The sequence below is a fragment of the Achroia grisella genome, unplaced genomic scaffold (genome assembly GCF_030625045.1).
Source record: "Achroia grisella isolate CSIRO2021 unplaced genomic scaffold, CSIRO_AGI_Agris_v1 utg918, whole genome shotgun sequence".
Taxonomy (NCBI): domain Eukaryota; kingdom Metazoa; phylum Arthropoda; class Insecta; order Lepidoptera; family Pyralidae; genus Achroia; species Achroia grisella.
The window spans coordinates 4,079,404-4,223,582 of record NW_026713067.1 but is presented as its reverse complement, the minus strand read 5'-3'; the positions used below and the strand labels follow the sequence as shown (position 1 = coordinate 4,223,582).

The 144,179-nt window shown below is 32.9% G+C and overlaps 8 protein-coding genes, 1 long non-coding RNA gene, 1 other non-coding gene and 2 pseudogenes across 10 annotated transcripts in view; 7 read left to right on the top strand and 5 right to left on the bottom strand.

Moving 5' to 3' along the window:
* Positions 1-20,739: 20,739 nt before the first annotated feature.
* On the bottom strand, positions 20,740-26,357 carry LOC131853950 (uncharacterized; annotated as a pseudogene).
* A 7,671-nt stretch (positions 26,358-34,028) lies between these two features.
* Positions 34,029-34,100, top strand: Trnae-uuc (transfer RNA glutamic acid (anticodon UUC)). The gene has a single exon. It is a non-coding gene; the product is annotated as a tRNA-Glu (tRNA).
* Positions 34,101-55,478: 21,378 nt separating this feature from the next.
* LOC131853949 (carboxypeptidase B-like) lies at positions 55,479-59,674 on the top strand. Its single transcript, XM_059205039.1, has 6 exons — positions 55,479-55,552; positions 56,119-56,328; positions 57,458-57,563; positions 57,668-57,787; positions 57,905-58,087; positions 59,069-59,674. The coding sequence occupies exons 1-6, from the start codon at positions 55,479-55,481 to the stop codon at positions 59,672-59,674; spliced, it is 1,299 nt and encodes a 432-aa protein (XP_059061022.1).
* Positions 59,675-63,320: 3,646 nt separating this feature from the next.
* Positions 63,321-67,393, top strand: LOC131853948 (carboxypeptidase B-like). The gene is made up of 6 exons (XM_059205038.1): positions 63,321-63,391; positions 63,840-64,049; positions 65,340-65,439; positions 65,546-65,665; positions 65,789-65,977; positions 66,797-67,393. Exons 1-6 carry the CDS (start codon positions 63,321-63,323, stop codon positions 67,391-67,393), a joined length of 1,287 nt encoding a protein of 428 aa, XP_059061021.1.
* A 3,530-nt stretch (positions 67,394-70,923) lies between these two features.
* On the top strand, positions 70,924-77,162 carry LOC131853947 (carboxypeptidase B-like). The gene is made up of 6 exons (XM_059205037.1): positions 70,924-70,994; positions 72,630-72,839; positions 73,280-73,391; positions 74,022-74,150; positions 75,866-76,048; positions 76,557-77,162. Exons 1-6 carry the CDS (start codon positions 70,924-70,926, stop codon positions 77,160-77,162), a joined length of 1,311 nt encoding a protein of 436 aa, XP_059061020.1.
* Positions 77,163-79,181: 2,019 nt separating this feature from the next.
* LOC131853979 (uncharacterized) lies at positions 79,182-80,725 on the bottom strand. Its single transcript, XR_009358012.1, has 3 exons — positions 80,124-80,725; positions 79,548-79,674; positions 79,182-79,259 (listed from the first exon to the last, which is right to left on the bottom strand). It is a non-coding gene; the product is annotated as an uncharacterized LOC131853979 (long non-coding RNA).
* Positions 80,726-82,243: 1,518 nt separating this feature from the next.
* Positions 82,244-87,197, top strand: LOC131853946 (carboxypeptidase B-like; annotated as a pseudogene).
* Positions 87,198-93,077: 5,880 nt separating this feature from the next.
* On the top strand, positions 93,078-100,521 carry LOC131853945 (carboxypeptidase B-like). Its single transcript, XM_059205036.1, has 5 exons — positions 93,078-93,151; positions 93,905-94,010; positions 96,744-96,863; positions 98,013-98,195; positions 99,922-100,521. Exons 1-5 carry the CDS (start codon positions 93,078-93,080, stop codon positions 100,519-100,521), a joined length of 1,083 nt encoding a protein of 360 aa, XP_059061019.1.
* A 4,736-nt stretch (positions 100,522-105,257) lies between these two features.
* On the top strand, positions 105,258-117,356 carry LOC131853944 (carboxypeptidase B-like). The gene is made up of 5 exons (XM_059205035.1): positions 105,258-105,325; positions 107,873-108,085; positions 113,871-113,964; positions 115,069-115,392; positions 116,802-117,356. The coding sequence occupies exons 1-5, from the start codon at positions 105,258-105,260 to the stop codon at positions 117,354-117,356; spliced, it is 1,254 nt and encodes a 417-aa protein (XP_059061018.1).
* A 2,789-nt stretch (positions 117,357-120,145) lies between these two features.
* On the bottom strand, positions 120,146-127,414 carry LOC131853956 (carboxypeptidase B-like). The gene is made up of 6 exons (XM_059205054.1): positions 127,322-127,414; positions 124,883-125,092; positions 124,207-124,312; positions 123,429-123,551; positions 121,684-121,872; positions 120,146-120,810 (listed from the first exon to the last, which is right to left on the bottom strand). Exons 1-6 carry the CDS (start codon positions 127,390-127,392, stop codon positions 120,202-120,204), a joined length of 1,308 nt encoding a protein of 435 aa, XP_059061037.1. The 5' UTR covers positions 127,393-127,414; the 3' UTR covers positions 120,146-120,201.
* Positions 127,415-131,579: 4,165 nt separating this feature from the next.
* LOC131853985 (carboxypeptidase B-like) lies at positions 131,580-137,506 on the bottom strand. The gene is made up of 6 exons (XM_059205102.1): positions 137,436-137,506; positions 135,587-135,796; positions 134,632-134,737; positions 133,533-133,655; positions 132,767-132,955; positions 131,580-132,182 (listed from the first exon to the last, which is right to left on the bottom strand). Exons 1-6 carry the CDS (start codon positions 137,504-137,506, stop codon positions 131,580-131,582), a joined length of 1,302 nt encoding a protein of 433 aa, XP_059061085.1.
* A 3,039-nt stretch (positions 137,507-140,545) lies between these two features.
* LOC131853943 (carboxypeptidase B-like) overlaps positions 140,546-144,179 on the bottom strand; it is a 6,387-nt gene continuing 2,753 nt past the window's right edge. The window contains exons 2-5 of the mRNA XM_059205034.1: positions 143,524-143,733; positions 142,675-142,777; positions 141,720-142,031; positions 140,546-141,136 (exon numbers count right to left, since the gene is read on the bottom strand). Of these exons, the coding sequence (XP_059061017.1) occupies positions 140,546-141,136; positions 141,720-142,031; positions 142,675-142,777; positions 143,524-143,733 (1,216 nt within the window). The remainder of the gene's footprint in view (positions 141,137-141,719; positions 142,032-142,674; positions 142,778-143,523; positions 143,734-144,179) is intronic.

Here is a 144,179-nt window from a genome sequence, read left to right as displayed (position 1 = left end):
ATGAGGCGGCGTGGTGGGCCGGGTCAATGGGCTCCCTAAAATATGGTCGAGCGCAGTGATGGCTGGCTCATCCGTCATACTCGTGAACGAGTGCTGCTTGTAGGGACTGGTCTGCTCTTATCACTACGACTGATTTAATCTTATTGCATGATTATATTTGACCCAAAAAAATAGTGCTTGTTGGTAGTTTGTATTCACACGTTTCGACTTGTGAATGTAAACTTACAAGGATTATTTAAAAGAGCAACACACATCTTGCTCGTTCTTTTTGTGATGAGACAGCTTTCCGAACGAGTGGTAGATAAAAAACAAATTGTTATGACTATTCAAAAGTGCTTAAGTTAAGTTTATTTGAATTGAATGATTTGAATGAATGAATTATACAGAACGGAGCTGGCCAAACAGGCTCCTATTTCTCTGGCATTGAGTCTACTCAATGGTGTAGTTAGTCGCTTTCCAGATCTAGACATATTTACTTGTAATTTGCTGGAGTTTCGTAGGATGGCAGTAGATTATTTAGGTAGTCTGTTAAATGGAGATTAGGTATTATTATTATTATTGTTTTTTTTTTCTCTTTTGTTTTCTTGTGTAATTAGTGTTTATAATTGTGTGTATTTGTATATTATCTTTCTAAGTGGGCATATTGGGAGACTGTAAAGCTCACATACAAGTACGATGTAAATAAATAAATATAATACAGTTTTTTAAGATACAGTAATGCGTATGTAACGCAGAAAATTCTCAGAACAATACAAATAATTGGTCTCATGAATACAAATGTTTGTGCCGTGCGAGGAATCGAAACCGCCGACCATCGGAAGTAAAGTGATGTGCTACTCCACTAGATCACCGAGGCCGTCAAAGTTCATATATATATATTGTTTTATATTACGACTAGCTATACAGACGAAACGTCCGCGGGAAACATTAACCTTATATTTCTAAAATGAAAGTAGCCTAAGTTACTTCTTATTACATCAGCTACCTGCAAAAAAAGTCCCATCAAAATTGGTCCAGCCATTTCAGAGATTAGCCGGAACAAACAGACAGACAGACAGACAAAAATTTTAAAAAATATTATTTTGGTGTATGTACCATATTTATATTCATATACATGTAGTAAAAAACGGTTATTTCAATATTACAAACAGACACTCCAATTTTATTTATATGTATAGATGAAAGCAATAAACGTATGCTTAACGCAACGTAAAGTGTAGGTGTGCGAAATAGAAATAGAAATAGAAATAATCTTTATTCAAATAAACTCATTACAAGCACTTTTGAATAGTCATATTTTGATTTAAGAAAGGAATGCAGATTCATCACAAGAAGAATGAGCAAGAAACTTGTGTGTTGCTCTTTTTAATAGATGTTTTTTTTTATATAAATAATTACAGTATAACAAGTAAGAGGCATGCGATAATCAACATAGAAATCGCTACGCAAAAAATCAGATTATTGTCAGTGAAAAATGTATTTAAATTTTTCTACAAAAACATTATTATCGTTAACGAATATATTAATTTTATAGTAAGCTTTTTTGCAAAGGTCTCCGTTTTATTTGACATTTAAATCTTTTTTCTGGCAGATTTATATATAATAAATATAATAAAATAATAATACCTAAAATTTATGGCCGTTCAATTTTCGTAAAGTAAACATTTTTGGTTTCACTATTATATATAAAAAAACATCAAACATAAAGAAACATAAAAAAAAAATTGTTTATTACATACACTGAAAAATGTTTAAATTTTAATTTACATTTTATCGGTTTATATTAATTTTACAGTACCAAATAGGTCTATATATAGTATATAATATATAATAACAAAATAAAAATATAGTATATAATAACATAAAGTAAACATTTACGACATACTACCATATATAAATAAACATCAAACATACTGAAACATAAAATAAACATAAAGTTCTGGTGACACTAGTAGGCTGACCTTGCATTACCCTGCATTTGGAGTGCACACACATCACGGCACAGCTTTCTGAGTGAGAGGAGTATTTTTTTTTAATTATTTTTAAAAATCTGCACAGTCAGTTAGTCATATATGACAGAAGTGAGAATTAATATATTCTCAACTTCGTCATATTCATGAATGTATCACGATTTTTCCAGGGGGAACTGTTATGCTCGACATCTCCAGTACAAAGAAAATGTCTGATGTTTGAATAATTCCTGTTTTACATCGTTATATAAAAACAGTTTAGACAGTTAGTCAAACCAGTCCGCGTCGATAACTCATTTCACTTGTACCTACATAGTTTGGGATAAGTTTGTTAATATAATAACTTGTGAAACCACATTTTCGAAATAAACTATCTGAAATCAAGTGACTTTTGTGTTGTGTTTTAAAAAGGTTTTTTTTTTAAAAACCAAACGGGGTCAGCCGCCTAACAGAACGTCAATCCGTTGATTAAGTTCACAATAGATAAACATTATTGCCTATCTAGTCTATGGCATGACGCAATACATCATTTTTTTTATTGAGTTATTTGGGTATTTGTCAGATGTTTGTTTTTTTCTATAAAATGATAATGGATTTTGAAGCCTTTTTTAATAGATATCGGTTTATTTTTATGTATATATATAATACATGTATACCCGAGTTAAACCGGGGCGAGTAGCTTGTTTAATGATAAATAGCAGAAGTGTAAATATATATTTGTATACAAACGTAAATCTGTAGATTAATGTCATCACAGATAGATATTATTGCCTATCTACTCTATGGCATTACATCATTCCTACATATTCTATTGTGCAACATTACGAATAAAGAATTGTATATATAAAACGATGGTTCTTATTTCCTCAGTATTGGATTGAAGAGTCATAAAATGTGAAGATCGGCGTTTCCTCTTCAGAATAAACATTTGTGTCGTGCATAGGCCTGTTTGGCCATGATGCTTGTTGATAATGAGAGGCTTGACAGTGTCCTGTGAGGATGCCAATGTATTATCATCATAGCAGCTAATATCATCATCATTACGTAGTATAAAATAAAGTCGCTGTCCCCATCTGTACGTTTGTACACCCTGATTGCAACGGCTCTATAAAACTACGAACGATTTCAGAGGACTTTTTTAATAGTCATTTGGACCACGTGATTCAAGAGGAAGGTCCATTTTTATGTATATATATAATACCATTTATTCTTTGAGTTAAAACGGGACATTTATTTATATCAATTAATAGACAGTCAATAAAGGAAACTTGTTTAATGATAAATAGCATATAAAAGAATAATAATATATATATTGTGTACACAAATAAATTTAAGAAAATACAGTCATCACAGATAAATATTATTGCCTATCTTAACGCTATGCAGTCTCATTACATCATTCCTAGAAGAGAGAACATATTTCGATTAAATACGAAAAAGACATTATATAAAGGCCGAATTGGATTGACACATATAAGTCAATTAAATTAACCACGCCGCGCCGTCTAAACCATTATCTATACTTCTCAAAATGATATATGATCTTGTTGATAATGAATTTAAAAATAATTTAAATTAATTTAAAAACTTAATTGCTTGTCTTACAAGACAATATACCGTGATTTTATATTCACCTTAATTATCAACAATAATCTACATCACAACCCTCGTCCCCATCCCGGATTAAACATATTTTCAACGAGTTTCCAAAAACGGGAACAATTTGGTCCCAGATTTCAATTTCGACCCGCGCAATTCATTTGGACCACGGCCTGAATTGTTCTGGTCGCAACATGGTCTATTTGGACAGGATGGGGCATACGATCGACGTGGCACGTTTGATTTTAGATCGTATGGTTTCGATCGAAGATTCGGACCGTGCAGATGTGGACCTGATGGTAGACCAGGCTTTAATCAGAGCTCTTTCGAGAATGGTGATCAGTGTAGAAGAGGTGCAAGGGAAGGTAGACCTTCTTGGTGGTTTAACAGGGATAAAACTGCAACAGAAGGCCAATAGAAACAGTGTTGATACAAAGAATTCTGCTGTAGATATAGCTACGTTGAGTTGAATTGCGATTAACTACAATTTATTTTTATTTAGTAGTTTATAATTATTTTTAAATTTTCATGATTAATATAAATTATTTATATTATGAACCAGGTCTTAACAAGAATAATTTTATGGCAAATAAAGGTATTTACCGACTAGTGACACGAGTAGTCAGCTTGTGACCACGACTAGTGCAGTCTAGTTGAAACGTCGAGAGAGGTAAATACCTTTATTTGCCATAAAATTATTCGTAGTAAGACCCGGTTAATTATCCGGTCTTTATTATCAAGTTATTTAATATATTAACAGTATCATCCGTCCGTTATATTTTATTTTATTAATTTTATGGATGTTTGAATGATGTCAATCAAATTTGAATTTAGAATTATCATAAAATGAAGAATAATATTTTCTGATTTTATTTAGTAATTAATTTATTCAGTGTTTAGAATAGAATAGAAAGAATATATGCTATGTTAGTTGCCTATTAACATTAGTTTTATTAATAAAAATATATATATTAACTTTAGTATTTTTACAGGCTGATTAACGAACTATTAACCTATTTCATATACGAGTACATTACTAATAATGCTAGAGTGTTCTTTATAGACTAAATCTAGTATACGTACCACTGTCAAAGTTTGGACATATACAATGTTTATAATTCAGTAATAATTTTCATGTATTATCATGAAATAACGTTTTTTTATTAAATCTTATCATTATTTATTTAAATTTCGAATTCCGAACACTATTATCAAATATGAATCGTTTTCTAATTTCATTATTATTTTATTAGTTTTTATCATTATTTATTTAAATTTCGAATTCTGAACACTACAATAAAATATGAAAGGATTTTTCATTCCATATTTAATTAGATTATACCATTATTTATTTAAATTTCGTATTTCGAACACCACAATCAAACATGAAACGTTTTCTAATACCATTTTTTATTAAATCTTATCATTATTTATTTAAATTTAGAATTCCGAACACTACAATGAAATATGACACGTTTTCTAATTTCATTATTTTTATTGCATTTTATCATTATTTATATAAATTTCAAATTCTGATTGCTAAAATCAGATATCATACATTTCATAATTGCATTTCGCGCGTTTTTCCATGCCATAATCGAATTATAACGTGAACGTTAACATGCAATGATGGTTAAACTATTATAAAATTGTTTAATGCAATATCGTATGTCTGATCGTGTATTACGATATTTGTTTTAATACGATATACCTTCCTTCTTTTTTCTAGAAATTACTATTATTCTTTAGTAGTCGACGACTTCGGTGTCTAGCGTAGGTAATGTTAAGAAAATGTCCTGTATTTGGATTAAGGTCTTAAGTGTTTGACCCGTTCATGGATTACGATTATCGATTTGTGACGGCCTCAGTGGTTTAGCGGCACACTGCTTTACATCCGATGGTCGTGGGTTCGATCCTCGCGCGGCACAAATATTTGTATTCATGTGTATGATTGTTTATTAAAGATTAAAATCTCATTTCCTTTCCATCAATACATGACGTGGTTTCAAAGATAGTCATTATATGTAATAGTTGTTTATATATGTATGCATTTGTTTAGGTATATATGGTTATTTTATTATATTTATAATATAATATTTATTTATTAAATGTATTGTATTAATGTTTAATTATTATTATTTTTTTCCAAAAATTCTCATCTCCCCTATTGAGGAGAGGAGAGCCCCAGGGAGAGAAACCGGCGTACAATGCGGGCAGAATCTAACAGCACCGCTTTCTGCATCTTTCCCGGGAGTGAGCCGCCCCGGAATCCCAACCGTCTGAGAGGTTGTTCCAGACTGGTTGGGATAAGACCGTTCACCGACATAACGATTGGAATGATTTCGGTGGACATCACCCCCCACATTTCGGTCACCTCGTGAGTCAGGTCGAGATATTTTCTCTTTTTCTCAGTGATGTCCACCAAAAACACCATCGAAAGTGCCGGATCCATCACCACGATATCAGGTTTGTTCGCAAGAACGGTCCTGTCCGTGATGATGGATCGGTCCCAGTAGAGCCTGACGCTGTCGCTTTCGAGGACCGGCTGGGGCTCGTACTTATAGTACGGCAACCTCTCATTCGCGAGGCCGTACTTCAGAGCAAGTTCTTGATGGAGTATTTTGGCTACCTGGTTGTGCCTGTGCAAGTACTTAATTATTATTATTATTATTGTATTATTATTGACGACCTCGGTGGTTTAGTGGTTTAGCACACCGCTTTACGTCCGATGGTCGCGGGTTCGATTCCTCGCACGGCACAAACATTTGTATTCATGAGTATAATTGTTTGTGTGGGTCTGGGTATTTTCTATGTATAACATGTATGTATTTACGAAAAAAAAATATATCTATGTATTTGTATCAGTTGTCTAGTACCCATAACACAAGCTTTAGCTAGCTTAACTTGGGTCTAGATGGCGCTGTGTGAATTGTCCTGAGATTATTATATTATTATATTATATTGTTATTATTTATATATTTAGTAAGTGTGTGTATGTCTTTTTTTTTAAGTATACATTAGAATATTGTTATCTGTTACAAAATCTCAAGCGCTGTCGTTGCCCGCTAGCTACCACCTCTATCACAGTGTTAGGTTGGCTGGAAGAGATCTCTTGCAGAGATAAGCCCGCACTTGCTCGCATTTTTGTATAACTGTCTTTGTTTATTAATGTAATAAGTACAATAAAGTATATATATTGTTTGTATCGGTCTGGGTGTTTTTTATGTTTTTAAGTATTTACAAAAAAATATATATTTATTTGTATTAGTTATCAATACCCATAACACAAGCTTTAGCTAGCTTAACTTGGATCTAGATGGCGCTGTATGAATTGTGTGTGAGTGTATGTCTGATCGTATCTTGCGATTTTTGTATTAATTCGACATACCTTCCTACTCATACATAGCGACGGACAGACAGCGACAACGACTTGTTTTATACTATGTAAAGATATATAAAGACAAATGGTATGATGAGGACAGTCGTTTTCCAAAAAGTGCGTGTAAAGTCACGGGTAATAGTTATCTATAACGTAGAGAAGAATTAAGGTGATGAAGGAGTTTTCTTTCCTCTTCTAAAGTTTCCTCACATACAACCTGCCTCGTCAGAGTTGACGATAAACTCACCTAGATCGATACAGCCTATAATTCGGAACGTACTTCATTACGGTTCCCGAGTAATGTGGGGACATAATAACAGACTTACGCATCGTAACTCTACGTGTGTTCGGTGCAGATAACGAGAATAAACAGGCTATTAACTGGGACACACGGTCGGCGTGTTCAGTGAACAATGTCGCTATTATATTTATTTTTATTTATTTATTTCTTAAAATCAGGCCAATGGCCCATATTATAAATACCTTGCAGACAAATATACATATATATTTATGTTAGTGTATGCTGTTTATATATGTAATATGTTATGTTATTGATTATTATTAATTTGTCATTCAATTCAAATTCAAATTCAAAAATCATTTATTCATGTAGGACATTTTAGCCGCTTATGAACGTCAAATTTTTACATTCTAATTTTATTTTTTTTCCCTACCGTACAGTTCGGTATATAGATCCAATTGAGAAGAACTGGCAAGAAACTCAATTGAATTACTTTTTTTTTTAAAGCCAGTTTATTTACAATGTATATTTATATAGGTGTCTATGTATGTATACATTAAATGAAAATTCATATGAATAATATAATTATAAGCCATGCACATATCATTCAAGTAATCGTTTAGTGAGTAATAGGCTTTGCTCAGTAAATATGATTTAACAGATGTTTTGAATTTATTTAAGGGTAATTCCAACATATCCTTTGGTATTTTATTGTAAATTTTTATACCTATTCCCATAAAAGACCTATTAACTTTTTCTAAACGATACTTGGGGACAGCAAGTTTGTCTTTAAATCTAGTATTAATATTATGAATATTGCTGTTTTTTGGAAATAAGTCAAGATTTTTATGAACATATAGGATATTTGAATTATTATTATTATTATGTTTTTTCTTTTCTATTTTAGTGCCACCTCCCAACTTTTGTCTTTTCTCCTCTACCCAAAGGTTCCCTGGAAGAGATTGCATAAGCGATAGGACCGCCTTTTGTACCCTCTTAATTTTAATTCCTCTATTAATTTTAATAATATAATAAATAGGAAACAAATAAACTTTCGTTTTTAATACTAGCTTTTTATAGATATTTTCACAATAATCAGTCCAGACGCTTAGTCGGGACGGATAAATACGCTTATTTCATGCAACTTAATATTATTGTATAACAATATTATCCTATATTATGTATACGTTAAGGACTAACATATATAGAAAACTAGCTGTGCAAACGTTGTGTTGCCATATAAATTAAAATCACTATTAAAAAATAGGGGTTGATGCTAGAAGGATGAAAATTTAGGGTTGTATGTATTTTTCAATCCTAAATCATAATAAAATGAAAATAAAATAAAGGTGGATATCCATTACCGGTTAGGGGAATGAAAAATAGATAGTAGCCGATCCTCAAACCTCAGTAGGTTTGAGAATCGGCTAGGGTAGAATGTGGATATAAAATTTCATAAACATCGGTCAAGCCGATTCGGAAGAGTACAGACATTGTGACACGAAAATTTTATATATAAGATTATGAACAAACCTAAAAATAGATATTGTGATCACCAGGATCACTACGGCAGCCCGGTATGTCCAGTATAGATTAGTTAAGTTTTAACAGCAGTGTGTCATATTATAACTAGGGTTAGTTAAACGCGTATAACGACAAACGCTATTTGCATAATAAATTGTTACGTTCTACCTGAAATGGCTTGTTAATATTCGCATTTAATATCTAAATTGGATCATAACAACTCTAAAACACCATACAAGCTATGCTATTTTATAATCACTTTTCGTTGTAAACACCACAAGTTGCATTTACAACGTGCTTATGCTTTTCAATAAATTGCTCGTTATTTTTAACGTCAGTGTGTATCAATAGTAGTAATTAATATGTCATAAATTATATCACAATAATTATACGCACCATTTCGTTTTTATTAAATAATAAGCAATTATAGTTTATTCGATAATTTGCGAATTGCTTTTAGCTGCTATGTTTATAAAAATAGTTATAATTGATTAAAATTATATATACTGACTATATAAAAGATGTAAGCTATTTAATTTATATATTTTATATATGATAAGCTCGTCAGTTTTAGCAACAATGTGTACCAGATTAGCTAACTCTTGAAAATCTACAACGACAGCACTCATTAGCATAATAAATCTAGCGATTTATTATGCTATATATATCTAGCGATTTGTTAGCAACACATTCTAAACGTAACTTTCTTTAATAAACGCCTAATTAAACGTTAAACGTATTTTAATTCAACGTTAATTTGTTCCGTTTATTGTTTGACAGTTTGACATTATGATATGATAAAGATTTTCAACGATTTTCAGAGGTAGACTTTGAAAAAAGTCATCTATCGTTCGATAGCGTTGCTATCTATCCAAACAGATGACTTTTATGTAAGTCTTGCCGAACAAACAGCTTGGCGACTAAAATACGTAATACATGGTTTGATACACTACTTCCGATGGTCGCGGGTTCGATTTCTCGTACGGTATAAACATTTGTATTTGAATTTATGAGTATGATTGTTTTATCGGTCTGTGTATTTTATATGTATATTATGTATTTATATACAAAAAAAGTATCTAAGTATTTATATCAGTTATATAATTAATACCCGTAATATAAGCTCTGCTTACCATAGCACTAGATGTTATTTATTTATATGCTCATGTCTTATTTATATCAGTCGGCAAGTTGCATGTTTTGTAAGATGCTGTTCATATGAACAAACATATTCTAAAATTATAATAAACTAGCTTTTCCCGCGACTTCGTCCGTGTGGAATTGAACTTTATTTTTCTAAAATAAAAGTAGCCTAAGTTACTCCTTACTACATCAGCTACCTGCCAAAAAAGGTACCGTCAAAATCTGTGCATCCATTTCAGAGATTAGCCGGAACAAACAGAACGACAGACAGATAAAAATTGAATAAAATGTTATTTTGCTGTATGTACCGTATTTATATTTATATGCATGAAGTAGAAAACGGTTATTTGAATATTACAAACAGACACTCCAATTTTATTTATATGTATAGATTAATATCCGTCATACTAGTGAACAGGTGCTGGTTGTGGGGACTGGTCTGTTCAAGTTACTAATATTATAAACGCGAAAATTTGTGAGTATGGATGTATGTTTTCACGCAAAAACTACTGAACGGATTTTAATTAAACTTTAACGTAATATAGCTTGTAAATCAGAATAACACATAGGCTACAAATCACACACATAACTAATATGTATATATTATAAATTAAAAAATAACATAAAAACCTGTCTAGAAGTTCATTACATTTAGTGTTTAATTGTTAAATGAATATATATATATATATACTAGCTGTCCCGGCAAACGTTGTTTTGACTTAAAATAAAAAAAAAATTTAGGGGTGGACTACCCCTAACATTTAGGGGGATGAAAAAATAGATGTTGGCCGATTCTCGGACCTACTCAATATGCTCACAAAATTTCATGAGAATCGGTCAAGCTGTTTCGGAGGAGTATGGGAACGAAAACTGTGACCCGAGAATTTTATATATATGATATATATATATATATATATATATATATATGTGAATGCACAGTGCGGTTTCAGAGGAGCTTCCTCCCGCGTACACTTAGATTGTGGAATGAACTACCTGCCGAGGTTTTCTCGAGAGACTACAGCATGGGGGTTTTCAAGAAGGGTATATTAAGGTTTCTTAAGGGTCGGCAACGCGCAAGTGACACCCCTGGTGTTTCAGGCGTCCATAGGCTACGGTAACCGTTTACCATCAGATGGGCCGTATGCTTGTTTGCCACCTAAGTGGTATAAAAAAAAAATGCATTGATTGTAAGTAGATATTTTTTTTCTTTCTTTCAAAATATAAAGTACACCATTGAGATAAACAAATAAACAAACACTCGTATTTTCCTCACTTAATCCCCGATTTACAGGAAGCGAAGCGGTTAGTACACGCAGCATCTCAATCTTAAACTGAACATAAGTTATTAAGCCTACATAATCGAATTAAGACTGGTTTCAATTAAGTCCGTACCTTTGAGGATTAAATAAGGGAACTATTAACTGACTGTCACTATAAATGTTAAGGAAATATCCATTTGGATTAAGGTCTTAAGTGTTTGAACCCGTTTATGGGGTTCGATTATCGATTGGTGGTGTAGCGGTTTAGTTCCGATGGTCGCGGGTTCGATATTAATGAATAGAATAGAATAGAAAATCATTTATTCAAATAAACTTAATTTAAGCACTTTTGAATAGTCATAACAATTTGATTTTTATCTACCACTCGTTCGGGAAGCTGTCTCATCACAAGAAGAACGAGCAAGAATCTTGTGTGTTGCTCTTTTAAATAATCCTTGTAAGTTTACATTTACAAGTCGAAACGTGTGAATACAAACTACCAACCAGCACTAATTTTTTGGGTCAAATATAAATATGCTATAAGATTAAATCAGTCGTAATGATAAGAGCAGACCAGTCCCTACAAGCAGCACTCGTTTCACGAGTATGACGGATGAGCCAGCCATCACTGCGCTCGACCATATTTTAGGGAGCCCAATGACCCGGCCCACCACGCCGCCACATGTCTGGACATTTTAGTGAGCATGACTACTCATTCCACACGACCACGTCACAGCTACAAAAATTACTATATGGTAGTTACAGTATTCGCACTTTACATGAGGATGCATGCGGCAATCAATACAAAAGCCGCTACGCTATCATATATCAAGAAAGCAGTATGAAAATTAAAATTAAAATTATATGATTGATGATTTGTAAGTATGCAAGTGGCGCCGATGTCTTTGAGGTTTAAGAGTAATCGTCTATCGTGGTATGGACATGTAATGCGTAGGAATGGAGATCATATCCTTAAGAGGGTGTTACATATAAATGTGGATGATTATAAGGGTAGAGGAAGACCGAAAAAGAAATGGATGGACTGTGTGAAAGATGATATGGCGAGAAAGGGAGTAAATAACGAGATGACTGCGAACAAAAATGAATGGAAGAAACATATTACGACGACCACAAATAAATGCGATAAGGAAGAAGCAGATGATAATGATGATGATGATATATTTTTTTATTTTATTTATTTATTCGTTATTGCACTTTTAAAAATTGTCCAATTTGGCGAGCTTAATGCCATATTGCATTCTCTATCAGCTAACCATTAGGTAAGAACAGAAAGCAGTTGATGGGCAGTGGTAGGAAAGGACTAATCTATAATTTTACCTAACATAGGTAAATTACATAGGTAGGGTGGTGAGATATGACACACTGGAAGTAAGACGGAAGATTGCATTAATGGAATACGTAGTCAAAATCATGAGAGGTGAAAAATGATTAAAAAAATTACTTTATTTTTTTCTTTTTACTTAATACGAGTACTGGCACATAACAATGACAAAAGAGGTTGTATATATATATTAATTAAACAGATACAAATACTAAATATCGTTTTTATAAATACTTAAATAATATATCTAATAACCACCCAAACAACTACAAATTATAATACTTATGAATACACATGTTTGCACCGTGCGAGAAAGTGAACCCGCGACCATCGAAAATAAGACGAACCCAACAGAACATTGAAATAGTTCGAAAAAAAATGAGCAAAGTCTCTTTTTAGTATCGTCGTTTATAAATATAGTATGTAGTGTATTGTATTTTATAGTAAATTGTGTTAAAAGAGGATAGTTTAAATTCAAATAATAAGAAGAGCCTAAAGAAGGAAAGAGATAGTATAATATTTGTAATTACCTCTCGAACGACAGTGTTTATCCTCACTGATACTTCCCGACTGGATAAGCTTTGAATACTGAAACCACTGCTAAATTCACTTCAGGAACGGTTCAATTCACAAGCGGCAGCGGAACTCGCAAATTGCTTTGAATACTATTTGCCGTTAAGAAACGTGAAGTATCATGAAATAGTCATTCTCGGTATAAAAGTTCAGACTTGTGGTGGCGTGATAGGCCAGGTCAATGTATTGAGTGCAATGATGGCTGGCTCATCAGTCATGCTCGTGCATACGGTGTTGCTTATGGGGACTGGTCTGTTTGGGTTACGAACACTAATTAGACTATTTGCTTTTGTAATAGCGTATGCTCTATTCTCCCAAATTTGAATTTAATAATGATTCTGTATTATTTTAAACATGTACAACATTTATTTGAAAAGAATACGAGCGAAGCGAAGAATACGAGGTTCTTGTCAATTCTTCTCATCTCGAAATCGAACCGAATTGACGGTAGATTTGACATATCATAAGAGTCTGTAATAGAAATAAAGTCTGTAATAAAAATACATGAATAATAATAATAGCATTTTTTAATTTCAATTTCAATTTGAATATCGAATCTGAAATTAGTTTATTGATTTATTTAAATGTAAATATTACTAAACTTTGAAGTAACTAACTACATTCGCATTACGAAGGGTAACTTCGAGTAGTAGTTTCTCTACTACTCGAATTTTAATCAAATTTATTTATAGTCACATTACACGTACGACTTCATTACATAGTATAAAACTAGTCGCTGTCGCTGTCTGTTCGTCCATATGTATGATTAAATCTTTTAAACTATGCAACGGATTTTGAAACGGTTTTTTAATAGATAGAGTGATTCAAAAGGAATGTTTATATATAATACATATATGTCCGTGCGAAGCCGGGGCAAATAGCTAGTATAAAATAAAACAATAATTATCAAGATTAAGTTACGTGGAAAAATGCAGATAACATATGTACATAAAAACTTATTTTGAAAATTGGTATACAGATAATATCGACCGAGAATTCTCAGGAAGAAAGATATAGTCTACTTTTTAATGCGAAAAAAACTTTTCATCTCCCCTCCCTTCCCTCTATGAGTTAAAAAGGTTTTTTTTTTCGGACTACTCTAATGCTGTTGGCCGCAACTGGCCTTTACAGCTTCACCAGTCGTTATGGGGCGAGTCCAGATGGCACTCCAAACCCGCTGAAGGACTTATGGAGCGGCTGAAGGCCAACTCCTGCCTGACGGATACGACTTTAGTCTGAGGGCACCACTAGGGATTCGAACCTCGGTTCAGGCAGTCGTAATTTCGATCCCCGTTTGAATTGGACGGGGGATCCATCGGAGGGGCGCCCGGGGGCGCCGGTGTGGAGCGCCCGGGCGCGCCGGTCGTCGTCTTCGCCGGCGAGGACCGGTGTCGTGTGTGTGTGTAAAAGTGTGGTCGGGGTGGAGAGTTGTAAAGCGTTCAAAAGGATGATTGATGAAAGGTTGAATGGAAGTATCGTCATTTTTATAGCTAGAAGCTTGAAACTTATTTTTGAGGCTGTTGATTAAATATATATATATATATATAAATATGAATATGACATTCAAAATAAAAATTTTACCTTTAGGCGGGTTAATTAAATTAAGCGAAGAAAGTTTTTATGGAAATATATCATTTTTAAAGCTAGAACTATGAAATTTTTGGATTTTTTGGTTAGATTATAATTATTAAAGAAATATTTTTCCTTATTTCATCAAGGTTACTACTCCGCGTGGACATAGTGACGGGTACAGCTAGTAGCTAATATTTTATAACTATGACAATATTATACTAATATTTTATAAAATTAAAAAAAAATACGAACTGAGTATCTTGTCAGTATTTTTCACTGACGGTTTTTATCATAAGAGTTTAATAGACCTACATGAATAAGGATATTTTGAATTTTGAATTTTTTTTAATGAACTAACTTGTAGGCTAGCAATCTCCTTGCAATCACAACAGCCCTATAACACAAATACATTTATTAAAAAGTACGTATATTAACAAAACGTCAAATTTATTCGCCTGCTAATTATTGATTTGGAAAGTTATTATGTCATATTATTTGTTATTTTTATATTACTCCTGTTGGAAACACTATATTTATTTTATTTGTAGCAACATTAAATTTATTAGCTGGCAACTCTCTCTCTTTCTCCGTCCGTTCATCAACGTGCATACAGCTCGCTTATAAATATTATAAATTTAAACACTATTCAATTGTAAACTTCAATATATAAGAAAAACATCAACTAGGAGACGTATTATTGAGCCACCATCGACCATCACCCACGCAGGGAAATACATCGCCTCAAACAAACGAACAGCAAATACAAAACAGCACAACTCGTCATTTATTAAATCTTTTATTACTATCACTCCATCTGTTATCAACACGCCAATTAAACCACAGACTATAAATTATTAGCTATATTTTCGTGTTTCGCGCCAATTGTTTCGACTTCATCCAGAAACTTCTTTCGGATGATTGCGGAGTGTTCGATATATCGTCTCGCACTGATTTAATAATTCGCTATCGCTTATGTTTTGGACCAGCGGATCGGTATGGGATTAGTTCCGGGACTGCGTTGCAAATAGTCCCGGCCGAGGTAGCCGCACCTACGCTCTAATGGACGCGTTACGATGCACCACGGCCATGATCGCACGAGTGTTGTAAAAAAAATTTATGTACAGTCGTACGCATTAATATGTGAACACGAATTTATATTTTTTTCTTGAAAAGAGAATGGATATTCTGTTTGACATGTCTGTTTGTAGCTTCTATAGCTTCTAAACGAATGGATATATTATAATGAGGTAAGCTCAACATCGTGTGTACAGTCATACACCTTAATATGTATACACATTTTTTTATTATCTCAAAAAAAGAGGTATTAAAAGGAGGATGTGTCCTTCTGTGGCATACTGGCTTCAAAACGAATGGATAGATTATAATGACGATTGAGGGTGACGCAGCTGAAGTCGAGTCACAACGCGAGTTTCAAAGCGTTTGTGGCCCTGGTCCCCACCGACTTGCTGCCCACCTTCATGAAAGAGGACTACTGGCCGAAAGGTGTGGTATATCGGTCCTACCGTGGCAGATTGCCGTCTTCAGTGGTGTGTTCACACAGACAATATCATTGTATTAGTTTTTAAATATTATATTATATGTATGTTAGTCTATAAGGTATTTATAATATGGGCCTAGTTGCCTGAAATAAATGAATAAATAAATAAAATAATGAAGTATTTATGTAGTTTGAAAACTCAATAGATCAATATATCGTTCTTAGCTAAAATTTATTAGATTTTTTTATATCATTACTTAAAATTTTTGCATTTCATAATTATAATTGGGAATATATTAGTTTTACAGCTTGGTTATAGTTTTGGTCTGAGTATATATATGATATGTACAGTCATACAGATTAATAAACATGTAGTATTTTATTTAAAAATTGTAATGGCAAGTAATTTAGTTATATATACTCTAAAATCTATATGTACAATCAGAGACCTTAATATGTGAAGAAATGTATTTCTTTACTAATATTTTATATTGTAATCATTTTGACAATATTCGTTTAGTCATTTAAAAATAACAAACAGACAGACATATTTGCCATTATAATATTAATATGTATTTTTCAAAATCAAATTCAAAATCATTTATTCATGTAGGACATTTTAGCCGCTTATGAACGTCACATTTTTACATTATTAGTTTTATTTTTTCCCTAACGTCCAGTTTACATAATGATACTCATAAAATGAACACAACAAATTCCTGTAGTGGATCAGTTAAAGATTACTGCATTGCAGATATATCTTAATTCCCCAGATGCATTTTCATTTAGCTCGCTCTACTGAGGACTATAGTTGGTTGCAGGAACTATGTACATTTTTATACCTCGATTAGAATAGAATAGAATAGAATAGAAAATCATTTATTCAAATAAACTTTTGCACTTTAAGCACTATTGAATCGTAACAATTTTTTTTATCTACCGCTCGTTCGGAAAGCTGTCTCATCATAAGAAGAACGAGCAAGAAACTTGTGTGTTGCTCTTTTAAACAATCCTTGTAAGTTCACATTATACAATTCGAAACGTGGAAATACAAACTACCAACCCGCACTAAGTACACAATAAGATTAAATCAGTCGTAGTGTTAAGAGTAGACCAGTCTCTACAAGCAGCACTCGTTCACGAGTATGACGGATGAGCCAGCCATCACTGCGCTCGACCACGTTTTAGGAAGTCCAATGACCCGGCCCACAAATAAAATTGGAGTATCTGTTTGTAATACTGAAATAACCGTTTTTTACTACATGCATATGAATTTAAATACGGTATATACATCAAAATAACATTTTTACAATTTTTGTCTGTCTGTTTGTTCCGGCTAATCTCTGAAATGGCTGCACCGATTTTGACGAGACTTTTTTGACAGGTAGCTGATGTAATAAGGAGTAACTCAGGCTACTTACATATTAGAAAAATAAAGTTAAATTCCAGGCGGACGAAGTCGCGGGAATAGCTAGTCAGTAATATATCGTGATGGTTTCTAGGGGGAAAAATCCCTTTACCCTTAAGGAAAGCATTCCGTCAAACAACCACAACTGTGGATTCTAAAGATATAAATTACAGTACATTAAACTTCAAAGGCGAAAGATTTACGAAATTTTAACTGAATTATATTAACGTATATAGGGCACTCGTTGGATATCGTAAATTATGACATGTCAGGCAAATGAAGCGATTAGGCGCGAGGGATTCCCGTTCCACGCTTCATGCATACGACTGGCCAGTTTTGATCATTGTACATTATTAAATTTTTTTACAGCCTCCATGGTTTAGTAGTTTAGCACACCACTTTACTTCTGGTCGCGGATTCCCCAATTGCTGTCGTCAAAACTCAACTTCACCGCTCGTATTTCTCTCCCTATCTATCTAAATAGATAACATCAATAGACAGCACTTTGTTACCGCGATTGGACTGCGTTCCGGACACATTACATTAAATAAATTTGCTTATTTAATGAAAAAAGTGACATCCCCTAATTGTGAAGCTTGTGGGAAAGAAGATCTACATCATATTTTGATGGAACGTGTTACATAATGCATCTAACAAATTCAAATTCAAATTCAAAAATCATTTATTCGTGTAGGACATTTTAGCCACTTATGAACGTCAAGTTTTTACATTACAATTTTTTTTCCCTACCGTCCAGTTCGATATATAGATCCAATTGAGAAGAACTGGCAAGAAACTCAATTGAATTACTTTTTTTTTAAAAATCCAGTTTATTTACAATGCATAGGTATTTATATAGGTGTCTATGTCTAACATTAAATGAAAATACCGAACATGAAAATTATTGTCATGCACGCTCAGGGAACATACCATCCAAGCTTTAAAGTTAAATAGATTAGACATAGGAGTATTCCATGAAATATTTGCAGAACCAGCTTCCGATGCAGCCAAGTTGTTGTTCTGGATGGTATTTATGTTTTTTAAGTTGATTTTTAGTTTATTTTCCTTATTTAGTTTAGGTACATATATTGATTGAGATTGTCATCGTGACAATGACAATCCTATGTACGTATGTATGTATTTTGTGTACAAAAATCCCAAAAAAAATAAAGAGAAAAAAATCTAAATCTAGTAGGAGCTAGTGCATCTTTACATAGACATTCTACCATAAAACCTACTGCAGTTCTAGATAGGCTAAGATCTTTTAGGAGATTGTAGAGAGATTTTGCTGGTATACCTCTAGCTCGAATTTTGCCCGCATATAAGTTAACCATATAGCCACCATTTTTTTGTTATAAAATTTATAATATAATCAGCGAGTATGTTAAAAATCTTAGAGTTCTTTTCGGTTCCACATTATCCTGGAAGCATCAAGTGATGGAGGATAGCAGGAAGATGTTTGCGGTCTTTCTATGGCACAATCGTTTCAAAAAATTCCTCCCTGTTAGAATTAACATGTTTCATACTAATACAACTAGATGGCGCTATATTTTTCATATGAGTTTCTAAAACGCGCTATTAAGATTTTTTTGTTATACCTTATATGTATTTTTTTTTATTTATATGCTTAGATCAATATACGGTTGTAACCTTATATCTATATTTCATGCAATAAGTACAAAACTCTCTTGATCTCCAGAACCTCGAATTTTAGACACTCCCCATGCATCATCAGATTACCCTCGCCAAGGACGTAGCCAGCTATGCCTATAGCCTAAAATATTATGTAACTAGCAAACTATACTCGCTGACTTACCCCGATTATTTTTTTCATACATAACGGTTGCACCCTGCAGCACCCTGTTTCTGTATATAATTTTTTGTAACTTACGCGTTTATAATATTACTAGCTATTCGCCCCGGATTCACACGGGTGTACATGTATTATATATATAAATCACTCTATATATTAAAACAACCGTTTCAAAATCCGTTGCGTAGTTTTAAAGATTTAAGCATACATTGGGACGGACAGACTACTACAGCGACTTTGTTTTATACTATGTAATGATTAAGATTTATCTATCTATCTAAAGTTGAAATAAAATAAGTTAATTGAATAACTGTAAGTATCAAGATGTGTGTATTGTCGTATACAGCGGGACAGGCTTGCGTTGTGATGCAGTTGGCGTGACACACTGCAAATGTCCTTCAGGAATTAATTATTGTTGCATATCTGTTTTGACACTGTCCCATACACAATAAGGCTATTTATCATATACTTACTGTACTTTACTGTTATTTATATTAAATGTAGCGACAAACAGACAGTAATCATTGCAACATCAATTGCTTATAGCGATAAAACAGATTTTTGTTATTAATTTTTCAATTTCCTATTGATACATTTGGTATACCATCTGGAAACCAATGTGGTTAGTTTCTGGTTATGTATCTACGATAGGCTATCTGACCAGATCTCATGCTCAACCTATCATCCTCCACTAGAGCCTCGCAAAACGTAAACCTCGCCTATACGGGTAAACCATTCCTTCATCTATATATATATAAATAAAATTGGAATGTCTGTTTGTAATATTGAAATAACCAATTTTTATGTAGTAAATATGAACGGTACGGTGTGCCTTAGATCATCGAAAGCGTCAATTGGTTATTTTATTTGGAAATTGGGCAAACTTAAAAGTATGGATAGTTTTCTTTACCCCCATATCTGTACATATAAATAAATTTAGAGTGTCCATAGGGTAAGTATAATAGGGTAAGTATAAGGAGTACACAATGAAGTAAACTTTACACAAACTGGTTAGGCCATACAGGTTTTAATGAATAAAAATAGATTTTATTCAAATAAACTCAATACAAGAACTTTTGAATAGTCATGCACTCATCACTTACGCAATACATACATTAATAGTCATATAATTGTAATAACAATAACAATAATAGAGAAATAAACAATATATATAAATTACAATTGTGAATTTGATTGTGAAAAATAAAATTATGACAGTGGTGTCACTCTTTATGTTTCAATCATTGTTAGACGTACACAAAAAACTAGGAAAATCTGAAACAAAACCGATATATATATATATATATATATATATATATATATATATATATATATATATATAATTGGGTGTCCCTTATATGGGTGAAAAAAATTTTTTTTACAGATATCGAAATGCATAAATTCTTTTTAAACTACCTAAACTTAATCAAATACAAAATTTTATCTTTATATGTCAACATTAACCCGTGCCGACAGAGCCTTGAATATTTTAAAAATCGTTGTCTTTAACGCTTGTCGTTGTGTATGTGTAATAAAATGAAATAAAATGTTTAATAATAATAATCAAAGAGAAAGTTAGAATATAGTATTTATTAATCAAATGAACATCACAAATATTTTCTTTTAAGGGTCTCTTTTTTACAGTCTGGATACAGATTTCTATGCTCTTGTAAAAAACTCTTGTAGGTACGCAGGAAAAACTGTTTTTGATATTCTTTTGCAGTGACTAAGCCATTGAAATCTTGCATAAGTTTTACAGCTCTTTCAGCTGTATCATTCACGGCCCTTAAAGAAAGAACTCTTGTTTTAGCCTGCAAATAGGTTACATCTTCGTCCCATGCAGAAACGGTTTTCTTTAAGAAGTCTGTATCCATATTTAAACGAGCAAATAAATTTGTGGTGTTAACAGACACAAAATCATTTAATGATTTGTCCTGCAACAAAATACAAGATATATTATTATATATTATTAAGATGGATATAAGATATAAAACTATTTAATTTTTAAATTAAATAACTTAATTTTAATTATTACATTTATCAATCAGGTCAGGTCTAGACCAACCAAATATAAAAATATGATAAACGCGATAAAACCGATTTAAATTAAAATGTGTAACATTAAAAAAAACTATACTAAAATAAATGTTATGTATTTCTAGTTACCATACAAATAATCAGACATATCTTCTTTCGATGGACTGTATCTTTTTACAGAATCATATAAACTATCTCTTTGTAAGTTCGCTACAATATTCGTCTTAGTTAGTTTGTTCATCTACTTCATCATCAAAAATAAAACAGCTATGTCTTCTTACAAGTACCAAAATATATAAACTTGCTCAGGGCAGCTTTGGAGATCTCTTTATTAACAGTTTCATATTCTTTAAGACTTTTTAAAAAAAAGCTTGATTTGGGGCCGTGACTGCCAGACTATATCCAAGCCATGGTTTTACGTATATAACTGCAATGAATAAACAAATATCTTGAAGGGCTCTTTTATCCTTGGCGCTAATTTTGAATTGAGTTTGCAACAAACATATTTTCAAAGAGTAAATGACTCTAGCCATCCACCTAGCTTGATGCAGAAGGTCTTATTTTAATATTTTTCTTTGACGATTTATTTATAAGGAACTCATCACAGCTGAGATCTAGGGCTTCTACTACAGCCTGAAGTATATAGACAGAGTCCCTTATGCTTAATTGACATCTATCTAAAGTGGCAACTAACTTAGAGTGATAATAATCTTTCCTTCCTCTTTTTGAAGTAGTAACAGAACTTACCATTTGAGATGTTGATGGCAAGGGTTCCTTAAGGCTTTCGTCAGAGCTGGTATTGGGATTGGGATTTTCTTGCGTTTCGATAAAATCTTGTGTAGTTAAAGATGACGATAAACTTTTGGAACATCTTGTCTTTTTTTCTCTTCTTTTAATTTTCTCTGTCTTGTTCTTTTTTCTTTCTCAGCTAACTTTTTATCTACTCCCGCTAAACATCCTAGACGCCCTGGTTCTCTTTGTTTTTGTAAAAATATTTTATCTTCTTCTATTTTTATCCAGTCCAAAGCATTTGCGTGTGCTATATCGAATAAATTATCTAAATTGGCGTTTTTTTTAATTTTTTTGTAACTCTCTCCAAGCACGGTGAAGATCCTCAAGTTTTTTTACACAGTTAGGCACAGGTCTGGTAGGGATTCTAGCTTTTTCCCAGAATATAATACACTCTCGAACGGCAAGATTTGCGCTTACATTAACAGTAAATTTAACTTCGCGAATGTTAAACAAGAGGACTGCAAGAACTTGACGATTAGACGGTAACTTTGCTCCAGTTATTTGATGGTTCACGTCACCAACTAAGAAAATACTTTTTTATTGCTTCTTAATTCCACTGCCATTTTTTTAAACATAAAAACAATATGTTAATCACAAGAGTTACTGTGAACAAATGGCAAATACGACGGGTGCGCGCCACTAGTTCGGCGTTATTTGTATGAATATGTTTCGATGCAAGTCGGCACGGGTTATCGTTCTCCAAATTATATAAAATTGTATTTTCGAGTGTTTTAGGAATATATGAACAAAACTAAGACCTATGCATTAAAAAATAAAAACTTTGAAAAATAAGGGACACCCTAATATATATATATATAACTAGCTGTCCCGTCAAACGTTGTTTTGCCTTAAAATAAAAAAAAATTTTGGGTTTGACTACCCCTAACACTTAGGGGGATGAAAAATAGATGTTGGCCGATTCTCAGACCTACTCAATACGCTCACAAAATTTCATGAGAATCAGTCAAGCCGTTTCGGAGGAGTATGGGAACGAAAACTGTGACACGAGAATTTTATATATAAGATAACACACGAAATAAAAACAAACTTGTCATTCCAAAAAAAGATCAACAAAATCTATAAAGCAGAGACCAGACATTGAAGATAATAACATCCTCTCTGTTGAAATTGGGATGTTTTTAATTACAATCGCCTCCCGGACCATTCGTGGGTAATAGTGGTGATCAGTATAGAGGACCTTAGGCGCATGTAATTCAATCCAGTGATTTGTTCCAGCGTTCAGTAGATGATCGGCAATCGCTGATTTGTGTGGTTGTCGATTTTTAACCGCTGCGATGTGCTCTTTGACGCTCTCGGCTATTTATCATTTTGTTTGGCCAATATAAGAGCTACCACAACTACAGTCAATTTTGTATACACCTGGAGCTTCGTAAGGTAGCTTATCCTTTGGTGAACGTAAATTGTTCGTTACTTTTGAGGGCGGATAATATACAGTTTTAATGGAGTATTTATTTAGTGCTGTTCCAATTTTGTCCGTTATTGCTCTTAAGTAAGTCATGTACGCTGGCTGTCTGTTCACTTCCGGTTTTTTAGCTTTTGTTACGCGCTTATTTTGCCTTCTACTCATCGAGACGTCGAGAGAGGTAAATACCTTTATTTGCCATAAAATTATTCGTAGTAAGACCCGGTTAATAATTTAAATAATGTAGTATGTATTTAAGTACATAGGTATGAATTAATAATAGTAAAACCAATACAGATATCCACGGGTTAATACTTATGTTATGTTACTCTTATTATTATTGTTATTACATTACTTATTTACTGGTTTCTAATTAATATGTCTAATAGGGATTTCTTAAATTTATGACAAATCAAATAAGTGAAGAGGTGCTCGTGCACCGTACGTCTGATAGGTCGGGGTGAAGAATACACGACGTACCCTCACCGAACGACGGTGCACACTGGTTGGTACCACGTAGTACAGCTAATTAGTTAACTCAGTACAATAAAATGTATTTGCACAAATTTTATATATATATTATAATAACCATAACAATCGAGAGAGTCATCGCCATCCCGGAGAGTCACTCAGATATGTGCTTTCGGGTTGTTCAGCTCTTGCCAACACTGAGTACTTGCATAGACACAACCAGGTAGTGAAAATACTCCATCAAGAGCTAGCTCTGAAGTACAGCCTCGCTAATCTAAGATTGCTATACTATAAGTACGAGCTCCACCCGGTCCTCGAAAGCGACAGTATCAGGCTCTACTGGAACCGATCCATCATCACGGACAGGACCGTTCTTGGGTACAAACCTGATGTCGTGGTGATGGATCGGGCGCTCTCGAGGGTGTTTTTGTAGGACGTCACCATACCGCATGACGAGAACCTGGTGAAAGCCGAAACCGAGAAAAAGAGAAAATATCTCGACCTGGCTCACGAGGTGACCGAAATGTGGGGGGTGATGTCCACCGAAATCATTCCAATCGTTATGTCGGTGAACAGTCTTATCCCAACCAGTTTGGAACAATATCTCAGACGGTTGGGATTCCGAGGCGGCTCACTCCCGGGAAAGATGCAGAAAGCGGTGCGTGACTCCAAAAAAATTATTTCACAATAGTTTAATTCAAATTCAAATTCAAAATATCTTTATTCATGTAGGTCTATTACAGACTCTTATGATATGTCAAATCTACCGTCAGTTCGGAATGATATCGAGATGAGAAGAACTGACAAGAAACTCAGCTCGTAATTTTTTTCAAATAATAGTGGAACATGTTTATGATAAATACAGTTATTAAAATTCAAAAGTTTGATTTGACTATCATTCAACTTACATAAAGAAAAGCTTTTGCCCTCTATGCTCTATTCATAAAAAAATCAATACGTAATACTATTACAGCCGTGGTATATACATTTATAGGCGTTTAGAAAAGTAATCTCGATATTTTCGTTGATATCAAATATCTGAATACTTCGCAGATGACTTTGCCACTCAATAATGGCAGAAAACAGTTTAGAATCTCAACAAATGGTGTCTTGCTGATGTCGAACACTATTTGGAAGCTTAACACTGAAGTGGTAAAGCTGAAATTTGAAGAACAATTTATTTTCGTATCGGTAGAAATTCATGTACTTCATGAGACATTATGGGGCTCCACTATGAGCGTTTATTATTAAAAAATAAAGTGTTTCTTAATTTAATTGTATATTTGTATATCTGCTGTCTTCGTGTAATTCTAACAGTAACAATAGTTATAAATAATAGTACTTACCATGTATTTATTTTTATTAAGTTTCTTATTTCGGTAGATATGATCACGGGTAAACTGAAGAATAGCGGGTATATGATAAATAAATCTTTTATTAGTGGATATATTCGTCTACCTAGATTAATTTATTATTTGTATAAATAATGACCATGTCAAATTTAAAATAGTATGTAACAATATTTTTTTAGTAGATACAATGCGGTCTTAAGAATTTTGTAAGTTTGCTAAAACGTAGTAATCCAAGCCAGAGCGATTAAACTTTAAAACTTTCTGAAGCACCGAGCTTGAAAGTTAATACTTTTCCAATATTTAAAGTGATTTGCATATTTATAGACTATATATTGCCCTCGACATTGTTTACTTATTTTTAAACAAATGCAGTCCATATCTGCTTATGTAATACAATCTATCTGCACATTAATTTTTTTTAATATCAGTCCGTTTTATTTTGAAAATGTATATAATATACAAACAGACACAGAGTTTTTAGTTTAAGATCATAATTTTTATTAAAATGTAGTTTATATAACTATACTTACTTTTGAAAAAAGTGAAAATAAAAAAAATACTGTTGAATTGTATTGTTTCTATTACCGCCACATTCAAAATATATGTAGAATCAGCGCAGAAATTAAAAAAATGGACATTACAAATATACAACTTTACATATTTAATATTAATATAATTTAATGTATATAAAATATATAATAATAATAAATTAAATTATTATACGTGCGTATATGTTCGCTGTCACTGAGTCCATACCCGTAAGCATCTTCGAGTAAACGACGCTCGGCGCCATCTTGCGGCGGAAATTATCAGCTATGCGGCAAATGCGCTCTCGATACCGCTTATCTGCTCCGGAGTCTGGAACCGATGAGCTGGATAAGGTGGGCCCTGGAAGATTGAAGGCACCTATATCCGTTTTTGATTGGATATTTTGTTTATGTAGCGGCATGTCTGCAAACATGACTAACAAAATAAAATTGAAAATTTTGCATTGGCATTGAAGTGTTCGTTGGAAACTGCGGGCGGTAACGGATACTAGGGAATTGCCGCAAGATTTATATTATCGTCCGTGTGGAATTTAACTTTATTTTTCTAAAATAAATGTAGCCTAAATTACTCCCCATTACATCAGCCACCTGCCAAAAAAAGTACCGTCAAAATCGGTTCAGCCATTTCAGAGACTACCCGAAACAAACAGACAGACAGACAAAAATGTTGTAAAAAATGTTATTTTGGTGTATATACTGTATTTATATTCATATGCATTTTGACGACCTCGGTGATCTAGCGGTCTAGCACACCGCTTTACGTCCGATGGTCGCGGGTTCGATTCCTCGCACGGCACAAAAATTTTGTATTCATGAGTATGATTGTTTATATCGGTCTGGGTGTTTTCTATATATACCATGATATCATATATCTGGGTGTTTGTATATTAAGTATTAAGTATGTATTTACGAAATAAAATTATCTATGTATTTGTATCAATTATCTAGTACCCATAACACAAGCTTTAGCTAGCTTAACTTAGGTCTAGATGGTGCTGTGTGACTTGTCCTGAGATTATTACTATTGTTATGCATGTAGTAAAAAAACGGTTATTTCAATATTACAAATAGACACTCCAATTTTATTTATATTTATAGATTTATATTTATATAACTGGCTGACATTATAACTTAGTCTACATCACACTTACTTGACATTTATCACTATATTTTGTTTATGTAGCCACGCAGCATATCCGCAAACATGCTAACAAAACTAAATTGGCATTTATTCTTTGGAAACTGTGGGCGGTAAAGGAAACTAGATGAATAGAGGAATTGCCGTAAGATTTATATTATACTAGCTGACCCGGCAAACGGTGCCATATAAATTAATATCGCTATAAAAAAAATAGGGGTTGGTTATAGAAGGGTGAATTTAGGGATATATGTGTTTTTTTTTAATGCCGCACATTAAAAAATTAAAAAAAAAATTTTTATCGAAAAATTAAAAAAAATTTTTTTGGGGTTGAGCCTTGAGATTGGGGTATAAAAATTAGTTCTAAAACTATTTTCAGATCTACTGAATATAAATATAAAATTTCATCAAAATCGGTCAAGCCGTTTCTTTGTTGATTTGAAGATGATAAACACATCTTTTTTTTTGGATGATGATATTAACTACTTCAGCCTCGATTTGTTAAGGCTAAGGTTTTAATTGTTTAATTTCGTCTGGAGGGAATGCTAAATATGACTATGTTATATTATATATATATTAGTTAATAATTAATACTTAAATATATGAATATTTAATAATAATTTATTATTATATTAATTAATAATAATTTATATCTTTTTAATTCAATTATCATCCATAAAAAATTCAAACTACCGCCAACTGATAACAGATCTTCGTAGCGACCATTATCACCGGCACGGCAGCTAGGTAACTAGCTCATATACCAAGAATACTGATGATCCCAAATGATCTGCCAATACCATTTAAACGACTTCAATTTCCCGTTAAAATATCTTCTATTACAAAGATGCTTGTTTTTATCATAGAAAAACTACGCAGATTTTGGTTCATGTTATTTAATAGGCAGAATAGATAGAGTGACTAGAGGAAAGTTTAGGATATATAACGTCCCACTACTGAGCACGGATCTTTAACCGTGTTATAACCAATATATCGTATGTCCACGCGTGCGAAGCCGCGGGCGGAAAGGTAGTCAACAATACAATGCAAATACACCCAAATTAAATAACCAAGTATTTCCGTTTCCTAACCGAAACAAAGATAAATGGAGAGTAATTTTAAAACCGCACCCCAATATCAAATTCATTCGGACAAAAGCCTCTCAGTTCAATGGCGAAATCTAAATCTTAAAGGGAATCTTATTCGGCTAAGTCGGACACTTATTTAATGGCCGATCATTTGGGCAATCGCTCTTCATTTCCTCGCCAAGATGAGATCATTTAACCGTCCCATCCCACTATACTTATCCCGGGAAAATGATAAACCATCGCTTTGCTTCAGTTTTTCTCGACGTCGTTGAAATAATTAATGTTTCACTAGTTACTGTAAATGTATTTTCTCTTGTAGATGATAATAGAATGGTGCACCCGCCTGCGCTTACAGTTTTTTTTACGGGACACCAGTGGAGGGTGATAAGATGAGCCTGACAATGCACAATGCATTGCTAGAAATGGGGTTATTAGTCCACATTACTAACAATTCTCTTCCTCCTTGTATATACATGGTTTCTTTTTAATGGTGATAATGGAATGGCGGTGTGGAGGATGATAAGATGAGTTAGCCCATGGTGGTAAATTCACCAGGAATTTGTAGCGAATCGGGGCTCACAAACATGCTCCCCACCTTCATGAAGGAAGTGTACTGACCGAAGGGAGTGGTGTATCGGCGCTACCGTGGCAGATTGCAGTCTGTGCCATGACCACGCAGATAACGTATATTTCTATTCTAATTTCCTATGTATGATAGTCTATAAAGTTATTATAATATGAGTCCTTAGTAGCCTGAATGAAATATATAATAATAATAACCCTGAACAATACACAACGTCATCTAATCCCAAGGGAAACAGTTCTTGTGTTATAGGAACTAGACAAATGATAGAATTGATTATATTTTTTTTATAAATAAGTACATCAAAATACGCACAATTATACTCATGAATACAAATGTTTGAACCGTGCGAGAAATCAAACCTGCGCCATCGGAAGTAAAACAGTGTGCTAAATCGCTAGACCATAGAGGCTATTATAATTGACTATTAAAGAAATATATTTATAACAATATTATCTTTGCAGTAGATCGTTTGACCTCTACCTTGCGTGTTGTTCAAAATTTTTAATAAAAAAAAATAAACGAATAAATCCTCTATCCACATATGTATGTAAATAAACTATTTGCTCGTTTAAAGTAATTGAATACCGCAATACCCCAATAGATCCGTATAAAAGCGACTCAAACATATTAAAACGAGAGAGTCAATATAAGAGTTAATAAAGTCTGGCTACTGACCGGAAATATATTAAATTACGATACAATATTTCGTAAAAGCAAATAATAGCCTATAGTTCGTCGACTCAACCATTCAACGATCAACTCATCCGTGTACAATACGGGAAGTGTTCTTTCTTTGACTGTATACGGTTTGTACAAAGAGGAATAGTTATGTGAACATAATATAAAACATGCATGAGTAGAACTCTTATCTCAGAAAAAAACGACAGTTAAACAGTTAATTTACGATTTAATTTATCTAAAAATAATAATCGTTATTTTTCTTCAACTACTAGTCGTAAACAAATTACTCACAATAATGGATTTTATTCAGAACATACATACTGGCAGTGTGATTGACAATGTAGAATGACACTATCAGCGTATCGTATGATATGATATAACGCTATAATCTTACAGAATATTATATGGTAATTTAGTATATAGATTACGATACAATATTTCGTAAATATAATAGCCAATACACTTATTCGTCGACTCAACCATTCAATGGCTAACTCACCGGTGTACAATACTGGAAGTGTTCCTCTTTGACCGTAAGCAGTTTGTCAAAGGGGAATATAAAAATAAGTTACGTAAAATAATATAAAATATGCAGGTAATTTTATGTACTAGGGAGATAATTAAGAGTCAAGCTTTTATTTCAGAAATGAAATGACAATTAAACGATTAATTCATTATTTAATTTATCTAAAAATATCTTTTTTTTTCCTTCAACTGCTAGCCGTAAACAAATTATTTACAATAACGGATTTTATTCATAACAGATAAACTGACGGAGTAATTGTCTGGAAAGATGTATTATCGTAGAAATACACTACCTTACAGAATATTTTATGCTAATTTAATATATCAATCAAGGATTCAATGGCTAACTTATCCGTATACAATACGGGAAGTGTTCCTCTTTGGGCGTATGGGATTTGACAAAGGGGAATAGTTATGTGAAAATAATATAAAACTTGCAGGTAGTTCTATGTACCGGCGAGAGAATATTGTATGGTAATTTAATATATAATAATATGGGGCGGCAGCAGCAAGGATATACAAAGACTATTAATTTCTTCTTTCACTTATATGTACTTTACACGTCGAGTGTTTAAAACAGAACTGGACTGTCCACACAATATGGTGGTTGATGGTAACAACAAATTTTTTCAATTCAGTATTTAGTAAAAGCAAATAATAAACGTAAATAAAAGTGAGTAAATATTCGTCGACTCAACCAATCACTGGACAACTCATCCGCGTACAATACGGAAGTACGAAGTACGAAGAAGTACGACGAAATACGAAAGTATTCCTTTTTGACCGTATATAGTTTGTCAAAGTGGTAAATTATATAAAACATGCAGGTAGTCTTTATCATTGCCGTTCGTTCCTGTTGTTTGGGGTCAGCACAGTACGTTATCGTTTTCCATTCCCCTATGGTCAGATCTGAGCACCTGAGCATACTCTTCTTTTATACTACATATAATAAGTATAAAAGAAGAGTATGCTCAGGTGCTATCAGATAATACTTCTCAATAATAATAAGGCTTCTCAATAATCTACTAATGAAAAAAATGTCTTAATTCTTCTCTTTAAAATCTCACGGCTGACACACTCTAAAAAAAAAATTCTGCACAATATTTAAAATATTTTCTTACATGAACACCAAATAAACACCAGATAATGCCAGATATGAGGAAACTCGTCCTAAAATTATGCGGTTATAGACGTTCAGCAACTGGATAACAATATTTTTCTTTAGATATTTGTGTAGATTATTTTTTGATTGCAACAAAAATAGCTCAAACTTTTATCTTTGTGATTAAAATTTTAAAAGTAATACTTTAAATATAAGCATTTTATCCTTAACCTATATTAGGCACATAAGATTATATTAATAATGATAACATATTGCATCATTATTTAGCATCGTTGCATAGTGAATTGAAAATATCTATATCAATCGTAGTATCATAATTATTATAAATTAAATTGTATTAACTACTTCCTGTGCTAAATCCACGTCATATCTCCAATATACAGTACTTATTAAAGCAATCTTAAATTGTAAAAAAATCGTGAACCTTTGTTTATTAAAAAAAAATAAAATAGAAAACGATAAGTGTTGACTCATGCCTGGTATTTTTTGGAATGAGTCGACGAATAAAGGTGGATTTATAATTGTCTGATGTGTCGTAATGTATCGTGTCGTGACGTGATGGCTAAATATCACATTTATAAGTCATGTTCTGAACCATTCTGACGATTTTTGGTATCTTACAGCCGTAGCTCTAGGAAAGGAGGAAAGGCGACGCATCAGAACACAACACAGGCACTTGTACATTTGTCGTGTCATAACGCCCATTCCGATTCTGTTGAGACACAACAGAAGACATAACTCATTATGCATGTACACACTCACTAGTACGATGATACCATACTAAATGTACTATATCGTTCTGACTCGTCACGTCACGACACATGAGACAAATATAAATATACCTTTACAACTGTTACGGGGCGGCAACAGCAACTACACATAAAAAGACTTAACTTCTTTTACTTATATGTAGATACTTTGCTCTTCGAGCATTTAAACCGTTTCTATTCAAAGACAATAGGTAGGTAGAACCGTTATGGTCAAATCAGAACTTACATCTTGTATTAAAAAATAAACATGATTATATTATCACTTAGTCGGGGTTCCATTGAAAATCAGCGTCGTGGCTTTTGTCATGGCATAATGCTGAGATGGGCCCCTTACACACACATCAGTACAGTGACGCGGTGACGATGCTCCGCAGTGGTGGATAGGATATGCATTTTAGTTTATTATTATTATTTATTATTGGTTTTTTATTATTATTATTTATTTTTTTGAATGATTTCATCTCTAATTTAATGAATTGTTTTTTGTTTACGTTTATCTTATATAATAATTTATATGCAGCTGTCGGCATCGTTTTTATTGTGTTGAGGTGTGTGATGTAATAAATGTTATTCTATTATATCAAACTTCTAGAATATATATTATTATTATTTTATATATTATAATTATAACCAGATATAATTTGACGGCCTCGGTGGTCTAGCGGCTTAGCACACCACCTTACTTCCCATAGTCGTGAGTTCGATTCCTCGCAAGGCACAAACATTTGTATTCATGAGTATGATTGTTTGTATCGGTCTGGGTATTTTCTATGTATAATATATATGTATTTACAAAAAAAAATCGATGTATTTGTATCAGTTATCTAGTACCCATAACACAAGCTTTAGTTAGCTTAACTTGTGTCTAGATGGCGCTATGAGACTTTTCCTGAGGTATTATTATTATATCTTGTACTCAAAAATAAACATGATTATACCAAACTTCTAGACACATTACGTACATTTTTGTTTTATAATTATAATTAAAAATAATTTTTACTATTTATATATCTACTTCAAGTTTATAAGTGTTAGGATTCACATTAATATTGTAGGAAAATCCGATATTTTAAAAAGATATTAGTGTGTTTATTGATGGGTTATTAATGGGTTTATCCCGGTCATAGTTGGGCCTGTGGGGAAGCTACAAGTAGTGAAGGTGAGTGTTAATGCATTCTAAAATTAGTGCTTCTTACATAAGCATAAATCATATTAATTAATTAACAATATACTGTGTATAATTAGTAAAAATCCCGTGTCAACCACCATGATCACGGGTCACTGAAGGCGCTAGATGGAAAATGAAATCTTTTTATGGGCAGACATATGCGTCTACCTTGCGTTTGTAGCTACGGCTTCAAATCCTAAGTCGTCATCATAATCAGTGCTTCTAACATTAGCATAAATCATATTAATTAATTAAAAATATACTGTGGTTTCCCACTCAAACTAGATGGCGTTGTCGTCACCGAAATCTGCTTTAGCGGCGAACGGTTTCTGTTGACGCGACCACAAGATGGAATGATCTTACACCAACTTGTTATTTCTAATAATTTTTTTTGTTCTAAAATTTACAACGCAATACTAGACGTCTTATATTACGTTAGACTGTAATAATGTATTGTGTAATGCGAGGATCGAAGTCGCGACCGTCGAAAATAAGACAATCTGTTAAACCGTTAAACCACCGTGGAATATACATGAAATTTTATGTAATACTAGCTGCATTATATTTCAATATATAAAATATAGCCTGCTATTCTGATGTATAAGCTATATTACTGTTAAAGTTTTATCAAAGTCCGTTCAGTAATTTTGAAAGAGCGACAAACATCTATAGTCACAATCTTTCGTATTTATCCTATTATTAAGATGTCACAATAAATAAATAAATATACATCTTCAGTGATTAATATAAAAATAAACATAGCTTCGGTGATTTCATCCATCCGACGTGACGTATGTATATAGACGGCCGTGAAAACATGTGTGGTAAAATTATATGCTACAACCATTTAAATATTACAGACAATACATTTAATTAATATGAATTTAGTGTGGTACATATATAATTGAGTATACACAGGTGCACAATTACATATAATAATATATTATTATGTTAAAGAATTCACAATCTAGAATGTCATTGATAATTTGGGAAAGTTTTGGTATCTCCCGTATGGTCTAGTGGCTAGGATACCTGGCTTTCACCCAGGAGGCTCGGGTTCGATTCCCGGTACGGGAATTTCTTTTTGTAAATATTTTTTACTTTTTCTTTGTATACATTACATTTGTATCATGATTTATTTATTTATGCTTATGAAACGAGATGGCGATTCAATACTAATAATTGTAATATTTTTATATTTACTGTTAGTCTGTTACAATTAATTTAGGTTTAGCGCACCGCCTTACTTCCGATGATCGCGGGTTCGAATCCTCGCACGACACAAACATTTGTATTCATAAGTATGATTGTTTGTATCGGTTTGGATGTTTTCTATGTATAATATGTACGTATTTAAAAAAAAAACTATGTATTTGTATCAGTTATCTAGCACAAGCTTTAACTAGCTTAACTTGGGACTAGATGGCGCTGTGTGAATTGTTCTAAGATTATTATTATTATTAATAGAAATAATTACTTATCTATATATACATATAAATAAAATTGGAGTGTCTGTTTGTAATATTGAAATACCCATTTTTTACAAATTTTGTCTGTCTGTTTGTTTGTTCTGGTGAATCTCTGAAATGGCAGGACCGATTTTGACTTATCTATATATATAAATAAAATTGGAGTGTCTGTTTGTAATATTAAAATACCCATTTTTTACTAATTTTGTCATGTAGCTAATGTAATAAGGAATAACTTAGGCTACTTTTATTTTAGAAAAATTAAATTAAATTCCACGCGGACGAAGTCGCGGGTACAGCTAGTTTATAATATATTTATATATACTATCTGTGCCCGCGGTTTCCCGTGTTAAAGTTCAATATATAAATTTCAGTAAAAATACAGCCTGTGTTATTCTGATGCCTAAGCTATATTACTGTAAAGTTTCATCAAAATCAAAAGTACTTATTTCATGGAACAAAGACAATATAAAACATACAAACCCATATAAATTCAGACTCTCCTATACAAACAAATTTAGATTTACATTACTGTTTGTCCATATAATATGCCAGTTATGTTAGTTTAACTCTACATCACTCAGTTACCGCGAAGGATGGAAATGGGCTAGCTGACCTGACTTTACGCTCATCTTATCATCCTCCACTGGTGTCCCGCCAGCGTAAACCGTTAGCGTAAGCGGATACAGCATCCCATATTTATCTTAAATTTACTAATATTATAAACGCATAATTTAGTGGGTATGAATGGATGTTTGTTACTGTTTCACGCAAAAACTGCTGAACCGATTTTGATGAAACTTTACAGCAATATAGTTTATACATCAGAATAACACATAGGCTACAATTTAAAAAAATATTACGTAAATTGGGCTAAATATAATGATGAATGTCTACTGATAGTAATATTATAAATGGGAAAGTTTGTGAGTGTGGATAGATGTTTGTTACTCCTTCACGCAAAATCTACTGAACGGATGAAACTTTACAGTAATATAGCTTATACATCAGTATAACACGCTGGCTGTAAACGCGGGTGAAGTCCTTATTGCTAGCAATGTACCATGTCAGATTGACCTCCACGCGGTTCTCCCTGGAAACCATCGTGATAAATTCTTAGTGAATGTGTCACGATGGGCTAACTGACCTGACCTCATGTTCATCTTATCTCCACTCCCCGTTAGCGTAAACCGTTAGCGCAGGCGGGTGCACCATTCCATTATCATAAAAAAAAAATACTGCCATGCAAGTTTGTCATGTACCTCCTTTTCTTAGTGCGGCTGTTGATGGATGAATATTTCCGTGTAAAATAAACCCGATCACCATTGCTAGCACTCACTATACCCTCAAATGATAGTCATATATGTACATCTAAGTTTACGGCCTAAGGCTTCGCTTTACGAGCGCGTAAAAACTTCATTATTTTTTCAGCTAAAACTTGCTTTCGGATAGTTTTGATTTTATGACCGTTGGTTACGTACCCTCTTGATGCGGTAGGTGGGGTGTACTTCACCCTTATTCATATGAAAATGTGTATTGAGCCGTAGTTATAGGGATATATATGTAAAACACGCTACGGCATCGTCTATTCAAGGATATTAGAGTTTTTTAAAAGTGTTAGCTTCAATACATAAAGAACACTCGGTTGACTAATTTGTTACTTACATTTCATTCATTTAAAGCCATAGTGAGTCACGTGATGTTGGTGGCGTCACGATTATGCCGCCACCAATAGGAATAGAGATAAAGAGACCGGGAACAAGGAGGGAGCGGGCTGCTCTCACTCTGTTCGAGGCGACCGAGACGATCAGACGTGAATGTACAGCGACGCAATTTATGTGGAGTGTAATTTGAAGAAAAGGAATAAAATAAAAGTACTGCTGCATAGACATATCATTTCTGAAACTTCCCAATAAAGGGATGATTAGTAATGTGGATTGATAATCTTATTGCAAGCAATATAAGTATGTCAGGTCGATATCCACGCGGTTACCCCCTGGAAACTATCGTGATATATTCTTAGTGAATTTATCACGATGAGCTAACTGACTTGACCTCGTGTTCATCTCATTATCCTCAACTGGTGCACCGCCAGCGTAAACCATTTGCGAAGGCGGGTGCACCATTTCATTATCATCCATAATAAAAAAACCGTTTCAATTAATAACAATAATAAACCAGGAAAATTCACGCAGCGTCACCTAGTTCCAAGCTAATCGGAACTTGTGTGGGTACTTGCATAGTAATTGCGATAACAACCGATATAAATACATAGATAATAGATAAATTTATTTTGTAAATCTGTACATATAAATAAAATTAGAGTGTCTGTTTGTAATTTTGAAATAACCATTTTTTACTACATGCATATGAATATAAATACATTTAATAAAATAACATTTTTTACAATTTTTGTCGATCTGTCTGTCCGTTTGTTCCGGTTAATCACTGAAATGGCTGGACCGATTTAGACGGGACTTTTATTGGCAGGTAGTAGTAATAAAGAGTAACTTAGGCTACTTGTACTTTAGAAAAATTCTTTCATTTTAGAAAAATAAAGTTATATTCCACTCGGACGAAGTCGCGGGAACAGCTAGTACATAATATAATACGTCGAAATTTATAGAGGCTATCAAAAATGATAATAATACTATTGATTTCTAATTGAGCTACAGTCATTCATTAAAAACTCATTAATTTAGTAAAAGCATATTTTATTCACTTCGCAAACAATTTTGCAGTCTTTTATATCACGTCACATCATATACCCTAAACTCAATCAAATTAAATCAAAAATCATTTATTCATGTAGGACATTTTAGCCGCTTATGAACGTCATATATTTTGTATTAATATTTATTCCCTATCATCCAGTTCAATATGTAAACTAACTATGTATGTAATATAACTGTGCAGATTTTTAAAAATAAATAAAAAAAAATTCTCCTCCTCACTCAGAAACCTGTACCGTGATGTGTCTGCACTCCAAATGCAGGGTAATGCAAGGTTTAGTTTTCAGTATACATATTCAATTGAGATGAACTACTTCTCAATTGAATCTGTATATTGAAAGAAAGAAAGAAAGAAAGAAAGAAAATTGTTTATTTGGTACACTGAAAATAGTTTTTAAATTTTAATTTACATTTTATCGGTTTATATTAATTTTACAGTACCAAATAGGTCTCCGCTCAGCACATGTTGTGACGGGGTGCCACGACGCTGGTTTTCTACGGATACCTTCATATATAATAAATATAATAATAATAATACACATACATACATAGACCTAGGCAACTTATGGATTCTACAGCCGGAGGTTGTAAAAAAAATCCAACCTTTTTCTTAACTTAAATTTATTAATATAAAATAATAATTACAATGCTTATAGTTTGATGTTAGAACAGAATATGATTGATTTATATAATTCTATAAAAATGAAATGTAACTAACTATAGGCATGACGCGTTATGGCGTGATGCTCATTGCTGATCAAGCATTTGGTGCCGCGTGCAATGTTTATTGGGGACAGTGCAAATGCAGCAGTCCTTCTATACTAGGCTTGCGTAACAGGCGAATAACACAGAGTAAACATGTTAAATTTACTAATTTATACTAATTTATTACTTATTTGTTTTATTAATTAAATAAAAGTTCTATCATAATTACTGCGTTTAAATATAAACATCAAAACATTTACGACATACTACCATATATAAATAAACATCAAACATAACTACACACTGAAACATAAAATAAACATAAAGTTCTGGTGACACTAATAGGCTGACACCTTGCTTTACCCTGCATTTGGAGTGCACACACATCACGGCACAGTTTTCTGAGTGCGGATTACTTTTTTTAATTTATTTTTGAAAATCTGCAGTTAAAGAATCCTTTATACGAGGAGGAATATATTATATTTCAGCACTTCGTATCAGCAAATATGTCTGAAATTCAGTATTTAGTATATCTCTATAATGGATATCCCCTCAATAACATCTAACTCAGTAACGCTAGAAACAACAATTAATTATAATTACATATCATAACAACTACCATATGCTAATTACATTGCAGTTAATTTAGTTGACTGCTATACTCGTTAATTATGATTTAGCGAACCGTCCAGCGATTAATTTAAATTAAACTTTTGTACCGGTCGGTAGAAACAAGACAATGACTAATTAAACGACGACCTCAGTGATCTAGCGGTTTCGAATACCACCTCACAGACAATCGACGCGGGTTCATTCCTCCCAGTGCACAAATATTTGTAGTCACAGCGCAATCTATGCCTCAAAATAACAGCATATGATGGTGGTCACTATTATCCTAAATTTGAATTTAAAAATGTATCTGTCTTATTGTAAACATGTACAATATTTATTTGAAAAGAATACGAGTTTCATGTCAGATCTTCTCATCTCGGAATGAACGAGCTGACGGTAGATTTGACATATCATAATTAAAATAAAAATTAAGTAAAAAATATTCGGCACTCAATGTCTTTCGTAAAAATTACTTTTATTTATATATTTATATGTTTTTATAACGGCTGTTTGTTGCCAATATAAAGAGAAATAAAAAAAAAATATATCATAAGAATCTGTAATAGACCTACATGATTAAAGATATTTTGATTTTTTTTAAATCTGCACCCTGCTATAGAAATATAATACGTCTCGGACCTCCGGGCTGAATAAAATGAAAATCAAAAACCTTCTATTGATGTAAGACATTTTAGCCGCTTATAAACGTTAGTTTTTTTTTTTTATATTAATATATTTTTGGCTACCGTCCAGTATTTAATAATATATTTATTAATTATATACCTACTGAACTGGATTATTACTTTCGCGTTTACAATAATAAATGGTATAATTACCATTTATTATATATGATTAAACGCGAAAGTTTGTGAGTATAGATGGATGTTTGTAACTCTTTTACGCAAAAACTACTGAACGAATTTTAATGAAACTTTACAGTAATATAGCTTATACATCTAGTAAGTAATACATCTAGCTAGTCATTCATAATTTAAAAGCCGCGCTCTTGTTGATCTCTTATCATTTTCCACAATCTCTCTCTCACAATCAACCTCTTTAGTTCTTGATACACGATTCCAACTTTTTCCTTAATCTTAAATATATAGCTGTGTCTTAGTCTTCCCCAAAGGTATATACTGCGTAGAAACTACAGGGATAGTTGACCTTCTAACCTTGATCCCGAAAAGCACTTAAATTGGCCGTCTATTAGATTAACGCCATTTGGAGTCGAGAACTAACCTGAAACCAATCGCAACCCAATTTAAATTAACGCTTATCGACAAAAGTATCAGATAGATCAGATATTGGATACTAATGAATTATTGCTACTAGTTTCGGGTCGCCAATTCGAATTTGTTCCCCAGAGGTATAGAGTATGGTGCAAGTTACAAGATTCAGAATTCTTCTATCTTCTATATCCATCGGCAACGCGTATGTGATACCCCTGGTGTTTCAGGCGTCCATAGGCTACGGTACCATCAGATAGGCTAAACAAGCATACGGCTTGTTTGCGGCTTACGTGGTTTAAAAAGAAAACAATTTTTTTACAAGTTAGTAATAATAACACAACAGTAGACGTTGTTAAATATATATAAATGACTTGCGGTCCATTAGTCTCGCTAAAAGTTGAGAACGTGTCTTGAAATATTCGTGGAAGTCCAGAGAATGTTTAAACAATGATAAAATATGAAGAAATTGAATGGAGAATAGTAAAAACAAAAATTTTATTGTATTGTATATATTATTATTTAATGTATTGCTTAACTAAACTTCAAAACTCCTTTAATTCTGAAGTGGAACGAAATTCGCGGGATCACCTAGTATATAATATATCGTCGGCACTGCAGTTCTACATTAGAAGACCCATTGTCAACTAACAACGTTCTAGTTAACGCAAATTTTCGCATAAAATAGCCTATTGCCTATTTATCGGAACACCTTACTAATACGTATAATTAGTAAAAATCACGGGATCTTACCACGTTTTATATTTATTTGCTGAGTTCCCGATATTTCGGTAGTGTTTCAACCACCATGATCACGGGTGAACTGAAGAGCAGCGGGTAGATGGAAAATGAAATCTTTTTATGGGCAGACATATGCGTCTACCTTCACACGTCTTCGTTTGTTGCTACTACTGGAACTCGCTCGATATTCATCTCGGCAAACTGTACTCACAGTATCTTTACGTACATTTAATACACTTTTCGATCGTGTTTTTTGTTTTTGTTTAATTAAACCAATCACTGGACTCCAGGCATTAGAGAGCCTACAACCGTCTTCTCGATTGAAATTTTTATATTTCTGTATTTCAATGGCCTCTCTAACCATTCTTGGGATATAATGCCAAAAGCAAAGCAAATAAATATAAAACGTGGTAAGATCCCGTGATTTTTACTAATTATACGTAGAAATAATGACCGCGTCAAGTTTAAAACAGTATATAACAAACCTTACTAATATATACGCGAAAGTTTGTGAGTATGGATGGATAGATAGATGTATGAATATTTGTTATTCTTTCACACAAAAACTACTGAACAGATTTTGATGAAACTTTACAGTAATATAAATTAAACATAATAACCGCGGGCACAGATAGTCATATGTATAATATATCTGTTGGCGATTGCAAATAGCCATTTAATATATTTAAAAAATAAAATGATAAAATTCAAATTTGGAACGTCACGTCACACATGAAACATCGATGTTGTTATGTTTCACTTTATATATATTATTTATGAATTTCTGTATAAAATAGATAATGTCTTATGTTTAAGTTTAATATTATATATTATTATAATATATTAATTTAAATTTATATACATTTTGCACTCCTTCTCGAGCATTCCGTGGCGTCACTATTAAATTCAGTGTACAATATATTCTAAATATTTTTTATTTCAATAATACAATAACTTAAACATTGCAATATTCCAGTAAACAATATCTCTCGGAATAATTTGTTTTGGTATCAGTATTTTCAATTATTAAAGCATAAAGTCTTTGGTTTGACATCTCGGCTAGATTAATCTATCAAATTTAATGTAATTAATATTGCTGGCAGCTTGTCTACCATTATTTTTATAAACTTTAAATTTTGATATCTATTCTTTATTTGTCACCTTTGACTTGTGAGTGTTGTCTTCACTGTGAGCCCTTTTGGGAAATACACACATTCATTACAATTATTACAGTTTTTATTAATAGTCATTATATAGCCGCATAACTAGTATTAACTAGTATAATTATATACTACTACCGAAACACGACGAAAAGGCGTATATTAACATTTATATGTCACTAGCTACTCGCCCCGGCTACGCACGGGTATACATGTATTATATATAAAGCTACCTCTTGAATCACTCTATCATTTAAAAAAAAACCGCTACAAAATCCGTTGCGTAGTTTTAAGGATTTAAGCATACATAGGAACGGACAGACAGCGACATCGACTTTCCTTTATACTATGTAATGATTAACTTTGACTAGTAGACAATAAATAACATAAAGTTTATACTTTGTTACTAAATAATTAAACCAACCCGAACAAATTCAAGCAAGACACGTGGTAAAAATATAGATTAGAAAGAACAAATAAAAAAGGGAAAAATATTAAAATTTAATTCTAAAAATCGCTTATTACTCGCACCAAACTAGGCAGAAAGGATCACCCTAAAACTTGTAATCTGAGGAGCAACTCTCAACATCTCAAATGTCCGCGCCTATTTACTCCCGAACAGAGATGACATCTCGAATTGAACTCTGAAGTCAAAGTAACTTGGTCCAATTTTGTATAAAATTAAACTAGCCTATATATGTGTGTGCTAACTACAGACTTTGTATAAAGTCCCTTATAATATCATTTTTACAAGCACCGTGCTTTGTAAGATGTGTTTGCGTCCAAGGACGAGATAAGGGAGTGAAATTCGTAGCGTGGTCCTTCAGAATGGCAATTGAAAGATGTGAAACCGAAGTAGAAGACTTTTCATTAAGTCTTTAGCGGTTTAGCACAACGCCGTACTTCCTGATGGTCGCGAGTTCTATTCCTCCTTTCTTGCACAGTACAAACATTTGCATTCATGAGTATGATTATTAATGCTTTCTATGTATCTACAAAAAAAAGTTTCTATGTATGTGTATCAGTTGTCTAGTACCCATAACATGAGGTCTAGCTTGTTAGCTTGGGAATAGATGACGCTGAAATGAGTATGATTGTTTGTATCGGACTGAGTGCTTTTATATATAACTAGCAGGCCCGGTCACGCATTGCTGTGGCTAAGGTTCTTGAATAAAATAATATTGCGACTATAAATTGAGATGTAAGCTATCCTATTTTTCAAGTTGGATCATATTGCATACAATGTGCAAATCAAATTGGCAATCGGTTCAGTAGTTTAGTGGTCCATTGCGTACAAAGTGACACTTAATTTTTATACATAAAAATATGTAGTAGCACCGCTAGGGGCTCGAACTTCGGCTCAGGCCGTCTTAATTTCGATCCCTGTTTGAATTGGACGGAGGATCGATTGTAGGGGATTTTTTTTTTAACTATTCTAATACTGTTGGCCGTAACTGGCTTTTACAGCTTCACCGGACGTTAGGGGCGAGTGCAGATGGCACTCCAAACCCGCGGAAGGACTTATGGAGCGGCTGAAGGCCAACTCCTGCCTGACGGATACGACTTTAGTCTGAATGCACCACTAGGGGTTCGAACCTCGGCTCAGGCCGTCGTAATTTCGATCCCCGTTTGAATTGGACGGGGGATCGATTGGAGGAGGGGAAAGCATAAACATAAACATATTCAAACAAGAAAATGAAACTATATCGCGATGTAATTTTGTCTTAGCGCCATCTAGTAGCGTAAACATGAACTAAAATAATTATTATCATAGTTTATCGTACAATTACGGGTCATTGGGCTTCCTAAAATATGGTCGAGCACTGTGATGGCTGGCTCATCCGTCATACACGTGAACGAGAGTTCCTTGTAGGGACTGGTCTGCTCTAATTACTATGACTGATTCTTATATACTCAATCAGTTGGTTGTATATTTAATATTTTCTTTATTTGAGTATTTAATTGAATTAGTGCTAGTTGGTAGTTTGTATTCACACACTTCAACTTAAAAATGTAACAATAAAATTATTTAAAAGAGCAACACGTAAGTTTCTTGCTCATTCTTCTTGTGATGAGACAACTTTTCGAATGAGTAGATTTAAAAAAAAATGTGATGACTATTCAAAAGTGCTTTAATGTAAGTTTATTTGACTAAATGATTTTCTATTCTATTCTATTCTATAATTACCGTATAGGGGGAAGTTAGCGACTTTATTAATTGTTGAGGTCGTGATGAACGCATAGAAATAGTTAAAATAAGTTTCTCAAACTTTATGGTAATTGCGTAAGGTTTTACAACAAAATACCAGGGTCTGTTATAAATCTGCCTGAAAAAATATTTAAATGTCATATAAAACACTTGCTTTGTAAAAAAGCTTACTATAAATTTGAAGAGTTCGTTAACGATAATATTGTTTTTATAGAAAAAAGTCCATAACGATGACAATATTATCTGTTTGCACTAAAAATGAGTGCGTAGGGGTTTCTATGTTGATTATCGCATGCCTCTTACTTGTTATTGTGTAATTATTTATATAAAAAAAAAAATATTCAAAAGAGCAACACACCAGTTTCTTGCTCATTCTTCTTGTGATGAATCTGCATTCCGAATGAGTGGTAGAATCAAAAACATGACTATTCAAAAGTGCTTGTAATGAGTTTATTTGAATAAAGATTATTTCTATTTCTATTTCTATTTAGTATAAATTATCTGTTGTCAGTATTATTAGTCAATAAACTTGAGTGTCACAGATTATACTCTGCTTGCATAGTAAACCCATTATCATAGCTCCACGCTGCATATTAATCAACGTCGGATGCACTTGGTGTCTATATGTCTGTCACTAGAAGCTCGTAATTTACAACTGACTGTTATTACAGTAGTATGTTTTAATGATGAAAGAATAGTTACCTCTTTTTGTGTCTCTATACATAATATCTCAGGACAATTCACAAAGCGCTATCCAAACCCAAGTTAAGCTAGCTAAAGCTTGTGTTATAGGTACAACTGATACAAATACATAGATATATTTTTCGTAAATACATATTACATAGAAAACATCCAAATAGTTACACACAATCATACTCTTAAATACAAATATTTGTGCCGTGGGAGAAATCGAACCTGCGACCATCGAAAGTAAGACGGTGTGCTAAACTGCTAGACCAATGAGACCATCAAGTATTTCACAAGATTGCCAATGAACAACTCTCTCTCTGTCTAGCCTCCCATTTCATTTGGGATCAGCTCTCCTAGTCCTTCTTCGCCAGGAGGGAAGAGGATTGTTAGTAATGTGGACTGATGATCCCATTGCTAACAATGTACCATGTCAGGTTGACCTCCACGCGGTTCCCCCTGGAAACCATCGTGATAAATTCCCGGTAAACTTATCACGATGGGCTAACTGACCTGACTTCATGTTCATCATGTCATCCTCCACTGGTGTCCCGCCAGCGTATACCGTTAGCGCAGGCGGGTGCATCATTCCATTCTCATCCACTAAAAAAAAAAGTCAGGCAGTCGCCAGGCTCATCCATCCTGAATCCATTTAATTTGGTTTTTTTTGACACTACAATGCTGGCAAACGGCCCATTTGATGGTAAATGGTTACCGTAGCCTATGGTCGCCTGAGACACCAGGGGTTTTAAGTGCGCGTTAACAACCCTTAAGCAACCTTAATATACCCTTCTTGAAATACTGTAGTCTCGTGAGAACACCTCGGCGGGTAGATCTAAGTGAACGCGGGAGGAAGCTCCTCTGAAACCGCACTGTCCGAGACCACTTGGTTCTGGCCTCTTTTAGATCGTCAACGATGACGGACTGCCAAGTCAAGAGGTATTGCTCGACTCCAATGGCCAATAAACTACGTCGTACTTAAAAAAATAAACTTTCTTTAGCATTAATAATATGGGCATATTCATAAATAAGTGTTTGCAAGTACCATTAAATGTATTACACACTTTTGAAAACAATGTGCATAAATTTTAAACGATAATTTGTTACCTGAATAAAAGATTCACAAAGTTGAGTTCAAAACTCAAGTTTTCATGTTAGAGGAGCAATAAAATTCGTAAATTACCCTTGAAGTGAACGAATAAACTTTAATGGATGTCATTTTTTCTTTATTGTCTTTTTCTACGTGTTTAATTTATGTAACTATTATAGAATCATACTGTTGGCGACCGGCCGCCGCAATATCTTTTGATACTTTTATTATTTTTAAATCTATATTTTTATAACAGTTCTTTTTATATGTCATGTTTTTTGATACATTTCAATTATTCTCTTATTGTCTTGTCATAGTTTCGCATCTGTGCAATAATATACTATTATTATATAATCTACGTGTTTTCATCATTTAGACACCTATACAGTCCACCGATCCATTACACATATACTGGCGGTAACAGAAAGGGGCAACAGTCACCTAATAATAATAACTAGGATAATCTATTACTATCTATTTTTCGTGCCCCAAAGAGATAAGGGTAGTCCAGTTGTCTATCCCTAACATTTGTTTTATATTTTGTAATGTTTTTTCCATTAAGTGATTTTTATTACCATGTTATATATTATTTAATTTATTATTTTGAATACCTTAAATTGTAATTGTGACATAATTATCTTAAAAATGTAATTACTATTGACATGCTGTTGTGTAACGAGATTTGTTACATTTGTGCATAAAGAAATACATTTGTGAATAAAGTAATATGAAATATTAAATATGTGGCATTAAAACCTTCAAGAAAAGAGCTTATTCCTTTTTAAAAGGCCGACAACGTACTTGCAATTCCCCTGGTGTTGCGGGTGCTCATGGGCGGCGGTAATCACTTACCATCAGGTGAGCCGCATGCTCTTTTGTTCCCTATGTTATAAAAAAAACCCCAATTTTCATCCTTCTACCATCAACCCCAATTTTTTAATAGCGATTTTAATTTATATAACAAAACGTATCCGGATCAGCTAGTCTATACATATAAATAAAATTTGAGTGTCTGTTTGTAATATTGAAATAACCATTTTTTACTACATGCATATGAATATAAATACTGTACATACACCAAAATAACATTTTTTACATTTTTTGTCTGTCTGTTTGTTCCAGCTAATCTCTGCAATGGCTGGACCGATTTTGACGGGACTTTCCTTCACAGGTAAATAACATAATAAGGAGTGACTTAGGCCACCTTTATTTTAGAAAAATAAAGTTAAATTCCACGCAGACTAAGTCGCGGGTACAGCTAGTAGTATATAAAAAAGCAGACATAGCCGCGAGTAACCACTAGTTACTTGTATATTTCAGGAAACAAACAACACAATAATAGATGCGTTAAAACCTTTAGTGGCATGAATTCTTCAAAGGACAGCAGAGGAGGTTCCCCCGAGCTCTGTAGCTAACAATGTTGCAGTGTTCTTGCGCTGTTCTTTGAACTTCAAGTGTTGTTGTGACAGCACACAAAGAAGGCACTCCTTCCTTCTATTATCTAATTAAAATTCTGTCTCGGACTGGGGCAGTTTCGTTAAAATAAATAGAAAATATTAAGCATTTTTAAAAAGTAAAAACCTTTAAAAATTCTCACTTTTAAATCAGTTCAGTAGTGTTGGTGAAAGCGAGACAGACAGACAGATAGACAGAGTTACTTTCGCATTTATAATATTAGTAAGAATCATGACCATAATATAATACCACAACTGTTATTGATATGTATTAGTATAATTATCTGATAAAAAATAGCAAAATAGAAAGAGAAATGCGAGTCTTATTCATTTATATTTACACATATAACACTATAGAGTCAGGTAAGGAAGGTAAGAAGATAAGAAGTCTCAAGAACACATTAAGAAAGAAAAACAAACCACTCCATTTACAATTAAAATTAAATATCGTCGGATAAATAGAAAAATGGCAGTATTCAAAATGTATTTTTTTTTTACAAGACAAACATATAATGTTTTTTTTTTTTAATTTATTAATAGGAATTGTTCGAATTAATACCAGCTGCTGAGTTTCACCACCGTACCACCCGCCAGAAACTGAAATACCATCCTGATCATTTGGATGAATGGCGGTCTTCCACAGTGCGGTTTTCTAGAAACTTTTTGCCTCGCACAACCACATTATGGAATCACCTTCCAGCAATGGTATTTTCGAACCGATACGATATTGAAACCTTCAAGAAAAGAGCTTATTCCTTTTTAAAAGGCCGACAACGTACTTGCAATTCCCCTGGTGTTGCGGGTGCTCATGGGCGGCGGTAATCACTTACCATCAGGTGAGCCGCATGCTCGTTTGTCCCCAGTGTTATAAAAAAAAAATCCTTTAAAGTTTTAAATTTACACAGTATTATATATCATTTTAAAAGTATTTAGATAATGATTAAGACGGCGTGGTTAATTTAATTGCCTTATATAAAAGGAGGAAATTCTAGATTCCAATTTTGAAAAATGTCATTTTTGTATTTAAACGACAATATTATAGATAATTTCTATCAAAAAAAAAATTAGTTGGTAATAACTCCAAAACTTTCCGGTACTGAGACGAGTGAGAGATTTACATTCACGAAATATGTGAGATCTTTAAACGCTTACCTTTTATCCTGGAGGAAGCCCCATCAAGTTCAGCACGACGCCATTACCGCGCCGGAAACGCGGCCATTTTACCAGTTCTTACTTCCTGTTGCTATCTCGATTGTAGCGTGGTTTTTATACCAGTGGTTAAGAAATGGCGGATAAATAAACATAGTATTAAAAACTTTTTTTAATGATATCAATGTATCAATGTCATTTGTACTGAAGAAGATTCTAGATTCATGGGAAAGAGAGATGAAATTTCAGAGATTCATCATGCTTGATAATAAAGCAGTGCAATTTCATAATAGATATTGAGACAAATTCAAATTCAAAAATCATTTAATCATGTAGGTCCATGTACATTTTAGCCGCTTATGAACGTCAAATTTTTTTATATTATAATTTTTTCGGTGGGGAAGAACTGGCAAGAAACTCAATTGATTTACTTTTTTTTAAAAGCCAGTTTATTTACAATGTATATTTATATAGGTGTCTATGTCTAACATTAAATGAAAATAAGTAATCGTTTAGTGAGTGCTAGGCTCTGCTCAGTAAATATGATTTAACATATGTTTTGAGTAATAACTCATCTACATTATCATTCTGTAATAAACTCCAATTTGAAACAAAAATATTCGAAATGAGTCGAACTTTTTAGCATGGAATGCTAATTCACCATGCTGAAGCCGGCGAATCCATCATGTGGCAGAGAGAGAAACTCCGAGCAGTTCCCGAGACCAGGGCCTGGTCTCGGGAACTGCTCGGAGTTTTCAAATTCAAATTCAAAAATCATTTATTCCTATAGGTACATGTACATTTTAGCCGCATATGAACGTAAATTTTTTTATATTATATTTTTTTCGGTAGGGAGCGGTTAGTATATAGATCCAATTGAGAAGAACTGGCAAGAAACTCAATTGAATTACTTTTGTTTTAAAAGTCAGTTTATTTACAATGTATATTTGATATTTATATAGGTGTCTATGTCTAACATTACATGATAATCGCATGCATGAACAACTATTGCCATGCACGCTCGTCATTCAAGTAATCGTATAGTGAGTAATAGGCTTTGCTCAGTAAATATGATTTAACAGATGTTTTGAATTTATTTAAGCGTAATTCCAGTATATCCTTTGGTATCTTATTGTAAATTTTTATACCTATACCCATTAAAGACCTATTGACTTTTTCTAAACGATACTTGGGAACAGTAAGTTTTGTCTTCATCTGATAATAATAAAATCTGGTAAATACTAGTAAATACAGTACATAAATAAAGAAAATGTATGTAATAATAAATAAAAAATATATTTACATAAATAAGCAGTGCTGTATTATTTGATTTATTTTCCTACCTACATTCAAAATACATTAGAAGTTACTTATATTCATACACAGATGGCACCACGAGTGCTAGTATTACAAAATATACTAGAATAGGAAATTGAGGGTTCTCGTAATACAGATTGTATTACGAGAACCCTTAATCCTATCTTTATATTAAATTTCATCAAGATTCGTTCGGCCGTTTGAACGTGAAGAGTCAAACAGACAGACAGACTGACACTGAATTTGTATAAATGCTTAGATTTCTTGAATTATGTAGTATACAAAATATTCCGAACCTCCAATCGTACCTTACTGATAAGATAATCCTTTATATTCTGATAACAAACAATCCCCATATCAAAATTTATATCTGGCGAGATTTAATCTAGATTCCGATTAAGAGCTAACATAATATAAACTCTAATGTAAATATTAGATTAAATATCTATTAGTTAATTATAATAATTATGAATCATAGCTTTCCGTCTAATAACAATAATGTGAGAACAACAACAAAATTTTTAATGATTTCCCACTAAGAAAGATTATTCCACAACATCATTATCATTACATAGTACAAAACAAAGTCGCTGTCGCTGTCTGTCCCTATGTATGCTTAAATCTTTAAAACTGTGCAACGGATTTTGAAGCGGTCTTTTTTAATAGTTTGAGTGATTCTAGAGGAAGGTTTATATGTATAATAGATGTACAACCGGGCGAAGCCGTGGCGAGTAGATAGTTTAAAAATAATCCATTTTTATAATGAATTCTGCATAGTTTATGGAGAATTTTCATGATTTCCTGAAATGTGCTAGTTGAGAAAGATCATGTTATAAGTGTATATAATAATAATAGTAATAATCTGAAGACAGTTCACACAGCGCCATCTAGACCCAAGTTAAGCTTCGCTAAAGCTTATGTGGTACTATATAACTGATACAAATACATAGATATATTTTTTTTTTCGTAAATACATACATATTATACATAGAAAACACCCGTTACAAACAATCATACTCATGAATACAAACGTTTGTGCCGTACGAGGAATCGAACCCGCGACCATCGTAAGTAAGGCAGTGTTCTAATCGCTAGACCACCGAGGCCGTCAACAAATTATAATAAAGCAGAACAATAATCATAATAAAGCTGAGAGAGTGAGAATAATAATAATAATATGGTATATCCACCTAAGATAGAACATTGTTATGTACTTGGCTTAGGCCCGTACATACCATCCAAAGGGAACCCGCAGAGATGGGGCCCGCTATAGAGTGGGCCATCCCCGTCGGAGTCGCGGTGGACTGAATATCGACCCGCGACTCCGGCATATGGCGCTGGATGAGGGGCATCTTGGAGTTTTTAGTGAGTAGGAGTCTCACAGCACCCGCGGGCCTCCCCCGGGTCGGCGGGTCTCCATGAGGGATTTTCTCCAAGTAAAAAAAAAAAAGGCCCGTACAAGATTACCGGCGAAAGTCGAGAAAAGATAATAAAAAAAAAATAATAATAAAGAAGAAAGGTGTAAGAAGCACTAATTATGATGAAGACTGCATAACTATTTCAAAGGTTTTTCAACTGAACAATTCCAAACCGCGAAGAATTCCATTTATCGCTATCTCCTATGACTTACGTCTATTGTCTGCGAAATTTACGGACATTCTGCGAAATAAGAATGCAGAAGAATACAAAATATCATCGCAAGTAAATTCTTATTATGATTCAAAATCATATGCTAAGTTCATATGTGACTGTCTTATATACATGAACAGCACCTTTAGCGATCTCAGTGGTGTAGCGGTTAGAACACCGCCTTACTTCCGATAGTAGCGGATTCGATACCTCATACAGTAGAAACATTTGTATTCATGAGTATGATTGTTTGTATCGGTTTGCGTGTTTTGTATGTATATTATGTATGTATTTAGAAAAAAAATATCTATGTATTTATATCAGTTGTCTAGTATATTAACACTAGCTCTGCTTACCTTGGGATTAGATGGCACTGTGTGAACTATTCATCATCATCATCATCGCAGCCCGGAAGACGTCCACTGCTGGACATAGACCTCCCCCAAAGATCTCCACGACGATCGGTCCTGCGCTGCTCGCATCCATCGCCTTCCAGCGATCTTGACCAGATCGTCGGTCCACCTTGCTGGAGGCCTTCCCACGCTGCGTCTTCCGGTCCGCGGTTGCCACTCGAGGACTTTATTGCCCCAACGGCCATCTATCCTACGAGCTATGTGCCCTGCCCATTGCTACTTCAATTCCGCAATTCTTCGTCGTGTGAATTATTAAAAAAGTTTAATTAAGAATTGTTCTTGGTCATTATTATTGTAAAATCCGTTGCGTAGTTTTAAAGATTTGAGCATACATAGGGACGGACAGACAGCGACAGCGACTTTATTTTATACTATGTAATGATTAGATCTCGAATAGATCTGAGGTAGGCTTTGTAAAAAGTTGTCCTAATAAAATTCTCCGGAATGAGAATGCTTGAGTGAGCTTGTTTACCCTACCAATCATTACATAGTATGATTATATGCTAATATTTCAAATTACGCAACTGATCTTAATGCAGTTTTCATCAATAGATAGACTGATTCCAGAAGAAGGTTATATGTATAATACATGCATGTTATAGTATAGAACAAGCCGCGAAATTCAAAGATTTGTAATTCACGTGAAGCCGGGATATCTCGCTAGTTTGTTATAAAAAACACTGTCTTCTTACTCACTAATCATATTAATTCATTTTATGGCAATTGCGTAAGATTCTATAATAAACTGCCAGAATCTACGCTAAATCTGACAGAGAGGCAATTCAAACTTTATATTAAACAAATGTTATGTAAAAAAGCCTATTATAGGATAGATGAATTTATAGATGATAGCAATATATAGCAAGTATAAGTTTATTTGCGGACAACATTATAATTTGTTTTTCGTACTGCTTTCTTGATATATGATAGCGTAGCGGCTTTTGTATTGATTGGCGCATGCATCCTCATGTAAAGTGCGAATACTGTAACTACCATATAGTAATATGTGGTCGATAATGAGTAGTCATGCTCACTAAAATGTTACATGTGGCGGCGTGGTGGGCCGGGTCATTGGGCTCCCTAAAATATGGTCGAGCGCAGTGATAGCTGGCTCATCCGTCATACTCGTGAACGAGTGCTGCTTGTAGGGACTGGTCTGCTCTTATCACTACGACTGATTTAATCTTATTGTGTTTTTATATTTGAGCCTAAATAAATTAGTGCTAGTTGGTAGTTTGTATTCACACATTTCGACTTGTAAAATGTGAACTTACAAGGATTGTTTAAAAGAGCAACACACAATCTTTTTCTTGCTTATTCTTCTTGTGATGAGACAGCTTTCCGAATAAGCATTAGATTTAAAAAAAATGTTGACTATTCAAAAGTGCTTAAATTAAGTTTGTTTGAATAAATGATTTTCTATTCTATTCTATTCTATTCTATTATCAAATAAATACATTTTAGACATTTTGTATTCACACACTTCACTGGACTGGTCTGCTCTAATTACTATGACTGATTCTTATATACTCAATCAGTTGGTTGTATATTTAATATTTTCTTTATTTGAGTATTTAATTGAATTAGTGCTAGTTGGTAGTTTGTATTCACACACTTCAACTTAAAAATGTAACAAAAAAATTATTTAAAACAGCAACACGCAAGTTTCTCGCTAGTTCTTCTTGTGATGAGACAGCTTTCCGAATGAGCGGTAGATTAAAATAATGACAACTATGACTATTCAAAAATTAAGTTTATTTTGAATAAATGATTTTCTATTCTATTCTATTTATTTCCCGCGCGGTTATGGTTATTTTCTTTATATCCATAGAGGTATATTATGACAACAAAAACGGCCATAAACTCTAAGTCATCCAACTAAGAACTTTATTCAAACTAGAACAATGAAAGCGACTTATATTGCTTCGTCTAGCCTTAACTATTTAAAGTTTTGCCATAAATTTAAATATGAATATGTCGTTTTAGCAAGAAGGAAGTACCAGGCGAGTTTGAAATAAAATATGGTCTTATTTGCACCGTCGCGTAAACAGTTGATTTAATAAAGAAGTTGTTATTAATTTATTAGGGAATAGTTGCAGATGTAATTATTTTAAACGTATTTATTTTAAATGGTAATATTTCTCTACAAATACTTACATACTTACATTGTAAGGAAATAAAAAACTTGTAAAATATGAATTTTACTATAATAATAATATGTCATCATGATTTATCATCATCATTTCAGCCCGAAAGACGTCTACTACTGAACAAAAGCCTTCCCCAGAAATCTCCACGACGATCGGTTTGGAGAATCTGCTTCTTGACCAGTTTGTCGGTCCACCTTGTCGGAGGCCTTCCCACGTTATGTCCGGTCTTCCGGGACTTTGCAGCCCCAACGGCTATCTATCCTACTTTAATTTCGAAATTCTGCGGACTTTGTCGATCACTCTGGTTCTTCTTGAGATCTCGTCATTTCTGATACTATCACGCAGAGAAACTCCAAGTGTAGTGTTCTCCATTGCCCTCTGAGTGACTTTGAGATTATTTATGAGGCCCATACTTAGCAACCACATTAAGTATTATTATCCTATCCCTATTATTACCTTTATATATATATTCTTCCATTCTATTCATGCGCCACCTACCACTTTTGTTGTATTTTCTCTACCTAAAGGTTGTCTGGAAGAGATTGCTTCTAGCGATAAGACCGCCTTTTGTACTTCCATATCTCTTTTCTGTATAATTCTTATGTATTAATTCTATTGCTGCAATAAAGAGTTTATAATATAATATAAGTAATTACTGGCAACACACATTGGTCGTAAACATTCGTCATGAGACACTGCGATAATTTGGACGAAAAGATATATCCATCCATGCAGTGCCATCCGAGATATTTCCTAATTCTTCATAAGTTGTTTACTGTGTAACAGGCGGCTGGTTTTAACTCCAACGCTAAAATTGTTTTCTATAGAAATTTCTCAACTACCGTTCGGTCATAATTGTTTAATGTTGCAATTTTATGTAACTTCTACGCTATATACACAGGTAGTAGAGACTGCTTTAAGCAATAAGGCCGCCGTTTGTTTCACACAAGTACATAAAGTTTTTTTAATTATTTTTTCTATATAATAAAGCGTGTTACTAGTAATCTTAATAATATTATAAACGCGAAAGTTTGTGTGTATGGATGTTTGTTACTCTTTCACGCAAAAACTACTAAACGGATTTTGATGAAACTTTACTGTAATATAGCTTATGCATCAAAATATAGGCTACATTTTTTTATTGAAATTCAAAATGGTTGAGTGGAGTTTTATTTAGTTATTTATTTAGAAAGAATGTTTTTAAGAAAAAATTGGACATGGGAAATGTTCAAAACAAAACTACCCATACGAACGACATTTTTATTTCTTAATAAATACAAAAAATTTTTCTTAAAAAAATGTCTTTCTTAATAAATAAATAATTATATAATAAATCTCGTAAAAAGAAGGCGGGTACTCCATTATCAACAATTAAGAAAATGACCCCCACTCCACTAGGACAATATTCGTATTATATTTAATTTATATTATATACATACAATTATTTATATATATTTTATCAAGAATTTAAATTCCCACACCAAGTACTGGTGTCGACCAGATTTAAACGTTCCAATAATTAAAAACATTGTGCTTATCACGTGAAAAATAATGTGACTAAAAGTAATCTATTCATCGGAATGATTAAATTACAAATCAAAGATCGTAATCGGGAATAATCCTTAAAATACATTAAAATATTATCTGATAAGTATAACATAGTAAAGGTATATAAATGCGGACGCTTTGAAAACAATATTTACAGTATGAAAATGGAGCTGTATAGAATTTTGTGTGCTGTATTTTTATTCAGTTTGGTGTCCGCTATAAAGAGAGCAGAGGATGGGTAAGAGATTTTAGAAATAAATAGTCTACAGCTATAAAACTTAGTGTTTTAACCTTGCGGTTTATTATAACAACTTGGACCGAATCATCAGTTCGAATCTGAGCAGCAGTAAAAATATATGCCAATATATTTTCCTCACTAACTCTACAGTTCTTAAAATACCAATAATAGACTCAATTAGTCGTTAGACAATAAAACTAAGAGTATTTGCAGACATGAAAAAAAAATTGGTATAATATATAATATAATTTCCTAAATTATTGTATTGTGCCAATAATAAATATATATATTTGGTTTTATTCTTAAAATTTAATAAATGTAACAAATTTATTAACTATTGATTTTATACTGATATCAGTGACAACCTCAGTGGTCTAGCGGTTTAACATACCGCTTTACTTCCGACAGTCGCGGGTTGTACTTGAATCGGTCTGGTTGTTATTATTATATTTATATACGTATATGTATACATACACCTACGGCTCCTACTGGCCGTGATGCTTCCATCATCCTCACTTCAACTCTATTGATAATTGTATATGTTGAATTAATAATATTTTTTTAAGGTCTACTCTTTACGAGGTTGAAGTGAAAAATGAAGAAGAGAGAGATATATTTAGTGAACTGGTTGATAAGCTAAATTTAGATGTGTGGCTTCCTGCAATACCAGAAGGTTCGGGACGAGTATTGGTACTCAAAGACCAAAGAGCGGCATTTGAAAATGAGTTCACTGCGGCTGGAATACAATACGAAGTTGTAGTGGAAAGAATGGAAGAGTATGTATTAGTTACTATTGTTTAAATCAAATATTTTAAATCCTTTGGTCAAACTATAAGTCCAAAAAGATCTAATAGAATTATATTTTTAATTACTGTTAAACAAAGTAGTATTTTTATATGTAATTGGAGTGGTAAATAATCAGCCGACCCAACTGATGATTTCAAAAGTACTCACGTTATCATTTAATAACCGTGATATCAGTCATGGTTTATCAAATGAGATGAGTAAAATGGTATGTTTTTTGTCTAATCATTTCGCAAGGACGGCAAGTCCAGTCAAAACAGAATATATCTATGCCAATATATATGCCAATATTTCATGAAGAACATGAAAAAAAATATGATAACGTGGCTGTATTGGAGTTTGAAGGATAACATAGTGCTGTAAAATGACAGAATACAGTAAGTAAAGCGAGGAATCAAAGATATTATACGAGTCATATAACGACGTTGATATGCATGATACGAGTACAATACCAATATATAGGCGATATTGCTACCCAATCAAGTGAGCCATCGGCTAATTTGCTACTAAAATGATAGAATAATAAAATATGGACCTTGGAAAAGAACATAACTTCGTAAATGCTGCCAAAAGACCTTTCTCTAGTATTTCAACAGAAATACCTACTCTCGTTTGTTAAAATACAAAATAAGAGTGTAGCGTATTTCTTCCACATACTATATTATTGGCAATTTGGTTATTATTCGTCATAATATTTTTAACCTGTATCCATCCAGTTATGTCTTCGTCAGTACCTCCTATTATTTGCGATCTTCCGCCATTTGTATTGCATTGTATTGTAAGTTGGACTTTGTTTTCGAATTTAGCTGGGAGATCCAAACACAACAGGCCAATCGAATAGGCTGTTGTGCATGGATCTTCTTCATTAATTAATTTCTGACTAGCTTCTGAATATCCATCCATCTAACAGTAAAGCACCTGATATTCCGTAGTCCCCTACTGTACTTTACCTTCAGTACGGTTACTTGGTCATTTAAACATTATGAGTGATTATACTCCAACTGCTTCTGACTGTACCACTTCCCACCAGATCATTATTAGTGGTAATCATAAAAAAATACTTACTTTAAAATTACTGGAAAATATTACGTTTCTTTTAAGACTAATCGAACTGGAGCGGAGAAAGTTATCTAAAGCTGCCAATATAACTACTACAAGTAATGGAAACAGAAATATTCAAATTAATAAGATATATACATATGATGAGGTAACTGGTAATAATGTTAATTTTCTATTTAATATTCAAAATACATTTTGAATTATTCTGAATTATATTATTAATAGAAATTGTACAATTAATTCAATTTTAAGGTCAACGATATTCTGGATAATTTAGCAAAGGACCACGACTCCGTAGATGTGTTTAGTCAAGGAACCACTTTCGGAGATAGACCAATTAAATATATTAGAATATCGTCTTCGAAGTTCATGGTGAGATATAAATTATTTCATAAATATTATGTAATTTGTTGCAGCTTTAGAATGGTTAATTATATCATTTTATTATAATAAAAATACAAATGAATAATATTGCACTTATTTTTTTAGGACTTTAAGAAACCAGTAGTTTTTATACAAGCTCTAATACAAGCCCGTGAATGGGTCTCGTTACCAGTTGCATTACATGCCATTAACAAATTAGTTACGGATATCGATGATCGAGATCTTATTAATGATATTGATTGGATCATACTACCAATAGCCAATCCGGATGGATACGAATACACCAGGGTAAATATATGTACAATTGTTACTTTTTATGTTATTTAAATTAAAGGTAAAGAAAAAATAAACGTGCATCAATTGATATGTCTGACATACTCTCCGGTGAAGGAAATATAATCTAACCATAAATTAATCTGAGAGACGGTGCGGCGGCGATAGGCTCATTCCAGCCACGTTAAAAAATATTCCGAGCGAAATGTGGACATGTCATGTGTTATTTACACCACAACATCGACAGTTGACAATACCTGGTATAACGGTAGCCACAATAGGTTCTTTGATGGTACAGTAGAATATTTTGTACCAATAACCAAATGTCTGTAAGAGGTTGGATCACCTTTTTGCTTGTAACATTTCTATATCTTTTTAAGATTTATGTATAATATGCAAAAATATAGAAGTACTATAAGCAGCGTAATAAAGCAGTGAAGTTACAGATTACTCGTGTTTTCGTAATATCTTAGTCGTCTGGAATAACCAAGCGCAGATTTCTGTATTAGCTGTATTTGCTTATTTAGCTTTATTTGTAAATCTTGCATACAGAACTGCAGTATGATACAATATGTCACTGGTCGTTTTCACTCTCAGTTTCTATAAGACATTATTATGAGAACAAATCACAAAAATATAAGTGAAAGAAATCTCCATAATGAGCTATTAAAATTAGATTGTTGCCTATGTTTAAAAAGATAAATCAATAAGTGAAGGATTTAGTCCAGTAACAGAATATTAAAGGCTTATGATGTTGATATTGTCAACTGTTTTGTGTTTATGAGCATCATTATGTTCTCTATTTACACATATATTATTGCATTTGTAAAAAAATTTCTTAAAATATTTTTATTTCTATAGATCTAAATACATACACTAATGTTAAAACTAATCTATACTTAACATTAGTTCTGAGAGTAAATTCCGAGAAAACCAATAATAATGTTTATGTTTAGAATTAATATTAAAACTATATATATTATTTGTTATAAACAGACTGCATCAAGACTGTGGACTAAAAATCGACGTGTCCATGACGATGAATGTGTCGGTGTCAACATCAATCGTAATTTTAATATACGACATTCGGGAACAGGATCCAGTAATAATCCCTGTTCAGACAACTACCGTGGAAGTGAACCAGAATCCGAGATGGAAACACAAGCAATACGTGATATATTAACATTACATCAAGGGCGTATAAAATTGTTCTTAAATTTACAAAGTTTTGGTAGTCATGTTTTATATGGACACGGCAATTTAAGTTTGCCGCTTAACGGATTAATATTAAACTTCCTTGCGGTTCAAATGGCTGCATTACAAAATTCCATACCAAATGATAAAGATAGAGATTACATTGTTGGCAACATCGGTTCAATATTGGGAGACCAACCTGGCATCGCAATAGACTTTGCGACAGAACAACGATATGTAGGTTACTCTTACACAATTAATATAGCAAGTTACGGAAATGGTGAAAGTATAGATAATGATAATGGATATCTAGTCGACGCAGACAATCTTGAGGAGGCTGCCGAGGAGGTATGGGAAGCCATTAGATACAGTGCTAGGTTTGTACGCGACAATGATTTTAATATTTAAATAAAATGTTAGTTTATTGACAATTAAATATTTAAAAAAGTGTTGAATTATTATTTATTGTAGCTATTCATAAATAGCCTAATGTGAATATTTCTCAATAAAAGTACATTAAAGGATCTAACAATTTTATATTTGATTAATGCAATAATAAAATTATTACCGATAACATTTGAAATATGAAGAAACATAAAATAGTACGTATTCTAGGTACAATATAGTAACACTATCACAACACATGCTTATTGAAACTGTATTGAACAACACGAATAGTTATACGTTAAATACATAATACATAATAATAATCTTCCATATTATGATAAATTAATATCCCATCACAATGACTTGCTTTTTCTAAGTGGTAAACACGAACATCACCGAGGACATCACGAAGTCTTGGTAGTAAATTAAAAAAAAAAAACTTCTGCAAGGGCACTTCTGAGTCACCTATGTCAACCACTGCTTTATAACCTATGTTACAAAGCATGTTAATGAGTGAGATATGGTATTGAAATGATAATATCTCAGGACAATTCACACAGCGCTATCTAGGTCATGCTAGGCAAAGTTAGTATTATGACTGCTATGATCCTAACTTAGATAAATTTCTTTTGTAATACATACATAATATACATAGAAAACACCGAAATCACAACAGTAACAATACAAACTCTTAAATATAAATGTACCTGCCATGCAAGAAATCGAAGCCGCAACCATCGAATGTAAGGCGACGTGATGAACCGCTACCATTGAGGTGAACGAAATTACAAGAAAGTGGCTCCGGAATGCCTCTGGCATTATATGAGGGTGTACTGTCCATGGTGTTATTCTTGTGTATTAGCGATGCTTGCTACTTAGGTACCGTCAGATTCGTCAGAGTCATTAGAAGTATATCAATTATCTGTCTATGTATCATTATTGGGAGAGGTTAAAATACACCGATAGCATCCTGAGGATGCTATCGGTGTATTTTGTGATTTGATAGCGTTGATCATAAAACACTTTTACACAAACTAGAATAGTACGGTATTAGAAATAAAGCTCCAAAAATGATCAAAACCTATTTAGATAATAAAATACAAAATGTTGAAATAAATATTGTATCTATCTAATGATAAAATGGGTGTTCCTCTGGGATCTATTCTAGGGCCTTTTTTAACTTTAGTTTACTTAAATGACCTTCCTTACATACTAGAAAAGATAGCAGATGTAGTTCTGTTTGCCAATGATACTTCATTAATACTGAAAGTCAATCGACGTATTAATATCATGGACGAAGCAAACAGTGCTCTCTCTTCTGTTTTAAAATAGTTTGCTGCTAATAACATGCTATTAAAAGCAAATGAAACAAAGTGATGCAAGGAAGGTAGGTAGGTAGGGTAGGTACTCAAAAGTCGTATTTAACAATAAAGTTATTCATTTTTTTGATAATACTGAACATATTTCTAGATATCACGTTAGTCTCCAAACTGCAATGGTGTGCACATATTTCTAAATTGGCGAACTGACTTACATAGTTCTGTAGCTTATGCGGTATGAAGAATTAGGCAATTAACAGGTGTGGCAAGCTAAACTTATCCTCTTTAAATATTTTCATAGTATTATGTCGTATGGTATTATATTATGGGGCAAAGTAGTTGATATAAATACAGTATTTATTTTGTAAAAGAGGGTCTTCTGTTCCATTTATGGTACGGGTTCCATAGGAGTCTTTGCGAGAGTGGTTTAGAGAATCAAATATCCTTATAATTGCTTCTCAGTATATTTACGAAAATATCATGTATGCCAGATAAAATATTGACATACAATAACAACAAACTAGTTTTACCTAAGTGGCGTTTGACGAAAGTTAGTAATTAATTTTAGGGAAATTGCGTAAGGTTTTAGAACAAATTGTCTGAGTCTGTACTCAATTTGTCAGAAAAGAGAATCAAATGTCGTATAACATTTGGTTTGTAAAAATTATTATTATAAAATTAAAGAGATTATAAATGATAATATTGTTTTTGTAGAAAAAATCTAACGTAAAATTCATAGCGCTGACAATGTTAACTGTTTGCACAAAGATTGAGTACGTAGCGGTTTCTATGTTGATTGCATCCTGCCTAATCCTTGTTGATGAATATTTACTTAGAACAACATTTATTTAAAACAGTAACAGGCAATTTTTGATTCATTCTTTTTATGATTCCAAATGAATGGTAGAAAAAAAAATGAAAATAAACACGCGCGAAAGAGTGATTACAAAAAAATCGAGAGCGCCTCTGATCGCGCGTGAAGAAATGTGTCGTGTAAAGGCAACTAGTAGTACATACATAATATAATAGAAAACACTAGTACAAACACACAGTGTGCTTCTGTTTCATTAGAGATAAGTTATAAAGGCAGTGAAGGTTAGAAGACGAAGAACCCAGAGAAGAACAAAGGTTTGATACGAAGTGGTGATCACGGGACTGCAGTGCGTAGTAAATTCAAAGTTTCGGTGAGATGAGGTGAAGTTGTTTATGATTGCTAGTTATTACGAGCAAGAGAGCCGTTATGTTAACAAATTTAAAATTGAATACATTTAATATTATATCTAAACAAACGATCACAAATAAATAAAATAAATTTGATGAATTTTAACTTTTTAAGCTAGAATATCTATACTCATATTATAAAGAGGTAAAGTTTGCAAGTTTGTTTGTTTGGGAAAATCTCCGATTCTGTTGATCCGATTCTAAAATTTCTTTCACTGTTAGAAAGGTATATTATTCTCGAGTGTTATAAGATATATAACATCACGTTACGACCAGTAGGAGCGGAGTAGCAATGAAAAATGTGGCAAAAAATATTCATTTTGACTGCTTCCGCTGCGTATGCTGCAAACGGTCAAAGTTATGCAAAAAATATGTATGACGGAATCATTCTCCTTTGAAAGTTCTAAAAAAGTCCTCAGGTCCTCAACAACATATCTTGTATCTTTAAGATTTACTCACTATAATCTTTTCTATGGTAAGCAAATTTCTTCCAAAACAAATGCATTATTTTATATCGTTATCCAAATAAATACGTCATTTATTATAAGTATTTAATCTTACAAAAATGTTTTTTTTTTAATCTTGTACGATTAAAAAAAGTCGTTTGATTTCAACGAATACTTTATGAGATAGCTTTAAAAAAAAAACCTCAAATATCGGGCCGTGCGAATCCGGGGTGGGTTGATATTCGATATAACAAGTGATTTAGAGTTTAAAAATGTAGTATAATAAAAGGAATAGAAAGATACGTTTTATAATAAAATATTTTTGTAACAATATTTCACCTCCTGTCCATTCCATCATTTTAATTAAGGCATAAATATAATATTCAATTAACTATATAGAGTTGCATTTGACCATGTCTGTGTCATGTGTTTTCAATGCACACAGCATTGAAAACACCCAAAACAGAACCGGCGACCATCGGCAGTAAATCGGTGTGGTAAACCGCCAGACTACCGAGGCCGTCAATAATAAACACGCCGCGTTATGATATCGTAAGATAACAACAAAGATCGTAATCAGATTATTTAGTATACATTAATAAATTAACTGATAAGTATAATAAAGTCAAAAAGTATATAAAGACATGAGTCGTAGTATGTTTCGGTATTTACAGTTTTAAAATGGCTTCAAAAATTGACAGTTTTCTTGTTACATTTGCTCTGGTGGCTGCCACATTGAATGCAGAAGATGGGTAAGATAGTTATTAATAATTATTATATTATTATATTTCGCCCAATTTACTTAATATGTTTTTAAATTATAGCTATACTTAGACTATCTCATGATACCTTTATAAACTTACTAAGGTCTAAAATACATATGATTTAAATTAACAGGTAAGTGATACGAAGCTCACCGGGTTATCTAGCCTGTGATTAATATATTTGTTAGATTCACAAACAAAAGTATTTGACAATACATAAGCAATTTTTGTATACAGCTAAAAATTTTGTAAGTTTTAGTTATAACTAGTTGACCCGCTTAACTTCATTAACGTCGCATTTCCTAGTCTTTGCAATATTTTTCATTGCAGCTCCGCTCCTACTAGTCGTATCGTGATGTTATATAGAAGCTGTAACTTAACCTCTTTATAATATGATTAAAAATTGTATACGTTAAATTAATGATATTTATTTAAGGTGTACTCTATACGAGGTTGCAGCGAAAAATTTAGAAGAGAGAGAGATATTTAGTGAACTGGTCAATAAGCTAAATTTAGATGTGTGGTCTCCTGCAATGCCTGAACGTTCAGGACGAGTATTGGTACTTAAAGATCAAAGAGCGACATTTGAAAATGAGTTCACTGCGGCTGGAATACAATACAAAGTTGTAGTGGAAAGAATGGAAGAGTATGTATTAGTCATTTTTTTAATCAAATATTTTAAGTCCATTGGTCAAATTACAAATCTAAAAGATGTAATAGAATGATACTTTTAATTGCTGTTAAACATTTATTTATCGACCGTACAAGGATTAATATTTTTAATTGTAATTGGAGTAGTAAGTAATCTCGCGAACCAACTGATGATCCCAAAAGTACTCATGTTATCATGTGATAACCGTGATATCATACATAGTTTATGAAATGAGTAAAATTATTTGTATTTTTATATAATTGGAGTAACAAATAATGTGGCGATCCACCTGTTGAGCCCAGAAGCACTGCGGACATCACGTTAAGCATATATTAGTCATGATCCATCATCTGAGATGTGTAAGATGTTACGCTCTTTGTCAAATCATTTCACGAGGACGGCATGTCCAGTTAAAATTGAATATATCTATACGTTTATAAATTGATTGCATGAAGAATATGAAAAAAATAATGATGTCGTGACTGTCTTGAAATTTGGAGGACTCATCTTTAAAACTACAATATATGGGGTAGTAAAATTACAGATTACGGTAGTCCTTTGATAAGGTAAAGATAATTCAAGAGTTATGTAACGACGTTGGTATGTATTATACTGTACCTGTATATAGGCTATCGTACATACCCACGCAAGTCGGCTAGTTTGCTATTAAAATTGTATAATAATAAAATATGAACCTTGCACATAATTTCGTAAAAGCCGCCAAAAGACCTATAATTTCTTCTGGGATACCTTTAGCTGAAATACTAGAGAAATTACATGTATGCTCATTACAGGTATATTAACAAACGGTAAATACAAAATAAGAGTGTAGCGTGTTTCTTCAACGTACTATATTATTGGTAATTTGGTTATCAGTCGTCATATAACCAATCCAGTTTTGTCTTCGTCAGTATCTCCTATTACTTGCGATCTTCTGCCATTTATATTGCGTTATATTGTAAGTTGGACTTTGTTTCCGAATTTAGCCGGGGGATCCAAACACGACAGCTCAATCGAGTAGGCTGTTATGAGTGGATCTTCTGTATTAATTAATTTCTAGTTAGCTGCTTAATATTCATCCATCGAACAGTACAGCACCTGATATACCGTAGTCCCCTACTGTACTTTACATTCCGTACGGTTACTTGATCATTTAAACATTACATATATGTAAATTTGGTTTAACTGCTTCCGACTGTACCATTTCCCATCAGATCGTTATTAATGGTATGCATAAAAAATTTCTTACTTAAAAAAAACTGGAATATTTTATGACTTTTTAAGACTAATCGAACTGGAGCGGAGAAAGTTATCTTTAGCTGCCAAGATAACAACTACAAGCAATAGAATTATTCCAATTGATAGGATGCATTCATATGATGAGGTAATTGGTAATAATGTTAATTTTCTATTTAATATTTGAAATACATTTTGAATTATTCTGAATTATATTATATTAATAGAAATTGTACAATTAATTCAATTTGAAGGTCAACGATATTCTGGATAATTTAGCAAAGGACTACGAATCCGTAGATGTGTTTAGTCAAGGAACCACTTTGGAAGGTAGACCAATTAAATATATTAGAATATCGTCGACGAAGTTCATGGTGAGATATAAATTATTTCATAAATATTATGTAATTTGTTGCAGCTTTAGAATAGTTAATTATGTACTTTTATGATAAGAAAAAATAAAAATACAATGAATAATATTGCACTTATGTTTTTAGGACCATGAGAAACCAGTAGTTTTTATTCAAGCTCTAATTCAAGCCCGAGAATGGGTCTCGTTACCAGTTGCATTGCATGCCATTAGCAAATTAGTTATGGATGTCTGTGATGAAGATCAAGACCTTCTTGATGATATTGACTGGATCATACTACCAATAGCCAATCCGGATGGATACGAATACAGTAGGGTAAATATATATACAATTATTACTGTTTATGTTATTTAAATTAAATGTAAAGAAAAAATATATAAAAGTGCATTAATTGATATCTCTGACGTACTCTCCGATGAAGGAAATACAATCAAATCATAAATTTGTCTGAGAGACGGCGGTAATCTGGTTCCAGCCACGTTAAATTAAAAAATATTCCGAGCGAAATATGGGTAAACAACATCGACAGTTGACAATACCTACTACTACCTACCTAGGACAACGGTAGTGACAATATGTTTAATTAAAGGTTCTTTGATGGTTTAATCCACTGACATGTCGGTACAGTAAAATAATTTTTACCAATAAACGTCTGTCCAAATAAATGTCTGTAAGAGGTTGGACTATCTTTTTTCTTGTAACATTTCTATATTTTTTTTAGATTTATGTATAATGTGCAAAATTAAAAAAATACCTCTATAAGCAGCTTGATAAAGCAGTAAAGTTACATTACTCGTGTATATATGATTTCTTAGTCGTCTCCAATAGCAATGCCTTAGCTAAAGATATGTTGACACGATGTCGCTGGTAGTATTTATATTATTGTATGTACATAGTCAAGTAATTTTTTTTATGACTGACCACTGCCTTTTAGTTATCGTCATTTCTTTCTGTCTCTACTTAAATTATATCCTTTAATGACAAATGAAATATATCTTACCTTAGTTCTGAGAGTAAATACCGAGAAAAGCAGTAAAGAATTTCTAGACATACTTTGTTCAAACGAGATTCAATATAATAATGTTTATGTTTAGAATGAATATTAAAACTATGTATATTATTTGTTATAAACAGACTGTATCAAGACTGTGGACTAAAAATCGACGTGTCAATGACCATGAATGTGTCGGTGTTAACATCAATCGTAATTTTAATATACGACATTCGGGACCAGGATCCAGTAATAATCCCTGTTCAGATAATTACCATGGAAGTGAAGCAGAATCCGAGATAGAAACACGAGCAATACGTGATATATTAACATTACATCAAGGGCGTATAAAATTGTTCTTAAATTTACAAAGTTTTGGTAGTCATGTTTTATTTGGATACGGCAATGTTAGTTTGCCGCCTAATGGATTAATATTACACTTCCTTGCTGTTCAAATGGCTGCATCCATACAAAATTATAAAGATAGAAATTACACCGTTGGAAACATCGGTTCAATATTAGGAGAACAACCTGGCATCGCAACAGACTTTGCAACAGAAGAACGATATGTAGGTTACTCTTACACAATTAATATAGCAAGTTACGGAAATGACGGTAATATAGATAACAATAATGGACATCTAGTCGAGGATCTGTATCTTGAGGAGGCTGCCGAGGAGGTATGGGAAGCCATTAAATACAGTGCTAGGTTTGTACGCGACAATGATTTTAATATTTAAATAAAATGTTAGTTTTTTGACAATTAAATATTTAAAAAAGAGTTGAATTATTATTTATTGTACCTATTTATAAACAGCCTAATGTGAATATTTCTCAATAATAGTACATTAAAGGATCTAAGAATTTTATATTTGATTAATGCAATAATAAAATTTGAAATATGAAGAAATATAAAATAGTACGTATACGTATTCTAGGTACAATATAGTAACACTATCACAACACATGCTTATTGAAACTGTATTGAACAACACGAATAGTTATATGTTAAATACATAATACATAATAATAATCTTCCATATAATGATAAATTAATATCCCATCACAATGACTTTTTTTAAAGTGGTAAACATAAACATCACCGAGGACATCAGAAAGTCTTGGAAGTAAATTAAAAAAAAAACTTCTGCAAGGGCATTTCTGAGTCATCTATGTCAACCACTGCTTTTTTGTAACCTATGTTACAAAGCATGTTAATGAGTGAGATATGGTATTGAAATGATAATATCTCAGGACAATTCACACAGCGCTATCTAGGTCATGCTAGGCAAAGTTAGTATTATAACTGCTATGATCCTAACTTAGATAAATTTCTTTTGTAATACATACATAATATACATAGAAAACACCGAAATCAAAACAGTAACAATACAAACTCTTAAATATAAATGTACCTGCTGTGCGAGAAATCGAAACCGCAACCATCGAATGTAAGGCGACGTGATAAACCGCTACCATTGAGGTGGACGAAATTACAAGAAAGTGGCTCCGGAATGCCTCTGGCATTATATGAGGGTGTACTATCCATGGTATTATTCTAGTCTATTAACGATGCTTGCTACTTATGTCACCGTCAGATTGTTAGCCATTAAAAGTATATCAATTATCTGTCTATGTCTATTATTGGGGGAGGTCTCAGGTTGCTATCGGTGTATTGTGTGATTTGATAGCGTTGATCATAAAACACTTTTACACAAACTAGAACATTACGGTATTAGAAATAAAGCTCCAAAAATGATCAAAACCTATTTAGATAATAAAATACAAAATTTGAAATAAATATTGTAAGCTCCGAAGGATCTAATGATAAAATGGGTGTTCCTCTGGGATCTATTCTAGGACCTTTTTTAACTTTAGTTTACTTAAATGACCTTCCTTACATACTAGAAAAGATAGCAGATGTAGTTCTGTTTGCCAATGATACTTCATTAATACTGAAAGTCAATCAACGTATTAATGTCATGGACGAAGCAAACAGTGCTCTCTCTTCTGTTTTAAAATAGTTTGCTGCTAATAACATGCTATTTAATGCAAATAAAACAAAGTGATGTAAGGAAGGTAGACTCAAAAGTCGTATTTAACAATAAAGTTATTCATTTTTTTGATAATACTGAACATATTTCTAGATAACACGTTAGTCTCCAAACTGCAATGGAGTGCACATATTTCTAAATTGGCGAACTGACTTAGTTCTGTAGCTTATGCGGTATGAAGAATTAGGCAATTAACAGGTTTGGCAAGCTAAACTTATCCACTTTAACTATTTTCATAGTATTACGTCGTATAGCCCTTCTCATATAATAAAAATATTCAAACAGTTAAATTAAAAAAATACGGAAGATCTCTGGGGCATGTCAGTTAAAGTAGTTAGTTCATTCATAGATATTGTTGCTCCTTATCTAGCTACTATTTTCAATAAATGTGTTGATAATGGCGTGTTTCCTCAATTAATGAAATTTAGGAAATTAATTCCACTGTTTAAATCAGGAGATAGCTTTGAGCTAGGCAACTATAGACCAATTTCTATTTTGCCAAATGTTAAAATACTGCAGGTATAACGGACTGCTTCACAGTCACCAATATGGTTTCACCGCCGGTAAGTCTACTACTGATGCAGGTGTAGCGCTTATTACACATATATTCAAATCATGGGAGAACTCACAGGATGCTCTCGGCGTTTTTTGTGACTTATCGAAGGCGTTTGATTGCGTAGATCATAAAACACTTTTGTATAAGCTCGAACATTATGGTATTAGAGATAATGACCTAAGTCTAATGAAAACTTATCTAAAGGATAGGGTGCAAACTGTAGATATTGATGGTGTAAAGTCTAAGGGAACTAATATAAAAATGGGCGTTCCTCAAGGTTCAATCTTAGGGCCATTTCTCTTTTTAATTTATATAAATGACCTTCCCTACATGGTACAGAAAGTTGCAGATATAGTGTTATATGCAGATGATACTTCGTTAGTGTTTAAAATTGATCGCCAATGTAATCATTTAGACGATGTAAATTATGCTATCTCTGCTATATTAAATTGGTTCACATGTAATAATCTATTATTAAACTCCAACAAAACTAAGTGTATTAAATTCACGCTTCCTACTCTACTGTAAGACAAGTAAATATGCAGCTATTGCTTAATGATGAAATAGTAAATTTTGTTAATGATACAGTTTTTTTAGGAATAACAGTGGACTCGAAGTTACAATGGGGGCCCCATATTTCAAAATTAGCCAGTAGACTTAGTTCTGCTGCTTATGCAATTAGAAGGATAAGGCAATTAACAGACGTGGCGACGGCAAAACTTGTATATTTTAGTTATTTCCATAGCATTATGTCATATGGCATACTGCTGTGGGGTAAAGCTGCCGATGTAAATACTATATTTATTTTACAAAAGAGAGCCATACGTTCTATTTATGGTACGGGTTCTAGAGAGTCATTACGTCAATGCTTCAAAGAATCAAATATCCTCATCGTTGCCTCACAGTACATTTATGAAAATATTATGTATACAAGGAAAACCTTAGATAGTTTGAAGAAACTTAAAGACTGTACAAGTAGAAACTTACGCAATAAAAATAAGTTAATTTTATCTAAATGCCGTATAGACAAAGTAATTCATTTTATGGTCATTGCGTAAGATTCTATAATAAACTGCCAGAATCTACGCTAAATCTAACAGAGAGGCAATTCAAACTTTATATTGAATTGTTTTTTTTTTAATCTTACAAAATCATTTGTTTTCAACGAATACTTTATGAGATAGCTTTATTAATAGAAAAACCTCAAATATCGGGCCGTGCGAATCCGGGGTGGGTTGATATTCGATATAACAAGTGAAATTTAGAGTTTAAAAATGTAGTATAATAAAAGGAATAGAAAGATACGTTTTATAATAAAATATTTTTGTAACAATATTTCACCTCCTGTCCATTCCATCATTTTAATTAAGGCATTAATATAATATTCAATTAACTATATAGAGTTGCATTTGACCATGTCTGTGTGCATTGAAAACACCCAAAACAGAACCGGCGACCATCGGCAGTAAATCGGTGTGGTAAACCGCCAGACTACCGAGGCCGTCACTAATAAACACGCCGCGTTATGATATCGTAAGATAACAACAAAGATCGGAATCAGATTATTTAGTATACATTAATAAATTAACTGATAAGTATAATAAAGTCAAAGTATATAAAGACATAAGTTGTAGTATGTTTCGTTATTTGCAGTTTTAAAATGGCTTTAAAAATTGTCAGTTTTATTTTTATATTTGCTCTGGTGGCTGCCACATTGAATGCAGAAGATGGGTAAGATAGTTATTAATAATCTTTATCCCTGCAACTTTGTCTTTATCACTTATCTTATCGTTATATTTCGCCCAATTTACATTATTGTCTTTTTGAATTATAGCATGTGTTATTTCAATGTGTACCATACGCTATATTACTGTCATGTTTCATCAAAACCCGTTCTGTAGTTTTTACGTGAAAGATTAATAAACATTCATCCACCCATCCATACTCACAAACTTTCGCGTTTATTAAGATTAGATTATTATTAAGATAGAATTTTTCTTCCAGAATCAGTCTACTGCTAAAAACTGCATTAAAATCCGTTGCGTAGTTTAAAAGATCTAAGCGAACAGATAGCCGAAACAACTGAATTTATACTACGTAAAGATTTGATAACTAAAAATATTATTATTTTAAAAGACAACAATAACAAACATAATTTCTTTGTGTAATCACAAAGAAATTATGTTTGTAATGTTGTATAAATTCGCTAATACTCATAACACAAGCTCTGCTTAATTTGGCAATAGATGGCGCTATGTCTATAGTCCAGGGATATTGTATAATATCTGATATATATAAAATTCTCGTGATGAATGGAAGCGAAAAACATATTACGCCGACCCCAAATAAATGGGATAAGGAAGAAGCAGATGATGATGATGATATAATATTCTCGTGTCACAATATTAGTTACCTTACTCCTCCGAAACGGATTGACCGATTTTTATGAAATTTTAAAAGCATATTCAGAAGGTCAGAGGTTAAAATCGGATCACAGATTTCCCCAAATAAAAAAACTTGCAAACTTTACCTCTTTATAATATTAGTATATATTCTAGCTTAGAAAAGTTAAAATTCACTAAATTTATATTATTTATTTGTGATCGTTTGTTTAGTAATAATATTAAACGTATACATTTTATTCAGTTTTACACAATATCATTCATTTATAGGTCGTAACATCTGTGCTAGAGAATCCCTGTAGTACAGATGTTATTTCCTTCCACAATGGTTGGTTCAATTACATAATTTTTACGTAGCTTTGACGTACTTTAATTTTTACTATCCGAATTTTAATCGACGTTGCCCAAAAGAGGATTTGCATGCTATTGTAGTAAATATTTTATCTTACCTACGTTTAGTATCTATTTCCTGTATGTATTGTTGAGCAGATACATGTTGGTATAGTATTATTTTTAATATATATAAATTTCTAACAATAAGATATTTCGTTTTGGCCTTAAAAATACAAGCTTAAATTTTCACCCTTCTATCACAACGTTTGCGGGATCAGTTTATTTTTTTATTTTTTTTATTGGGTTGTTTGGACTATTGTCAGATGTGTAGCAGCTGTAGCACTGCGACCTACATAGATCTATTGTGCTCGCTCTTTTTCAAAGTTCGCTACCTAGACCCGTCAGGGACAAGAATTGAAGGATATTTTTAGGAGCGATGGTTTTTATCTCCTTGGGAAAGTGTGTAAACTTTCTAAAGGAGATATTTCGTTTATGCATGAGTGGGCTACAGCCACACAGGATGTGAAGCGGCGTTTCCTCTTCAATTTGGCAGAATCTGCAGATTCTTGTCGTGCATAGGCGAGGTCAGTTAGTCTATATTATAAATATAAAAATGTAATGTTTCTTTCAGTTCCACCTTATACGAAATTGCAATTAAAAACATAAAACAGTTAAAGACAATTGGTGAATTGGAAAGAAAACTAAACTTGGATGTATGGTCCCACATATTGACATATCGTAAGGGATGGATACTTGTTGGAAAAGATCAAAGGATGTCATTCGAAAATGAATTTACTGCAGCCGGGATAGAACATAAAATTGTTGTGAACAACATGAACGAGTACGTATAATAATAAATAATAAGCTCAAGACAATTCACACAGCGTCGTCTAGTTAAGCTAGCTTCAAGTTAAGCTAGCTAAAACTTGTGTTATGGGTACTAAATAACTGATACAAATACATATACTATACTATATATTTTTTTGTAAATATATACATAGGAAACACTCAGACCGATACAAACAATTATACTCATGAATACATTATAATAAGAATTCTGGTAACGGTCTGCATATTTTCTTTGAATTTTATGTTTGTGTTTACAAAAAGTAAGTATTTATATCAAATCAAATCTAATCTAATCAAAATATCTTTCTTCATATAGGTATTACTCTTATGATATGTTAACTCTATTAGTTCGGGGTGCATTAACAAATAGTAGATGATAGATAGGTAGATACTATTTGTTAAAGAATCTACTATTATAATTATTGTTTTTAGATTATTTGAGCTGGAACGAAATCGATTAGCTGAAGCTGCCAATAGCAGTTCTGGTAGAAATGATAACGGTGGCATTGCAATTGACAAGATGTATACATACGAAGAGGTAAATGTTACAGTTTTAGTGGTAACGGATCTTTAAGTTTTACTTCTACCGACGATGATGATGTACAATGTTAATTTTATTTTTAGGGTTGCTCTTATACTGTGTGGCTTGCTAATTAAGGCTCACTAACCCACACCACTGTTCACAGCTTAATGCCCGTAAGACGCCAGCAGTGTGCGCTAGAGACGACATAATGCTTTCATCTCATTCCCACATGTACTACTCTTAAGAGCGCGGTTATACTACAAACCATTCTTCAGTTAGGAGTGTCCCTTTCTGTTGGCACTTCTTTTTCTATCAATCTTTCACGGAACGATCAGCTGAAGTATTCTGTGTACCTGAGTATATATATATATCAAGACAAAACTTGACATGTCGACAGTTGACAATATATCTGACTATCCTATCTGAATAACTTGAAGATATAAATATCGAAGATATTATCATCGCGAAAGTAAAATAGACAGAGGTCTATCTGTCGTTTTGAACGCAGCCGATTTAAATGTTGACGCGATGTCGACAGTTGTCAATATATCTGACTATCCTATCTGGAATCCAGTCTTGAAGATATAATATTATTGTTAATAAAGATTATTATTTCTCTAAGGTAAACAATTTTCTTGAAGAATTGGCCAGAAACCACCCGTCTGTGGATTTCTTGAAGAATTGGCCAGAAACCACCCGTCTGTGGATGTATTAAGCCAAGGAACTACCATCGAAGGCAGACCCATTAAATATATCAGAATATCGTCCACAAATTTTATGGTTAGACGTTTATAATATTTTTTTTATAAATTTTATTCATCTCTACTGTTATCTAATTACCATATAAATAATATATTTTTGTGTTGATAAATCAATGACATGCACCCTGATGGATGGATTATGTGAACGATGATATAATAACAATAATATGTGTATAACGAGAAGATTGAGAATAAAGACATCCTAATGAATGGGATGAAGAAGAAGCAGATGACGATGAACCTGGTGGCAAGTGGTAACCTAATGCATCCCGTTTAAAGATACCTTAAAATGTTTAAGCACACATTAGATTGATTTTAGTTTTAGTATATAGGCTTTCCCTACGACTCACCACCAGGTAACATCAGTATGTTTGTATTTTGATTACATAAAATAAGGCAGAGATCTAAATATAATATATGTAAGACTAGCTGACCCACGCCACTACATCAGCATCTCCTTCCCACCTTTTTTGCTACATTTTTCATGGTCCCCTACCATTTCATAGTGTGGTATCGTTATATAATCTACAGTCTTCCTCGTAAAATGAGCTATCCAACACTAAAAGAATTTTCAATATCGCTTTACGTATTTAGTATATTAGGTCCTAACATATGAAATTGTCGTTTTGTGAGGGAGTAACCTAAAGTCGATTTTTTCAAAATAAAATATATTTATTTAATCAAAGTATGTACCATTGCTATTTATGCACTTTTGCCATCTTATAGGTAATTCATTGATCACTTTACTAAAAAACCATTCGGACGGGATCAATAAAATATTTGAAGGCGCTTTGGACTGCCCCATTAGAGTTGAATGTTTTCCCTTGCAAGATTATCCAAATTTCGAAAAAAATAGTAATCTGTTGGAGCAATGTCCAGGGAGTACAATGGATGTCGTAGACATTCCAATTGAAGCTCTTCTAATTTAGTAACTGTCTGTTGTGCAGTGTGTGTCTAGCGTTGTCCGAAGCTGCAGTGGCCTACAGCGATTGACCAGCCTCAGTTGTCTAGAAGCTACTTTTTCCATCATTATTTGCTATCGCTGATAATACAACATATGCCGTAATCGTCTGGCCAGATTTAAGATGAGAGCCAAATGAAACAACTCTTCCCGGCACTAGTCCACCAAACGTTCAGTCGTAACTTCTTTTGAGTCAATTTTCGCTTGGGGCAGGATTTGCCTGGTTCGCCAGGGTTCAATCATTGCGATGAGCGTTTCCGATTGTCGTACAAGATCCAAAACTTTTCATTACGGTTGATATAATGTAACGCAGCAGTCTATACGCGTTTGTCCATTTGCTCCAGATGACAATTTTGTTGTGACTATCATGAGGGACACTGATTGTTTACAACCACCACCGTCTGTATCTTACTCGTGAGCAGAACGTTTTTTTTTAATTGTGAGGTTTGGGCTATTGTTAGATGCTTGGACCTGTAGCACTGCGACCTACATAGATATATTATGCTCGCCATTTTTTAGAGTTCGCTACCTAATTCCGTCAGAGACCCAAATTTAAGCATATTCTTGGGAGCGATGGTTTTTACTTCCTCAGCATAGACTGTAAACTTTTCAAAAGAGATATTTCGTTTATGCATGAGTGGGCTTCAACCACATAGGATATTTAGTGGCGTTTCAGCTTGGTATGACTTTAGTAACTCTTAAGCAATAGTATTGTGGTAAATATCTCATTTATTATAATGTGTATAAAAACAAATATATTCAATCTTTCACAGGAGTTTAATAAACCTGTAGTTTTTATACAAGCTCTAATACAAGCCAGGGAATGGATCTCGTTACCAGTTGTATTGCATGCTATTAACAAATTAGTTACGGATATCACTGATCAAGATGTTGTTGATGATATTGATTGGATCATACTACCAATAGCCAATCCGGATGGATATGAATTCAGTAGGGTAAATATTATTTCTTTATATTATTAGAAATGATAAAAATACATTAGTAGCAACCAATAACCCACATATAAATAATACCGTAATAAATAAGTAAATTAAATGGTGATGAAGGGAAAACACTTTATCTGTTTGTGTGTTAATGTATCACATAAAAATTGCTGGAGGAATTAAAATGAAATTTTCACAGAATATGATTTTTTATAAATTTACTTGTAATGGCAAACAATTTTAAAACTTTGTCGTGCCAATTTATATTTCTGACTGACTCTCCAGCAATGGAAACGCCGATAACAAACCAAAGTAATCCTATAGTGAGCAGTGAGGCTGTCTGCCTCATTCAATTCAAATTTCAATATCATGAGAAATGTTGGCATTTTAAAGGATACATTCTCCACAATGTTCACTGTAGACATTGCCAAACCTTTTCCCCGTATAAGGCGTGAAGGCGAAAGAGTAATCGTTTATTATAATTACGTAACCTAAAATAGACCTTTTTTTAATTTAACAGATATCGTCAAGGCTGTGGACGAAAAATCGACGTATTAACAACAATGAATGTATTGGCGTCAACATAAATCGTAATTTTGATGTAGAGTTCTATGAAAATCCTAGCACTAATCCATGTTCAGAAAATTTCCGAGGACAACGTGCAGAATCCGAAATAGAAACACGATCTATACGCGACATATTATTATTAAATCAAGGCCGCATACAACTGTTTTTAAACTTACAAAGTTTTGGAAGTCAAATTTTATATGGATTCGGCAATGGTATTTTACCCAGTAACTCAATTATATTGAATTTTCTTGCAGTCCAAATGGCTGAGACTAAAAATAATATACTTACTTGTAAGGATCATGATTATATTGTTGGAAATATAGCCAACGTTTTAGGACCAGAATTTGGCAGCGCTATGGATTACGCAACTCGCGCACGAGATGTACTCCATTCTTATACAATTAAACTTCCAAGTTATGGAAACGGTATAAATGTAAATAATGAATTAGGATATCTAGTAGATCCTAAATTCTTTGAGAAAGCTGCGGAAGAGGCGTGGGAAGCCATTAAGATTGCTGCGAGATTTGTACGTGATTTCGAATATCCTTCTCCTTAATATACGTACTAAATTATATGCCCATTATATTATATTATTCAGAAGAATAAAATTTTTCATAATATTACTTAGCGTTTTTTTATGTTACTGATGTAGCTTACAAGTGCATAGGTAATAATTACCACTCCCTCCTGAGGCTGAAAACCCTGAAAGGCCTTTCAGGGTCAGTGCCAATTATCGCGTATGCATGTTTCCAATTTATTTTGCCATTGGTATTGGCTCTCTTAACAACACTACAGGGGGCGTATTATGAACTCTTTAAAATCCAGTCAGTTTTCTGGCAGTTCAGTTTACGGCCTTGAACTGAATTGTTCTTTTCGTATTATGAGGGTCCAAATTCAAACCGTATTCTGCCTGGATAGTTTGTCTCTGGCTGGTTAGTGGATTTTCTCGCGCTGCGTTCGGATACGCATACATTCGTTGCAACGTTAAGTTGAGTTTTTGTGTATCACTTTTTGGACAAAATATTAATTAAATAAATGTAAATTAAATATAGAAAACAGTAATTAAGATACAATGGTAGAATTTGTGTAATATACAAAAATATTCCAGACAGTTTTATTGTCTTTTTTAATAATTCGGATTTATTTGTAAAAAATATTTTCATTATAATATCCAAACGAACTTTGTGCATCTACTTAAAATTCCGCGCAAAGTACTTAATTCTGATTTTAATGTACAATTTGAAACTTAGCCTTTCCATGACTTTATACGCAAGTTAAATTTAATAATTCAATTGTTGTGAAAAATATACCTAATGTAACGTAAGTATTCCTAACATTTTCTTAGTAATGTTTTTTTAAAATGATGCAAATATTTAAATGTTTATATTTGTATATTTATCTAACTAAATTGTAGATCACGGACTGAAACCTCTCGCCTACGTCGTGTATCGTACCGGTAATTTGAAATTATATGGGATTTTTAAAATCCCATAGGGAAATGGCAAGTGGCTTTAATAAGTCCGCCCAAGAAACCATACCAATCGCTTGTGTGAGGACGTCGCTCAACAATTACATAGGGGTTTTAAAGACTGGAAAGGATTGTCAAGTTTAAGTGTTATAAGGTAACCATCTGAATTTTAATTTATTTCATTTAATAGGAATCTCAGTAAAATCTGAAACACATGTATCTATGCAAATAAATTGAAGTATCTGTTTGTAATTTTGAAGTTCACCATACAACAGCTTTTCAGTAAATGCATACATATAGAAGGTAAGATAAATGACATTAAAAAAAAATAGTTGTCTGTCCATTTGTTTGTTCTTGCTAATCTTTGAAACAGCTGGGCCAAATTTGAGGGATACTTTCACTGTCATATGTAATGAGTTGTGTAAAGGAGTAACAAGTTGCTTTTATTTGAGATATTTTATTTATTTTAACAAAAACTAGGTATGCCATATGGACAAAGTCATAGGTATTACTAGTATATAATAAAATTATCATATCCCTTTAATTATAACTACCAATAAAAGACATAAATAATGTACCTATATCATTTATTATAAAAACAAATAATTAAAACATTGAGCTATTAACAATATTATTATTTATAAATGTTTCAATTTCTTAGTTCCACAACTAAACAACATGGGTTTGTCTAGCAGCTAGACCTTCATTTAGTTCTCTATAAGAGCTCAAAGTACATGTAGGCATCTAAATCTAGAAGCCCAATTGTGCTCTCAATGATATTCCATGTTCTTACAGTGTAATATGCTTCTTGTGGTCCTGATATAACATTTGAGATGGGAGTATACTTCTCCAAAGCATATCCTGGATCTCCTAAAAAAAAAAACAACATATTATATACTATAATATTAATATTTATTTACAAAAAGTATTATTTCATTAAAAACACAGCACAATAACTGTTGGTGCTGATAAATAACTATGTTTCTAAATTACTGAAGTTTAGAGCTTAGATTTAATGATGTTTATAGTTTCATAATAAAATTTTGTGCTTACCAAGTAATCATAAGGATTTATTCCAGCTTAAGTCCTCTAGATGTTGCCTAATATTGCTTTGCCCAAATGTCATGAGTAGCTCCAGTTCCAGTTGGCATCCACACTTATAATCTCCATGTCAGCATTACTAACCTAAATTTTTTTTCCAGATTAATTACATAGATGAAGATTATTTGAAACATAAGAGAATAATTAATGGATAAATATTATTTGAAACATATGTCTAAGTGTTATGGTCATTTAATATTTAAGTAAACAATTTATTGTTAGTATATAAGTAGCTTTAGAGATGTATAATCATTAACATATTTTGCATGTCTAAAATCTTGTTTATTGTTAATGTATATAATTATATTAAAAAAAAAGATATTAAAAGTGCTTATATTATTAAACATGTCTTTTAATTTATATTTCACTTACCAATTATATATTTAATGAATGGTATTGTTTTCTACAGTAATATCTCTTCTTAATTTACAATGGGGTGGCATGTGTACAGTCAAATACAGCCCAATACACCCAGCATTCCAAATTCCAATTATAAAACCTAAAATATAATTAATTTAATTTAATTAATTGTCCTCGGAGGAAAGTGCCGGAGAGACTGCACATCATCAGACTGTTGTATACTTGTATACTTGCTTTCTAGGCTTTACTTGTATGCATACATTTTACCATATATATTATCACTATATCATATGGTATGTTACATGGTACTCATAGAGTTGCTAATTGTATAGAAATAGATACCTTTGAATATTTATTATCTATCCTTTACTCAGATGTCCTTGGAATTTTATATATGTATTTACTTTTGGATGTATGAACGATGGGTAAATGCAATAAATCGGTTATTTGCCATTGGCTGTACTAAAGAATGAACAGCAATATCACTAATAGGCCGTTGATAAATATGCCTGTAGCATAAATAATAATCCTACTAAAACCTGACATAGTCAGCTAGTGATTTAGTGAAATAATTACAATACATTATACCTTAGTTTCCACTGGTAGGTCTGTAAATTTCGATGATACCGGCATATGAGTTCGCACGCATATTACGCACCAAATCTTTATTTAGATTATAACGTTTTCTAAATTGTTCATTTTGATTGGATTGGTCGCGTAATCACCGTCTTTTCACTTTCCTTACTTCTTTTTCGTAGGGTGCACACATTTCCAAAAACTCCAATACTTCGAGTTCATCACACATAATTAAAATTAAAACGAAACAAAAACAATCGAAATAACTGCACAAACATGTTTTAAACATAATAAAAACTGACATAGAAATAGAAATAATAACCAAATTACAATAATGAAGCTATAAATTAGAAAACAATTCTATAAAAGCTAATATGAAGCCACCGTAAACTGAATTGTTTTTAAACGGTCTTTTTGACAGTTGCGTCCGCTTAGATCTGTCAAATGAAACGCTCATAATACGAAATAGCCGGTCAGTTTTCGGGCAGAAGACGTTCAGCTGTCACGTGACCGCTGACTGGCTGGCTAATAGCGTTCGTAATACGAAATCGCCAGGCAGTTCAGTTTAAGCCGTAAACTGAATGGGAATAAGAGTTCATAATACGGCCCCAGGTGGCTATTTTGATAACTAAATTATTTATCTTGTACTTTAATTATTGGATTCGGCGCGGCGGATAAAAATCAACAGTGTGACGAGAGTGTCCGTTACAATCTCTAAGAGTATTGGGATTCTCGGTGTCGACATCTCTAGTACTGTTGAGTTCCGCAGTCACCTTGAAGAAAAGGTGAAGCTGGCATTCAAAAAGCTTGGTGTGCTCAATAGAGCGAAGTCTCTGGTCCGGAGTGAAGCGGTACTTCACTGCGGACCAGAGACTCCTCTTATATAAGTCTCAGGTTCGGCCGCACATGGAGTAGGTACTGCTCTCATCTTTGGGCAGGAGAACCTGGATACCAGCTCGGTTCTTTTGACTCGATTCAGAGACATGCTATGAGAATCAGTCGATGATCCCGATCTCTGTGGCGGTATCTAACCACTTAGCTTGAGGTGAGACTTCGCTTCGGTTTGTATGTTCTACCGAATATACCATGGACTGTGTTCTGAAAAATTGTTCGACATGATGCACACAGCTACCTTTTATCATCGCACTGCTCGCCATCGACAGGGAATTCATCCTCACAAGGTAGAACCTAAGTGGTCTCGGACAGTGCGGATACAGACGGGCGTTTTCCCAAATAACTGTTTAATTTCGAAAAAGACAGGTCCTTTACATCGTTTGATTTCAACGAACACTTTAGGAGATGTCTTAGTTTTAATTATAGAAAAACCTCAAATATTGGGCCCGTGCGTCACTGGCTATAACAAATAAGGTTTAAAGTTTAAAAACGTAATATATTATAAGCCAATTAGAACGATAGAAAGATTTACATTTTAAAATAAGATTTCATCTCCTGTCCATTCTATCATTTCAATTAAGGCATAAATATAATATTTAATTAACTATATTGTTTCCATTCAACTGACACTGTACAATTTAAATTTTAATAACAGTTTGTGCTGGGCTAGCCCTTAGGCAGTGAATATTGTAGTCAAGCTTTAGAAGACAAGGTTCTGCATCGGTTCTAGTGGAGTCAAGCCTTCAAAACATCGTCCCCGCCATCAACTGACAACGGAGGCAATCCCTTCCAGGCCCGACCCTATATAGTCGCGAGCAAAAGTATGGAATCACTAACTTGGAATTGATTCCGCGTGATCTTAAATACTTAAAAACTAGTTAAGAATTATAAAAATGGTACCATTTTAAAAGTAAAACTGTTAACTTTAAATTGATACCTAATTCATATAAATTACGTATTTATTTAACAATTCATCCCAGATTATATTGTGAAGAAGTAAGGAAAAAGTTTGTTTGATACGTCATGAGTTGCGGCCTATTGCCCCCTATAACAAATACAAGCAGCTAGACCACCGAGGCTGTCAATAACAAACACGCCGCGTTGTGATATCGTAAGATAACAACAAAGATCGTAATCAGATTATTTAGTATACATTAATAAATTAACTGATAAGTATAATAAAGTCAAAGTATATAAAGACATAAGTTGTAGTATGTTTCGTTATTTGCAGTTTTAAAATGGCTTCAAAAATTGTCAGTTTTGTTGTTATATTTGCTCTGGTGGCTGCCACATTGAATGCGGAAGATGGGTAAGATAGTAATGAATAATTATAACAACTTCGTCTGCATCACACCTATTTGACATTTATTGTTATATTTAGCCCAATTTACTTAATATGTTTTTAAATTATAGCCTGTGTTATTCTGACGTATAAGCTATATTATCGTTATATTTCATCAAAATCCATTCAGTAGTTTTTGCGAGAAAGAGTAGCAAACATCTTTCCACCCATACACACAATATCATGTTTTTCACATTAAAAATATCTATATAAAAATAGAATATAATTCACAGTTCCACCTTATACGAAATTGCAATTAAAAAAATAAAACATTTGAAGACAATCGGTGAACTGGAAAGAAAGCTAAACTTGGATGTATGGTCCCACGTATTGACATATCGTAAGGGATGGATACTTGTTGAAAATGATCAAAAGATGTCATTCGAAAATGAATTTACCGCAGCCGGGATAGAACATAAAATTGTTGTGAGCAACATGACTGAGTACGTATAATAATAAATAATAAAAATAAAATCAGGACAATTCACACAACGCCTTCTTGTTAAGCCAGCTAAAGCTTGTGTTACGGGTACTAGATAACTGATACAAATACATATATATTTTGTAAATTTGTATCTAGAAAAAAAATATCTAATTATTTATATCAAATCAAATCTAACAAAATATCTTTATTCATGTAGGTCTATTACAGACTCTTATGATATGTTAAATCTACTACTAGTTCATAGTGCTTTCGAGTAAAAGAAAACTGACAAGAAACTCAGGTCTTATTCTTTTCAAATTCTAGATGGCGTTGTGTGAATAGTCCAGGGTCGTTTTTATGCTAACAGACACTAGATTCGATTTACTGATGAAGTGACGGAAATAATTTGTATTTATGAAAATGGAATAGTAAATAAGCTGGTGGGTCACCTGATAGTAACTAATTAACTAGGTAACCTAGTAGTTCATTCAACAATCTAAGTGTACGCGGCAGGAAGCTCCTCTGCAACCGCACTATCCGAGGTCAGTTAGATTCCAGCATGTGGGAATGTAACAGACGTGTTGATGACTATTCAAAAAATTACTTTTATTAACATAATAAAATTTATTAATATTGTAATTTGTAGATCTCTTACGATTATTCTTACAAACACTATTCTATGCATGACTAATTCTAATTGTCTTAATGGTTTAAGATACACATACTGATCAATTATTTAAATTATTAAAAGGATCAATCATTTTCATTAGACAATGATTTATTCAGCTATTAAAAAATAGTAGATAAGGGTATATATTTCTTATGCTGAATCTACTACTATAATTATTGTTTTTAGATTATTGGAGCTGGAACGAAATCGGTTAGCTGAGGCTGCCAATAGCAGTTCTGGTAGAAATAATAACGGCGGCATTGCAATTGACAGGATGTATACATACGAAGAGGTATAGGTTATAGTTTTAGACGTAAAGGATCTTTAAGTCTCACTCCTACCGAAGATGATTATGGACAGTATGATGTCAATTTTAATGTTGCTCTTGTACTATTTGTCTTGCTAATTAAAGGCTCACTGACCCACACTACTGTTCACAGACGCTGTTCATAGCTCAGTTAATGCCCGCATGACGCCAGCAGTGTGCGCTAGAGACGACATAATGCTTTCTTCTCTTTCGCACATGTACTATAACGCTGAAGAGCGAAGTTATGCTACAAACCATTCCAGCAGTTTCTTCAGTCAGGAGTGTTCCATACTGCTAGCACTTCCTTTTCTAACAATCTTTCACGGAACGATCAGCTGAAGTATCCTATATACCTGAGTTGATACTCAGGTATATAGGATACTTCAGGTATATAGGATAACTCAGAGTTTAAGGTGCAGCATTCACGATGCGATGTCGACAGTTGTCAATGTATCTGACTACCCTATCTAGAATGACAGTCGTATTGGTATATTATTATTGTTTCTTTAAGGTAAACGATTTTCTTGAAGAATTGGCCAGAAACCACCCGTCTGTGGATGTATTAAGCCAAGGAACTACTGTCGAAGGCAGGCCCATAAATATATCAGAATATCGTCTACAAAGTTCATAGTAAGATGTTTATATTTTTTTTATAACTTTTATTTTTCTTTGTTATTATCTATCAGATATTACAATTACCATATAATTTGTTTTGTTGATAAATCAATAACATAGGTTGCATGTTATTGATTTATCAACAAAAAAAATTATATGATGGTTGAATTATATGAACGATGATATAATAATAATACCTCTGGACAATTTATACTACGGCATCCATATTCAAGCTAAGCAGAGCTTGTTTATGGGTACTCAGATACAATAGTATTTTTTGTAAATAATTAAATAATATACATAGAAAATAGTCAGACTGTTACAAACAATCATACTCATAATTACAATTTGTTTTGTACCGTGCTAGGAATCTAACCCGCGATCATCAGAAGTAAAGGACCACCGAGGCCACCTAGCTGGATATGACGAGGAAGTAAGTGTATAACGGGTAGATTGAGAATAAGGATGGATGGAAGAGGAAAATATATTACGACTATCCCCCATAATTAATAGGATAAAGAAGAAGCAGATGACGATGAAGCTGGTAGCAAGTCCATCTGACATAATACCTTTATGTGACGTTCTAATGCGTCCTGTTTAAAGATACTCTAGTGTTCAAGCACACTTTAGAGTATAGGCCCTTACCATCCCTTACCATTTACCACCAGGTAGCGTTAGTTTGTTTGCTATTTCGATTGTCAGATATGCTGACATACGCCACTACATCAACGTCTCGTTTTGCCCGTTTTAGCTACATTTTCTTGGGCCCAGACTATTTCATTGTCACCTATTGGTAGTAGGGTATTGTTATAGTCTTCTTCGATAAATGGGCTATCTAACTTAAAATGAATTTTCAAAATCGTTTACCTAACCTACACACCTCTATAACCTTACAAACTATACATCTTTATAACATTAGTATAGATAATAAAAATATAGAAAAGTTAAAAGTTATAAAAGGAAATGTGTGAATGGATGTAAAAGATTTCATTGAAATTTGTAAATGTCAAAATTTCAATAGGGAAGACAATTTCAGTTGTCCAGAGCACGAAATTGTGCACCTAATCCTAAAGTCTAAGTAATACAGCGAGATTGGTTTGTCGTTATAACTGTAAACTTTGAAGATATTTCGTTTATGCATGAGTGGACTACAACCACATAGGATGTGTAGTGGCGTTTCCTCTTCAGCTTGGCATGACTTTAGTAACAGCGAAAATAGTATCGTGGTAAATATCTGATTTATTATAATGTGTACAAAAAATATATATAACCTTTCACAGGAGTATAATAAACCAGTAGTTTTTATACAAGCTCTAATACAAGCCAGGGAATGGATCTCGTTACCAGTTGTATTGCATGCCATTAACAAATTAGTTACGGATATCACTGATCAAGACCTTGTTGATGACATTGATTGGATCATACTACCAATAGCCAATCCTGATGGATACGAATACAGTAGGGTAAATATTATTTCTTTATATTATTAGAAATGACAGAAATACATTAGTAACAACCAATAACCCACATATAAACAATACCGTAATAAATAAGTAAATTAAATGAATATTCTCAAGGTGTTAATGTATCACGTAAACATTGCTGGAGGAATTAATAATAATAATAATCTCAAGACAATTCACACAACGCCTTCTAGTCTCAAGTTAAGCTAGCTAAAACTTGTGTTATGGGTACTAGATAACTGATACATATACATAGATAATTTTTTTCGTAAATACATACATATTATACATAGAAAACACCCAGACCGATACAAACAATTATAGTCATGAATACAAATGTTTGTGCCGTGCGAGAAATCGAACCTGCGACCATCGGACGTAAAGCGGTGTGCTAAACAGCTAGACCACCGAGGTCGTCAATTTAAAATGAAATTTTCACAGAATATGTTTTTTTTATAAATTTACTTGCAATGGCAAACAATTTTAAAACTTTGTCGTGCCTATTTATATTTCTGCCCAGCAATGAAAACGCCGATAACAAACCAAAGTAATCATATAATGAGCAGTAGGCTGCCTGTCTTATTGAATTCAAATTTCAATACCATGAGAAATGTTGGCATTGTAAATGATGCGTTCTCCACCATTTTCACTGTAGACAATGCCAAAGCTTTTCCCCATACATAATAACAACCGTGAAGGTGAAAGAGTAATTATTTATCATAATTACGTAATCTAAAATTGACTTTTTGTATAATTTAATAGATATCATCAAGGCTGTGGACGAAAAATCGGCGTATTAACAACAATGAATGTATTGGCGTCAACATAAATCGTAATTTTGATGTAGAGTTCTATGAAAATCCTAGCACTAATCCATGTTCAGAAAATTTCCGAGGAGAACATGCAGAATCCGAAATAGAAACACAATCTATACGCGACATATTATTATTAAATCAAGGCCGCATAAAACTGTTTTTAAACTTACAAAGTTTTGGAAGTCAAATTTTATTTGGATTCGGCAACGGTGATTTGCCCACTAACTCACTTACATTGAATTTTCTTGCAGCCCGAATGGCTGAGATTAAAAATGATATATTTACTTGCAAGGATCATGATTATACTTTTGGAAATATAGCCCACGTTTTAGGACCACAATTCGGCAGCGCTATGGATTACGCAACTCTTGCAAGAGATGTACTCTATTCTTATACAATTAAACTTCCAAGTTATGGAAACGGTATAAATGTAAATAATAATATAGGATATGAAGTGTATCCGAAATTCTTTAAGAAAGCTGCCGAAGAGGCATGGGAAGCCATTAAGTGTGCTGCGAGATTTGCACGTCATTTTCCTACTCCTCATGCGTACTAAATTATATGCCCATTATATTATTTAGAAGAATAAAAATTGTCATAATATGACTCAGTGTTTTTTTATGTTACTGAAGTGGCTTACAAGTTAATAAGACTTAGGCAAATGATTACCACTCCTTCCTTAAAGCTTGAAAGAAGCTTTAAGGAAGGAGTGGTAATCATTTGCCTTTCAGGGTCAGTGCCAATTGTCGCGTATGCATGTTCCCAATTTATTTTATTACATTTCATTACTATCAGAAATATTGAATTGTTAATTAATCTTGATACGTTTTTTATTTGTATAATAGCTATTCGCACCGGCTTCCCACGGGTGTACAGGTTTATATATATATATATAGCGACTTTGTTTTATACTGTGTAATGATATGTATAACTGTACTTCGTATAACAAAGTTATACGTTTAGTAACAAAACAAAATTTTCAGACTGGGCTACAAAGGGAATTCTTAAAAGTAGAAATATATTATTTGATTTTTATGATCAAAAAAATACCGTTTCGATAGTACATTCGTAAATTATGTAAAAAGATACTCAAAAACTTTTAAAAAGGTATGTAATGTAGCAAAGTCTAATTATCTAAATAAAAAAATTAAAGAATCCAAGGATAAAACTGACGTAGATAATTATAGGCCCATTTCTATCTTACCAGTACTAAGTAAAGTGTTTGAAAAAATTATGCTCAATCAGATGCTTCAACACTTTAAAACAAATAGACTGCTTCACAGTCGGCAATTTGGTTTCACAGCCGGTAAATCAACTACTGACGCTGGTGTAGCTTTAATGAAACACATTTTTGACTGTTGGGAGAGGTCTCAGGATGCTATCGGTGTATTCTGTGACCTCTCAAAAGCATTTTATTGCGTTGATTATGAAACACTCTTACTCAAACTAGAACATTACGGTATTAGATATGAAGCACTAAGCATGATGAAATCCTATCTAAATAATAGAATGCAAGTTGTTGAAATAAATGGTGTAAAGTCTGAGGGAACTAGTATTAAAATGGGTGTTCCTCAGGGCTCTATTCTAGGCCCTTTCTTATTTTTAGTTTACATAAACGATCTTCCTTATATGGTAGAAAAGATAGCTGACATAGTTCTGTTTGCGGATGATACTTCATTAGTATTCAAAGTCAATCGACATATTGATGATATAGACGAAGTAAACGGTGCTCTCTCTTATGTTTTAAAATGGTTTACTGCTAATAATATGCGACTAAATGCAAATAAAACTAAATGTATCAAATTTACTCTCCCCAATGTAAGGCCGGTAGATTCGAAAATCGTATTGGACAATAAACCTATTAATTTTGTTGACGATACTGTATTTCTAGGTATCACATTAGATTCCAAGTTGCAATGGGGTGCTCATATTACTAAATTGGCGAGGCGACTTAGTTCTGCCGCTTATGCGGTAAGAAGAATTAGACAATTAACAGACGTGGCAATGGCTAAACTTGTCTATTTTAGCTATTTCCATAGCATTATGCCGTGTGGTATTTTGTAATGAGGCAAAGCAGCTGATATAAATAAAATATTTACTTTACAAAAGAGGGCCATTCGCTCCATTTATGCTATGGGTTCCAGGGAGTCATTGCGAGAGTGTTCTTCTCAATACATTTATGAAAATATCATCTATACCAGGAAGAATATGGACAGTTTCAAAAGAGTTAGTGATTGCACCAATAAAAGCTTACCTGTTACGTAAGCTTTTATTGGTGCAATCACTAACTCATAACAAAATCATAACAAACTGATTTTACCTAAATGTCGTTTGGCTAAAGTTAGTAATTCGTTTTATGGCAATTGCGTAAGGTTTTACAATAAAATACCAGAGTCTGTTATAAATCTGCCAGGAAAAAGATTAAAATATCAAACAAAACAGTTCCTTTGCAAAAAAGCCTACTATAAAATTGAAGAAATCGTTAACGACAATAATGTTTTTATAGAAAAACTTTAAATCCATAGCACTGACAATATTATCTGATTACACTAATAATGAGTGCGTAGCGATTTCTATGTTGATTGTCGCATGCCTCTTACTTGTTATACTGTAATTATTTATATAAAAAAACATCTATTAAAAAGAGCAACACACAAGTTTATTCCGAATGAGTGGTAGAATCAAATTAGGACTATTCAAAAGTGCTTGTAATGAGTTTATTTGAATAAAGATTATTTCTATTTCTATTTCTTCTGGAATTTTGTACAAGTATTAAAAGAGGAAATAAATTTTATCGCTATTAAAAGCTTTAAAAAAATTTATATATTATACATTATTACTAAAAAACAAGACATTGAGTATCGAAAATTAGTTTAACAGTAGTATTTACTAAAATGAATAGCTTCGTTGACATTTAATAATAAGTTAAATATGACGATTAGAGATCAACACTGATTTTTGTAAATTTGGTTAATACATACAGTATATATATCTATTATACTTATATATAAAATTATAAAAGTACACCATAAATATAGTAAAGATAAAGTTTAGTAATTCTTTGTATGTATATGATGCCTTTTTTTTTTATTTTGCCGAAAGGCTGCTTACAAAGCAATCTGTTTGGGGAATAATATAAGCTAGACAGAGGTATCAATACAGGCGAGTACATGAAGTTTATCTTTAATTAAACATACAATGATAATTACATTTAGAAACAAATTATGTTTCTTAATCAAATCAAAATACCTTTATACATGTAGGTCAATTAAGATTGGACGCTTCTAAGAAATTAAATCTACAGTTAGAATTCAGAATGTAATTTGAGCTGAGAACAAGTGACAGGAAACTCTGCTATTGCTCTTTTTAAATTAATGATATAAAATAATTGTAATGATAATATAAATAATAAATGTTAAAATACTATAAGAGAGGGATGGAATAAATACAGTCTGATCCTGTCTGTGGTATTACATGTAGTATAAGATAATACTCAATTAAATCGTTTAACCCGAACGTACCATTTCCCACAAGCAGCACTCAGGATGAAGAGATTATATGAGAAGATTCACTTCACTTATGGACGAACAGATTATATGATTGACTATATGTTTATAAAATTTGAGATATTAAATATTAGTTTCCCCAATGCTTTTATTTCCTTTATTTGTAGATCTTTTAAATACTTCACATATGAAAATATAGTAAAAGTGCGACATTTTATTTGCAGTCTACGTTCTTGCCTTCTCTTCGTAGTTCCTCCCATTATCCAATGTTTGAGAGATATAACAAGTTTTTTCCATAAATATCAGTGTCCCATTACCAGTATCAAATAGCGATGATCAGACACCTTAATCTATACATATAAATAAAATTGGAGTGTCTGTTTGTAATATTGAACTAACCGTTTTTTACTACATGCATATGAATATAGATACGGTACATATACCAAAATAACATTTTTTACAATTGTTGTCTGACTGTCTGTCGGTCTGTTTGTTCCGGCTAATCTCTGAAATGGCTGGACCGATTTTGACGGGACTTTTTTTGGCAGTTAGCTGATGTAATAAGGAGTAACTTAGGCTACTATTAATTTAGAAAAATTCTTTTATGTTAGAGAAATAAAGTTAATTTCCACGCGGACGAAGTCACGGGAACAACTAGTAACTAATAAAGGCAAATGCCGTCCTACACCATTTTAATCTATTCTAAATTAAATTTTCATAACTGCTAAGAAAGGTTTATATGGAGAAATAAAAAACGAAGCTTTTGTGATATAACAACTACTGCAAATTAACAGCCTCGGTGGTCTAGAGGTTTTATACTAAACTTAACTATCTGACGGTCGCAGGTTCGATTCCTCGCACGATACAAACATTTGTATTCATGAGCATGATTGTTTGTAGCGGTAGGATGTTTTCTACTTATAATATGTATTTATTTACAAAAAAAAATGCATCCACGTATTTATATCAGTTGTCTAGTACCCATAACACAAGCTCAGCTTAGCTTGGGACTAGGTGGCGCTGTGTGAATTGTCCTGAGATATTATTATTATTATTAAATAAAGAGCAACTGCGATATAACAGCAATGTAATATAAAGAAAGATTTTAGTTTCTACGAATGTTCATAAAATTGAAAAACAGACGTAAGATACCTCATGTTTGTTATCCCAGAATCTCTGTGTTTATATATATATTCTCTGATCACAGAATACTAGGTTTGTTTCTCATGTCTGTTACTAGATGGCGCTAGTAGAAAAATTGAAACGCGCTGTTTGAATTTCGAATGTTGAAATTTGAAATACAATTCCAATACATGGGTTGGGACGAATCCCAACCCATGTATTGGAATTGCATTAATTTTAATTTTAGTCGCTTCTTTTGTCACTGCGGTGACGAATATACGCAGTGTAAATAATTGTGTGATTTATTGTAGCCCTCTAGTGCTCTCTATAGGAAATTGTGTTAAACATTCTGGTAGTCAGAGGCATTCTTAAGTATCAATAAATTAGGACGTGTCACGACACGTCCTATGCGTTTCGTCTACAACCTGGCAGAATCTGCAAATTTTGTTAAGCACAGGCCTAAGTTTGCCAAGTGTTTATATAATTAGAAGTGATCAATGAGGGCCCTAGTCTTTTGTTAAAAGGGGTCAACATTTTTTGCTTCACGTATTGACGTTACATTAAATACATTAATATATAGCACTTTGTTGATTACATGATGGAAAAATTACCACGTCGCATGAACTTGTTGATGGTAAGTGATTACCACCGCCCATGAGTAGCTGCATCACCATGGAAATTGCAAGTTGTCGACCTTTTTAGGAGAAATATGATCTATTATTGACAATTTTTATATATTATCGGTTCATAAATATGTGGGTAGGTGGCTATCAAACATAAGGCCAATTTGACGGTAAATGGTTACCCTAGCCCATGGACGTCTGAAACACCAGGGAAGATCTTAGGAAGGATCTTAGGAAACCTTTATATATCCTTCTTGAAAAATACTGAAGTCTTTAGAGACATAAACATAGGTAAGCAGTTCATTCCACAATCTAAGTGTTCGGAAGGAAGTTCCTCTGAAACTGCACTCTCCGAGACCACTTAGGTTCCAGCGTAAAATTCCTACCCTCAATACGGTGCGAAGTGGAGGCATCATGTCAAACAATCCTTAAGTCCGCCATGTGTACCTTTATTTATGTATTTGTGCATTAAAGTTTTAATAAATAAAATAAATAAATAATATTTTTATACTGCAATGGAAGCAAACAAGCATACGGCTAAAAAGAGTTTTTTTTTATTGTATTCTTGGAGTTATGGTCAGGTGCTTGGACCTGTAGCACTGCGACCTACATAGATCTATTGTGCTCGCCATTTTTCAGAGTTCGCTACCTAAATCCGTCAGGTACAAGAATTGAAAGATAAGATATCTTAGGAGCGATGGTTTTTATCTCCTCGGGAAAGAGTGTAAACTTTCCAAAGGAGATATTTCGTTTGTGCATGAGTGGGTTACAACCACATGGGATGTGTAGCTCTACAGATAATAAACATAGCTTATATTACGCCCGGGACACCTATGATGTATGTGGCAAAAAGTTTCTTAAAAATCGCATGGTGGAGGACCTATATTAATAAGCCGATGGTATGGGCCGATTATAATTTCGGACTTGCTCTATATCTTGTATATGGAATTGCGCAGTATCATTGAAATCAGTATAGTACTTGTAAATATTCTGATTTATGTTATTAATATAATTATTATTATACCATTGAACTACTAAGGGACATAACCTTATCATATCAATCAGTAAAATTGCGATCAGCGATGATAATCAAAATAATGCGAAAATCATTACAAAATTAATTGATAAGTATAATTTAATGTAAGTATATAAGGAGTGTTAACCTAAAAGCAATACATTATTAAAATGGCTGTTTATAGGGTTTTGTGTGCAATAGTTTTATTTGGTTTGGTATCTGCTAAACCAAAAACAGGAGATGGGTAAGAAACCTTTAGATTTAGTATTCAATTTTACCCCTTTAAACTACCGTAAACATGTTTCGATTGTGTTATAGGTACTAGATAACTAATATAAATTCTTCGATTTTTTTGTAAATCCATACATACAACCGATACAAACAATCATACTCGTGAATACAAATGTTGCCACTGTGCGAGGAATCGAATCCGCGACCATAAGATTTAAAGAGGTGAACTAAATCGCTTGACCACTGAAGTGGTCGTTAGTAAGGATAAAGATTATAATTTTTGTCCAAACTTTTTAATAGTCACTATCACTAAGAAGGAAGGCAGACTGATAACAAGAAGAACGAGGAAGAAAGTTATTTCCTCGTTCTTCTTTGGGCCTCGTTCTTTCTTTACGGGCGTGTTAAGTATTGTTTTCACCACATATAATAGCACATTTCTTATTTCATGTATTTGTACCTAAATACAAAGCAATCTGTTTGGGGACTAAAATATTCGAGACATATGTATCAATACAGGCTAGTACATATTAAATTTACCTTTAATCATTATCATCATCATTACATAGTATAAAATAATTTCGCTGTCGCTGTCTGTCCCTATGTATGCTTAAATCTTTAAAACAACGCAACGGATTCTTTCAATAGATAGAGTGATTCTAGAGGAAGATTTATATATATAATACATGTACACCTGTGCGTAGCCGGGGCGAGTACATTTAGAAAAAAATTATGTATACTTAATTTTTTTAATGTAATATTTTTTCAGGCTGATCGCTTTAGAGAAAGAACGGTTAGCTGAAGCAGCCAAACTAAGTTCTAACAGAACCGAAAGTGGTAGTATCGCGCTTGACAGAATGTATAACTACGATGAAGTAAGTATGATTAAACCTTACTAATATTATAAATGCGAAAGTTACTCTGTCTGTCTGTCTGTCTCGCTTTCACGCTAAAACTACTGAACCGATTTCAATTAAATTTGGTACACTGTTAGTCTGGAACTTAAGGAAGGACATCGGCTACTTTATACTGCAAAATAAGGGTTGGAAGGTGTTGAAAGGGGTGATGAAAATTTGAACTTGATTGACGATGAATTTTTTTTTTGGTAATTTGATTAGATTATTGAATAGTTTTTCTTTATTTGGTCAAGGTCACTATCACACGGGGACGAAGTCGCGGACACAGCTAGTATTTAATACTTAGAATTATATTTTTTACTAGCTGTTCCCGCAACTTCGTCCGCGTGGAATTTAACTTTATTTTTCTAAAATAAATGTAGCCTAAGTTACTTCTTATTACATCAGCTACCTGCCAAAAGAAGTCCCGTTAAAATCGGTCATCCATTTCAGAGATTAGCCGGAACAAACAGACAGACAAAAATTGTAAAAAATATTATATTTGGTGTATGTACCGTATTTACATTCATATGCATGTAGTAAAAAACAGTTATTTCAGTATTACAAACAGACACTCCAATTTTATTTATATGTATAGATTTAATTCCACTACAATTAGCCATGTGTGACACCGCAAATATTCGGTGCAGATATCTGATTACCTATATTGGAATCGTTACGACTTTCTCTAATAAATAGCTAATAATAAGGTGATAAAATTTGGACTGTTACTGAATCTACACCCATATTCCAACATGTGTTTTGACTCTGGACGAGGTACTACCAGGCAATTAATGAGTAAATAGCTTTGAAACAGTAGTTTAGTAACGGAATTAAACAAAATATAATATACTAGCTATGCCCGCGACTTCGTTCGCAAGGAATAGAGGATGAATAAGGAATTTCCATTTCATCGCTTATTTTATTATACCCCCTTAAGGGTAAAATACGTACAAACTTTGAATGTCATATTGATAGTCAAACGCATAAAAAATAAGTTTCAAGCTTCTAGTTTTAAAAATTACGATACTTCCATAGAACGTTTCATCTCCCCTTTCAACCCCTTACAACCCTTTCATCGCATTAAAAAGTAGCCTATGTCCTTTCTTAGGGTCTAGACTATCTCTATACCAAATTTTATTTAAATCGGTGCAGTAGTTTTAGCGTGAAAGCGTGACAGACAGACAGACAGACAGCGTTACTTTCGCATTTATAATATTAGTAAGTAAGTAAAGAAGTAAGGATATATACGTGAGGCAAAAAGTTTTGACCCCATTTTAGGAGTATGAAATTTCGCACATTTATAGTTTATATGCTAATATTTTCATAAAATTACACAGAAAATAGAAGAAAGAAATAAAAATATTTTATTCGGTGCAATGTAAAAAATAAATAAAATAAAAAAAAAATACATTAAATCAATAAAAATAAAAACATTATACACGCTGTATTTGACACATACTCAATCTTGCCTATTTCAGCTTTAGTTTGCTTTGTAAGATGTATTTCGGTTGTAGGATAGATTCCCAGAATATGGAAGCAGAGATCTCCGAAATGGCAACACGTAAGTGGTATAACGTGATGCCATTGATACTATTCAGGTATAAAGGCGACAGTTCCCACTTACCTTGTGGTCCGTCAGTTTGTTTGTCATTTCCTAAAAATCATAATCATTTTGTTCTTAGTTACTTGACTTTAAGTACAGTTAACAAGTTTACTGTTTAAGTTATTTTATTTGACTTGGTGTTAAAGAGATCTGTAGCATTCCAACCTGCATAGATCTATTGTGCTCGGGATTTTCTTAGAGCCCGCTATAACCTATAACCTATACCTGTCAGGGAAAACAACTAGAGGATATTCTTAGAAGCGATGGTTTTTATCATCCTCAGGATAGAGTGAGAAGATATTTTTCCAAAGAAGATATTTATTGTTATCCTACACAATGAATATTATTTCAAATGATAAAATAAATAAATATATAATAAAATCCCCTGTTACTTTAAATAATTTATCATAAATACTTTAAGTACCAATTCCAAAGTTGACTAATTGACAATTATTTTTATACAATAAGTGAATTAAGTGATTAGGTGTTTATTTATTTATTATGTGTATTTAGAACTAGCTGTACACGCGACTTTGTCTGCTTGGAATTTAACTTTATTTTTCTAAAAATAGCCTAAGTTACTCCTTATTAGCTGATACGCTATCTGGCAAAAAAGTCCCGTCAAAATCGGTCCAGCCATTTCAGAGATTAGCCGGAACAAACAGACAAACAGATAGACAGTCAAAAATTATAAAAAGTGTTATTTTGGTGTATGTACCGTATTTATATTCATATGCATGTAGAAAAAACGGTATATTTCAATATTACAAACAGACACTCCAATTTTATTTATATGTAGGTATAGATTACTAAATAATAAAATTGTTAATATATAATTGTTTAATATATACTATATTTAAATAATATTGATTGACACCTAACAAAAATAGGTGCTCTGTACCTACCTATGTTTGACATATAATGTATTTTTAATTAATAAATTCATTATAATTCGTATATTACTAAAATTTTGCATGCGAAAACAATGGCGAAATATGTGAACAATTTTATTAATACTGACATTCTTTTAATATTCACGCAAATAAATACAATTCATCTAATAAAAAAAAAATATAATCACTACGAAAAACAAACTTATATTTCAGATTGTTGAGCATCTAACAAAGTTAGCCGCAGATCATGACACCGTCACATTACGCTCTGAAGGAAGGACATTCGAAGGTCAAGTACTAAGATACATCGAAATATCGACCACTGACTTTATGGTAAGAAATGAAAAAGAAAGTTATTTGAACGAAGTTTTATAAATTTGAAATACAGTGTAGTCTATAAAGTAGCTTGAAAAAGCGATTAGGAGTCCTAGTAATACTAATAGCCCTGGATAAGTTACACAGCGCCATCTAGTCCTAATCTAAATAATGACAGCTTATATAATGATTTTTCAATTATTAAAAAAAACTCAACGGTATTTTACAAATCTTTATTATTAATACAGTCAACCCTCCTACAACGAGGAAACTGAAATTGCGACAGCCCTCCTACAACGCGGTACTACTGTTACGTGTATTCTTCCCAAAAGGGCTCACAGCAAGAAGTAACAAAACAATATTTAATTAGTCAAAAGTGACGTATAAAAAATAGATATAAAAATATAAAGTTTATAAAAAGAATGGTAGACAAGCTGCCAGTAACAACTACTATAACGCAATTTCCGTTAAAAAGCATCTCGAGCGGCCTATGAAAGACTCTAGTAACAATCGAAAACCAATGTAAAAATTAACCAAGTGAGGAAGATATTTTGCCCTTTTAACACGTTAAAGACCGCATGCCTACTGATGGGTCCCTGTCCCTACGCAACGAAAGTAAATTTACACGTTGTGACCGGGTGATCACTCGTGGGCACTTTAATTTAAATAAATCTAGGGGTTAAATAATGTCTACCTCAAATTAGAGTACACTAAAACCATTTTAAAAAAATAATATACGTAATTAACAATAAAGAAATTCCGATCCCAATGTGAGATATAAGATTTTTCAATGCAGTCTTCAACGTGGTAAAAGAAGACGAGTTAGGCGAGTCATATATATAGCTACCTACTCATATATACAACGACTCATATATAGACAGCGAGGATAAGTGTTGAAAGATTACATAATTTTACAAAAGTCTTCATTGCCTTTTTTTTTGGGAAAACAGTCTTTTAGTTTATTGTTTCATTTTTTTATCCATACTTATAACTCTTCAATTAAATAAAAATAATTTACAATTTATCTTGTGTGATTTGTACTAATTCCGAGAATAAAAGAACTAATCATAATAATTAAAGTAAATAAGAATTACGCAATTCTTGAAAAATAATAATCTTGTTGGAACCAAATGTTCGTACCTAAATGTTATAACTACTTTTTTTCAGGACCGAAACAAGCCCGTGATACTCATACAATCTCTAATACACGCTCGAGAATGGATCTCACTGCCAGCCACATTGTATGCCATAAACAAATTAGTCACTGATATCACTGAGCAAGATCTTGTTAATGATATTGATTGGATCATAGTTCCAGTAGTCAATCCGGATGGATATGAATTCAGTAGGGTAAATATTATTTCTTTATATTATTAGAAATGATTGATGATGCGTAGGAATGAAGATAATATTTTAAGGAAGGTGTTATGTGCGAATGTGGATGGTTATAAGAGGAAGGCCGAAAAAGAAATGGATGGACTGTGTGAAAGATAATATGGTAAGAAAGGAAGTAAATAACGAGATGACTGCGAATAGAGATGAATAGAAGAGAAAAACATATTACGCCGACCCCAAATAAATGGGATAAGGAAGAAGCAGATGATGATGCCTATGTAGAATTCGCACCAAAATAGAGATGACTTTATTCTACATAGGGACAGTTACGACTACAAAAAAATCGAAGTTCAAAACTCGTAAGCATTAGCAAACATAATGCATACACGTACCTTATTCTGCTACTGCTTTCGATGACATACACCTTCGGTAGCTCCGATTCTCGATTATGTGAGGTGAGGTCGGAGAGAGGTGAGGTGAGAGAGGACTTTTCAAACTTATGGATATAATTGCACACCGGTGTTCCAGATGCAACTGGCCATGGTACTTGGGAGCTTGAAATCTTTGAGAGTAATATACATTAATAATCAGGGTATATAAAAAACAATGAAGTTAATCTAGAAAGTTCGCTGACGAAACACCCTTACCTATTTCTGTCGCCAACCAGATAGCTTTTCAAACTATATTTCTGTTGGTAATAAGAAATATTGTAGTAAAATTATAGGTTACCAAGGTATGATGTCATAGTCCTAAGAATAGCAACCATAGCAGTTATCATGGATGTCATACGAATTACATGAATTATTATTAAGTAAAAACCTTTTAACACTTGCTTGTAGACCTTTAAACTTTTAAAACCTTTGAGTGGATTTCTCAAAATTGTATTGTTTGAGGTAATGCAGTATTATAATATATGTGCGATGTGATATACTTAATGAATATGCATGTATATATAGAATACTGACTTGAATGGGTACAATAATCACATAAATAAATCCTGTGACGTTTATATAAAGATTCCAATCTTCTAGTATTAAAAATAATGATACCTCCATACCAACTTTCATATCCTCTTTCAACCCCTTTTATCGCATTAAAAACTAGCTTTTATCCTTCCTTCTTTTCGGGTCGAGACTATTTATGTACCAAATTTCATTTAAATTCGTCCAGTAATTTTCGCGGGAAAGCGAAACACACGGAGAGACATAGTTACTTTCGCATTTATAATATTAGTAAGGATTAAGCATTGCACAAATCGCGTCACTCCTATTTGCATTTTACTATCATTATTTAGTATATGAGGTCAATATTTTAATGTACTATTGGTTAGTTCACTTTCATTTGCAAGATACATCGTCTCAACATCGTTTTAATTATCTCGCAGAAACTTGCATAAGTGTCCAAAATTGTGGGCTTGTAAAATCCAACATAGATTTTACAGTGACGGATAACACTTAACCGGAGAGCCTCTTTGCCTCACCTTGCTAAATATATTAAAACCGGTGTACAGGACTCCTTGCATTCGGGCCGCTGACTGGTACGACATTTGATATTTTGAAATATTTATATTTTTGTACGAATATTGTCTTGTTGCTATGGTTTGTTATTCCTCTAGCCTTCTGCTGCTGCTATATCATACACACAGTCTCACACAACCGGAACATTTGATAGAAATACAGACCCCAATCAATGATACTTTTCCAGAAAATGTTTTATTATTATTTGTTTATTCTATCAACAGACAACTACAAGACACTGGCTGAAGAATCGTTATCGTGATGTAAACAATGAATGTGTCGGCGTCAACATTAATCGAAACTTCAGAATTAATTTTAGAAGCAATTCCAGTAATAATGACTGTTCTGACTTCTACCACGGAGAGTTTCCTACCTCTGAAGAAGAAACATTGTTAATTTCAGATATAATTGCAACCTATCGGCAACGCCTACAACTGTTCTTAGATTTCCAAAGTTATGGCAGTCAAATTCTTTATGGTTACGGTTCAGGAGCATTACCCAATGACGTCTTGCTATTACACTTCCTTGGTATCCAAATGGCTAACGCTATAAATAATGTACAAGTTGACGCAAGTAAAAATTACTTTGTTGGACATGTAGCTTCTTTTTGGAACTATGCATCTGGCACAGCAATTGATTACGCAAAAGAAGTTAGAAAAATACCTTATTCCTTTACAATTAAATTGCCTAGTTATGGGGATGTTGAAATAGAAGATGATGGATATTTAGTAGACCCTACAAATTTAGAGCAAGCCGGAAAAGAAGCTTGGGAAGCTATTAAAGTTAGCGCTAGATTTATACGCGACACCTACCAATTTCGATGATTTTAATATTAATAATAATAATAATTTTAGGAATGAGACCTAGGATATATAGTAATCTTTCAACGGCATTAAAATCTATTGTTATATCCATCAATTTAAAACTGCTCTTAGAAATATTGATACTGATTGATAAAACTTACTACACGGTTGGATGTCCTGACTGATACATTGACGTACAGACAGTAAATTAACTACTATTTGTATGATAACGTAGTACAGTGATTTTATTTAATTAAACATAAATTGTACCTATAAATTGAAATTTTGCACACCTCTTATGAGGTTAATGTACGGATCGCGACAATATATTAATACAACTTATTGTTTACCTACATTTGGCAAATGAAGTATTAAAGATGATTTTAAATAAATATTTTTTAATGAAATATCTGTCTGCTGAGTTTATGTTTTAAATATAGTTTTATTATATTTATAAAATATTATATTGGGATTTTAAGCTGTGCATTTATTTAGTTATGTATATCTTAAATTTGTAATTTGTGTTACTTCTTATTAATAATTTTTAATCTTATTTTTTCATTATTATTCATTATATTACTATTCTATAATGTACCACCTACCACTTTATGTACTTTTTCCCTTGCCTGAAGGACAAGACCGCCATTTTTACTTATTACTCCGTTAAGTAAAAATCTTGTATAATGTGTAATAGATTTGATGCAATAAACAGTTAATAAGTAATCTATCATTCTAATATAATAAATCACTCTATAGTTAGTACATAGCCAGGAATTTGTGGATTTATTGAAGACACATTGGTTATGTTCTAAAAATATAAATTTAAAAATATTAAAAACTAGCTATGCCCGCGACTTCGTCCGCGTGGTATTGTGACCTAGACTAAATAAAGAAAATATATTTAGTTAGATTATAACCCAAAAAATTTCATCTTAAAAAATGACGATACTTTTATACCGCTATACTCTACTTTTAACACCTTACTACCCTTTTTTCGCACTAAAAAGTAGCCTATATCCTTTCTCAGGGTCTAGACTATCTATGTACCAAGTCTCATCCCAGATCAGATCGAACCCTTCCAATTCAATGAAGCAGAAATGAAGCACTGGCGTTCACAACCCTGTGAACACCAATTCCTGGCGTTCACAGGGTTGTGGATGCCAGGAATGCAGCCTTGAGGAACCGACATAGAAGAAGTTAATTAAGTAGCAGTAAATTTAACAAATTAATGTTTTATCTGCGGTTTCGCTCGCATTGAATCAAAAATATTTAGTTTTTTAAATAAAAAGTATCCTATATTCATTATAATATCTCCAAGAACATGTGTACAAAATTTCACGATGATCGGTTTAGTAGTTTTTGTGCGAAAGCTTAACAAACATTCCTATTTCACAGTTATAATATTAATCGCTATTTGCCGCGGCTTCGCACTGGTATACATGAATTATATACAGGGTTACGGACAACTCGACGTATTCCCGTCAGGACGAGATAGAGGAGCTCAAATGCAATAATTTTGACCCTATATATGTATGGTCGAAAGTTAATAGTTTTCGAGTTATTCTGAATTTATTGATTTTTAAAAAATACCCAATTCAGCGTCTTTAGAACATTATTAAAAAAAATGGCTTGTTGAATGTCTTTCAACCTAATTTTTATGTGTAGAGGACGTGGTAACAAAACATAATAACTCATAAAATACCCATGAATACTTAATAAGTAATAGTTATGAGTACAAAGTTTTTTTTTTTTGTTAAATTAAACGTTACTTGAGTTTAAGTGCTATGTAGCTTAAAAAAACATCATGACTCTAAGCGTACAAATTTCTAATAAAACTTTCTCATCTAATGAACTATCTAAAAAGGTATAATAGTCGATATTTAATAGAAAAAGAAAAATTAAAAAAAAAATTTAATGGTGAGAAATTTTAAAAGATGAATTGTTAAATGAAACAAATTTATACAGAAAAAAAGTTTATTATTTTTACAAATCTTGCTCAATATGAGCCCCACGATTTCGAATGCATGTACGGACATGAAAACGTGTCCCGTACATATAACTCGAAAACTATTAACTTTCGGCATACATGTATAGGGTCAAAATTATTGCATTTGAGCTCCTCTATCTCGTCCTGACGGGAATACATCGAGTTACCAGTAATCCTGTATATAAACCTTCCTCTTGAATCACTCTATCTATTAAAAAACCGCTTCAATATCCGTTGCGTTTTAAAGATTTAAGCATACATAGGGACAGACAGCGACAGCGACTTTGTTTTATACTATCTAATGATTAAAGATAGTAAAATAATAAGATTCATAAAAAAATAACGTGTATGCTCATTATTTCTAGTCCTTCATAAATTTACATATGTTATATACAAACATACACTCATAAAGAACTGTATCAACGTGGAAATATTTATATAATAATATAATATGTCGTCAAAATATATATTAATATTTATATTGTCAAACTCGGTGGTCTAGGGGTCTAGCACACCGCTTTACGACCGATGGTCGCGGGTTCGATTCCTCGCACGGCACAAACATTTGTATTTATGAGTATGATTGTTTTTATCGGTCTGAGTGTTTTCTATGTATAATATGAATTTACAAAAAAAAATCTATGTATATGTATCAAATGTCTAGTACCCATAACACAAGCTTTAGCTTAACTTGGGTCTAGATGGCGCTGTGTGAATTGTCCTGAGATTATTATTATTTATTGTTGATATTACTTATCACGTTACTCACGCCTGTATCTGACCTTGCTACTCGTTCTGATATATATATGTACATAGTGTTTATCAATATAAATTTATATTGTATTGTTGTAAAACTGTCATCTGTATTCGAGAAAAACAATGAAATAAATCAAGCATAAGCAAATCAACCTTGGAACAGTAGCTTCTATTGATTTAATGCAATTAAATAAAAATAAAATGCAACAATGAAAATGCTGGTGAAAATCAAATCATCGGCAGATGTTAAGTTACTCTTATTTTTTTTTATTTATAACTCTTTATTGCACCTTAAAAAAAATACAAAACAAAACAATATTCATGGTATCTAGGTACAAAAGGCGGTCTCATCGCTTAAGCGATTTCTTCCAGACAATCTTTGGGTAGAGGAGAAAAGACAGATGGTGGATGGCGCAAGATGGAATGAATAAACATAAATAAAAAAAGTAATATATCATATATATACACATATATATATATATATATATATATATATATATATATATATATATATATATAATTATTAATATACATATAAAATAAAATATACAATATAAAATAATACACAGTAACTACGCAATATGCCATAAAGAAACCCTTCATACTCCTGAAGAAGTCTTCACAAATTGAAATAATCTAAACAAGTGTTTCACCTCTATATGAGATCAACAGACAATGAATATAGCTCAGATGTAGCTTGGAAGCCTAGTGTAGACTGTTCGGGGACCAAACTGTCGCAATATGGTAAATTCAATAACCGTTGGAATTTGATCACCAATAGAGTAAGTCGTAACGCTTCTCTTAGCGGTGGTCATGTTTCCATAATGAATATTTATGATGCACAAATGGTAGCAGAATTAAACAAAATTATATAAATGCATTAAGTATTTTTAAACAATGTATAGAGAGGGTAGATAGAGGAACGTATAGATGTATGTATAGTGTAACAAGTAAGAGGCATGCGACAATCAACATAGAAATCGCTACGCACTCTTATTAGTGTAATATTATCTGATTACACTAATAAGAGTGCGTAGCGATTTCTATGTTGATTCTCGCATGCCTCTTACTTATTACACTGTAATTATTTATATAAAAAAAACATCTATTAAAAAGAGCAACACACAAGTTTCTTGCTCATTCTTCTTGTGATGAATCTGCATTCCGAATGAGTGGTAGAATCAAAATATGACTATTCGAAAGTGCTTGTAATGAGTTTATTTGAATAAAGATTATTTCTATTTCTATTTCTATGATATATGTACACCCGTGCATACTCGGGGCCGACAGCTTATCTATCTATAAAGAAAATCCCGTGTCTTCGCAACTACACTCCACGTCACTGTCGTCTATAAGTAATAACATGCACCAACTGAACACAGGTATGCGCCTAAAGTGATTCTGAATATGGCCCCTATGTGCGCTAAGTCTGTTGACCGTGACGATGATGGTTTTGTCATAGTACAAAATAAGAGGCGCACAAAGAGGGTCAATCGAAACCATTGTGGCACTGAACCGATTGGTCCCAACTTCTTGCGTGCCGCAACACCGACTACGGCAATGTACCTGTCCCGCCTACACTACGACACCAAGGAGCAGGACATTGTCGACTACATCTGCACGAAGAGCAACCTGAACCTGAGGGTGACGCAGCTGGAATCGAGTCACAACCCGAGCTTCAAAGTATTTGTGGTCCAGGTTCCTACCAACAAGCAGTGTTTTATATCAGTAAAAATTTGTAGTTAGTAAAAAATAAATTGTGGTTACAGTTTTTCCTCTTGTATCAACGATTCGTAGTCTTAGTCTTTAGGGTTGAAGCCGTTAGTAAACCACTGTACCACGAGCTAAAAAAATTATGACCCATTATAAAGGTGCGACAAATTTGTTGTTCATAATGACGTGTCTTGATAAAACTAATATCATTTTATTGATTCTTATCTCAGATTTTTTTATAATCAATATGCACAAATAGTTATTAGTATTTTATTGTAGCTGTAAACACTGAACAGAAACCATGTTACTCCATTTTAGTGTATTATTTTTTTTAACGTCAGTGTTTGCTAAAAATGAAGAATATAAGAAGTAAGTTTCATACCGTTGATATTTTTGACTTCTAAATTTTATTTTATTAATTGAAACGGCAATAGCTGATAGCAGACTTGATGGTAAGTGGTAACCGTCACTTATATAAATGTACAGCACGAAATGAAATTTGATATTCCAGTTATAGGTCCCGTTTTAGATTTTAGTAATATCAAGCAGCCTATTTGATTACGAATCTGAACTAAGAAAGAGGCGGTGAACTGTTTAAAAAGAGAATGATTTCTCCTTCCACTCTTCAGAATATTTTTTATTCTGAAGCAGAGTGAATTTAGTGGAAGGAGAAATATAATGTCGTGTAGGAAAGCAAAGTAACAAAAAATCTTTGCTAAGAAATGTACCGACTTATTGTAGTATAGCTTAATGACCACGTAATCAAGAGTGTCAAGTTACTAATAGCAATTATATTAAAACAAATATTTTCTTATTTAAAATGGATAGACAAATAGAACATTTATTGCCAAAGATTAACAAATTAAAAAGTATACACAATAATTAACCCCAAATAAAAGGGAAAAGTAAGAAGCAGATGATGATGATAATGATGAACAGGAGCTGTCTCAGCTCTTCCTAATAAAATTATAACCTCAGTGAGGTGCACCAATACAGCGCTGTAGGATTTTTCTTTAACGTCAGTATTGTAAAACGCCTTGTTGTAATTGTATTTGCTCTAGTTAACAAGCTGTGGATTGTGTTCAAATAGTTAATTTGGAGCTATCTTAATGTTCCAGTTCCATTTTTCAATTTGATTCTTTATTTTATTTAAATACTAATACGATTTTTCTTCCTGGCCAGTATTGTCAAACGTCTTTTGCTCTAATTAACAAGCTGTTGATACAACCTGCTTATACTAAGATCTCGTTTAGATAATAAATTCGGAGTATCCTTCTTATCACAGTTCTAATTTTCAATGGAATTCTTTTTTTAATTTAAATGATCAGAATTTTTATTGATGACCAGTATTGTGGAAAGCCCATTTGGTTTAGTTAGGGAACTGATTGTATTAAGATTTTAACAAATAAAATCTTATTTCTAATTTTCAATCTTTTTTTTTTCATGTAAGTGGCCAAAATTTTTATTGGTGGCCAGTAATATCGAACGCCCTTTGGTCTAGTTAACAATCTGTTGATATAACAGCAGGCCCCATTTCGGTGTTAGGGCGATCTATTTCTACCTACTCGCCTCTGGAGTTATTTGATTTGGGCGCTGCCTAATAATTTCACTGCCCTATCTCAACCTTTAAATCAGATCTTACAATAACGAGTGTATAACCATTCCGATATTCGATGTGCAAATACAATATATATAGAAATTATGAATATGTTGCGACTTTGAAGTGGCAATGGGCAGGGCACATAGCTCGTAGGACAGATGGCCGTTGGGGCAGTAAAGTCCTCGAGTGGCGACCACGGACCGGAAGACGCAGCGTGGGAAGGCCTCCAGCAAGGTGGACCGACGATCTGGTCAAGATCGCTGGAAGGCATTGGATGCGAGCAGCGCAGGACCGATCGTCGTGGAGATCTTTGGGGGAGGCCTATGTCCAGCAGTGGACGTCTTCCGGGCTGCGATGATGATGATGATGATGAATATGTACATGATTATATATAATTGATTGTTAGATTATCTGTTACGATAGTACATTGCTAATAGAGTATGTATATTTGTAAGAACGTGAACGTGTATTCAAGTGATATATGCCCCGTGTGTTTATGTAGATTAAATCTATGTACGTAGTTTTCATTCAATTTTATAACATATCTAGTAAGCTGATGGTAAATAATGATAATAATAATTATTTATTTATTTCAGGCCGTTTTGTCTATTTTGTTACTATTACAGTTTTCTTAGAGCTAATGTTAGTAAATGAAGACACAAATTACGCACACAAAAATTAAAATAAAAATAACAGTAAAAATCACCGCTGTGCAATTTCCAATGGAATATACATAGGTCCAGCCTGCTGGCAGGCAATTCCATAGAAGTGATTGATATAGGTCCAGTCTGCCCGCAATCATGCTCAGGATGCTGTTGGTACTAACACTCCGCACTAGGGATGCGCATCCTTTTCGTATTGTAGCGTAAAATAGTCTATACCAGTGTTTCCCAACCTTTTTAAAGCTATATCCCCAACTTAGCCTTTCTAAAATCCTTCCTTCACAATGTAACATACATAATATTTAATATTTTAGGAAGAAATCACTAGGAAATTGTTAATAAAACAGTAAGTAAATAAATTATTAAAATATCTTTCCATATAAGTTTTAATAAAGAGCCCATCTTTGAATTACCTCTCTTAACAATCAAATTTCCCTCCTGCTCCTCCTGGGCCCCACGTTGAGAAACACTGGTCTATACTGTAGTGTGCGAACATCCCTGATGCACTGCAGATCGGAGGGGTAACCCATCGTTGCCCTCCGATCGATTGGGGATCGAAATTCACTCTAACTCACTTTGTAGAAGAAGAATATACGGATTCTATTACGGATGTATAAAAAACAGGTATAAATTTGCCATTTTCTTACTTTACAGCTACAAAGTGTACAACGTGGCATTTCATGCCCAAATACAACAAGATAACTTCGCTTCGATAAAAGACGATCTCATTGATTACTGGAGATACCCATCTCTGGAGAACCAAGTCTCTGGTCTCGCTATGGTGCCGCCAGCACGAGTGGACTGGTTTGAAGGAAGACTTAAAGAACTGGATGTCGCCGTGGATGTTCATATAGAGGACTTATATGAGTAAGTTTGTTTTATTTTTCGACGGCCTCGATGGTATAGCGGTTTAACACACTGCCTTACATCCGATGGTCGCGGGATCGATTTCTCGCACAGTACAAACTGTAAACATTTGTATTTATAACTATGATTGTTCATATCGGTTTGGCTGTTTTGTATATTATGTATGTATTTACAAAAAATAATCTAAGTATTTATACCAGTTGTCTAGTATCCACAACACAAGCTCTGCTTACCGTAGGGTTAGATGGCGCCGTGTTAATTGTCCTGGGTTATTTATTATCTAAATATATATAACTCAAAGTGATTGACGTGATCTATCAATGCACAGCCCAAACCGGAACCGTGCAAGACGAATCGCGCTGAAATTTGGCATGGAGATAGATGTTATGACGTAGGCATCACCTAAGAAAGGATTTTGATAAATTCCACCCCTAATATCCCCTTAAGGATGAAATTTAAAATAGGGGATAAAAGTTTGTATGAAACTTTGTCAATTTTAAATCGGACTGAGACTTTGCATAAAGCTACTATGACGTAGGCATGGCAGAAAGGATTTTGATAAATTCCACCCCTAAGGGGTTAAATTAACGCGAGCGAAGCCGCAGGCAAAAGCTAGTTTGAGTTTGTAAATTGAGAAGAAACGGTGCGAATATTTACCTGTACCATATCTATGTAGCTTGCAGTACTACAGGTCTTAACACGAGACAATAGCCCAAAACCCTTAATAAAAAAATGACCCTTCAGCAATGGTACTTCCGAACTGATACGATATTCAAACCATCAAGAAAACAGTTTATTTGTTCTTATAAGGAGGGCAATGCATTAGCAATTCCTATGGTGTTACAGATGCTTATGAGTAGCGGTACTTACTCGCCGTTACCATCAGTGAGTCGGTATAGAAAAAAATATATAAACGATGATGGTAAGTGATAACCGTGCCCTATGTACGTAAAAGCACTACGGATATCAGGTTATCAGGTGACGCCTGTGATATCTCTTACGGGTTGCTCTACTTCAGTATACAGATTCAATTGAGAAGAACTGGCAAGAAACTCAACTTAATTTCTTAAAAAGTAAAACAACGTTTTAAACCGTAAACTTTAGTTACCGTACTCCTAGACAGATCCGGGACAGCTAGTATATATATATATATATAGTAACTATTCACGCGACTTCGCCCGCTTAATATTTTTAGCTTATATGTTATTCAAATGTATAAGCCATGTTACTGGAAAGTTTCATCAAAATCCGTCCAGTAGTTTTTGCGTGAAAGAGTAACAAACATTCATCCATACTAACAAACTTTCGCATTTATAATATTAACAAGATATCATTCTGCTAATCTATACATATAAATAACATTGGAGTGTCTGTTTGTAATATTGAAATAACCGTTTTTTACTACATGCATATGAATATAAATATGTTGCTACTTACACTAAAATAACTTATTTGTCTGTCTGTCTGTTTGTTACGACTAATCTCCGAAATGGCTGGACCGATTTTGACGAGACTTTCTTTGACAGGTAGCTGATACAATAAGGGGTAACTTAGGCTACTTTTATTTTAGACAAATTCTCTAATCAACTATTTCGTTAAGTTCCACGCCGACGAAGTCGCGTGTAAAGCTAGTATGTATAATTTGTTGTTTGTTCGGATATCAACGAGTCGGTCACGCGATTGTCATGACATTTCTAATCCGTTATGATAGTAAATTATCGTATTAATACATACATTGGTGCAATTAATAAATATTTTAATACAAATATCATGATTATATGTATTCAAAATCTACCCTGTACCATCGTAAGCACAGATTATTATATTAGAGTCCGTTAGTTTGTGTTCCCGCGGTTTCTGTTTCCCTCCCTTACCTACAGTACTGAACTGACCGGACAGCGGCCTTGACGCGCGCGCGCATTATGTTGTGAATTAAAATAAATTAGAACTGTGAAACCTACTGTGAAACTGGAAAGCTAGCGACGATATCTTCGAGACCCTGAAGCCCAAGAAATCCGCAGAACCATACAGGTACGTGACTGACGCTTCCACCTATTTTTCCCTATACATATACATAGTAAATTCCCTAACATTTTGGTAGCAGAGAGTAGTTTCCCTAACAATATGTATGATACTTATTATTTCTTGAATCTATACATATAAAAACTCTTTAAGGAAAATTATATTAGATAGACAGAGACAGCCCTTGGATAGCGGCGACAAATCTCGACATAAAATGTGTTTTTTTTTTTGTGTAGATACACATGCATTGCATGCATGTCACGTGTGAATCCGTATGGATATTATTATTATTTATGTATTAATTTGTTAAATTTTTATTTCATTATGTTGTGGTATTGTTTCTAGCACGTGTGATTAGGTACGCCTGCGTAGGTACAAACTGAAAACCAGAGCTGGACGCCCATCAGTCCAGCAATAGCTGAGTTACAATCATGTTAAATATGTATAAATGTGTAACTGTGTAACTGTGCTGATGTTGGCAATAAATGGATTTATTATAAATAAAATTGGAGTGTCTGTTTGTAATATTGAAATAACCGTTTTTCACTACATGCATATGAATATAAATATTATTTCTCTGTCTGTTTGTCCCGACTAATCTCTGAATTGGCTGGACCGATTTTGACGGGCGTTTTTTTGGCAGGTAGCTTATGTAGTAAGGAATAACTTAGGCAACCTTTATTTTAGAAAAATAAAGTTGAATTCCACGCGAACGAAGTCGCGGGTACAGCTAGTTAATAAATGTTTCAATACAAATACCATGACTATGTATACCTACCCGTTACTTATTTCTTGAATTGTAAATAAACTTAGATAAGATTATGTTAGTCTGAAAGTTAAATACTTTAATAATGCTCACGGAAATGTTTATTCAATAACAATAACAAAATTTTTAATTTAAGATTTCCTGGAAGAGATCGCTTTTTAACGATAAGGCCGCCCGTTGTTACCTCTGTGTCTTGTTTATTACTGTTTTTTTTTATTTATACATAACTGGCTACTCTTGTATATATATATATGTAGAATGTATACATAAACCTTCCGCTTGAATCACTCTATCTGTTAAAGAAAACCGCTTTAAAATCAACCATCATTACCAAATTCATATTATATATATATATATATAAATATTGAGTACATGAGCAATTATTTATTTAATGTTATGTATTATGTATAATTATGGACTAGTTTATAATATTTTTTATATATTGTTATTTTAAATGGTATACTTACATTATTTTTGTTTCACATGCACTGCCCACATCCATCGTACAAAAGCTACGTAAAAATTGTGTAATTGGACCAACCATTGTGGAAGGAAATAACATCTGTACCACAGGGATTCTTTAGCACAGATGTTACGGCCTATAAATGAATGATATTGTGTAAAAATGAATAAACATATTATTATTATCTTATATATAAAATTCTCGTGTCACAGTTTTCGTTCCCATACTCCTCCGAAACGGCTTGACCGATTCTCATGAAATTTTGTGAGCGTATTGAGTAGGTCTGAGAATCGGCCAACATCTATTCATCCCCCTAAATGTTAGGGGTAGTCCACCCCTAATTTTTTTTATCTTATTTTAAGGCAATAACAACGATTGCCGGGGCATCTAGTTATTATATTATATCTCTGTTTGCCCAGTGGTTGACTGGGAGAAAATGCCTCATGGTGTTAAGTCCGCCATATGCATCTATATTTGTGTATATATGCATAAAAGATTTAATAAATAAATAAAAATATAATCCACACAGCGCCATCTAGTCCCATGCTAAGCTGAGCTTGTGTTATGGGTACTAGACAACTGATACAGGTACATTTTACATTTTTGTTAAATACAAACATAATGTACATAGAAAATACTAAAATAAACTACAGGTATATCAGTTTTTCAGTACCATTACTATAAGCTTTAGTTGGTTTGGGACTAGATGGCGCTGTATTAATTGTTCTAGAATATTATTATTATTACCGCTTATTAATTTTCGTCCGCGAAATAAATAAAAATTCTTAAATAAAAGTAACATTGATTATCACTTATAACAGTAGCTACCTGCGAGTGAAAGTCCCGTCAAAATTGATCTAGCCCCTTCAGAGATTAGCAGAATAAAAAGAAGGACAGAAAATTTGAAATTATATTTTTGTATGTAAGTTTCGTATACACTTTCATATGCATTTAGCGAAAAGTTATTAATTTATTATTACAAACATACACTTCAACAAGACGTAGAGAGCGGCTCCACCCCTACACTATTGACATCCCAGCTGCTCGAACTAACCGTTTTGCATCATCTTTCCTTATGCGAGCAGCTAAGGAGTGGAACTCTCTACCAGCGTCTATTTTTCCTGCCTCTTACAACATTGGGTCTTTTAAGTCAAGAGTGAATAGGTATTATTTGAGCTTGCATGTAACAGCTTAGACCACATCATCACTCAACATCAGGTGAGATTGCGGTCAAACGCTCTCAAATTATGATATAAAAAAAAAAACTTCAGTTTTCCGCCCCGTTTTCGCTGTATTATACACAGTAAACTTCGTCTTCAATCCGCTCTATCTGTATCTAAAAACTTCATTTTATACTATGTAAAGATTTATATAAATTACAATTTTGTGCCTAGCCTACCTTTCTGTACATTATGAATATTGTTTTTTTTTTTGGATTGTTTTTAAGGTGCAATAAAGAGTTATAAAAAAAAATAAAAAAAAATAATGCATAATCATTATCATGTCTTTCTTTACGAAGTCGGTTATTACGGAAAGGCGACACGCCCTCTCTTTGGTTACATACCTCATTTAGTAATTTCATAGATAGCAAAATGTCAAGATAAGCGATTTTATCATTATCAGTAATATTTTTATATTACACTAGCTTTTGCTCGCGGCTTCGCTCGCGTTAATTTGTCCCCGTAGGGGTGGATTTTATCAAAATCCTTTCTTAGGGGATGCCTACGTCATAGTATGCTTTATGCAGGCAAAGTCTCAGCACGATCGGCTTAATAATGACAAAGTTTCATACAAACTTTCATCCCCTAGCAACTAGTATATATATATATACTAGATGACCCGCGCGACTTCGTCTGCATCACACTTAATATTATAATATATCGCCTAATTATATACATAATATATTCTTAAGCCTATATGTTATTCTGATGTATAAGCTATGTTACTGTAAAGTTTAATCAGTAGTTTTTGCTTGAAAGAGTAACAAACATCCATCCATACTTACAAACTTTCGCATTTATACTATTAGTAAGATGTACATATATTCAAATTCAAAATATCTTTATTCATGTAGGTCTATTACAGACTCTTATGATATGTCAAATTCTACCGTCAGTTCGGAATGATATATAAACATATATATCATTCACAGAAGACCGAAGAGCTGGCAGCTACCTTGGACAAAGAATTAGTCTAGCTATTCAAAGAGGGAACGCTGCCAGTATCTTCGGAACGTTGCCTAAAGGGACCCCTTTTAATGATATACTTTAGTCATCATATTATATATATATATATATTTTTTAAGCTTTTTATTTTAGGTTCTTAGTTGTACAATTAGGTTATGTAAATACTAGTTATATGATAATATGTATATAGTTTTAATTTCAATATACATAAATACATATATATATAAACATAAAAACATATTAACTTTGTACAAAGTATACCTTCAGTAATTGTGATAATATATTATAATTACAAGTATTTTATTAATGCTTTAAATATAATAACCATATTATTACCAAACATTTCAGACATTTAGCTGATAAAGAGAAGGAAACAACGGATTTATCAAGATCAGATAACGGAAGGGCATTCAGTTTTGACAATTATTACCGTTACGATGAGGTAACTCAATTATCTACTAATAGTGGTATTAATAATATATAAAAATATCTTTATATATATATATATATATAAATTACCTGTAACATTGTTCGTCCGCGATAGATTCTTAAAATACTAAACCGATTGCAAATTTGATTTGCACATTGTGAGCAATTTGATCCAACTTGAAAGATAGGCTAGCTTACATCTCAATTTATAGTCGCAATATTATTTTATAGTAAATTATTTTTGTATATAAAGAAATTGTTAGCCATAGCAACGCGCGGCCGGATCTGCTAGTGATCTATACATATAAATAAAATTGGAGTGTCTGTTTGTAATATTGAAATAACCGTTTTTTACTACATGCCTATGAATATATATACGGTACATATACCAAAATAATATTTTTGTCTGTCTGCCTGTCGGTGTGTTTGTTCCGGCTAATCTCTCAAATGACTGGACCGATTTTGACAGGACTTTTATTAGCATATAGCTGAGGTAATAAGAAGAAATTTAGGCAACTTCTATTTTAGAAAATTTCTTCTATTTTAGATAAATAAACTTAAATTCCACGCGGACAAGGTCGCGGGTACAGCTAGTTAGCAATAATCTAAGATCATATGTTATTAAAAAACTGATATTGTAAATTTTTTTATTTTTCGATACAAATAACTATGAATGCAATTATAATACTACATATTATAATACTCATGAATACAATTGTTTGTACCGTACGAAGAATCAAACCTGTGACTATCGGAAGTAAAGCGGCGGCGGCGTGCTAAACCGCCAGAACACCGAATTGAATCAAAAATAATTTATTCTTGTAGGACATTATGACCGCTTATGAACGTAAATTTACTTGTATTAATATTTTTGTCCCCTACCGTCCAGTTCAGTATACAGATTCAATTGAGAAGAACTGGCAAGAAACTCGACTCAATTTCTTTTTTTTTAGTTATATAACTAGTTTATTTACACATTGTGTACTAATGTAGGTGTATGGTGTCTATGTCTAGCATTAAGTGAAAATCCCGTGCATGAACTGCTATTGCCATGCACGTTCGTCATATATTCAAATAACATATGAAGTTATATTAATTTAGAATTTTTCTATTCCAGATTTTAACCTATTTGTATGCTCTAGAAGAAACGTACGGAAATTCACCTGATATATCGTTCCGGGTAATACAATATGACTATACTGAAGAGAATAGACCTCTAGTTTATCTACAAATCAATAATAGGAACGATGTACTTGATGACACTAAACCATTAGTAGTAATTGAAGCTGCAATAAATCCACGGGATTGGATTACTGTACCGGCCGCAATTAATATTGCAAACAAACTGTTGGAGAGTGATCAGCAAAGATTTTTAAATAATTTTGAATGGATAATAGTTCCTGTTGTTAATCCTGATGGATATGAATATACACACTCAACTGTGAGTAGAAATAATCGAATTGTGGGTGATAGAATTAATGTAAGGCAAAACACTAACACAAACGCAGCGTGGGAAGGCCTCCAGCAAGGTGGACCGACGATCTGGTCAAGATCGCGGGAAGGCATTGGATGCGAGCAGCGCAGGACCGATCGTCGTGAAGATCTTTGGGGGAGGCCTATGTCCAGCAGTGGACGTCTTCCGGGCTGCGATGATGATGATGATGATGATGAAAACACTATATTTGAGCAAGCGTCCGTCTCGAAACTGTATGCTTCTCATAGGGTTTACTAGGCTTTTTAATACAGGCCAGTGTCCAGGCCACATTTTCACTTACTTTCACGCACTATTGCACTCATTTTGTAATATTTTTTTTATTATAATTAGAGAAGGCGAGACAAGGCGATCCGTACTATCATAAGAGAGTTAGTTTGTAATAATGGGATTGACATGTTCAAAAACAAAAACTCTAAAATAAATATAGATTTTAAAAAAGGTAAGGGAGCAAATGGTGGGACAGAAACTAACGGTCTGTAATATAATAATCTGTGCATACAACGAGTATAGGGTAGATTTTGACCAGACAGTATGCGTGATACAAACCAAAGAATGCATGGAAAATGGTAAATATTTATAATGAAGGTACAAACAAAATCTATAACAATTCTATATAGAAAATACATTTAAAAATAGCAGAAAAATAAATTTATAAACATGTGCAAAGAGTTTGCAATATAATTGTAATAAATATATAGGCACGCATTAGCTGAGCCAACAAACATACAAGTTTCTTGCTCGTTCTTCTTGCAGATGAAGTCACGAGTAACAGTTAATATATCAAAATCAAAATATCTGTATGCATGTAGGTCTATTACAGACTCTTATGATATGTCCAAAACTACCGTCAGTTCGGAGAGCTAAGAAGAAATGTCAAGAAACTCGGCTCTTATTCCTTTCAAATATGCTTGTACATGTCTACAAAAGTAATAATAATAATTATTATTATTATTAATAATAATAATAATCTCAGGACAATTAACACAGCACCATCTAGTCCCAAGTTAAGCTAGCTAAATCTTGTGTTACGGGTACTAGATAACTGATATAACTACTACTAGTATAGTATTTTTTTTCGTAAATACATACATATTATACATATAAAACACCCAGACCGATACAAACAATCATACTCATGAATACAGATGATTGTGCCGTGCGAGGAATCGAACCCGCGACCATCGGAAGTAAGGCGGTGTGCTAAACCATTAGACCACCGAGGCACTCTATAATGTGTATGATTATCATTTAAACAGTATTTTTATTTGTAGTAGTTATCTAGTACCCATAATACAAGCTATAGCAGGCGCTATGTGAATTGTTTTGAGATTAATATACAATATTATTATTTCCAGGGACGGTACTGGACTAAAAACAGAACTGTAAGAAATCTCGACAATCTCAACTTTATGTGTCCAGGTGTGAACATAAACAGAAATTTGGACTTTGAATGGCGATTGTCGGGAACAAGCACAAGTGCATGCAGCCACCTTTACGGAGGGCTGGAACCTTCCTCGGAGCCTGAAAGTAGATTGCTCCAATCCATAATAGACGAGAATGAATCAAGAATTAATCTTTACATCTCACTTCAAAACAACGGAGGATTTATATCCTACCCATGGTATTACGAACGAGCAGCCAGTGGATTATTTATATCTAATCATTTGCTAGGTCTTGAAATAATTGACGCGATGCAAGGAGATTACAAATTAGGTGTGGCTTCTGTCAATATCGATCCCACTTCTGGAACAGCCAGTGATTATGCTAGAAGTAAAGGAGTTAGATATTCATATAATATAGACATTGTACAGGACACAAACAATGGTGTTAATATACCAGCGGGAGATATTGTAGACATCGTTGAAGATGTGTGGCGAGCTGTTTCAGTTGCTGCCGATAATTTAAATTAACGTTGTAATGGCGAAAGATTTGATTTGTTTGTTTAAAATGAATACAATAAAAATAGTTAAACAACTTTAACAATTCTTTCAATTTCAATAAATGGTCACAATAATGGAGAGGAAATTGCTATTTTCAAGGAAACCTTAGAGATCTCTACAAGAATAGTGTCTGTTCGAAACGCTCATTCATTATTAATAAGGAACTAATGAAACTACCATATGTCTTTCAGTATTGCGCGATATAAGAATTTTAAAGATGAGACAGCTTCCGAATGAGCGGTAGATTAAAAGAATGATAACTATGACTATTCAAAAGTGCCTAAATTTAGTTAATTTGAATAAATTATTTTCTATTCTATTCTATTCTTACTACGCACATTTTATTGTTAGCTTCGGTCAAATCTGAATTCACGACCTGTTGGACGTAATTCACGGTAGTAAACCACTAAACCTTAACTGTAATAGATTATCCTAACTAGATTATATGCCGCAAACCAATATTGAACCAGTTACATAACTCGCTAAACACAACCAAAAGTTAATCGACTATCCGAATTCCATTTTAACAATCTTTGGTATAATTTTCCCGCTCGAAATCCGAATTCGAGACAATAATGTTGTGGGTTTCAATCAAATCGCTTTAAGATTTCCCGAATCGAAAATTGATCAGTGTCCACCCCTTGGCAAAGGGAAAATCTAATTTTAAAACACCCTCAGAACGAGGGTGGCCGCAAGATTTAATATACCGAGATAAAACTCCTCGATGCTCTTTATAAAAGCAACTTTAGTTTTCGAGGTTATTACAGTAACTCTCAGCGATGTCGATTTGTTGACTATTAGAAAGACTCCAGTCGTAAAATAGTTATTTATCTCATTAATGTTATAAACGAGAAAGTTTCTGAGTATGGACATTTGTTACACATTCACGCAAAAACTACTGAACGGATTGTGGTGAAACTATACAGTAATAGATAGATATATCGTTTATTTGATTGTTACTAATCACATACAATTACATGTTCATAAATATAGACAATACATAGTACGACATAAGGTTTACAAATTTGTGTCGTTATGTGTGATCTGCAGTAATACAAAAACGTCAAAGCTCAGCGTGGAACATTGTTCAAAGAACAAAACATTGATTTTCAACTTCAGTAATATAGCTTATGCTACAGAATAACATATAGGCTATGTTTTTGATTGAAATTTATATACTGAAATGTAACGCGGCACACAGCTAAAACTTTTTTTTTTAGGTAGAACTCTAAGTTGTTTTTTATGTTTTGTTAATTGTAAGCACAAATTTGTCACATAAATGTCGTAGTTGCATTAAGGTTGCACTTAGTATAATATGATATAAATAATATATATATATATGATATAAAAATAGATTGTAATGTATTATATATACTGTAACTGTGTTGGTATACACCTTGTTGGTGACCTATTAAATAAATATATATATATATATACGAAACAAAATATCAAAAGAATAAAACGCAAAATTAATTGAATATTTTTAGTATTTTTTTTTTTATAACACAGGGGACAAACGAGCATGCGGCTCACCTGATGGTAAGTGATTACCGCCGCCCATGAGCACCCGCAACACCAGGGGAATCGCAAGTACGTTGTCGGCCTTTTAAAAAGGAATAAGCTCTTTTCTTGAAGGTTTCAATATCGTATCGGTTCGGAAATACCATTGCTGGAAGGTGATTCCATAATGTGGTTGTGCGAGGCAAAAAGTTTCTAGAAAACCGCACTGTGGAAGACCGCCATTCATCCAGATGATCAGGATGGTATTTCAGTTTCTGGCGGGTAGTACGGTGGTGAAACTCAGCAGCTGGTATTAATCCGAACAATGCCTCAGAACACTCCCCGTGATATATGCGGTAGAAAATGCGCAGAGATGCAATATTACGCCGCAAAGCCAATGGGTCGAGTCTGTTTTTCTTTTCCTTTCTATATCCCAGTTTCAGCTACAATTCTAATTTTGTTTGCTCTATCAGGAAGTTATTGTACAGTTAATTGCATAAATCATAAACATACTTCTTGCGTCGAAGTCAATTTTATTATATTGACGGCTTCGGGGGTCTAGCAGTTTAGCACATCGCCTTGCTTTCGATGGTCGCGAGTTCGATTCCTCGCACGGCATAAACATTTGTCAACTCATAAGGGTGTTTACTATATATAATATATATATTTATGAATATATATATATATATATATAGATCTATGTAGGTATTTGTATCGTTTATCTAGAACCCTTAACATAAGCTTTAGCAAGCTTAACTTGGGTCTAGATGGCGCTGTGTGAATTGTCCTAAGATTATTATTATTATATGCAAAAATTTAATGAAAAAAAAACAGTAATATTTTCAGCAGTTACGAGTTATATAATAGTTTATCAATAATAAACTTATTAAGTACACATTTTATTTCTGTAACAGATAAAATAATTTATTTTATTTTTTGTTTTAAGTGTTTTACTAGAACTCAGTTGGATAATGTATTAGAATTTGTAGTTTCCTTTAGGCCTGACATATTCGAACTCATAGGACGTGTACTCACTGCATTTCTAGAATGTTCGACGAATAGTGATGGGACAATGGTTTTCTCATCGATATCTATTTATGTCTATTTTTTTTATATAACTAGAGTGTCAGTCTCAGAACACTCCCCGTGATGCGGTAGACCATATTTCAGACAAGAAAATAAAGAAATAAAACAAATGATGCTATCACAGAAAAAATTACAAATGGACAAATAATACACCAAACTTTAATTCAATGCAACAGAGTATTTTATTATTCTAATACATAGCAAATTTATTACTTAATAATTTAATGAATTAATTAGAATAACCGTGTCTTCTTCTATAATTATCTCGTGCAAATCTAGCTCCTTCCTTAATACCTTCCCAAGTTTCAAATCCAGCCTGCTCAATGAAATCAGGGTCTACAAGGAAACCGTTCAAACCGCCGCTGTTTCTGTAAGCTGGTAACTCATAAGTATATGACAGAGGTGATCCAATCGCTAAACCGTAATCACCAGCACTACCAGAGGCCGCATACAGCACGTGGAAAGTATTACCCACAATATAATTAATATTTGATTGCCATTTCACTCTATCTATAGCTTGGGCCATAAGAACTCCAACATAATTAATAACAAGAGCATTTGGCGGTAAAGCACCAGTTCCCCAACCAAATAAGATCATGCTACCGTAACTATGGATATCGAGGAAGAGTTCAACACGATTTGCGTCTTGACCAGCAATACTCTGAAGTGCAACGATTTCTGGTTCCGATGCAGGTCCTCTGCCGTGGAAGGTTTCAGAACAGACGTTGCTGCTGGAAGCTGTGCCCCAGAGGATATCGAAGTTGCGATTAAGGTCAACACCGATGCAAGTATCTCCAACTGAGTAACCTGTAGCCCGATTCTTTCTCCAGAACCTAGTCTGTAAATATTAATTTAAATTATTTTTAACATTTTCTATTTACTTGTATTATGAGTGGTAAGAGTAATGAAATAAAGTTTACATAAACCCATATTTAAAAAGAAAATGTAATAAATCGTTAATGCAATAGTTTTATATAAATATCCTGAAATTGAACATGTACGTCTTTTAAAAACTAATCCAATATTGGTTTTGGAAATGGTAAAAGTTTTAATGCGTACAAACTTGTATTAACTATAAAACCAATTATAATCTACTAATATGTATTATATACGCGAACGTTTGTGAGATAGATAGATGTTTGTTATTCTTACACATAAAAACTACTGTACGGATTTGAAACTTTACAATAATATAGCTTATATATCCGATTAACAAATAAGCTATTGAAATTGCTGGCACAGCTAGTATTTTATATTTTTGTTAAGTAGATTCAAAATTTTGCAAAGTTGCAGCTTTACACTATTAAGTACAAAAGGTTGTAAGTAAAAAATGATAAATATATAAAAGATAGAAATTATCGCTGGTATGCAAGAAGTAGTAGATTTTAATTTTGTCTTAAAAGCTCGTACATTGACAAGAATATTATCAGATATATCTTCTTTGGAAAGTTTACACTCTTTCCCGAGGAGATAAAAACCATCGCTCCTAAGAATATCCCTCAATTCTTGTCCCTGACGGGTCTAGGTAGCGAACTTTGAGAAGGGCGAGCATAATAGATCTATGTAGGTCGCAGTGCTACAGGTGCTACACATCTGACAATAGTCCAAACAACCCAATAAAAAAAAAACAGATTTAGGTGCCCAAGTAATCAAAGTTTATGATTTATGTGTTGATTTGAAAACGAGAAATAAATAATTAGACTCGACTTACGTTGGTGTGAGCAAATTCATATCCATCAGGGTTAGCAATAGGCACGATGATCCAGTCAATATCTTGCTGCAGATCCTGTTCCACTACATCGATGACGAGCTTCTCAATAGCGTACAAGGTTGCAGGGAGTGTGATCCATTCACGGGCATGTAGAAGTGATTGAATGTACACGATGGGCTTACTTCTATCCTAAAAAAATATATTTCATAAATTAATACTAAAAAACAAAAAGTGTTCTGGCACTCCTTCAACACTCTTGAACGCAATCTATTTTAACTGCAAAAAGTTGCTATTTAAATGTTCACAGGCGTATTGGATTTATTTTCGATGTACCTGCGTTATTTTGTACTCTCTCACTTTTTCTTCTTCTACAAAAATCAATCGGTCTCCTCAAAATTGTTAAAAATAATTATTAAAATTCAATATTAAAAGTAAATTTGGGTTTCATTTAAACGTCCGATGTGTTAGCGAAGACAAAAAGTATATATAAAAGAAAAAATATATTTAATTTAAAAGTGAAATATATGTATAGTTAAGCAGTCCAAGAATCTCTTGAAACAACATATACTTGCCATCAAAGAAGAAACTGAATAATAGAAGATAATAAGTACGCAATCCGTCTTACTCGTGAACGAGTGCTGCTTGTGGGAACTGGTCTGTTTGGATTACCGATACTGATAAGACTATTTCCTTTTGACAAAAATATTGTAACATAAGCTGGTCATGATATTCTCCTTAATCGAATTTTAATAAATCTATATATCCCTAATAATATACAAGCTCATTTAGTAACAATAAAAACTGAGTTTCTCACAACAACCTGCAGTTTTTTGCCAAGCAGAAGAGGAAACGCTACAACACATCTTATGTGGTTGTAGCCTACTCATGCATAAACGAAATATCTCCTTTGGCAAGTGTACACTTTATCCTGAGGAGATAAAAACCATCGCTCCTAAGAATATCTTTCAATTCATGTCCCTCACAGGTCTAGGTAGCGAATTTTAAAAAAGGATGAGCACGATAGAGTTCTGCAGGTCGCAGTGTTACAGGTTAGCACCTGACAATAGCTCAAAAACCACAATAAAATAAATATCTGCAAAATATGTATTGTATATATACATATAATATGAATTAAATTTCATATGTCAGGGATTTAATAAAATATGAAATCCTGTTGATAATGCTGAATTAATTCTAGACGATATAGATTTGATTACATATTACAATTAAACAGATTCTATGATATCTCTGCAGATTATGAAATCGGTATTAATCCATGATATCATATTACAGGTTTTACCATCACTGTATGTACATTGGAATCAAGATCTATATATATATATATGATTTTCTGTATATGATTATTACGTTTATTGATATAACTTTAATGGACATAGTACAATAGAGAATAGTACATTTAGTAGACATTACACCATGCACTATTTTCTACAAATTGTATGGTAAATTTGAGGGCTTCGGTAGTCTAGCGGTTTAGCACATCGCTTTACTTCTGATGGCGGATTCGATTTCTCGCACGGTACAAAAATTTGTATTTATTAGTATAATTGTTTGTTGGCCTGGGTGTTTACTTTGCATAATATGTATGTATTTACAAAAAAAATATCTACGTCTATATATATCAGCTGTCTGGTATACAGAACACAAGCTCTACTTAACATGGGACTATATGGCGCTGTGTTAATTTTTCAGTGTTATTAATTATAATATATATATATACTACGAACCTGGAAATTAGTTGTAGAAATCTTCAAGTATTTGATATCTCTACCTTCGAAACTGTTTCCACCTGATACCACGGTGACAATATTAGGATACGCTGCTGCTAAATCTACTAGATACTGATCGACCTGGAAAACAAACCCTATTTTGAATATATAATCATTTTGCTATATGTCCCTACTTTTTCCATTTCATTCCATACTGTCTCCTGAGTCAATATCAAAATTATAAAACACATTTTTTTAAAATACTTCAATTTCATTTTTATCATTGCTATCAGTATTAAATACTTGCCATTATTATCAAGACATATGGTGTAATTAATCTTAAGATTATGCATTTCTATTTTCGTTGCTTTAGGTCTTTGGACTGGCCCTTCGTTCATACAGTTTTCGTTATTCATTTCGTATACAAGTTTTATGTATCAAAATATATTGGGTTACTAAATATACACCTGACTTAGTTCAGATATCAAACTTTATTATTATCAGCTTACTAGAGAGTTCTAATTTGACTCTTCTTCTCTTGCATTACCGTTTTATATTTTCATTCCAAAAGTAATCAAATATGACAAGAATTTAAACTAATACTAAGGTAATAAATCAAATCAAAATTACTATCCTATAAGTATTGAAGAACAGAATTGACCATGTAGAACATAGTGTCAATCCAATTCAAGTCAATATTAATGATCAGGTAAATTGAGCAGAAGACTATAACTAGAGTATATATTATAATTTTATACTCAGTAAAATAAACAAAGTAATAAAAAAACATACTCACAACACTGTATCTATGAATAGTGTCAAAAGAGAGTCCAATTCTGGAACTGGATTTGTTGCTCGTTTTCGATGCAGCGGCTAGCTTTTCATCTTCAAGCAACAGTTCTCTGTAATCAACAAAGCAAAATGGTAAAATACGAGTGCATGCAAATAAATGTTATATTATTTTAACATATATTAACATAATATTAAACATAGATTGTACTAAAAGTCCACCTTTTAATTTACTTATCGTAAATTTCAATGAACTTAATAATGTATTTAACAATTTGTCATTTAATAATTCTCTTTCAAATATTCAGATTATTTTCTAATTAAAATTTCGCTTATTCGTAACTCATATTCATCTTACAGTTATATAGTATAAATTAAATGTTGGAGATACTTCTTCACATCATTATTAATTAGGATTTCATTATAAACTACTAACAAGCAATTACAATTTACGTTTCAAGAACTCAAAAGAATCTTATAAACAAACAGATAGATCTAGCACGTAAAGATATCTATATATCGCGGCATCTACTTACCTAGAAGTGATAATAATGACAATCATGCTCATGAATAATACATATGAATTATGGATCACACACAAAAATAGATCTGATATAACAAATTGAATAAATATCTACTAGTGTAATAGTTAAATTGACAAATTAACAATCCATATTACTTACTCAACAACATTTTCAGTTACAATTTTGAATTCAATGCCGGAATCAGTAAGTAAGTCTTGGAATTGCTCTCGCTGGTCTTTTGGTACGAGGACTTGACCTGATCTTCCTGGTGCAACATGAGATAAAATGTCGATGTGAATTTGTTCTTCTAGATCGTTTAGGAATATCCCTTCCTCCTTTGTCGTGACGGTTACATCGTATACTGCGTAACTGGAATGAAATTTAAACATTTTATTTCAACATTTAGCAAACAATTTTTTTTAACAACTGACTACTAAATTTTTCTATCATTTTGATATATCGTTTGGACTAGCTTTTGTTTGTGATTTTGTCAAGTTACAGTGATTTACTAATATTAAATCGTGCCCAGTGGCGTACGTTGGGAAAGGCCTATGTCCAGCTGTGGACTGTAGTAGGCTGATGATGAGATTTAGTCTAGGTATATATATATATATATATATATGTTCTCCATCCCACCCTCCATTAAAGGTGATTACAAACACTTCATAGCTATTATAATAATAATAATATAAATAATATAACAATACAAATAATCTCAGGACAATTCACACAGCGCCTAGACCAAAATTAAGCTACTTAAAGCTATGGGTACTAGACAACTGGTATAAACACATAGATATATTTTTTTTTCGTAAATACATACATATTATACATAGAAAACACCCAGACCGATACAAACAATCATACTCATGAATACAAATGTTTGTGCCGTGCGAGGAATCGAACCCGCGACCATCGGAAGTAAGGCGGTATGCTAGACCGCTAGACCACCGAGGTCGTCAAAAATAGTTTTTGCTGCGTACCACTTCAATAAAGACCTCAAACCTTGCGTTACCCTTATTGTAGCAATCACTAAGGATAACGCAACTTATAGCCATCAATTGTCACACGGTCAACATCAAAATATTGTCACACGGTTACCCATGGAAAACGTTGATCAATTCGATACAGAGTAAATGACATCTCATAGTCGACTGGTGTCCCAGCGTATGGGACCGCAGGAATGTGCTCATTCTATCATCGACAGTCTTGGTGGTCTAGTGATCTAGCACACCGCTTTAATTCCAATGGTTCCTTTGGGTCCAATGACGAGTTGGCTTCTTAGCACAATACAAATATTTATATATATATACGCTGGCGAGATACCAGTGGAGAACGCATGCTCATCTTGATCATCACGATCATATATCATGCATGAGATTAGTTAGCTCATCGTGGAGAATCATCAGGAATTAACAACGATGGTTTCCAAACGGACCGCGTGGAGATCGACCTGATATGTTACAGATATGTTTCACATTTCTAGCAATGACGGTCACATATTCCCTCTACATCTTATTACTAACAATCTTCTTCTTCTTCTTTTGTACTTATGAACTAAATATATACAAAAAAAATTAATTGTATCTATCAGTTGTCTATTACCTATAACAAGCGCTGCTTTGCTTGGACCTAGATGGCGCTGTGTGAATTATCCAGGGTTTTTATTAACATAAATTATTGTAACCTTATCTGATATTTACATACAATTGTAGAGTACAGTAACTTCTTTTATCTTTTGTACGTACGTACTATCTCGAGATATTGCAGGTGAAAACTGGTTATTGGTCTAATTGATAAATTAATCATAACCATATAATTACACAATTTAATTATTGCTATATGTACAGTGTAATTTTATAATAGAATTAACTTTTATACTAATAAATTTAATATTCTCTTTTAAATTATCTTTCCTTTTCTAATGGTACACACCTCGTGAGAATCTCGGTTCTTTTTAACCAGTTGCAGAATATAAGGTTTCATAATTATAATATTAACTGCGAGTATAAGTTCAATACCTTTTGATTACACATTGTAGTCCTACTCATTAACATATTAATTCTTCTCAGCTTCTCCAATATTGGATCAGATTTTTCACAGATGTGATGCATAACTTGTGTTGCACTATAATGGGTTTAGTCTACCAATTTATGTTAATTGAAGATGTCATATCAAGGTTTTTATGAGATCATTATACTTCGAATAAATCTAACTGAAAATAAATAACTCTGGACAATTCACACAACGCCATCTAGTCCCAAGTTAAACATAGCTTGTGTTATAAACACTAGACAACTGATATAAATACTTACATTTTTTTAATACGTACATAATATACAAACATCCAAACCGATAAAAAAATCATACTCATTAATACAAATTTTGTTTGTACCTTGAGAGGAATCGATTCTTCGACCATCGGAAGTGAAGCGGTATGCTAAACTGCTACACCACCAAGGCCGTAAATTTTCAACTCAATTAAAAATATTACTGTAGGGAAAAATTATAATACAAAAGATTCGACGTTATAAGCGGCTAAAATGTCCTACATGAATGAATGATTTTTGATTTTATTTATTACTAATAAATTCTTACCCTTCATATTGCTCGTGCTTTGCGAGTACAACATAAAAAGATAAACACACAAGAAATATTGTCTTAAACATTGTATTCGTATGCTAGTCGACTGTATTCAAATAATGTGGCTGAAGTGGTGCAATGGACTTTATTGAATTCAGTTTTATCAAGATAAGTTAATAGAGTTTTTGTTGCGATTAATTCATTAATCTGATTAGTCATAATCAATTAATTTTGATAAAATACTGGTCTAATCTCTGTCTACTCATATTAGGTATTTACTGTATTTGTTTATTAATCTTTAGACCAGTGGTTCCCAAATAATAATAATAATAATCTCAGAACAAATATATCAGAACAGTTTATTTACAGAGCGCCATCTAGACCCAAGTTAAGCTAGCCGAAGCTTGTGTTATGGGTACTAGATAACTGATACAAATACATAGATAATTTTTTTCGTAAATACATACATATTATACATAGAAAACACCTAGACCGATACAAACAATTATACTCATGAATACAAATGTTTGTGCCGTGCGAGGAATCGAACCCGCGAGCATCGGACGTAAAGCGGTGTGCTAAACCGCTAGGCCACCGAGGTCGTCAAAAATAGTTTTAGCTGCGTACCACTTCAAGAAGAAAGATGAAGAAGAAGAAGAAAGAAAGACCTCAAACCTTGCGTTACCCTTATTGTAGCAATAACACAAATATTATAAATATGAAAGTTTGTGAGTGTGTGTGTATGTTTGTTTTACTGACGTATCCCTTGATGCAACTTCACATACCCCTAGGGGTACGCTTACCAACTGGTAAATAACTTATTTGGAAGCACCGCTTTAGATTGTTTTAATTAGGGATGAGCAACACGCGGCCCGCGATCCGCTTGCGGCCCGTTAAACATGTCTATGCGGCCCGCATTTCTATATTTGAATTTATTTTCTTTATTTCACTTTCTCCCATTAATGTATTTTAATAGAATAGAATAGAAAATCATTTATTCAAATAAACTTACATTGAAGCACTTTTGAATAGTCATTACATTTTTTAATCTACCGCTCGTTCGGAAAGCTGTCTCATCACAAGAAGAACGAGCAACTTGCGTGTTGCTCTTTTAAATAATTTTATTATTACTTTACATTTTTAAGTTTAAGTGTGTGAATACAAACCACCAATTAGCACTAATTCTATTAAATACTCAAATAGAAAAAATATTGAATATATAACCAACTGGTTAAACAATTAATAAGGGAAATCAGTCATAGTGATTAGAGCAGACCAGTCCCTACAAGCTGCAGACGTTCACGAGTATGAAGCCATGAGCAAAGATGAGCCAGCCATCACTGCGCTCGACCATATTTTAGGGAGCCCAATGACCCGGCCCACAACGCCGCCACAAGTCTGGACATTTTAGTGAGCATGACTACTCAAAACACTAGACTTCGTCAAAGCTACTTACAATTGCTATCTGATAGTTATAGTATTCACATTTTACATAAGAATGCATGCGGCAATCAATACAAAAACCGCTACGCTTTCATATTTCTAAAATCAATCAATTAAATCAAGAAAGCAATGAGAAAATTAAATTAAATTATAATGTTGTATGCTAATAAACTAGTTATTTACTTGATATGTTGTCGTCTATGAATTCGTCTATCCTGTAATAGGCTTTCTTACACAAAAATTGTTTAATATAAGATTTGAATTGCCTCTCTGTCAGATTTAGTGCAGATTCTGGCAGTTTATTATAAAATCTTACGCAATTACCATTGAATGAATTACTGACTTTGTGCAGGCGGCATTTAGGTAAAAGTAGCTTATTTTTATTGCGTAAGTTTCTATTTGTACTGTCTTTAAGTTTGATTAGTTTGACGTCCAATTTTAAACACTAACGAAGTATCATCCGCAAACAGCACTATATCTGCAATTTTCTCTACCATAAAGGGAAGGTCATTTATGTAAATTAAAAAGAGAAAGGGGCCTAAGATTGTGTGGAACGCCCATCCCAATATTAGCTCCCTTAGATTTTATACCGTCAATATAAAATCTAAGGGACAAATAAAATGGTATACCATACTAAACTAAAAAAATTTTTGTGTCCAGTTACTCACTTGTCGGCGACTTGTTCAAACATGCAATACGAAAGATAAAATCTTTCGTATTGCATGTAGGAAATACATGCAAAAATATTTTACAGTATTTTTTTCTAATGTACATTATAAATAAAGTTTTGTATATTAAATCATGTGCGGCCCGCCAAAAACATAAATTTAATTGGTCTGTTGATTAAAAAGGTTGATCACCCCTGATAAAAGGTAAATTGTATTATAAGCTGCCTTTACACTGTTTAAATTTTACCTCCGAAATACCATTGATGGACACTGGTATTTCCGAACCGATACGATATTGAAACCTTCCTGAAAAGAGCTTATTCTTTATTAAAAGTCGGCAACGCTCTTGCAATTTCCTAGGTGTTGCTAGTACTCATGGGCGGCGATAATCACTTACCATCAGGTGAGCTGCAAGTTCATTTGTCCCCCATGCTATAAAAAATATTTTTCAATTGAGAATTGAGATAAGAATAAGAGAAAATATTGTCCGGAATGGTAATGTTGCCTTATGACTTCTTCACTCTACTCTCACCTTCTACTTTCGCAAAGTTAGTTCAGTCCATCCATGAATCTATCACGTCCCGTTTATCCCGTCTGACGGATACGACTTTAGTCTGATAGTACCGCTAGGGGTTCAAACCTCGTCTCAGGCCGTCATAATTTCGATACTCGTTTGAGTTGGACGGGGAATGAACAGAGGTGGACCACCTTAAAGTTGTATCATTCCCAGAATTAACACAATATTTTTCTTGAAACTCTATTTATATAACAGAACCTAAAAAAAGTTATAATAAAAAAGGCGATGTCGCGGCGGACTTCTAGTATGTGACATCGATAGAACCCCATCACTGCCGGCCAGCGTCCAGTGTCACGTCTGAGCTAGGGGCAATATTTTCCACTGAACGAACCTCCCAACCCCACCCTCATCTCACCCGACACGCGAAGGCATCCAAATTCTTTACTTATTGCTTACATGAAGTAAGCAAACATTGCTGGATTTTCTTATACTTATATCTGTATCCCATCTGTCTTATGATCTCTTAATACTTAATTTTGGAATGAGATTTCTTTGCATCCAACAATTTCTTTACTTATTGCTTACCTGAAGTAAGCAGACATTGTTGGATTTTCTTATATCGATATCTGTATTCCATCTCTCTTATGAACTCTTAACATTTCATATTGGAAAGAGATTTCTTTATTAACGTCTTTTAAAAAACTACAAGTTTATGATTAGTTTTTTAAGGCTGCATGTTCCAGACCTCTCTCTATATAAATAAGAAAGCCTTTATTTTATTCCGTGGACGCACTCCCCTAATTAGTTACAATGGAAATGAAATAACATGTAATAAGCTATTAAAGTAATGTGACTAAACAAAAATAAATATTTCTGTAGGCTTAACTTGCACAGACTAGTCATTACTCTTCGAACTCAGAACAAGATCTTCCAGAAGACGATATACCCTAATTAGATAAAACAAGTACAATACTCAGATGAGTATGTAAAAAAATTGGTAAGTCTATAAATTAGAAGGAAGGTGTGTGTTGGCTCAGAAAACTATACTCATTTATTTGTTTGTTTCATTTTAATTTCAGCTGGAACTATATTGTCGGTTACGACTTTCTTAGACAGGTTATCTTAATTAGTAGTTTATCTGAACATCAGTTGTTAATGAAGTGTTAAATAGGCTGTTATCAACAAAAGATCCTATTTGGTTTAAGCTGTATAGATATAAAGGTATTGAAGGCTGCTGATATAATAGTAGTTCGAGCGATAAGGGTAAAAATGTTAACTAATATAATTATAATTTGAAATAAGAAATTTAAACCCACAGATGTATTTCTTCCATTATATTATGACTTAGAAATAAAACAAAATAAACACAATAACAATTTTTACTTGTATAAATAACAAAGAAATAAATATTAAAATGAAAATCTTAAATTTAACGTAGAAGAGTTCACAAATCCAAAATAATAAAAACAAAATTATAATATTCTTCTTTATTTTAGTATACTATTTACAAAATAAATATAATATAAATTAAAAAGACATAAAGTTATCATTATTCACTCATATAAATTATAAAAGAGGAACTAAAAAGATAGCATTTTATTATTACGCAGGACGCTTAATAGTGTAAATCAGTTTCAAGTTTAAATCAATGACCTTGTCTTCTTCTAAAATTATCTCTTGCAAATCTAGCTCCTTCTTTGATACCTTCCCAAGTTTCAAATCCGGCCTGCTCAATGAAGTCAGGGTCGACGAGGAAGCCGTTCAATCCGCCGCTGTTTCTGTAAGCTGGTAACTCATAAGTATATGACAGAGGTGAGCCAATCGCTAGACCATAATCAGCGGTACTTCCAGACGAACCATAGAGTACTTGGAAAGAATTGCCTACAATATAATTGATATTAGTTGGCCATTTAACTCTGTCTATAGCTTGAGCCATAATAACTCCAACGTAATTAATAATAAGACCATTTGGTGGTAATTGGCCAGTTCCCCAACCATATAAGATCAAGCTGCCATAACTGTGAACATCGAGAACCAGTTCAACTCGATTTACATCTTCACCGAGAATATTCTGTAGTGCAACAATTTCTGGCTCTGATGCAGGTCCTCTACCGTGGAAGGTTTCAGAACAGGCGCTGTTGCTGGAAGCTGTACCCCAGAGTATATCAAAGTTGCGATTAAGGTCTACACCAATGCAAGTATTTCCAACAGAGTAACCAGTGGCGCGATTCTTTCTCCAGAATCTAGTCTGTAAAGATCCAGAAGGAATAGATCAAATAAAAATGTGTATATTAATAAAAATCTATCATATACTTATAAGAATTTAAATATACCATTAGTTCGTAATATAATTTGAGCCTAGAAAAACTGACAACAAACTCCTCTCTAGTTCTTTTCAAAATAAATTGTACACAATTACAATAGAGGAAAATTATATGAACATGTAATTAATTTTTGTATAGCAATACTTGAATACGGGAAAGTTTAAATACATAAAATTATGAATATATTATAAAATTTAGAAAGTATTCAAATCATTTATATAAATCAGCTATGAAAGAGTGGAGCCTACAGGTATAGGCGTTTGTATGCTTAAAAGGCTTCAACAACTATGTGGAACTTAGGAAAAATTGTATTACCCAAATAAAGAATTTTGAATTTTTATTTTGAAATTTGAACTTAACGTTCAGAGCTACATAACTAAATATATTCATTCTTACCCCAAGTACATTCACTAAGGACTTTTACTAAACTCTATCTATTAAACTCCTAATATTAGTAATTAGTAATTTAGTTACAGAATAATGAAATAAATTTTGTCATTGAACTTACGTTGGTGTGGGAGAACTCATATCCATCAGGGTTAGCAATAGGCACGATGATCCAGTCAATATCTTGCTGCAGGTCCTGTTCCACTACATCGATGACGAGCTTCTCAATAGCGTACAAGGTTGCAGGGAGTGTGATCCATTCACGGGCATGTAGAAGTGATTGAATGTACACAATGGGCTTACTTCTATCCTAAAATTGTATATTTTTATGTTAGCAATTTGAGTCGGTCGGTTCTTGTACACTTAGATTTCTTATACAATATAACATACTATACAACATAATATACAACTAGATTTCTTATAAGAACATACTCATCTGCACCTGATTGCAGATTAACTAACTAAGAACGTTTCATTCTTCTTAAGTAAAAAACGCTAGAAGACGTCAGAACTTCTTCCAGAGTTTTTTAACCATTATTCTTTATTAGTTTATTAATTTAGTTATTAATTTTTAGAATTAGTATTTTATAGATTAATCAATATCTCAATACACACGTTAAAATAAATAAATATATAATATAAAAATAATTAATATTTCAATACAATAAGATAGCTAAGGATTGTTGGAATTACCCTTAAATAAATAAATATATATTATAAAATTTATAATGAGCAAGATGAACCTTCATAATACTTCATATTACATAATGTAAATATATAAATAAAAAGATCTATAATAGATTTAAAAAAACTAGTTTCAGTAATACATTTGCAGCTTTCAGAATTGCTAGATATTAGTAAATATTACTACTAAATTAAATACAAACCTGGAAGTTGGTTGTGGAGATCTTCAAATATTTAATATCTCGGCCTTCAAAACTTTCACCACCTGATACCACGGTGACAATATCAGGGTATGCCTCTGCTAAATCTACTAAATATTGGTCGACCTAAGAAACAAGTATTATTATCTATACATCTATACATATAAATAAAATTGGAGTGTCTGTTAGTAATATTGAAATAACCGTTTTTTACTACATGAATATAAATACGATATATACACCAAAATATCATTTTTTACAATTATTGTCTGTCTGTCTGTTTGTTCCGGCTAATCTCTGAAATGGCTGGACCGATTTTGACGGGACTTTTATTGGCAGGTAGGTGATGTAATAAGGAGTAACTTAGGCTACGTTTATTTTTTTTATTTTAGAAAATATAGCTAAATTCCACGCGGACAAAGTCGCGTGTACAGCTAGTAATAAATAATAATAGTCGTGGTTAACTACCAGACTTAGACACAAACGGTTGTGAGTTTTATTTTAGAAGTTAAAATTAAATTCCACGCGGACGAAGTCGCGGGAATAGCTAGTTGAACATACAATTGAAGTAGGTAAATAATGAAGAAGTTACAAATAATCATCTTGTAAGAATAAGTACTGATAAAAAGTATATACTATGATATATATGTTATAGTTTATACGATATACATAGACAATAGATACCACTTTCCATCCAGTGGACCGCCAGTTTATTTTACTCTACAAATTCTCAAAAATAATGGAAAAAAATTATATGACGGTGAGTATTCTGAGAAATTGTTTTTTGTATTAATACCAGAAACTAAAATACCATCTTGATCATCTGGATGAATGGTGATTCTTCATCGTGCGTTTCTAAAATCATTTTGCCACGCACAATCACATTATGGAATCACTTTCTAGACATTATATCCGAACGATACGATATTAAAAGCTTCAAGAAAAGAGCTTATACCTAAAAGGCCCGCGGTGTCGCTGGTGCTCATGTCTGACGGTTATCACTTACCATCAGGTAAGCCACAAGGTCCTTAGTCCCCTATGCTATAAATAACTATTTAATGAAAGTGTACTCATTACAATTAAAATTTACAAATATACTCACAACGCTGTATCTGTGGATAGTGTCAAAGGAAAGTCCAATTCTGGAAGCAGATCTGTTGCTTTTCTTCGAAGCAGCGGCTAACAATTCATCTTCAAGTTGTAACTGTCTGTGGTCAATAAAGAAAACAATTTAATATCTTATTAATATTACAAAAGCAAAAGTTTGTGAGTATAGATGGATGTTTGTTGTTGCGGGTAAGTAATACTTTATTGTTGGTCGAGACGATGTATATTACAGATGATAATTGACTGACAATATGTACATAGAAATATTGATCTTATATACTAAATAACAATAGGAAAATGTAAGGTGGGGGACACAGTTTAGACACAGCAGTGCTTAGTACACAATATTGAATTTGTCTTACTAGACATTATTAAATGCAATTATTATTTTGATGTATCTAGGTGAATGTGTCCCATATTTCTCTTTCACGCTAAAACTACTGAATAGATATTGAGACTTTACAATAATGTAGTAATATATAAATTATAATTTAAAAAGGATATATTATGTAAATTGGGCGAAATATAATGATAAATGTCAAGTAAGTGAGATGCTGACGAAGTGGCGCAGGTTGGCTAGTAAGATTATAAGGACGGCCTCGGTAGTCCAGCGGTTTAGCACACCGCCTGACTTCAGATGATCGCGGGTTCGATTCCTCGCACGGTATATATATTTATATTCATGAGTAGGATTGTTTGTAGCAGTCTGGGTGTTTTCTATGTATATTACGTATATATTTACTAAAGAATTATCTATGTGATTGTGTTTACCTATTACTCACAACACAAGCTCTACGTAGCTATGGGACTAGATTTCTATGTATAATGTGTTTATAAAAACCAATATACATATATATATTGGTATCAGCTGTCTAGTACCCATAATACAAGCTGTAACTAGCTTAGTCTGGGACTACATCATATTTTATAAAAAGGCACAATATACTTACTCAACAACATTTTCAGTTACAATTTCGAACTCTATCCCAGAGTTTGACAGTTCATTTTGGAATTGCTCCCTCTGTTCTTTCGGTACAAGGACTTGACCAGTTCTTCCGGGAATGGCGTGAGACAAGACATCGACAAAAATCTCATTCTCCAGCTGATTCACGAGTTGTGCCTGCTCCTTAGTGGTAACAGTCACATCATACACGGCAGCACTATAATAGAAATAAAGAATAATAAAGCCATCATCATCATCATCATCATCATCTGCCATTTATTATACGAAGACTTAAAGAACTGGTTGTCGCCGTGGATGTTCATATAGAGGACTTATATGAGTAAGTTTGTTTTATTTCAGCGGTTTAGCACACCTACTTCCGATGGTCGCGGGTTCAATTCCTCGCATGGCACAAACATTTGTATTCGTCAGTATGATTGTTTGTATAGGTCTGGGTTTTTTGTACGTACTTACAAAAAAAATATATCTAAGTAGTTTATCATTGTCTAGAACCCATAACGCAAGCTCTGCTAACTTGAGACGTTGTGTGAATTTCACCGGATAATATTTTTTTTTTATTCAAATTAATATTACTTCTAAGAACACCTGCTGTATGCTATTTCTAAGAAATTATTTTAGAAATAAAAATATTAATTTATATTTTTAAATCAAACAGAAAATAAAAATAACATACGTTTTTTGCTTCTAAAACCGGTATTATAGCAAAATATAGAAATTTAAAATAAATTAATTTAATATATAATTACGTGTATTTTAATTAAAATTGAATTAACACAGGTCGAGCTTCGTAAATATTTAGTGTATTACAAATATTTTGTATACTGGAATGTTATAAATCCAAATTTATAATCTCAAATTAATTTCGCGGAAAAGATTTCTCCGAAATATAAATTAAAATAAAGAATTAATCGTTACTAGTGATAAAAGGAATAAAACACAACGAAAAAGGATGAATGGAAGAGATGAACATATTATGCCGATCCCAAATGAATGGGATAATGAAGAAGCAGATATCATGACCAAGGATAAAAAATAAAATGGTAAATAATATAAAAAAAACTAATTTTAAATTAGGTATAAAATTCCGCAAAGATTTTTTCTAACTAATAAATTAGTTAGCTAATAGACTTTCGCTAACTAATTTATTTAAATTAATTTAAACGTTTGAAAATAAAAATATACAATATCAAAATACAAAAAAAAAACACAAAATGGATAAAATACCATTAAGTATGTCTATATATTTATATAATTATGTATGTCTATTTATACTTATAGTTAATATTATTAAAACAATATTTTAATATCGTTTGAAAACTTTCTATAATACACGATCAATAACAATAATACAAAAAAATTTTTTTTATTATGTGTGTGTGTGTACGATAAAGAATAATGAATAATGAATAAAATAAAATGTTTCCAAACATAATAATTATTATTCGCAATTAAGTAAAATTTATAGAATGCTATAAATTTTATCTAAATGCTTAAAAATTTTATGAATAATTTAACGAAATAGATTGCAATAAAATATGTAATATCTATATAGGAGTAATAAAAATATTAAAATAAAAACACAAAAAGAACATCTAAATAACAAATGAGAACATAGACAATGTATAAAATATAAGAATGAGCGAAAATAAAACGAGAGAAAAATTTTTACTAATATTTTCAAACAAAAATTCAAATAGAAACATTATTAATAAATTAATTAATTAAAAAAATACATATTATATCTTTTATAAGTTTAGAATTGTAATACCTAGTATTTACGAAACATGTACTTAACTATAAAAGTTTATTGCAAATATAATACTGATAAATCTTACCCCTCATACTGCTCGTGTTTAGCGAGTGCTACACAAAGAGACAAACACACGAAAAATATTGTTCTAAACATTGTACCCGTCTTCCTTGTTGGCCAAATGGAAATAATGTGATCCAAATGATGTATTGGACTTTAATGTATTCCACATTATCGATTTAAATAGATAGTTGTACCTACATTTCATTAATTAACTTGATTAAGTATGATTAATGAATTAAGATAAAATATTAGTGTAATCTGCGTCTCCTCTTTATATTGATTATGCAGTGTATTTGATTAGGAAGTTATACTAATTGAAGTATCATATATTCACTTTTAAAACTTCTACATTTAAAACAGTTGAAAATCGAATTGTAACTATAAAAATCAAGAATATTCCATGATACGATAAACATTATATTCGTGAAAATATTTAAGTCATTTGGGTTTCACCCGAATTTTACATATTTATATGTATTATATATAAATCTTCTTATCAATATTTAATCCAAATAAGATACCTAGTACATTCAATTTTCTTTAAAAAAGAACTTATATTTTATCACTTATAAAGCTTTAGCTTTAGAACAGACAAGTAGACGGGCCGTAGTCTAGGATGGTAGTTTATGAATAGAAATAGAAATATTCTTTATTCAAATAAACTCATTACAAGCACTTTTGAATAGCCATATTTTGATTCTACCACTCATTCGGAATGCAAATTCATTACAAGAAGAATGAGCAAGAAACTTGTGTGTTGCTCTTTTTAATAGATGTTTTTTTATATAAATAATTACAGTATAACAAGTGAGAGGCATGCGATAATCAACATAGAAGTCGCTACGCACTCATTACTAATGTAATCAGATAATATTGCCAGTGCTATAGATTTAAAGTTTTTCTATAAAAACATTATTATCGTTAACGAATGATAATGGAATGGTGCACCCGCCTGCGCTAACGGTTTAAATGATGATACGATGAGCATGAAGTCAGGTCAGTTAGCCCATCGTGACATATTCACCAAGAATTTATCACGATGGTTTCCAGGGGGAACCGATTGGAGGTCAACCTGACATGGTACATTGCTAGCAATAAGATCATCAGTCCACATTACTTCTCTTCTCCTTTTATTATATTTCATGTTATTATTTACTTAAATGCACCGCCCACTAATCTCTGTTTGCTGTTGGTCGACTGGGAGAAAATGCCTTATGGTGTTAAGTCCGCCATATACACCTTTATTTTGTTTTATATTTGTGCATGAAGTTTTTATAAATAAAATAAATAAATAAAATTACTAACAATCCCCTTTCTCTCTACTACTCTAGGATGGTAGTGTGAATGATAGGAGTAGATAGTACTATAATAGGAGTACATTCGAAAGCCTACCTTGTGACCATTTCACCAACTTATACCGGGAGAGGATCATCCAGGTTCGCAGTCTTTTTAGCGATTTCCAAATGGGCCATTGGATTTCACTAAGTTGGAACATATTACCACAAATTGGTACCATTTTAATAATATTATAAAGGCGAAAGAATAGACGTTTGTTACCCTTTCGCTGAAAAACTACTGAACGAATGTTGATGTAACTTTACAGTAATATAGCTTATGCATCAGAATAACACATAGGCACATAAAAAATGATATTATGTAAATTTTACGGAATATAATTATAAATTTCAATGAATGTAATGCAGACGAGGTTCAGTCAGGTCAACTGGTGCCAAATAACGACTCACTAAATTTATTAACGTTGAATAATCAGTAAGTCTGTCACATACTTGGTAACTGCTCAGTCCAAATAAAAAAGGAATAATCACTTTCCCTTTACCTTACAGTAATGTAGCTTCATCAGAATAAGATATCTAAATATATATAACTCAAAGGTGACTGACATAGTGATCCATCAATGCACAGCCCAAACCACTGGACGGATCGGGCTGAAATTTGGCATACAGGTAGATGTTATGACGTAGGCATCCGCTAAAGAATTTTGATGAATTGTATCCCCAAGGGGATAAAAGAGGGTATGAAACTTTGTCAATTTTAAACCGATCTGGCTGAGACTTTGCATAAAGTTACTATGACGTAGGCATCCCCAAAGAAATGATCGTGAATAATTCTACCCCTAAGGGGATAAATTAACGCGAGCACAAACAGCTAGTAAGCTATAAAAATATTGCGCGGTTTGTTATTTATAAATAATATGCAAAGACGAGAAGTTCATACGTTAATAACAAACATTATTGCAAACCGTTATGTATGTAATAATAGCATTATTTAGCAAATACTTAATTGCAGATATCGTCGCGGATCTGTTATCATAATTATCATTACAAATGACATATGATGCTAAATCATTTTCACTACATACATTATCATTATCATCATCATCATTACAACTAATTAGCGTCTCATTGATGGAGTCTGATCTCTTATAAAAACGTTTTGCCCTGCTATATTCGAGTAGCTTATGAGACTTCGCAACGAGCTTTCTTTCAAGTTTTCCTTTATCTATTATATCATCGTACATTATTTCTACACCTTCTATTTCCTTCTATTATGCAATTAGAAAGAGTTTGCTAATGATTACCAGTTTAATGAGACTGTGAAATACTTACTCATTTATACTTTTTCCAAAATAAGATTTGTATCAACAAAGTACTTAAATATTCTGGTCGTCAAATAGTTTTTATTATTACTAAGACTTTAACTGCCCTGTACGATGATTTAGCCTCTCGTCAATAGTATAAACTACTTCTAACTTCTTTAATATAATACTTATTCAACATATTTAGAATTTGTTCTGTAATACAAAAATTTAAGCAATACGTTTGATGGTATCAAAAATGGAATTTTTGTCGGTAACAAATTTGAACTCCTATTAAAATCATTAGAGATAACTAAAGATGGTTGTTTCCAGGAAGTGGGAGTAAATTAAACGTAATCAATTGCATTCAGAAATTCTGCGTATATCCAAAATAGCAACAAGATGTGTAGATGATCGATGTCAAAGTTTGGTACATGGATAAGTGATATATCAATAATTAACATAAGAATTTAGTTTTTCAATTTTGTAATTAACATTATAGAATATAAATTTTACAAAAAAAAATATTTTAATGTTTATTTTTTAACAAATAAATCGCCAGCTATTCTTGCACCAACTGCTATACCTTCCCAAGTTTCACGAGACACCTGTTCAATGTATCTCGGGTCTAAATGGAATCCATTAAGACCTCCAGATAGACCAGGCAGCTCGTAAGTATACGCCAATGGGATGCCAATAGAATGGGCGTAGTCTTCAGATGCTCCAGATGCTGCATATCCAATAACGAGCACTGCATTACCTACTAAATATGTAGGGAAATGGGGTAAGGAATGAACGAGGATTTCTTCAGCCATTGCAATACCAACTATATGCAAATTTATAGCGTTGTCAGAAAGAGTACCATTATGGCCCCATGAGTAAAGTATCATGCTCCCATAGCTATGCATGGTCAAATACAGAGCGATTCTATCGAGATACTCATTAAGAAGGCTATCGACGACTCTAGTTTCGATCTCAGAGAATGGTCGACTGCCAGCGAATGTGTCAGCACAAGAATTGTTGCTAGTGCCAACTGTGTTCCAGTAGAAATCGTAGTTGCGGTTGCCGTCTACTCCTGGGCATGTTACATTTTGATCAATAGAACGAGTTTTGCGCCAGAAACGAGTCTGAAACGAGATAAATAAGTATCGCGAATGAGTTATAAAATAAAAAATATGACTATTCAAAAGACTGTATTTTTTAAATAAAGATTATTATACCTATTTCTATATTACTATTTATTGTACTTTATTTTTTTAGTACGCACCATTTTAATCATCTATCATTTGTAATCTGTTACACCAAGAAAATTAATCATTTTCGATAGCATTAATTTTACTGGTTAATAATCATAAAGTACACTTTGCATGTGTAACTTCATTTTTGTGACAAGAAAATGCTAACAGGTAAGAATACATTTCCTCTCCTTTTTTCGGAGGTATCGATCGTCGTCATTCAGCCCAAACTGAGCAGAGATTGTGTTATGGGTAGTACCCAACAATTGATGGTAATACTGAAATACATTTTTAAATACATACATAATATACATAGAAAACATCTAGAGTAATACAAACAATTCTACACATAAGCGCAAATGTGATTCGTGCGAAAGTCAAACTCGAAATCGACCTCGCGACCGTCGGAAGTTACACGGTGGTAAACCATATAGTCTTTCTAATATCATGTGATTGAAATTCTTGTAATACTTACATCTGTAAAAGTGAATTTGTATCCATCAGGGTTTACAACAGGTATCAGGATCCAATCAAACCGCTCCAGGAGATCAGGCTCAGTGACATCTTCTAGAAGTTTATGTATAGCCCATGTGACTGTTGGAGGAGAAATCCATTCTCTTGCATGAATGCCCGCATCAATAAATATTACTGGCTTGCTGGTATCCTCGAAATTGGTGGTAGAGATTTTCAGATAATATATAGGTCGACCTTCGAAGGAATCAGCACCAGAAACTAAAGTAGCTTTATCTGCATAACGACTGGCAACGTGACGGAGGTAATCTTCAATCTAGAATAAATAATGCGTAATGTCTCACGTAAAATGCAGATCTTTTGCATCTAATAAACTGTCGAGGCGTTCTTTCACATCCTGATGAAGACTAATTACTTTAGTGATATAGTTAGTTATTGATTCAAGTTTAAAAACGATTCATAATAGCCAAACCCGCTACCAGATAATGCTATGGCATAGTACCACTATAATGTGAACTAACTCAATAGATTTTTTATGGGAATGAATACAAAATTTTACAATTACCTTTATATAAATTTAAAACGTCTATAAAATTATATGCTTTGGCATTTGATTTAAAGATTGTTAAGGCTTTTATTTCTTGCTAAGGTAAATTATAACTAAATATCAAGGCGCCTAATTTACCGTTATTTACTTTTTTATAATTTTATAGCATTAATATTTATTACTTTTAATTATTTCATTAGATTTTTGGCAATACTAGTTATATATATTTTTAATATGGCAACTATACTCACATCAACTCTTACGTCTATTTTCGTATATGGTAATAAAATACTTTCAATTATCACGATCAAATTATTATAAAACACATTTTATTTTTTATCATTGCAAGAAGTTTACAATACAACTACATCCAACCTTACCTCAGATTTATATTTGTCTTATCTATGCTTACCACTTCTAATTCTTGGTAATTATCATATGGTAATTCTCTGCCATTCCGGGCCAGATTTTCCTTTCTTCTGTTCTCAATTGCTATGTCATCATATTCAAGAGATCTGAAAATGTATATTTTATTATAGCATTGGAGCTCAATGACCTTGCGCCGCGCCTTATGGTAAGTGATTACCGCTGTCCATGAGCACCCGTAACACCAAGGGAATTGTAAGAGCGTTGCCGGCCTTTTAAGACGCTCTTTTATTGAAGGTTTCAATATCATGTAGGTTAGTTTAGTTTAGATATCATATAGGTTAGATTTTAACCCCACAAAAGTAATGAATAGGTGGCGCAGTAATTTCGAAACTACGAGTCGTCATTTGACGTCATAGGTTTAGCAAATTACCTTATCTCCAATGGTCGCGGTTTGATTCCTCGTACAAATATTTGTATTCATGTGTATGACTGTTTGGTCTGGGTGATTTCTAAGTATAATATGTATGTATTTACGAATAAAAAATCAGTTTATTTATATCAGTTGTCTAGTACCCATAACACAAGTTCTAGGTAGCTTAACTTGGGTTTAGATGGTATCGTATGAATTGTCCTGAGATTATTATAATTATATTATTATCTAGTCCCAAGCTAGCTTGTGGGTACTAGACAAGTAATAACAATATTTGCTTTTTTGTAAATACATACATAATACATCTTAATTACGTAGATAACAAACAACCAAACTTGTCGATATCAATATTTGTATATTGAGAGAAATCGATTCCTCGGATTCGAATCCGCGACCATCGGAAGTAACGTGATGAACCAAACCGCTACAGCCCCAAAGTCGTGGATTTTATACTGTACTTACTGCTTCACATCAGCAGAGTGGATCTTATATGCAAAGTCCCTTTCTTCCAAAGCCTTGATAAATCCATCTTGGTATTCTGGCTTCACTAGTACAACACCCTCACGTTCCAAATTAGCATAGGCAAGAACATCCAATTCAAATTCCTCAGCTAAACTACCTATTGCTTGAAGTTGTTCTTGTGTTTTTGGACCTATATAGTACGACTTCCATCTGTAAAAAAATTTACTCATTTTCTTTATTATATTCAATTATATGGGACACAGTTACCTAGATACCTCAATGCAATTAAGGCCAGTAAGACAAATATGAATATTATCTACTAAACACTGCATAAACCGTGTCACCTCTCCTTAAATTTACCATTATTTAGTATATATTATCTACCCAACCCGGCTTCGCATGTAAAATGTAATACATATAAAGCTTTCTCTTGAATCACTCCAATCGCATTAAAATCCGTTGCGTAATTTAAAAGATCTAAAAGAACAGACAGTGGAAGCGACCTCAAGTACATTTTATCAGTTTACTCTCATATTTAATATATATCATCACAACCAATAACATAGCAAAAAATTATATTAATTTACGATAATACATGGCCGCAACTAAGTGCTCAGTTTACGAATGTACCCGGAAAGCTACAGTCCGCGACGAAT

Bases quoted from the DNA above. Each gene is read 5' to 3' on its own strand.
- LOC131853949 (XM_059205039.1), top strand. From the start codon at position 55,479: ATGGAGCTGTATAGAATTTTGTGTGCTGTATTTTTATTCAGTTTGGTG. The intron at 55,553-56,118 runs GTAAGAGATTTT...TATTTTTTTAAG, and splicing joins ATAAAGAGAGCAGAGGATGG to GTCTACTCTTTACGAGGTTG. The intron at 58,088-59,068 runs GTAAATATATGT...TGTTATAAACAG, and splicing joins ATGGATACGAATACACCAGG to ACTGCATCAAGACTGTGGAC.
- LOC131853948 (XM_059205038.1), top strand. From the start codon at position 63,321: ATGGCTTCAAAAATTGACAGTTTTCTTGTTACATTTGCTCTGGTGGCT. The intron at 63,392-63,839 runs GTAAGATAGTTA...TATTTATTTAAG, and splicing joins ACATTGAATGCAGAAGATGG to GTGTACTCTATACGAGGTTG. The intron at 65,440-65,545 runs GTAATTGGTAAT...TTCAATTTGAAG, and splicing joins GGATGCATTCATATGATGAG to GTCAACGATATTCTGGATAA.
- LOC131853947 (XM_059205037.1), top strand. From the start codon at position 70,924: ATGGCTTTAAAAATTGTCAGTTTTATTTTTATATTTGCTCTGGTGGCT. The intron at 72,840-73,279 runs GTACGTATAATA...TATTGTTTTTAG, and splicing joins GTTGTGAACAACATGAACGA to ATTATTTGAGCTGGAACGAA. The intron at 76,049-76,556 runs GTAAATATTATT...TTAATTTAACAG, and splicing joins ATGGATATGAATTCAGTAGG to ATATCGTCAAGGCTGTGGAC.
- LOC131853945 (XM_059205036.1), top strand. From the start codon at position 93,078: ATGGCTGTTTATAGGGTTTTGTGTGCAATAGTTTTATTTGGTTTGGTA. The intron at 94,011-96,743 runs GTAAGTATGATT...CTTATATTTCAG, and splicing joins GAATGTATAACTACGATGAA to ATTGTTGAGCATCTAACAAA. The intron at 96,864-98,012 runs GTAAGAAATGAA...ACTTTTTTTCAG, and splicing joins TATCGACCACTGACTTTATG to GACCGAAACAAGCCCGTGAT.
- LOC131853944 (XM_059205035.1), top strand. From the start codon at position 105,258: ATGTTACTCCATTTTAGTGTATTATTTTTTTTAACGTCAGTGTTTGCT. The intron at 105,326-107,872 runs GTAAGTTTCATA...CTTACTTTACAG, and splicing joins AAAAATGAAGAATATAAGAA to CTACAAAGTGTACAACGTGG. The intron at 113,965-115,068 runs GTAACTCAATTA...TTTCTATTCCAG, and splicing joins ATTATTACCGTTACGATGAG to ATTTTAACCTATTTGTATGC.
- LOC131853956 (XM_059205054.1), bottom strand. From the start codon at position 127,392: ATGTTTAAGACAATATTTCTTGTGTGTTTATCTTTTTATGTTGTACTC. The intron at 124,313-124,882 runs GTAAGTAATATG...TGTTGATTACAG, and splicing joins GTAACTGAAAATGTTGTTGA to AGAACTGTTGCTTGAAGATG. The intron at 120,811-121,683 runs GTAAGTCGAGTC...TAATATTTACAG, and splicing joins ATGAATTTGCTCACACCAAC to ACTAGGTTCTGGAGAAAGAA.
- LOC131853985 (XM_059205102.1), bottom strand. From the start codon at position 137,506: ATGTTTAGAACAATATTTTTCGTGTGTTTGTCTCTTTGTGTAGCACTC. The intron at 134,738-135,586 runs GTAAGTATATTG...TATTGACCACAG, and splicing joins GTAACTGAAAATGTTGTTGA to ACAGTTACAACTTGAAGATG. The intron at 133,656-134,631 runs GTGAGTATATTT...CTTGTTTCTTAG, and splicing joins CTATCCACAGATACAGCGTT to GTCGACCAATATTTAGTAGA.